Raw genomic sequence first — 106,759 nt, 5'->3', positions numbered from 1 at the left:
AAAGTGTTTACTGAGGTAATAAATCAAGTGAGAAGTGGAGTCATTTTCTCATAGACTTCCATACAATCTGACTTCTTTTTGGAGCCAGTGGAGTCGCCCCCTGATGGCTATTAGAGAGAATGCAGGTTTAAGGCACTTTCGCATTGACTTCACTTTTCGGACCTGGAACTACCCACTTGGTTTGATTATAGAAAACATTTTAAAGCATCAGGGGGTCATGTAGACCAGATTAGAAAGCCAATCTGTTCATGCAACATATAATCATTTTCCAAATGGCTGTTGTTTTAGCAAAAACATTAAGTGGATAGAGAATCATACTTTTTTGATCTAATTCCTTTCTGACAAACACCCTAACGTGATCCAACAATCAAACTGTTTATTTTGTAGATGGTAAAGGTCAGATCTAGGACCAGCAACGGAGGCAGGATTTGCATGCTTGTATGTATACATATACAATTTGAAAATTTGATAAATTTTGAGTTTTTTACCTCCTTTTTTAACAAACTTTTTCATTTACTGATCGGCCCAAAACCAAATGACATTACGCACTTTATAAAACAAATTCAGGCAACACAACAATAAATGAAATAACTGTGTATTTATTAATACATAACATCATGAACATCATTAAACTCAGTCTGTCTCATTCATGGGGCAGTGAGTTTATTGTTGCCTTGATTTTATTGATAAAATTCAGAGTTATGGATTTTGTCTCAACACCTTTTGTCTTAATGATTTCTCTAATTAAAAACTAACTAAATGGGAAGTAAAGTTTTCATTTTATTTTTAGTCGTTTCATTTGTGTGAACTTCACAGTATCAAATGAGAGATTTCTATCTTTTACTTATTGGCTTCTGTCCAGCTTGCTTGGTGATCACTCTCTGCTTCCTGTAAAATGTGCGTGACTTCTTTGCTTCATAGACGCCTTTCTCTGAAAGAGATCACAACATATATGCAGCGTTAAAAAGTTGACATTTGTCTGTGTGTGTGTGTGTGTGTCTGACAGCAAGGGAGAGTTTTGTACCTGGCTGGTCTTCGTTTGGTTGGATACAGACTGAGGCCAAGCTGAAGAGGGAGAAGATGACGAAGGCAACAATGATGAAGGTCAACTCGAAGCCAGAAAACGGCAGTTCCATCTACACAGCTACACGACACAAAGCAGGCAATTATGTTATCAGACATCCTCACACAAAGACTGCAGAACATAATCATGACACAGAAACTGACCAAATAGGAAATCTCATCCTCATCTTCTACTTTCCACTCTTCCATTTCACTTCATCCTTATGTTGTATTTCACGCCAGCCTCCAAGAGATACTGTAGGACAACTTTAGTGTGTGATACATTTTTATGCAGATGTGACATCTTATATGTTTAAAAGTGGTATTTGTTTTGCTAAATTTAAACATCACACCCAACATAGTCTGTTAGATGCTCACATCTGCAACAGTAGGCTTCAGTTCACTCATGCTTGGACGTACACTGGTATGTTTTTAATAACTAGGGTGACTTTATACCATGTGAATATATTTTATATGTATCACCTGTATCATCTCCCAGATTTATGTCTTAAAAAGAGTAAAGATCTTTTTTCACACACGTGTCTTACAGACATTTAATAAGCTCATTGCATATTGCCAAAATGTGCACATGAGGTTCCAGCATAAGCAAATTGACATTTTTTAATCTTCTTTGTCTTAATGTGACGTAATATTTGTTGATCCTTAAAATCTACAGAGACAAATGCAATCCAAAATAGGTTTACAACAGCAGCTTGTGATTTGTGTAAAAAGTCTTATTTGTACTTAAATTTTTAATTATATATACAGTACCACAGTATATACAGTATTTTCTAAGTTACTTTTTCTTCATCTGTGAAAACAGGTGAAAGGTAGGTAAAGTGTTATAAAGTATGACCCAAGCTATCCAAGCATACTGGAGCAGTGTTGTTACCGCCTGACTTCTAGGTGAAACACAGTAATGATTGTACAACATGCAGTGCATTAAAAACACCCAATTTTAGCTCACCCTCTCAATACATAATAACTATGCTTCTCACTTTAAGTAGAGGATTTTCCCCTTCCCTTTGTTTGCTATAATATTTAAGATTATTGCATATCGGAGTAGAGTCGTTTCATTTAAATTAATCTTTCTTTCTCTTGATAAAATACAGTCTCAAGGGTCCAAGCACACCTGAAGGCTTCATTGTTGGCCAAGTACCTGAACTTGATCAGATGAGGACATGACAAGTTTCCAGTTGTATCTATATTTTTGGGGGACATAATCAGACATTTACACACCCTGACTAATTTAACTGTATGCAATCTCTTATAGACAGGATATTACATAATTAAACCAAAGTCTGTTTAATGACAAGTCGGTTCCATGTTGGTAATGTCAGTCAGGCACTAAACTAAAGACTAAAAGACCCCTGTCGTCGGTATGTAAATAAATTTTGCAACAAAGACATTTCTTTGATAGAGAAATGTTTCCACTCAGTTCGGTTTTTACGCGTGCACCACCCATTGGTTTCTGCCACAAGGTCTCTGGTTACCAGCATCCTCATAGCTGATTTTAGAGAAGATTAACATATCCCAAATACATTATCTATTGACTGCTCCAGAATTAATAGCACCCATGGCAAGTACAATATCAAGCATGTGTGCGGCATTGTATTTGTTTTTTGTTAACCTGAATGTTGAAACAAGTGTTTGCCAGAGAAATGGAAGAAAAAAATACCACAAACACAGTTGTGTTGCAAACTGTCAGCAAACAATTGAAACCACAGATGCAACACTGTTTAGCGTACATTGCTACAAGTGTTAGCCAAAATGCTAACAGAACTTTGCCACAAAACTAATTTGCATGTGTTTGCTGCAACACCACTGGAGACTTGCTACAACTGTCTACCAGAAGGCTGATACTTCTGTAAATGAGGCTTTCTAACAACCAATTCACACAGAAGAAGGTCGTCTTATGCTACCAATAAAGATGCTATTTGATTCTTTCAGACTGAGACACTGAAAATGTGCTTCTTTGCTTAGACCATTTCATTGTAAATAATATAAAATGTCCAGTCCTCAAAGACTAAGTATAATGATGTTAATTCAGTCAGAAAAAAGCTTATTGTTGAATGTTAATGTCAGGAGTGTCGTGTTTTTTTCAGCTTCAGATGTATCATTTGATTTGTTATAGATGTATTAGTGCACCCGCTCTGAGCACAGCCAACTCTCAGTATGTTTAGGTGGCATGACCCTCTGTACATTGAAAGAGTTGTCAAGTTAGTATCCAAATACATGAAACTTTTCACTGTAAACAAATTCATGGGACTAGTGTGATCTGTTGCTATGGGAGATTAACATTGGCTAATCCGTGCTAGCAGGTGATGGATAAATTGTCGCAGTAGCTGTGGATGTTTTTGAAACACTAAAATTAACTAAATTGTAGCAAACTACATTCATTACTTGTTTGTGGACTAACAAGCTGGTATCCTGTACATATACATTACATATTACATATCCTTCACAGTTACTGACAACTGACTGATCAGCCAATCAGGGTAACCCGAGTAGCTTATGCAGTCTTTTCAAGAATGCAGATTGGATATCTATTTGATTGTATTCATATACAGTGGGATAGAGATCATAGGGCTTTCATTTTTCATAGATGAAAAAAAATTAAGGAATTTAGAAAGATTATCCTGGCAAAACCTTTTTTTCACCTGTTTTTAAGTCATAAACACAGGAGAGAAAACAATTTAGGTCAGACTTAGGAAATGGATCACCAGAATGTTTTTTTTCTCATTTGCCTCTCAGGGCTTCCATAAGTTACGATAATGAAAATAATGATTAGTTGCAGCCCTAAAGTGTTGCTATACATGCATCATATGGATGAAATTAGGAGTGGGCTCATCTGCAGTCCATCATGAAGCCACAGTTTAGAGCAAAGTTGAATGCACATGATCAATACACTACAATAAAGTGTATTTTCCAGCTCAGAAGCTACAGTAGTGTTTATGCATCGCATACAGAAAAAGTAGTACAAGGTGCAGTTTGAGCTGCTTCCACCAGAGGGCCTTCTAACTGTGTTACCATGACGTCTGTCAGCTGATGGTAAACTGTATAATGAGTCACTCTCCTCAGACTACGTACAGTGCTCTCATTTTAAAAGTCTGGTTTGTATCTGTTGAGTATTATTTGTATCTATTGAGTTTTTTTCCTGGTCTGGACTGAGCTTTATACTGTAGCACATTGCATTGCAGAATCTTGTATCTCAAGTTTACTTTCAGCCTGAAACGTTTGAATAATCTGTCCAGTTCACATGACTTTTAATATAGCTATCTGTAGGTGAGAGTGTACACGTTCAGCCCCCTGTAAAAGTCATACACAGTAGTATTAGCTGCTGCATTTATGTATTACAAAGTTCAAAAAAAGTACTATACTGCCATAATATTGGTGACTGGGTGAAACAGGAGGCAGGACTCACATGAATAAAGCAGTCAGTGAGGAAAATCAAAGAAGAAAGTAAAGATATTGAAGTTTTGGGAACTTTCAGCGAACTCAGAGAAGTTTTCTTTAGTGAATAAATTTTTCATTTTCAGCAGTTTTCAGTTTTATGATCAGATCTTTCCTCTAAAGCCCAAACTTAACTTTAACCTAAATACTCTGGCTGTCAACTTTAACCAAATTTTTGCTTTCTGCGTAAATTTTTCATGAGCAAATCCGATGAAAATATGCAGAACTGCAGCAAAAGAAGGTCAGGAGCTACACTACGATCCTTCTACTCATTTTCACGTCTGTTTGAAATAATACATTTAAAGGTATCATTTATGTTGCACCATGTAGTTTTATATAATCTTTGAGAGGCTGATGGAATCATAATGGACAAACACAGATGGCCTGTGATTCACACATTTTTCTTGCTGCCGGAGATCTGTTCATTCACACAAGCTTCACCCTGTGATCCCTGACAAGAGTGATTCATTCAGACGTCTCATTCCTGCAGAATAATTCGAGAGCTCACTCAAAAATTCTTCTCGCACACCTTTTGTTGACCTAGATTTTGAAAAACCTCTCCGGAGCTACAGATTTCAGTCAGAGCTGACCTTTGTTTGACACACATTTCTTGTTGAGAAATATCAAACAGCACTACAACAAGGAATGTGTAAAAAAAAAAAAAAAAAAAAAGAAAGAAGAAGAAGAAGACTAGTCGAACCGAGATTTTGTTAAAACAGAGACTTACCAGAAGGAGAGTCACAGCAGGTATTTTCAGATCTCAAGATCAAAATGAAAGGACTTGTCTTCACACACATACACACTCTCAAAGAGGAAAGAAAGCAGGCGTTAGATACGGTCTCCTCACAGTTTGTTGAAGCAGGTGGTAATTTATTTATTTAATTTTTTTTTTTTTTTTTACAGTGTACCATCTAGGCCACTCCTCTGTGCCTCATCCTGGAGACAAAGAATGGTATATCCTAGAACAAAGTACACACACACATACACATGTCCAGTCAGCAGTTAGACTTTGTTCTGGTAACTGATAACACACATATACACACACAGTTTCCAAGGCTCTGGCTGACACGCTCCTCTTAAAGCCCTGAACAGGAAGTCTCATGTGGTCCGAAGAGGTTTTTCAGTCTTGGTTATGAACCTCCTTTCTGGAGTCAGACGATCAGCTCCTCACACTGTGGTTGTGCATTTTCTTAAGAAGAAGAATCAATAAAAGCTGTTACTTCCTTTGGGTCTCTGCCTCCATGTACAAGATGTTAAGAAGAAAATTACTGATCAACATGATAAGCACTTTTTGGGGCTGTTTTTAAGCTGTAGTTAAAATTTAAAAAAAAAAAAAAAGAAAAATGTGATGTAAAAAATAATTTCTATATAAAATAATGATTAAGTCGTGTTTTGTTATCATTTCATATTAAATACATAAGGATTTGATCATACAACTTAAATAACACCAGGAAGCTAACAGTATATTTCTCCCCTTGATTCAGTTCCTGCATCTCTACCTCCCCAACTCCACCTCGAAACAAAGACACGACACAAATACAGTAAATACCTAGACAACACTCAACCTCAACATTTAATAAACAATAAAAACAGAAACCTCAATAGTAACAAAACAACACCCTCAGTGTATATACACTAATGCTGTTTTCTAATATGAACTCCGGAGTTGCCCTTTCACACATGTAGCCCACAACACAAGATTGTCTGTATGAGATGCCTTCTCACCTACTGAAATACTGTTTAATGTAGGCCAGGGATGGCGCCTGTATCGAAAGCCAGAAGGGTCACAATTCGTCTCCCCAGTGTTTATAAACACCTGATGGCCTTTGATAATGATCTTCGCCCTGTGGTTTTCACAACCAAAAAATTTTGTGTTTCATTTACTCAGTAAATTTGGAGAAAAAAAAGAAAGTGGTCCTTGAACCGACAGCTCACGAAAGTCAGATCAAACTCAAATATGAATCGAGATTCTGTTAGTGCATCGTCTATTTCTCGCCTCAAATGCTTTCAGAAACATATCTTAGTGTACTGTTTAACTGTAATTTGAGAAAGTTTGTTATGCGGCTGCCATCTTGGAAATGGACGTGGAGGACATTGAAGGACTCACATGCACTAATGTGCACGCACGGCCGGACTGGCTACCAAAACAAACAATAGAGAAGCTCAGATTACAACACACACAGAGGGAGTGTGATTTCATTCACTGCTCAGGTCACCATGACTCCACTATATATTTACATAGCAAATAGTTGTTTGCTGACATCCAGTGTGACTGAATGTCATTTCTTGCACCTATAATGACTAGGACAACACACACGCACACACACAATAAATTAACTGTGTACCTTTTACAATATCAATAACACTATAACATCAATATCTACACAGGTATATCAAAACGAGATGGATTCCTTACAATAGAAAAGATGTGTAACTTAATTTCATGATCTAAATGGTCATAGTGTTTTACAAGGGAATATATACCATTATATACAGTAAGTGGTCCTGTTACAGTAACAACAGGCGAGCTGGCTTATCCCAGTCATGAAGCATGAATGAACAGCCTTTACCTATTAAACAGCTGATATAATTACTCTCTACTTCATATATTTGAGCATACAATCATATATATAAATAAATTAATAATAATAAAAATAAATAAATAAACATAACACCTAAGTGCGTAGCCTTCTTGGGATTTTCTTTAGGCTACGCAAACAAACAGCAAAGGAGATCAATGCTTGGTTAGTGTGGCCTGCCTTTCTTCTTTACTGATTGGGTGATTGCAGTTCAGATGCACTGGCTGTGAAAACCACAGGTTAGAGATCATTATCATCACACGTTTTAAATGCCCGGTGGTGTTTATAAACGCTGGGGAAATTGAGACGAATTGTGACCCCTTTTGGCTTTCGATACACCTGGTTGGAGCATGCAGGAGGCAGGACATGACGCAAAAAGTACGCTGCAGTTGTAATTCTGCATTTTTAAGCTTTTAAGCGCCAGCCACATGATAGAAACATCATCAACACGACCGTGTGAATTCTCTAAAATGACCTGCTATATTCACACATGGGCTCAATCAGACATTACACAGACTTTGTACTCTACCTGATTCGGACATTTGAATTCACACATACAGCTCCTCCGGGTAATGTCCGGAGAACTTCAGGGTTGAAATGCATGTGTGAAAGGGGCTTTACAGAAGCAGTCAAAAGTTTAGACACAACATCCCCTTGAATGACAAAGTGTGTCCAAACTTTTGACTGCTACTGTACATACATATATATCATATTAGTCTTAAAAATCAATGTAATCAACTCAATCTGAAGCTTTTAACTGCATAATGAGACATTTCCATTTGCTGAAGAGGAACATGAAATGTGGTTTAACACATGGACCTTTGAGTTAAGATTATCTTGCCAGACCACTATTCCAAAGACCAAAAATCAACCTCTAAAACCTCTAAAAAGAGTTGTAAGAATCAGATGCAGTGTGTGTATAGTTAAAATATAGCAACACCAACATAAACACATGTACAATCTAATAGCAATAATATAATTTAATATTGCAAGGCAGAAGCACAAATAGCTCTCCTGATGAAAGATACATAAAATGCACTTACAAGACACAGAGTGCCATTAGGAAATAAAAGAAATAAACAGCAACATTAGACGCAAAGGAGTTAAATTATGAAGGTGGACATCTAGATAGGATGTAGAACAGCTAAATTATAGCAAAGATAATATTACACATGACTGATAGATAAAAACAGAAAACGAAAAGTATCATTAAGTTACACAGAAAGACGAAAGGGCCTCTACAATGTTCTATAAAAATGGATTTTAGGCCAATATTTAAAAAGAATGATCATGACTTTGTGTCAAAGAAATTTTGATTTAATTCCACATTCCTGGATATTTCAGATTGTTTCTTTTTTGCACCCAAAGCAAACAAAACATATCCAGTATATATATTCATCTTGGATATTTTGGAGGCTGTAGAATTATATTGTGCTAAATTCAAACTAGAGCCTCCAAAATGACCACAAAGTTGAATCGACACCTCTCTGAAACAGTTTCAAAATTGGATATTGCAATTTTCATGGAGGCAGAATTTATTGAAGCATTCATTTTAGCTCATACCTAATAAACTGAGTGTACAATTATAAGATTTTTCTGTTATTTTTGCACCCATTTTAGTGTAATCATTTGGTACTAACCCTGGTAGTACTACAGTGTTGCAAAAAACCTGCCTGAAAATCCAGAGATATCATAAATGAAAAGTATACTGTGTATTTTGTTTAAATAAGAGATAAATAAAAAGTGATAAATAAATAAAAAATTATAAATGGAGTAAATGGATAACGTCTCAGACATTTGTGTATATGTGTGTGTTTGCAGTCGTACCATTGGAGTGTGCACATCCCTCATTGATCATCCCGGTAAGTGTGAAGAGGGCAAAAACCAGGAGAGAGAACATGATCGTCAACACCTCCAGCTCAGTGAATGGAGATGCCATCTACACCCGCCTGTGTGTGTTGACAGTGAACATTTTGTCACCTGCTTCCCAACAAAGGTGACTCCCATCACACACTAAAAATTTAAAAAATTAGGATTAGCACTTACCCCAGAGTGTGTAACAGCAGCATTTAGATTTTGACCATCACACAGCTGCTTTATGACACTACACACACACACCTCTCTCTCTCTCTCTCTCTCTCTCTTTCTCTCTCTCTCTCTCTCTCTCTTTCTCTGTCACACACGCGAACAAGAACTGTGAAGAGCTAACTTACACATCCCCTCTCAAGTTCAAGCGAGATCATATTAACCCTAATTATTAATGGGCCCCGTGCCTCTATGTGTGTCTGTGTCTGTGTGTGTTTAGCAGTTCAAATGCCCCCGTGTAAAATGTATGAATGTGTTAATTGTAGGATTTATGAGGTGCTCTCAGGTGCTCTAGATGGTAGGAGTGCATGAGATTGCAGTTGGCCGCGGCACTGAAACTGAAACTAAGTCACTGTAGAGGATAAAGCTCAAGTGGTTTTCTGGTTTTCTTTTAGCAAGAAACTTTTGTTGTGGTTGCTTTCCTGTTCAAATGGAACAAATCATTTTGTCTGCCAACCACCCCACTCCCCACATGCACACGCACACACACACACACACACACATACACTCATTTTCAGTATACACATACATGTAAGTAAATCAGTTATTTTTTAAGATTAGAGATCATAAAATAAGAGCAATCACACTTCACCATTTATAATGTACTTAATGGTATTGCAACAAGCTGAGTGTACAGTATGTGTGCTTATGAATGTGTGAAAAGGATGTGGGTGGCCATACATATGTGGGACACTTATTTGACCACAACTCATTTTGGTGAAAACAGGGCTGCTGCTGCCGCTGCTGCTGCTGCTGCTGTTGCAAAGAAGTTCTTGAATGTTCCTTATGCAAATGTACAGCTCATTATCTAAATCCTGCAAAGATATGAGGAAATAAATATATATGAGGTATATATTTGAGAAGGTCCACGGCTCAGTGATCTTAAAAGTCAACAAGGTCAACATTATTGACCAAGCTGTTCAGTCTAGGGAGGCAAAAAACAATCAGGCAGAGTGGAGACAGACGGTCACAGTGAATTCAGTTCAACCAAAACACAGGTAGATGTCCATCAAAGTAGAGAAAAGATTAAAAGTAGCTTTAATTACAGTAAAGTGCCACTTACTATTTTGATCTTTTCATTGTAAAAAGACAAACTTGAAGTCTTGAAGCCTACAAATACATTGTTTTGGATAATATAGTTAACTTATATGATAATACTACTAATAGTAAAATCATACAGAATATTTTTGTAAATCTCTTTTTGACACTGAGGATAAATGTTGACACATTTTAAATATATAAAACTGCAAAGTTTTAAAGTGTCAAAAACTAAAACCAGGTTTAGACTTCTCTTTCTTGGACTTGAGAGGGGATGTGTAAATCTTGAGACATCCTGTTTTTCAATGCTGTTGCTGCACACACATCTAGTGCATGTCTGTCCATCCTGGTAGAAGGATCCCTTCTCTGTTGATCTTGTTGAGATTTCTTCCTTTTTTTTTTCGCCGATAAAGCTTTTTGGGGAGTTTTTCCTTATTTGAACAAATGTGAAAATGTGCTAATATAAATTGTTATTTCTGTATGTTGACTTACAAAAATCTGTACAGCTGAGTCCATCTTATCTACACTTGTTCATTTTTATGGCGGTCTTTCTGTTGCAATTTTATTCCTACTGACAAAGCTCTGATTGGCTCGGTTGTTTTTCCAAACAAGGGAACAGCCGCCAGCAGGCACAACATCAGATTTATATGAATCACTGGAAAAATCTGAGTTGTGGACAAGGATTCAAAGGTCTGGAATCTGACTTTTCACACCACACCTTTGAAGTGAAAAAGCCAAAAAATCAACAAGATTTTAATAACATGTACTGCCAAACAAGGATCACTGATATGCGGAGTGCAATCCAGAAAAATAATAATGAACATGACCAACATTTCCAGTTTAAGATTCCAGCTGCAGTGGGAATGAATTACTTTTTGTAAACCAAAACATTTTTGGAGAAATTTTATTCAATTTTCCACTTGAGTTATTTGTCTCTTCACCTCAGTCAGCCGCTGGTCTTTAGTGATCACTTGAAGTCACCCATTTTCCAGTTATATCAATCATAATCCTCATGACCTGAGACAATTTGAAATAGGATTACACCTTCACCACACACACACATACACACACACACACTTGTGCAGGTTTTTCACTTCATGGTGTGTCAGACAAGTAAAGTGCCTTTCATGCAAGAATTGATAGTATCTATCAACACATTGTTAGTCATCCGGGAGTCCCTGAACAGTGTGCGTGTGTGTGTGTGTGTGTGTGTGTGTGTGTGTGTGTGTGTGTGTGTGTGTGTGTGTGTGTGTGTGTTAGCGCGTGCATGCTGTCCATGTGCACAAGTTGTATAAGCTTATTAACAGCACCACTGGTCAGAGGAGGAGATTGAGGTTAGTCTAAGCCCTAATCCTCGTGGACCGTATGCTTATTACCCAGTAAGCACGACAAAATCCTGGCTCCGCCCCCCTTTGAAACACACACATACACACACACATAAACACACACGTCACTACAACACACATTTCGCCCGCCTCCTTGTTTACTGCTCAGCTTCATCGAAACTCTTCCTCTCTCGTCTCTCTCTCTCTCTCAGCAGGAGGCCAGGGGAGGAAGAGGAGGGGGCGGGGGAGGAGGTGGTGAGCACTGTTCAGTAGTTTCCTAGTCGTCATGACGACCTCACACCCCACCATCTCCAGAGCTGTCTAGCTGTTGCCACGGTGACCCGATCCTGTTCCATCTCGGCTCTCCTTGATGATCCGGATTGGGCTGATAAAGGAGAGTGATTCCAGAGCTCCGTTCCCTTTTCTCACAGATGGGACAGCGGATCACACGCAGGGACGTGGTTCAGAGACGCGGCGTGCTGGGAATGCTGTGGGAGTAACACTGGAGCGTTGCCTGGAAACAGCAGCATGCCAATACAACAGATAACTGTGGTTCCGGCCAGGGAGACAGGCAGCAACGGCAAGAGTGCTCCTCGCTCCAAAGACAAGAACGAGGTGAGTTTCTGACCCCTCGACTCTGTCTTCATCCTCTGAAGTGTCGGTGACAGCTCTTAAGGTTTTTTATCTTCTTTTTTGATGGTTGAAGTAAGAAATAGTTTTAAGTTGGTCATATAAGAAAGATTTAAGATTCCAGAGAAGTTATTTGTGTTGTCCGAGGGTAGACATATTCTGATTGGCCCTTGAACGTTGATCGTGATGACTGTAGTGGAGGTTTTGTGTGCGTGTGTGTGTGTGTATGTGTGTGTCAGCCTCCAGTCTTTTCAACTCACTCAGTTACTCACACATACAGTATAGATGTACTCAGCAGCCTTTTATCACCACTCCCTCACTTGGGGTTTGATGTTTTTATTTTATTATTATTTTCTAAAATATTTTTTTATTAAATAGGACAGTAGAGAGAGATGAAATGAGGAGCGAAAGATGGGGTATGACATGTATCAAAGGTCCGCTGCCAGAATTTAACTGTAGACGTCACAGTTACGTGGCATGCGCCTTAACTAGTAGGCTACCAGGGCAACTAAAAACATCACAGGGTGCGTGTGATGTTTATAATTGCATTATCTGTAGAGTCTGGCATCAAGTCGCATGACATAATGAAGTGTCAGAGTTTTTAAAGCTATCCAAATAAAGTAAAAGCAGTAAATTATAAGCAAAAACATTAACCAAGAGTGTTATATCCAGATCCTTTAAAGGGGAACCAATTTTACACATCAAAGTCTGTTTATAGGTCTTTGGGAGTATTACTGCTTATGTGAAAAAATGTAGTAAAGGTAGCTGCCTCAAGTGATGTCACTTAAGTCACGTCAGTTTAGTCTGAAGACTACAGGTTTGAAAATTTAAAAAAGTCTGGGGGCTTGGAGTTAGAAACTTCTTATCACTGCTTGAGGCTAGTGGCTCGAGGCTACTTTAGCCACTGCTAGCATAACACACCCAAATCTTTACAGTCAAGTGAATTGAGTTGAGTTGCATTGTGGGTAACGTAGGCGCCGAGGAAGAAGAATTAGTGGAATTCAAAAGACGATATCTCTGTGGTTCTGGCACATCGATTTTCATTAAAAGAATATAACTGTCCATCATGACAGTTAAGTGTCTGACAGTTAGGTGTAATGCTAAATCGGTGGAGTACTTGATTGATTGAAATCACCAGTTCTTTCTGTACAATGGTCAGTTGGAACAACTAGCCTATTTAAAAAGCATTTTTCCCAACTCTGTCCGAACTGATAACATCAGAGCATAGGCCATATTTGTTTTCATTTCTAAACATTAATGTGCACCTCCAGTCCGCATGTTGAAGTGTCCTCGGTCAAGATACTGAGCCCCAAATTGCTCCCAAAGACTGTGTCATTGGTGTATGAGTGTGAATGTCCTGATGAGCAGGTTTGCACCTTGCATTGCAGCCTCTGCCATCAGTGTATGAATGTGTGTGTGATTGGGTGAATGTTGACATGTAGTGTAAAGCGCTTTGAGTGGTCAGAAGACTAGAAAGGCGCTATATAAATGCAGTCCATTTGCAGTCCATTTACAGGCAGTGGTGTACTGGCCATTGGGCATACCCATTGGGCAAATCCCAGTGGGCTGCTGGACCATCAAAAAATCCATTTTTACCGGCCTTCTCTGTGTCATTTGGGGTGCGCATGAGAGCATGTGTGTTCTGGGACTGAGTTTGCTGGCCAATCACAACCAAGTTACATACTGTACATATCTAATCAACCCTCACCGACCGGAACCGAGCACATTTCCCATTTTCTACAAATCACTTTATAACAAAACCTACAGAAAATTTGACATATTTTCCAGGCATCTGTTGGTTTCTATTTATATCTGTATGATATAAAAATAGCAGACTCTTGAACCTTGCTTGATTTGTGTAATCCATCACAGTGAACATCAAGTCTGAATTAACTCTGAAACATTATCGCTATGAGGTATTAAAGTGCATTTAAGTGACTTTTCAAATCAGTATCACTGCTCATGTTGCAAGAGTGGATCCTCGTAACTGTACAGAAATGGAAAAAAAAATCTAAAACTGTACCGAAAATGGTCAGCAAAAACATAAAGTTGACATGATTTATAGCTGAAGAGCTATGATAGATATGATGATATGATGATATTTAAAAATCTATTTGAACTACATATCAAAGTTGTAAAAGCTCTACTCAATATTTAGAAATTTAGCTGCATAAGCTAAAGTTTCATGATTGAAAGTGATATTTACAGCAAAAGTCTTGTCTGGCATCTACAGACAGCTGTTCACAAATCACAAAGTGGTTATTTATCACCTATTAATCAAATTCTGACAATGAGTGAAGATAAATTTATCTGCCACAATCAAGAGCAATACTGGTTATTTCATTACATGAGAGGTTTCTGAATTGAACAATACATGAATCACAATCTGATGACAGTTGTTGGCTCTGCTTATGTTGCCATGGAGACGCTACTGTCAATCAGATCAAACCACAACAACACAGTCCTATTTTTAATTGATTGTAGCTTATTGATTCACAAATATTTCATGCTATAAAGAAATATTTTGGATTTGAAACCAGGTGTTTTGGTCCTTTTAAAGCTGAGATTCTGTAAAACATGTCATGACCAACTATAAACAGTGCAGCTGCAGCTTCATGGTTGGTTGTCTAAATGTGGCTCTAGGTGTTTTTGATCTGGAGCCAGAGTACAGAACCAAAATATAGCCCTCAGTCCATGCTACATCACTTAATCTCCTCTACCGAAACATGCACATGTCCACACATAGACTCACCAAAGTCTCTGCTGTGCATCAGAGTCATCAGAGTGTCGGCAGAGGAGCAGGCGCTCAGGTAAGTGACAGCAGGATGTTAGCTCTGGAACAACACTTTACTGGTTATTAGTACTTCCAGCAGGAAGGAACTGTGTGTTTTTGGTTACTATGCTTGTGTTTTAGGCTTGTGTTTCACCTTTTGCTTTGACTGTTCTTTAAAGGCAGTTAGAAGTTGGCAGCTGCAAGTGTTTTGCTGTAACCTGTGTCCTGTCAGGATACAGTAACTTACTTTAGGTAGAAGTTCTTCATGCACATGGAGGGGATGAAATGAAAACACATACAGGAACTTGGTCTACTGTAGGTGCTGTATCTGCTTTTCCTCTAAGTACACACGACTGACTCATTGACTCACTTGTCTGACTGGCTTTTAGACTTGAAGCATGAAATTAAAAACTGGCTCATACATATAAGGAAGTAGAATATTTGCTCTTTTTGAAACATTTACAGTTTATGTTTATTTGGTGTGAGCCAATAGGTTGTAAAATCGGAGCAGATGCTGCTATTGTACAGATTTTTCAGATCAGAAACTAATATAGCACTTTCATGTTGTACATTGAGTCAGTCTGCCCTGTGTATTGACCCCGTCCTCCTGATGCTGCTAGACTCCTGGCTGCAAAATAGTGAAATTAATGTTTCTTCTTTACGCCTCCTGTCCATGTTTTTGCATATTTCCTCATGTTAGATCTGAACCAAATCTATTTTTATATGTTGTTGTCTGGTATGGCAGTGAAAGATAATCAGAGCGTCCAGAGTATCTTGTTACATTGTCCCATTAGCAACAGTTTAAATTATTCGACGCCACTATAGATGTATACAGACATCACTAGTACAACTTATTGTGCTAAATACAGACTATGACTATGAAATAAGATCGCTAGCCTTCTTACTGAAAGCTAGATTGATATCACTTAAATCTCTGTGTGTTCAGATTGGTCCAGATGTGGTTAGCCTAGCTTAGCACAAAGACTAGCAGCAGGGGGAAACAGTTAGCCCGTCTCTGTCGAAGGTGTCCTCCGACAACCCCAAAAGTATTTTAAAAAGCCTGTACTCATTTTGAGGCTGCCAGCTTTTCACTCTTACCTAACGGAAGAACATCCAGGTGACTTAAGAAATATTGGTGACTACCTTACTAGCCAACAAGATATAACATCTAAGGCTGTGTCCAAAATCACTTCCTGTTCGCTAAATAGTGCACAACATTTCATTTTGAGTGCCTGAATGTGAAATTTACAAAACCAATCTCTCCACTGAATGCACAAAAATGAAATTATATATATTTCCAAAAATGTCAAGAGTATTCCTTTAATGTCCAACAGTAACTGACCAGGCAATTGCAATTTTTTAACATAAAAATATACATCCATAAAAATATGGATGTTAGCTTTATGCACAGCTGACTTGTACTATAGTGTGTTCATGTGTTCTGGAAACCTCCAACTTAGACTTGACTTGACAGTTGGGAGCTAAACACCATTGTTTAATTTAAAGCTACCAAATTATTACTATCATCTTAATGATGAGCATTTTTTATTGTTTGATTTTGAGTTTTATTTTCTGACAATGTAGCTGTGAATATAATAGTGTTTGGCTGCTTATGTTCAAGTTTTTGGATATAATGTCTGATCTGACAATGACAGAATTTAGTAATGAACATTTCCTATAAATTTCATGGCTGTCAATCGATTAAAATATTTAATTGCGATTAATCGCATGTCTGTCCATATTAATCACAAATTAATGGCATGTTTTTTATCTGTTCAAAATTTACTGTAAAGGGACATTTTTCAAGTCTTAAAGGGAAACTTTAGAAGTCTCGTTCTGAAATCTTGCGAGAGTTGAATTGTTGTCAAAATCAGCTAAATATTCAGCCATGACAGAGTTGGAGAGAGGAGTACGGGGAGGAGTTTGTTGCATAGCTTAGTGTTATCTAAAAGATTTTCAGAGTCATGGCTTAATAGGTAGTTGATTTCTTAACTAAAAGCCCTAAACAGACAAGTTAAAACAATAACCTGACATGACTGAAAATACTGATTTGCTGAAAAGGGAACAGAGGTACAACATCTGCATCTACTTAAAAAATGCAAATTCAAGCTAACACAAAATCCTGTGCTCACATGCACAATGGTTGGCATCAAAATCAAAGGCTTGTTATGAAAATTTGAGTCATAAAACGAAACACTGACTTGTCACTTTTGATAAGAAATTGATCTGTTGCTATAAATATATTAATGTGATATATTGGCAGATAGTTTGTTATTTAATATTTCATGACTCATAATGAATGACTGATCCATCCTACTGATCCACCTGACACCACAAGTGCTGTACATGTGTCCGTCTCCTCTTAACACCCAGAGGAGGTTGTTGCTTTGACTCCACAGAGGACTACTAATTTAAACAAGGCTATCAGCAAATCCCTTGATCAGCTTATGCCAGCCTTACACCGACAACGACTTTTCAAACGATTTCACTGTCGCAGACTAATTTCCAGTGTCGGAATAAAATCATGATGAGAGTTTTTGCTAGAGTTGTGGCGCGCTCCCATCATCTCGATCATTTGGTGTAATGTGGTCATAAAACTCAAAGCTGTCTTAAGTCAGTCTTTGTCTCGTCTTGACGTTCTGATAAAATCAAACATGTTTAATATTATTGTAAGTCTTTAGTCTGGGCTCATACAAATAGTGAAGTTCAATGACATGAACATTAGGGATGTGCAGAGAACCCAGTCTTTGTATTAGTATCTGTATTTGTTGAGGCAGCAAAATTATTTATATTTGTATTTGTATTTGAATAAAAGTGGAAATAGGTGTAAAATACAGTTGTTTTTTATACTGTTTACACTTTTAATTTTAGCATATTACAGTGTTAAAGTGTTCATGAATGAACTATCTTCTGAAGGAGGTCCCCACACCAGGTCTTAAACTTGAGTCTCCCAGATCATAGACAACTGCACTGACTACTGAGCTAAAACCAAGTGCATTGCAAATACACAGACAGACCTGTACTTATTTATACACCCATAACACAGAGACAGCACATTGTGTAACAGAAAAAAAAGAATTTCAAAGGCAATTTTTGCTTTGCACTTTTCATTTATTACCTATTTTTTTACATCCTGAGACTGAGATAGCAATGTAACTGACCTGTGCGCTGGTATTTGACACACAGGTTTTTTTTTTCTTCCCGAAAACAAATAATTTTTAAAATATTTATACAAAATAAATGTTTGTAAAAAACCCACTATTTGTGCTTTGCTGAATAACATATTTGGATTCGGGCACACCCTTAATGAACACTGTCAACAACGAGGTAGGTTCTCTCCAGCACCAAACAGGAAGCGGCAAACCAGGTAGCGACTCTAATGGCCGAAAAAGCTCCTCAAAGACGATGAATTAACAGCGTCATGAGTCACTGTTTAATTCAGCGTGTATCTGATCCACCAACCAACAGCTTGTCTCTCATTCTCACAGTCTTCTCCCACTTAAATAGTGCAGCTAACCAATAGAGGCTGGTAGCAAGTTGAGGCGAAAAAAAATCCAAAATGTAAAGTTTGTACGGAAAAACAGTTTATCTTTATGGATTATATTGATGCAGAATTGACAAGACTGTCAACATATGAAGCCTTTTATCTTGTGTTTCTAGAGTTATGTGTTTTTGTGGATTTGTAATATTTTCTCCAAAGAGTGCAGGGAGCTTCAGTTTAATTCAAACTGCTAATATGTATATTTTTAATATTTTGTCACCACTAGAGAAACACTAAGTAACTGCTAAAATATGATAAGGTTGTCTGACGTTCACTGCTGTTAGTTATTGGTTTTATAAATGGTTTACAGCCTAATGTGTGTTTGTATTTATCACTGACGGTGGCTAATTGTACTAAATTTCTAACGGCAGTATACAGTAAATGGTCGCCCTTTGTGTGCATGTTTTTAAACTACTTCCTAACATGATGTGCTTGATGGTGTTATTAATGACTCCTAATGAAACTTGAAAGCTCAGCATTCTTGTTGTCCTTTAGCTTTCCTTTTTATAAGTCACATTATCTTTTATACACCCAGAAAAAACATAGTATTTCTCTGTATAATATGACTTTCTCTTTCTGTCAGCTGCTGTGTGTCTGCAGTTTATCTACTGGTTTTTCACACACATGATTTCAGGCCAGTTAGAGGAGTTAAACCTGTGACTTTCTGCCTTTGTATTATTATCCAGGTTGCTGCTGTTTCTACTGTATTTCATGCAGATTGCAGGCTTTAAAAACAGAAATACTCCAACATCCAGCAGCTGAAAGTGCTGTGTCCAGATACTTAATGATTGAAGGTGGTGTGGTGTTGGAGATGGTGTGCAGCTGTGTAAACCGTGTAGTTGTAAAAATAAAAGTACTGGACGAAACCTTTTGACATATGATTGTCTTAGCTGAGCTGTTGTTTCTCTTCACAGTTGTTGTTCAGTAACTAAATTAATTTATTAATTTACATTTTCTTTTGGCTGGTTTTTCAGAACAAACCACTGAACACACAAGGGAAGCTGTGGCCAAACGCTGCTTCTGTTTCTGCTCCACTGTTCAACAGTTTTTCCTTTTGTCAATTGCCACCAGGAGAAGGATGGGAAATAATATCAAGATGTAACTAGTTGTAGTCTTGCAAGTAGTGACCCTGCAAGATCCCTAGTCTTTGCAAAATCTTAGTCTGTGACTAAAAACTCAGTAACCTATGACGCATTGTCTTTAGATGTGGGAGTGTGTCAAACTGTAGTTCTTGTCAAAGTCTTCTAGTGTATGGTGGGCATCAGATGATGCAGTCTTCTACTTTTCAGTGTCTCTTATTTATTTCACAGATTTGCACAGAGTGCACCCACAACTGTGTCTCTGTGTGGGCTGGTTCTCACACGCTCTGTTTTGCTTTTTATATGTCAAGTTAAAAAAATATAAAGAGGCCGCCCACATGAGACATTCCAAACATCAACTTTGAACCCTGTAAATATCCTGTAAGATACATACCGCTTATGAGTTTCATCTCATGAAAGCGGCCACTTTCATACTTTTAAACCTACTGTTGGTGTGATCAATGTATATACTATAATACTTAAATTTAACATATATGAAAGGCAGACCTTAAGCATGTATTAAAACAACTTGTGCTCATTTTAAATTTAAATTTGTTAACACATTCGTCTATCAGAATGATGGAAAATGAGCCTCTGTATTATCCTCAAGGCCATTAGAGCCATGAAGTATTTTAATAGAGATTCATTTTGGACTAAATCCTGGGAATATATGACTACAACATATCTATCACTTTATTTTATTCTTCAGTTTATTTTCCACATTTGCATTCATTCCAACACCAGACAGTTGGTAGATTGTCTATCCTGTTTGTCAGATACTAATTTGATTTCCACACATAGCGCATAACCACAGTAAAGGCAGCTGGGGCTGGAGGTGTGCGTCTGGTACAAGATGTATTTAATCACATAATATAACTGGCTGCCAATAGCATCAGCTGTGTGGCTGAGAGTGAAATATCCTGTTTACAAACCTTTAAATTGATGCTTGCGTCTCTGATTTGTTGACAAAATGGCAAAACAGTCTGATTATCAGGCCACAAGTGAAGGCAGTGATGTAGAAAAGTAGATTTTACAAGGAAAAAAGACAAATATTTGATTAGTATTTCTTGTTGTGATCCGTCCTGTTGGTCTGTACTTTTGTTTTAAAAACCTTGCAGTTTCTTAGGCACTGGTTTTATTTGCATAACACATAACCACAACCACAACGGTTTGATTCCAGCTTCAAACCTTTGACGGATGTCAGACTCCTCTCTCCACCCATGTTTTCTGTCTTCAACTGCACTTTCAAATGGCAAATTAAAGCAAAAATGCCAAGAAAATTGTTATAACTGTAGCTTTCCCAGCCTCGACAAAATAAGGGTTTAGTGGGCATTCTCTGGTCAGACAACTGCCAAGAGATTCAGATGTTTTAAGGTCCTAAAATAATTAGAAATGCTCTGAAGTTCTCAAATAGTAAATACACCAAATCCCTGCGGTAATAGTACAATCAGTGTGGGCCCATGTATTTCAAGAATACAGAAATACAGTTTGAATAGAGAACTGATAGTCGATTTGTCCAGAAAATTTCCTATAGATTTAAATCAGTGTTTGATATAAAATTGTATGTACAGTGATATAAGTTGGACAGGTTTGCGAGTACGTTGGTGGCTGGAAAATAACTTACCTGTTAAGATATTTGTTTTCACCATGATTTACAAGAACATCTTGTGTTTAATCTTTGGTAACTCCCACACACTGCCATTTACTGATAAGTGAAACTGCAGGCAGTGAATGAGGACATAGACGTAAGCGTCTGATGGTTGATGTCAAGGTCTTACTGTTGACTTGAGACAATCAGCGCTCTAGGAAGCCCTAGAAAAAGTGCTTAAAGTTGACTTTAAATAGAAACACATTGCAGAGCGGCATCTTCTGCATTTAGCAGGACAGCCAGGTAATAGGATTGACTGGCTTTAGCTGGGGTCACAAAGAATAACAAGGACACATGGCATGACTCTTGATGCCGGATTTCAACCAATCAACTCAGCACCGGACGAAATTACAAGCTACTAATAGTATAGAACATGTTGCTGATGTTAAAAGCTGCTTAGTAAACTGTTAGTCGGACAAAACAAGACATTTGAAGACATCATGTCAGGCTTTGATAACTTGTGATGTGTATTTTTTTTTTTTTTACATTTTACAGACTAAACAATTAATTGATTTACCAAAAACATGTATATTAAAATGCATAATAAAATTGCAGCCCATCAGTAGATTACACTAAAGTGTTACGGTGAGATGAATGCACCCTCAGTCTCTGTAGTGATGTGACTACAGTGAAATATTGTTGTAATATATTTTTTGTTCTGGTGTTGTGTGTCTGATAAAGCGCCGGTTGAAACATCTCAGGCTACACTGGTGTCATGTGCCATTAAAGCATCACATACTTCCTGTGTTCTTGGGCACACGGTAATGATTTTCTGTCTCTCCTTCTCCCTGCAGGGGAAGAAAGCCCCTGGGCGCTCTGGGAGTCGATCAAGCAACATCTCCAAGGTAACCGCTGAATATCAGAGAGCTTAAAGGGCCAATATCAAGGTCATAGTCCATAGTGTATGTTAGCATTGTTTATCCAAGCAGACTCTAATGTGCAAGAATGTGCTAATGCTGTGTGTGTTACTAACAAATCAATGTGAGTTTACTTTGAGCACACTGTTGTATGACGTGTGAAACACTAAATTATGCTTAAAGCTCCAGTAATCATTATTTTTTAATATTAACAATAAATCAAATGTGGAGGGGTCACTCGCAGTGACAAACCCACTGAGCCTCTTTTAGTTCATTGTTTTGGTTTGACAGCCTGTAAATTTACAGTGTGTACAGTATGTCTCACCGTCTCAGTGCTGTTTTTAGCAGAGAAGCTCAGATTAACCAAAGATTAAGATAAATATAAGTTAGAAGGTAGAAACTAGCTGATGAAAAAAGTCAAACATATAGCAGCTAATGACTCAGATACTCAGGAGCTGATGGAGACCAAATCAGACATCAAAGGAGAGTGAATATTGGTCCCAATTAAAACTCAAAATAAATGTTCTTCCATGGCTGCTAGATGTGTAAGTAGGCAAACATGTTAGCAGCAACTTCAAAACGCCTTGTCAGGGCAGTGTGCTCATTAGCTTGTTTTGGAGTTCTTCTGCCCCGGTGGCCAAAAAAATTTATTAATGTACCTTTAATATGATATAAATTAATCATTACTTTGATTATATGTACATTTGAAAGTGCGCAAAGATATTCTCATGTCTGATAAATCAGTGATTACTGACTGCTACAGCAATGTGGGAGCTAAATTGAGTCTGTTTGTTGTTGCAGGCCAGCAACTCTACAACCGGACTAACTACAACTTCAAGGACATCAATCACCCCATCTTCTCAGGACATATGCAGGTAAACATTGTTCACAATTATAGTTACCTGGACAGAAAGTGCAAGACTGAAGGAAAACTATTATTCCCTTTCTGTTCCTTGAATAACTGCAAACACAACCATGTCTGTTAAAGTCTCTCTGTGATATTAACATGCACGGTTTAAAGCTTCTTCTCTCCACTGAGTGGGGGACTGAATTAGTATGGTCTGCTGCACCTCAAGGGCATAACAAAATTAAAATGGATGCTGAAATGCAACGGTGCTCCCATAGCGCAATCAATGAGAGGAAGATGACTTGTTGCAGAAATGGGATCTTTCAACTTATTATGCCGACGCTAACAGGCTCAGCAATGCGGTTTCAAGGATGAAAGGACACTGTGTGGCAGTATGGACACATGTGATATGTGTTTACTGTATGTGAGTGTTTGGAACTCCATTTGTCACTTAACCATGTACGCATCATTACATATGCACTAATTAATTGTTAACTGCAGATATTATCCTGATATTAATTTGCTCTGGAGGATACTGGCCAGTAAGGGTTCATATATATTGTGATGTATCTTTCCACACAGATTTTTAGAAATTTCTGCCTCCACCTTTAATATAATGAATGTGAATGGAATTTGTTTTGTGGTTAATATTAATAAGTATTTAAATTCATTACATCATTTATATAGTTAGAGCTGCAACAACTAATCAATTAGGCGATCGACAGAAAATTAATGCAACTATTTTAATAATCAATGAATCGTTTAATTCATTTTTCAAGTAAGTGTGCCAAATATTTGATGGATTCTTAAAATTATTATTTTTGTCGATCAACAGAAGACATTGGATGATACTGTGCTCTATGTGATTGTCATTTTTCATTGTTTTCTGATGTTTTTAGGCCAAACAATTAATCAATTAATAGAAAAAAATAATCGACAGGTTAATTGATATTGAAAATAAGCATTAGTTGCAGCCCTATAAATAATTCATCAGCAGTGTGTATTTCCAGAAACAATCACAGTTTTACTGGAACTACTTTTTACTGATTAAATAGTCCCAATTAAAACCGGATTATCCAAAGTAACGGAGCTCCTGATTCTGGAAAGAGATACAGCTGTTGAATTTTTTATGCTGCGAACACCACAGATAAGATTCAAGTCACATCCATTGTAAAGGAGTGAAGGAGGCAGAAATCAGCTGTGATCATGGCTCAATAGGTAATTGATAAAATAATGGGGTTTTTTTTAAATTGGGTGAACTGACCCTTTAAGTGCCTGCGCTCCAATTTCAGCCCATTTGTTTTGGTAATGTCATCACATTTGTGTCTTTTCCATCTCATTTATCCTTGTTTCATGTCTCCATCTCTGTGTGTTTGTTTGCACGTGCGTGTGTGTGTGTGTGTTCAGCACTGGCCAACTGACCCGCTTAGAGGAGGATGCTTCTGAGTCACACAAAACTAGCAAGCGCACACACACAGCTGTAATGACAGTCACGAGCACAACTCTGGGTTCATCGGCTCAGGCCCAGAAGAAGCAGGTGAAGCGCCGTCACCGCCGCAAGAGGAACAGCTGCACCACCTTGGACTGCGTGGAAACCAACGCCAAACAGGAGCAGACGGACCGCAGCGACCGCAGCCTCAGCTCAGACCGCAGCGAGAGGGGAGAGAAGAGGCACCGCTCCTTCAAGAACCGGAGGGAGCTCCCACCCCGCCTCCGCTGCTCAGGTGCCCCCAACTCAGACTCCACCTCTGAGGACGAGGCGAAGCGCGAAGCCCGCAGCTGGAGCAAAGAGAAAGCCCGAAGAGCGCGCCGCCGCAGCGGAAGCAAGGGAAGGGAAGACAAAGGGGACATGGAGCTGCAGTCGGTGGGCTCGGATGAAGGGAAGGAGAGCCAGCCTCTGGTGGAAGACAGCGGAGGGCTTAAGAAGCGCCACAGCGGCAGGGGCTCAAAGAGAGACGGCCACGCGTCACAGAGGGAAGGATCACAGAGCAGAGAGAAGGAGAAGAGCTGCAGAGGCCACAAGTCACACAGCCCGGGGGGCAGCTCCTCACTGGCAGAGGACGGCGAGGAGCTCATCACCAAACGATACCAGGAAAAAGGGTCAGGGAGCGGGGACATGTCTGTGCCCACGCCGCGTTCACACTGCGGTGTGAACGGTGGAATGCCCCAGCACTGCTCTGATGACTCTGAGCTGGAGGTCTGCAGGTCAGTGAGTGTCCGACAGCTGACGTGTGTTTATCACTTCATTATCTTTAAAACTTCATTATCCAAAAAAAAGTCAGGGGTGTAAAACATTTACAGAGACAGAGAACATTTAACGACAGAGACAATCTATGAATCTCTGACTTCTACTGATACGTGTGTGTGTGTGTGTGTGTAGGATCTGCCACTGTGAGGGGGATGAAGATTGCCCGCTGATTATGCCTTGTCGCTGCACGGGGAGTCTGAGTTTCGTCCATCAGGCCTGTCTCAACCAGTGGATCAAATCCTCAGATACTCGCTGCTGTGAACTCTGCAAATTCGACTTCATTATGGAGACAAAGCTCAAACCTTTACGGAAGGTATACACACACACACACACACAAATTTGTCTTTTTGAGATGGCGAGCAGGGCTGATACCTCCAGACGAGACTGTCAGGATGTTATAATGAACACCATCTCTCTCTCTCTATCTCTATCTCTCTCTCTCTCTCTCTCTATCTCTCCTCCTTCCACCCTCCTGTCTTCCAGTGGGAGAGGCTACACATGACGAAGAGTGAGAGGAGAAAGATCTTCTGTTCAGTTTTGTTTCACCTGATAGCAATAGTCTGTATGTTGTGGTCAGTCTACATTCTGGTCAAGAGAACTACTGAAGAGATCAGACTCGGGAAGAACGGTCAGTACTTTCTCCGCTCCCCCCTCTCATAAACCAGACATGCAGAGAGAAACTTTTAAACCATTTGATCCACAAGACAGTATCATGATCCATAGCAACATAGTGGTACCATGGGGAGTTTTTTGTGTGAAACTATGTTTTTTTTCTCACCCTTTCACCTAAAGGCATTGTGAGCATCCTTATGTATGACATTAAAATGCATTTTCAACCTCAAAAAAACATTAGAAAACTGCATCGTTTACATCAGCTCGCAGTTTTCTTCTCCTATACCTCAACTATCTGTTAATACGTATCACTGCCCGCTGCACTCTGCAGAAATGTGCATCGTTATCCTCCTGTAGTCCATCACGTTACTCTACAGCACCTCCACTGGTCAAAAACTCCACAGGGTACCTTTAAGCTTTTCACCTGGTGATCTCTGCACCTGTTTCACTCTGGTTTTGTGGTTTTGAAGATAGATTTTCTGTGTAGTCACTCATGTGTTCATGTGTTGTCTAAATCTAGTGTAACTAGTGAAGACTTTGTGTGTATTGTAACAGTATAAATCGTCCAGTCCTCCACATGTGAGTCATCTGGCTCTAGAGTGAAAACACTGGTTTTAGACAGCTTCAATATGCTTGAATAAATGCACATCATCAAAGTCAAATTCATCTATAATTTTATTCAGTTTAACATGATGATGCATTCAAAGACTTATATCACATGATTCAGTTATTTTCTCATACTGTTAAAATAAGACAACAAAGTGTATTAGCTTTGAAAATAAAGTAACTGCTGCATCTTTGACTTAAAAAAAACTATTTTATATATCTACACTGACTTGTAGATATATTTCATATACTAATGTTGTGACTGGCAACCTTTAAGAAATATGTAATAGACTTTAGGGCTTTTAGCTGTATCAGTGGTATTGCATGTTTTAGTAAATTAAATACATGCTGTGTAAACTTTACATTATTACAGACCAACTTTTTAACTACATTTCCTGCCTTCAAGCAGTTGTTTATTAGAAAATTACCTTATCCATGTTTTTAGATCAAAGTTTTACAGGAATTGTGACAACCAAGATTTGAGTGAAAAGCATTTAACTCAAGAGCTTCAGTATGTTGCTGGAAAAAGTGTTTCAGCAAAGGTTTTCAACGCAGTCTCTGATAATCTCATTAACATGAGTTGAAACTGCATATTTAACAAAAAAAACTAAGCCAATATAAGAATAAGACTGATGAGACGAGTTTCAAATCTCTGCAAACTGATTTGCATACTGCACTGACAACTGAAACCGGCGTCTTTGGAAGGTGAGACTGAAGGTAGAAAAATGGTTTCAGTAATGTGACGTAGATGTGAGATTTAGGTTAATGGGCTAGAACATGCAAAACCACTGGAATGTTCCTTTAATTTAATTTAATTACTTTTTGATTGACACTTTGCCAGGTCGCCTGATGATCAGTGATAAATAGAACCAGGGATCTTCTTGTTACTGTCTGACACACACGTTTGCTTAAATTTTAGTTTTTTACCATTTACATCATTAACAAAAGTAACAATTGACCCCTCAGTGTTTTCATTGTTGTTGTTGTGTTCAGTGATGGTGTGGTGTGTTGTGCTGTGATCATAGTCTGTATTATCGTTCTTATCATGTAGAATCCAAAGGTAGAGGCAGAAAACATAGATGTCACTTTATATATATATATATTATATATAAACATTAAAAGTAAAAGGGATAATACCTGATGTAAGTTCTGATTGATGTGTCAGGTGGTTTACATGAAATAAGTTACAATCATTGAACTTACAGCTTGGCGGGTATTATTCCCCTCATACCATGGTCACTTGCCAACAAATTGCAATATGTCACCAAATTAAAAAATATAATTTGTTCAAATTCTTATATAACTATTATACTACTATTATATAACTTTCTGTTGAAAATGTCATAAATGTTGCTCCTGGGCCACAGAATCTCTGCTGTTTGCGTTGCCAGGCAACATCTAGGAAGAACAGAAAAAGCTTCATAAGGGTTTTAAAAAAAAAGTTTTGAAATCTTGAAAGACTTTTCTGATTTTTTTCTGAGAGCCTTCAAGTCTTGAAAATAAATAAAGAATAGCGCTGCATCCTGCTACACGACAGTTTTAATACTGTCGTGTAGCAGGAGCGCTGCCCCTCCTCGTTCCTGACACAGACACGTTTGGATAGCTCAAGTCTCTCACTCTTACCTGCAACTTTCCTCATTTCTTTATTTTCTGTTGGGTTTCGGTCGCTTGTCCTCTCTCAGCTGTCCCTGAGACCTGCAGGTTGCAGCTTCACTGCAGCTGACGCTCTTTTCTCACCCTCATCTATTAACGCCAACTGATGTAGATTTAAAGGTATACTATGCAGGATTTGTCGGTTGCTGTTTGTAAACATACCGTTCAAAGTTGGCCCCTCCTTCCCGGCTCAACGACGCTGGAGCGAGCTGTGCAGTGGTGGTCGAGCGAGGTAGGGAGTAAATGAAGAGGTGAGAGACGGAGATAGCGATGTAACCTGGTCGCTAAGCTACAAGACCTCACAGCTGCGCGTTGTTATTGGCTGAACGCTACACACCCACCGCCCAAAAGTTGACGCCCAGAAATGTCCCCAACACAGCAAAATAATAAGAAAATATAGACAGAGGGCAGAGTCTCTGTAGATAAATACACCACCACACATTTCTAGTGGGTCATAAGTGATGATTGAGAAAGAGTCTATACATTGGGGTTTGTTTTTTTTTAGGAAAATCCTGCATATTATACCTTTAATGCAAATATCAAACATGTTTGAAACTGAATGTGCGACTGAGGATATTCATTTAATTATCGGTAGTTGGTGGCTACACAACTCTGACTCCAAACTCTTCAGTTAAGCCTCACTGTTGAGCTATCTTTACCAACAGTTAAATACTGGCACATTAATTTAGAACAGCAAACACCTGACATCGCAGGCGTCCAGTTAAACTATCCAGTTACTGAAAGGGAACCCACACCTTCCAACCAATCAGAATCCTGAATTTTCAGTGGCCATGGTATAATCTAAATTCATAATGTATCATTAAAAAAATAGCGTAGAACACTTTTCTACATAGAAATAAAGAGAAATTACACTCGCTCTTGATTGCAGACGAATTATGGAGATTTACTCTTCTGAAGTACTATGAGCCGAACGGTAAGCGCAGCTCTGCACACACCAACCATCATGATCCATCACACGGCCCGCAGGTTGACTGAGAGCCGCTCTGTTAACGTGTATGTGTGCATCTTCAGGTATACTGGAGTGGCCCTTCTGGACCAAGCTGATTGTGGTGGCCATAGGCTTCACAGGCGGCCTCATCTTCATGTACATCCAGTGTAAGGTCTACCTGCAGCTGTGGCGCCGCCTCAAGGCCTTCAACCGCATCATCACTGTGCAGAACTGCCCCGAGAAAAACCTGCACAACTCTCAGGCCCAGCCCAACGGCAGGCATGAAACGCTGGAGGTTCCCGTCAGCCCGGCCCCGGTCCCAGCCCCGGCTCCGGCTCCAGAGCCACAGATGGACTCAGACATGTCAGTGGAGGATGCGGTGGCGCCCGTACAAAACCCCGTCTGACTGATTCTCCTCCCGCTCAGAGTCCTGAGTCACACCCTGCTCATGCAACAACACAAGCTGGCGTGAGCACAGTGTGAGTCAGACTCGTAGTGTTTTAGTGTGTTGTTCCTCTCAGCTCCTGTGATTACTGATCTTTTGAGACACAATGGACGGATTCACAGCGAAAGTGCCAATCCAGTCCGTCAGTGATCGAGGAAAGTTTTAAATGTTAAAGGGCTGCAGTGAAGCGAAGGTGCAGAGTGACGAAGAGCAGGCAAAGAGCGAGGAGATGAAACGGAAAATAAAGCCATCAGCAAAGAGAAGCTTGTAAAGACTGTCGTTAAGTGGTGATGTTGACAGTTTTATTCCTGTACGCACTTTCTCAAACTGCACTGACTTAAAGGTGTGAACACCCGTTGGACGCTATTAACTAAAGCTGTCAGTACGCTTCAAACAAACTAGTTTGTCTGACCAAGTCTGAAGGCAAACGTGTTCATACGTGTTCTGAAAGGCCAAACTCAGAGTCAACAGCTGCTGTCACAGAGAGCGATGAGCGATGAATTGTACTAATGGTGCTTTCGAACGGTCTCTCCTTGAAGGTTTTCTCATGGTCTTGCTCTCAGCACACAAAACACAACTGAGGTATTTGTGTGAGGAATGAGAAAAAGAGAGTTTGAGAGAGAATTTTTACCCCTTTCTTTCTCACCTTGACACTTCTGGAGCACGTTTCACCAAATCTGCAACATGCAAGATGAAATATGTTACATCTCGTCAAAAGAAGCACCATACTTCCCCCCCCCCAAGCATGCAAGAGGACTATCGGACTCACGCATTTATCTGAAATCTGCACCCGACAATCATTTGTGAAACAGGGCACCATGTGTGATTTGAGTGTAAGCGGTGCATGAAAACTGCTTGTGTAAAACAGACCGCTGGCCGGTTGCTGCTAAAATGGGCTTAATTGTTGGATTCTGACGTCTAACGCAACCCCTTCATTTCCTGCCACTAGAAATGTTGTTTTAGACGCAGCTAGTGGGTGTAAAGGCCAAAAAAAAAAAACGGGAAAAAAAAAATTTGCAAGGGACTTACACTGGCGGGAGACGTGTTGCTTCAGGTACCAGTGACACTATGAAACACGACCCAGGAAGTCCAGTTTGAGTACCAGATTAAGGAGTTAGAAGGTTTATCAGACACTGTAACACTGCACAGTGGTTTGTAACACTATGAAACAGTATTTTACTGCTCTGGAAAATTATCACAGCAGCTATAGTTTAATGCTTTGTTGCGTTAGGCAACAGAGAACGCAAAAAATTGAGCCCGGTTCAACTTTTTTCTGCCATCTATGTTGTCACACCATCATGTTAACGCATTGGTCTCATTCAGCTGCGTTTTTTCCACGCAGGGCTGAAGTCAGTCTGAACGCGGCCTCAGACGCTCCGACAAACACCTGGTTTGAAGCATACTGAGGCCTTTAATCTCCTTTTTTTTGGACAATCAGGTCTTCAGACACCAAAGAAATATTATAAGTTGAGATACTATTATTTAAACACTATCTTTAGCTCAGTCTAAGATCCAAAATTTGAATGTTTTGAAAGCGATGAAGTTATTTACTGTCATAGGAGAGTTTCAAATATTTCTTGAAATAGCAAATCTCAAGTAGTTGTTGACGTTTTGCAGCTTTATGTGGTCCTGCTCTGCGAGGTCCCGTTATTTATATGTTGATGTAAACTAGAGCTTTCATGGTTGCCATCCGTTAACGTTTATACATTAGATCCGACACTGTGTGAGCGACTCACCCCTCAGTCTACTAAAGGCGGCTGTAGTTTACACTTCACTCCACTTTTCTACAGGTTTAATTTGGGTTTTTTTTTAATCAGCATCACTGTCACATCATCATGGAAAATTCGGTTTTCTCTGTCATTACATCCACAACAATATCAGAGCACTCCATATCTTTGTCAAAACCTTTTTTTCTATTTCTGATTGGATCAAATGGAATATTCAGGTTACATATGATGCATATTTGTCTGTGCAATAAACATGAGCGTAGAACCCCTCATCTGGCTGGTGTGAAGTTACTCGGTAACAAGACTTAACAGGAGGGCAGACTGATAAGATTTGAGTTTCTACTGTGAGGTTTTGGCGCCATCTTCTGGACAGTAATGGAGTAGCAGCGTTTTAAAATCACTGTGTAACAAAAAGTCTTTGCAGTCTGACATTCAGTCCCATATTTGAAACACACTGTTACAGGCTGCTGTCCCGTATGGAGCCTTAGTTTCAGTCTGACATCAGCACCATGTCATCCAACTGCTCATCGTCCAAATCATCATCATCCTCATCCTCAATATCATCCTCTTCTGCCTCATTTTTCTCCTCTCCTTCTTTACTTGTGTCCAGACCTTTGTTAGACACCTTTCGCAGTTTAATATTTGGAAGTTTCTTCAGATCTCCGGTCCACTCCCTGCCGAGACAAAACAAAAAAAAAAGACATCAAATGTTATGATACAGTATGTTCATGAATGTTCACGTGTTCTTCCTCTTTTCACACTGTTGGTCATGCCAGTCCTTTATATCTAATGCGCTTATTGAAAATACAGAGAACTAGGAGGAGAGATGGAGGCACTGGCCTGTTTTCAGACCTCTGAATTGCCGCCCACATCTCTGCTTTTTTTCAGTAACTCAAACACGTCTGGTGTTCTGGTTTTCATCGGAAACGACCGAGCTGATCCAAACATCGTAGGCAAGATTTGATTCTGTGCCATGGCCAGAAAAATATGACAGAAGAATGCCAGAAAAAAGTGTGGATGAGACTGACTCATCTGTACAGGTTTTATAAGTTAACTTATAGAAATAACGACTCTGAAATCAGCACATTTCTTTGATTAGTGTGAACATTTTTTTTACTGCTTCTAGCAAACACAGCTGGGACTTCTGTACTGATAATTAAGTGAAACAAAAAAAGGAAATTTAGTCGCATTATCAGGCTGTAGAGGCACTGAAATGATGCAGTGACAGAAATAAGAGACTAATTTGATCTTCTGCGTGATCACATTCAGTCAAAAATGAGACATTGACTAATTTGGGCCTTTTGCTCATTTCAAACACACACTGAACACTGACACCGAAAAATTAAAGCCACATGATGTTGGTCGACTTCACTAACCTGAAAGTTTTCAAATGCTTTGCGTTGATGATGTCTGGGATCTCTGAGAAGAAAATAACACACAACATTGTAACACAATCTCAAACTCTGAGTGTGTGTGTATATATATATATATATTTATAAAGAGGACTCACCAAATCCGATGCCCTCATACTGCGCCCGCTCTCGCTCGACGGTCTGTTTGATGACATCCTCTCTGGCGCCATGGAGACGACCCTGCCGGCCTTTGATCCCGTTCATCAGCTCAATCTGCTCGAGTTCAGAATCAAATCTCCGCAGGTACCTGAAACACAAACAGGAAACACTGAAGCTCACTAAACAAGAAGACGTGATTAAGATGTGTCTTTGGGTGTCGACTGCTTTGTGTATTTTCACTCTTCATTTTAGAGGAGTTTTCTTTTTCATAAATCCCCGCACATGTATATGAACGCATTAATTACTCTATTCTCAATAACAGATACTGAAGGATCATTTGGAATTCAACAACTGTCTCTAACCCTGTAAACAGAGAAAAACCTGATTATTTGTAGGTTTAACTACAATAAACAATGACAATAAAGTTAAAATTCTATGAAATACTGAACAGAGAAAAAAGAATAGCAGGAGATTTGCGGGAAAATATCTTCACGTACTTTATCGTGTACAAACTGTGATATAATAAACAATAAAACATCTCTATCAATGCCAAAATAATGAAGCTAAACCCATAAGTTGAATGACTTCTCTAAAATACACACAATGTTCACATTGTGATCGCTCACAACAACATCCTGATTAAAATACTTTGATTCAATGCGGACTACAGCTGCAAGGATTAGTCAATTCAATTAATCGATTGACAGAAGATTAATCTGCAGTTATTTTGCTAATCAAATCATTGTTTTAGTTGTTTTTTTTAAAGCATAAATGCAAAACATTCACTGGTTTCAGCTTCTAAAATGTGATGAATGTCATGTGACTAAATAAGACATCTGAACACATCAGCTTGGGTTTTAGGTAATTACAGCATTTTTCACTATTTTCTGACATTTTATAGACAAAATGATTAAGTGAGAAAATAATTAGCAGATTAATCGATAATGAAAATAATCTCCCCACTGCAACCCAACCAGTCGAGGCAGTCGGCCGCCCGCCTACAGGCCGGTTCTGCTCGAGGTTTTGTCCCATTAAAGGGGAGTCTTTGCTTGTTCTTGGGGGGGATGTTGGGTCTCTGTAAATTTAAGAGTACAGTCTAGACCTGCTCTATGTGAAAAGTGCCCTGAGATAACTTCTGTTGTGATTTGGCGCTAAATAAATAAAACTGACTTGACGATGTAAAATAATCAGTTACAATCATAAAACTGATGTAACTCCCACCTTTCAATGATGTCACAAGCATCTTTTCTTGTATAAGTCGTCTTTTCTGGATCCAGCGCTCCTTGAAACCACAGCAGCTTCTCACCTGTGTGTGTGTGTGTAGGGAGACGATGTTTAACAGAGATGATTTTATCCTTCCAGCAAGTACACAAGAGATAAAGAAAGTGCTCAAAATAATAAATAAAAATAAATAAAAGAAAAACCAGCTTACCAATGCTGCTCAGACGTGTGGCTTTGTCATTTTTCTGCCTGAAGTATCAAAGAAAATAATTAATTTAATTCATATCCTAACTTTTTAAAAAAGGTGTGTGTTCTACATGTAGCTATCTGAAATGAAATAAAAGAAAACATAAGAGCAAGCTTGCATTTCTGTGTCTCATGTCATTCTTGGCACTAAGTTCATTTCCTCCATATAATGTAGAGATCAGCGTCTATAAACTGCATCATGCGTCGTTCATTGACTTCATGTGAGTCAGGCCTTCCTAAATTAGAATATTTAGTGTTTGTTTAATTAAAAACACTATCAAATATAATTTTCTAGAAACAACATAAAGAAAAGAGAGATTGTTTATTGTCCTAAAAGTTGCTGAAAGCCCAGCAGTGGTAGTAACGAGACCTCAGGATGTGTTTTAGGTAAAAAGTGCAGCGACCCAGGAGTGTTTCAGGAACAGGAAGTACAAATAGTAATGGGAACACGGGAGGATTTGACAAAGAGACTAATATGTAAGCAGTTCACTTCTGCATTAGTATTCCTGTATTTTCTCTATCCTCTCTTAATAAAGCACATCAGGTCTGTCATAATACATTTAAAAGGAAAATATATTACACATTTCAAACTGCTTTAAAAAGGACAGGTTCACAATTTTCTGAGTCCATCTTAAAACAACAGTCAGGTGCCCATATGAACACTGAAAGAGGTTTTCCTTGCTGTAATCATTCCTCCTGTTCATACTGGCTGTTAAAAGATCCCCTTCAAATGCTCTTTCAGTGTGCAAAAATGCATTTAAAAGTTTATCTGAAGCTTATATGAGGCTTCAGCAGTCTGGGTTAGTCTTATAAAGTGGATATCTGACACATTTACAGTCTTTTAGCATCAAATTCCCTCTTTGTGTTTCCCTGTTGTGCTGCAGTGGAAGTTTAGTAACAAAAAGAGGAACTTTGACACTAAAAAGACTGTAACGTTGAAAGATATCTATTTGATTTGACTCATTTGGATGACTGAAGCTTCATATTAGCTTCAGATAAACGTTGAAATACATTGTCGCACAGATGGAGGCTTGTGGATTTTGACCTCCATCACTCACACTGTAAGTGCATCATGAAGGGATCTTCTAATGATCGGTATGAACAGGAGGGATGATTATGGCAAGAAAAACCTGTTTCAGTGTTCGTTTGGGCACCTTAAGAGAGACGTGAAAAATACAGTAGTGAACCTGCCTTTTAAGTCTCCACAATCACATCATGTAACTAATGTTACACAGTAATTGTTGCACATGTAGCCAGTTTTTGTAGTTCAAACACGGCTGCTGTGTTTTGTTTCTCATCCACACACCTTTCTTTCTTTTTCAGCCTGATTTCTTCTCGGGCTAAGTAAGCAGCTTTCCTGCTGAACGGGTGAACAACCTTCGCCGGGACTTTTCCTTTCTGAGCCTTTGGCTGAAAATAACAAAAATAACATGAAGCTTTTAAACAATGTCAGTAATTCAGCTACAATTTTAACCAACTCTGATGTTTAAAATTATGTTGATTAACCATTAAAACCCGGACAGAGACATTTATGGCGCTACTCCACACCAGCCTTACCATTTTATCTGCGTTGAAGTCGCGTGGTTGTCTTCTGTTGACAACCGGACCGGAAGTGAAGTGGTCCGTCACCAAATTATGTCCGGATGTGTGTCAAAGAAACGCGTTCCTGTTTTCATTTTTCTCAAATTCAGTATTAAATTAAGATTTTAAAGCTTCAGTATTAAATTCAGTATTAAATTAAGATTAAAGATCCCTCGAGACATATATACTATATATAGAGTATATAGAGTATATACTCTATATAAAACAATGTCAGTTAAGACAGAGACATATTATACTAATAGTATTAATATTAATATTAATAATCAAAGTACTGTGCATCTCAGTGGATCAAAAGATAAACAAGCCATAATTTTTCTTCTTCTTCTTCCTCTTCTTCTTCTTCTTCCTCCTCTTCTTTATGACAGTTGGCAAACCAGCTTAGAGGCGTATTACTGCAACCAACTGGACTGGAGTGTGGAAGAAGCGATTATGCAGGAATCAATAAAAAAAACAACTCTAGATTCTTTTAGCTAAGCCAGCTTCTTTTAAAATCCTAATAACACAGTAAATCTTGCCTGCTGTTTTCCACAAGAGCCCTGAAAATGAAAAGTGGTATTTTGCCTTCTTCAGTGACTGCAGAAGGTGATTTCCCTTGATATTGTATTTTCCACATGTTTGACTGTTTCTGGTTGGTTACAGGATGTGCACTTTCCACCTGGGTGCATCTATACTTTCTGCTTTTTAAATGTTTTTTTATACTATTCAAAGCTCAAGCCCACAAGAACAAAACAAAGAAAAACAAGAGACAAACACAAAAAAAGAAGAAAAAAAAAGCTCCAGAAAGGGAAATGAGTAACCCACCCACTTGTATGGTAAAGAGAACGGAGAGAAAGAAAACATAAACAAGTCAAAAATACTCTGCTTTGAGTTATAATTTGTATCTGATATAGTTTTTCCACAAAAACTTAAATTACTTACTTAAAAATCCTCACAGTGACTTCTACTTCTTCTCCCTCCTTGAAAGATCCAGAATCAATACATATGAAAATATATTTTATTTCAAGAGTTGAACTTACTTCATTGTAAAGTCCATTTTCAGTCTTTGTGCTCTGGAGGCTTCAAGTCTCCATATCACACACGTGTAAGTTGCATATTGACCCACAATTGGCTTAAAACAAAATGTTGTATTTCCATTTGAATTTTGATTTTCAGACACATTTAATTGCAATTCAAAAAAATCTATTTAATTATTGTCTGTTTTGTGATTCTCCATCTATGTGTTGCAATTCATGTTGATGCCATGTAGAAATAATACATTAACAAGTTTAATGATGGCTCGGCATTATGTACACATTAGTTCAAATATGTCACAATAAAGACAAAAAGTGACCAAAAAGAGAAAAGAAAATGTAATACTGTAATTGTGCTCTCTTCAGTTATGAGCCTGCAGGACTGAGGTTGTTTTTACTTTGTCTGTCTTTACATTTTGCAAAGAAAACTACTTACTGTACTATTTTTCACAATTGGACATTATTGTTACCAAAATACAGACCTATACATAACACTTTACTGTAAGCAGATATATTCTAAAATGTTTATTAATGTACATTATTTGTCAGCAATCATAATTTCTCCTATGAAGACATTTTATATTATTACATCTGTGTTTTACTATATTTTTATTCATTGTCTGTTTATACGTCTAACCTCCAGTTATGCCCACATGAGGAGTTGTAGTTGTTGACAAACACATTAATTAACACTTATATCTGCTAACAACTACATTACAGTGTGTTGTAAACCATTTATTACTGTAAATGATTTATACACTGCTTTTAATGCTCAATAGGGGGACTTAAAGTAAAGTGTTAGTGACCTATAATATAAATAGTAATTAGGTGAACATGTTTTATATTAAAGCATCAACAAGTCTTCAAACATGAGGCTAAACTGTGACTTGAAGAGTGTTATTTAAAAAAGAGATTGCCGCTATTTCACGAAAAGTGTGGTTACAAAATGATTTATAGTGTCATTTATTTGAATGAATACTTGTTACGACCGAGGGGGAAACCCTGGCACAACATGAAAAGAATGAGACTCCCCTCTCCTCAGCCCCCAATAACCACCAGCAACAAGGAATTTGCAGCCTCCTCAAAGATTTTATTTAAAATCTTTTGGGCTCCAGGGTGGGCTAACAGCAAAATAACAAACGGAAGTGAACTAAAGCTGAACAACCAAAACTTACCTAGTCAAACAAAACAAGAACAAAAAGATATTAACTCCTAACTTAACAAAAAACAGGAGAAAATAGGATTAAACAAAATTGCTACCCACCCCTACAAAAACCCGGGCTGGTATTTCACGTAGGCAAGGCTACATACAACATTTCACATCGAAACATGTTGGCTGGCAGGTTGGTTAGAAGTGGAGATAGACGAGCCCGCAGGAGCTGGAAGAAGCTGGTCTTAAAACTAGCGAGCTCGGAGGCTGGAACCAATCAGCTCCCTGAAACAACAAATACACTCACACAGTCACAATCAATTAGCCCCAACCCACCTGCATCCAATCACACGCTGACACCACAGCAGGAACCCGAGAGGGAGATCAGATCCACAATGCAAGCGCAGAATTAAAGCACATAAAAATTACACATCAGAAAAATGCTCAAACGATAACATACTTGATATCGTGATGTCAGAAAACTTGAGTCTTTCATTGGTAAAACAGACAGATGGAGTTCACTTTATCTAAACATACCAAAGGAATTTGAAGTGGACTATCAATCATTTCCCTTTCCTTCTGAAAATAAATATATTGCGTGTTATATTCTTTTTTATTAACTACGAATAGAAAACACATTCAGCAGAGTGATGTTTCGACAGCAACACACTGTTTTACTTCAACAAAAGATTGTACTTACCTACTTTGGGTGTAAATGACATTGATGATATTTAATTTGACAGATGAGCTGGTGAAAGACTACAGCAAATGTTGTATGTGGTACGATTTATTATAAGAAACTTAACATATACTTTACTCACTTTCCAATCAACTATTAAAAAAGTGTTCTGCAAAAACATGAAATTATATCATTTAAATAAGACAAGAAAAGACAGAAAGTTAGGAAAAAAAAGTCAAAATTGCATAATTAATGAAACAGAACGTAATTTATTAAAAGATGATCACGTCCATGTGTGCATGGAGACGATGATACTGATCAGTCTGGTTCAAACTGCTTCAGTGGGACCAGTTGAGACCAGTCAGGCTCCTCAAGCACCTCAGGCTTTGTTTGGTTCATATGTTAACAGATCAGACTTGAGGCAGGGCAGCGAGCTCTGGTATGTTTTAAACATTATCATCTTAAAATCTGCCAAAATTAGGAACAGCTGACTTACATAAAAGAGTGATTTTTTTCCCCCATAACTTGTATTTGTTGGTGGTGTCACCTGAGATGAGGCAATATTCTTCTTCTCTTGTGGCTAAAATTGCTGTTTGGGGAAACACTATGTAGCCACAAATATGTGGACACACCTACCCACATAACTTTTGTGCAGAGGTGGAAGAAGTATTTAGATCCTTCACTAAAGTAGAAGTACCAATACAGCAATGTAAAATACTCCATTACAAGTAAAAGTCCTGCATGAAAAATCCTACTTAAGTAAAAGTGCATAAGTAGCAGCAAAATGTACTTAAAGTATTAAAGTAAAAGTACTTGTTTGGTCCCTGTGACTGATATTTTATCATATATGACATCTTTATATTATTAATACTGAGGCATCAGTGTTAGAGCAGCATGTTACTGTTGTAGCTGCTGGAGGTGGAGCTAGTTTGAACTACTTTATATACAGTTAGCTGGTTTAGTCCAGTGGTTCCTTTTTTCACTTACATAATATTGCAAAAATCAGACACATCCTGTCTCAAAAAGATGCAGAAAAAATCGTTCATGCCTTTGTTACTTCTAGGCTGGATTATTGCAATTCCTTATTATCAGGCTACCCCAACAAGTCTCAACAAGTTCATGGTCAGGCACCATCATACCTTAAAGAGCTCATAGTACCCTATTATCCCACTAGAACATTTCACTCCCAGTATGCAGGCTTACTGGTGGTTCCTACAGTCTCCAAAAGTAGAATGGGAGGCAGAGCCTTCAACTATCAGACTCCTCTCCTGTGGAACCATCTTCCAGTTTCAGTCCAGGGGGCAGACACCCTCTCTACATTTAAGAGTAGGCTTAAAACTTTCCTTGTTGATAAAATAGTTACCGGCCAGGCTTGCCTTGGACCGGCCCCTAGTTATGCTGCTATAGGTCTAGACTGCCAGGGGACTTCCCATGATGCACTGAGCTCCTCTCTCCTCCTCTCCATCTGTATGCATTAATTTACCATTAATGCAAGTTACTAACTTGCCTTCTTCCCGAGTTTTTTGTCTCGCAAGAAACCCAAGAATCCGGGCTGACCTTTGCAGTCCTGTTGGTGTCCTTCTCCAGCTATTGCTGCTGTTTGTTGTTGCTAGTCATATCTCTATTATTATTATTGTTATTGTTATCATTGTGGTTATTCTGCTTCTCTGTTTCTCCTCCACCAAATAAATGTAGTGGAGTAAAAAGTTTAATATTTCCCTCTGAAATGTAGTGGAGTGGAAGTATAAAGAGGCATAAAATTGAAATACTCAAGTAAAGTACAAGTAACTCAAAATTGTACAGTACTTCACTAAATATACTTGGTTACTTTCCACCACTACTTTTATGTACTTTTGATCTGGGACTGTTTTTTATAGGTTTGTTTAAGCAGTTTATTTCAAATTTAAGTGCAGCAGCATACCGTGAGACAGCAGTGTACCACAGACTTTGTGCAACAGTTTACGTGAGGTCCTTTCCTGTTTAAATAATGCTGCCATGTATACAGTGAGATCCGTGAAGCAACAGTTTTTCCTGTTTGATGTGGAAAAACTTGAGTTACCTTTGAGTCAGGCTTTATCGCCCAGCATCCAACCTCATTAATGCCAAATACCTGCAGCCAGAACAGCGGCTATAACAGCACATTAGTGCACATGATTTTGGACTAAGATAATCACGTATCAAGTTTATACAATATGTATGTCTGAACTTGTACTTTCCTTTGCTGTAACAGAAAATTTCACGTCACATCTGCAGTGATCTCAGATTTCTTCAGAACTCCTAAATGATGCCAACATGAGCAGAAAAAAACAAGTCCAAGGAGATAGGATCTGAGCCCTAATATCACATGTCAAAGACAGTTTTCCAGAAAATCATCACACTTCACTCACGTACAGTGGTGGAAGAAGATCTCAGAACATTTATTTAAGTAAAAGTACCAATACAACTAACTATAAGATAAGAAAAGCAAAGACTTTATTGTCCCTGAGGGAAATTTTCCTCAGACACACAACACTGCTGCTGTACAGTAACAAATAATTCAACAGTAATGCACATCAAACATCTTATAAATACCTAGATAAAAAGTAGTTGTACAATAAATTACCTATAAAGTACGTATAATGTAAAAGTACTCCATTAAAAGTCCTGCACTGAAAATGGTATTTATGTAAAAGTACAGAAGTATTATCAGCAAAATGTACTTAAGATATCAAAAGTGAAAGTACTGTGGAGCTGCTATGAACTCATAGACATCCTCTCACAACTAGACACTGATGATTCACAAGAGATCACAAGCCAAAAGATAAATAGACAGATAGATATTAATGCAAAATACAGTTAATGCACAACATATTCGTCTGAATTGTGATGGAGTAGAATTATGAAGTAGCATGAAATAGAAATACTCCTCAGAACCTGCCTCAAAATTGTAATAAAGTACAATTACGTAAGAATTTGAGTAAATGTATTCATTTGATTTCTACCACTTGCGATGGTTTGAGGAGTGTGACAGGATTCGGAAAATAATTCAAAATGCCACTATCACCATCACACCATATCATTAAAACAAATAAAAGAACCTAACGAAGGCTTCATGGTGAACTGTCACGTCGTCTAAATCAAGTGAGTTTAACAGACTGACCTTTAACTGAGTCAGATTGTATGACTCAGTTAGATAAATAAAATCCTGGAGGGAGAGACAGTAGTCATACGGTGTTAGCTGACTCCTCTGACATAGACTCGTTTTATAAAACCCACTTCTTTGGGGAAAAAAAAACATTTGGTTTTGATTTACACAAAGTCCAAGTCATTGCTTTAATTTGCTGTCACGTCGTCTTCTACTGTATAATTTCTATCGTCCTCTCTTTCCAGAAAGTTTATGCTGTGTAAACTTTTAGCTGTTAATTCAACGTAATGTTTATACCAAATGAATCACTGTGTTTTGAAGTTTTATGTAATTGCTGGTTAGCTCAAAGTTTTGTGTGAGTGCAACAACAAGAGAAGAAAAGAGAAAATGATGTGTGATAAAGCCTTAAATAAACAAAGCGATACTTACACAGAACAAAGAAAATATATATGATTGAAAGCTCCAGAACAGCTACTAAATAGGTCTTTTTTTCTTAACTGCTGTTCCCAAGGTCAGGAATGAACTTTGAATCTCACATACATAAACATATACGTATACATATTGTTTTGATCCAGTTTCTAATAAGGCATCTGTTACAAAAGGATCATAAGTTATGGCTTTATTAACAGTTAAAAGATAATTTACTAATGTTTTATTCAGTGTATGCATGACTTCTGAACACAGATAAGTGATGAAAAACAAACAAAATCTGTGTCGTTAGGCTGCTTCGGTGTTGTTGTTTTTCCATTTTTTAATTTAATTTTATTGTTTGTGTTTTTTTCAAATGAAGTTTGTCTTGAAGTAGCACAGCACTCTAAACCTGCCTGTCACAAACAGCTTATGGATTTGTAAAAAAAAAAAGCTTTTAAAGCCTTTTCAAATGTGACAATTAGACACTTAATGACTTATTAACATTTACAACTGCAGACATCATGACTTATAAAAAAGTGAGAAACATTTATTAACGGATTACCAACATTTATAACTGCATTATTACCAAATAGACACCTGCCAAGGGGATTTTTCACAATCTGACAACCCAAAATGTGTTTTAATAATAGTTTACAATTGATCTATGCAACTTATAAACCTTTTATAAAGGCTGACTTCTCATAAAGTGGTATTATTTTAGCCATGCTAGCAGCGTGTCTCCAGGGATGGCAATGTTGGACCACCAATTTGGCCCAGACTGAAAGATCCCAACAACTATTGGATGGATAACCATGAAATGTTGACATTCATGTCCCCCAAAGGATGAAGCCAACTGACCTTGATGATCCTCTGACTTTTCCTCCAGCACCACAATGAGGTCAACATTTTTGGTTTTAGTCTCTTTCAACAGCTATTTGGTGGATTTCCATGACATTTGGTACAGATATTCAGGATGAATACTACTGACTTTTCCTTTTTCTAACAACACCAGCAGGTCAAAGTTCTCACTTATCCAGTGAAATATTTATACATCTACTTGATGGATTGCTACCAAATTCTGTACAGATATTGATGGTTCACAGAGGATGAATTGTAATGAGATCAAAAATTTCCAGGATTCACATTTGTGGTTCAGCATGAAATATCTCAACAACTATTGGATGGATTGTCATAATATTTGGTGCAGACATACGTGTTGTCCACAGGATAAATAACACTAATGTAGGTCAATCTCTGACTTTTCATTTAGCGCCATAATCAGGTCAAAACTGTGCTTTGTGTTTAGTGCTACTTATGAAATATCAGCAACGCTAAACTAAAATGGTGAACATCGTCAACAATATACCATTGTCATTGTTAGCATGTTAGCATGCTGATGTTAAAGTCCAGATGAAACAGCATTTTGAGAGTATCTAACTTCTGTATCGTGACATATTTCCAGGATTTCAGGATAGACAGACAGAAAGTAGCATTGGGAAAAATTTTGATTTGAGCGTTGAAATGAATCTTAGCTCTGTGCTGCTAAAAACTGAAGATTGATTGATGGGTGGATGTCATGATATTATTGGTTGAAATTGGTTGGTTCAAGCCTATGTAAGCACATGACATATTTTGTTTTACAGGAAGAAAACATGATTGGATTTTGATAAAAGAATACAAAGAAATTGATTTTTTGTATTTTTTTGGCATATATTGTTAATAGGTGCACAATATGACGACTACATCTAAAGAGTTAAAAGGCCTTTTTCATTTCATCTTGACTTTAACATTTAAAGCTGCTAGCATGGCTGTACACACTTATTGTTTATTGTCTTATTAGGATCCCCATTAGCTGCCAATTTAATGACTGCTAGTCTTCCTGGGGTCCTTCCAAGAATTTTTTTTACAACAGAACACAAATACTATTATTGATATTAAATTAAAATAAGAAAATAAGTTGTTAACAATAATGATAATTTTTTTTTAAAAAAAGCATGAGAAAAGTTTTAAATTCCTGCTGACTTTGAAGACTTAGCACAGCATTAAATTTACAGTTTGCCCACTCATGAAGATAATGAAAATAAAAACAAGAATCTAAAAAAAAAAGATAAATATGGAAGAAAAACAAAAACATAAAAACAACAGTCATTTGGTCATATGACAACAGACAACAACAACCACTTTTAGGCAACTACTTTTAGGTTTATATTCATACTGTATAAAATTGATATTCAAGTTATACTCATAAAGGATTTTTGTTCTTTAAAAGACAGCCCCGGGTTACTTTACCCTTTAGCCTGATTTTCATGTACGTGCACAGTAAGAATCAACAGATACCGCCAAATGATCTTTTGACAATGGGCTTCTGAGAACTAACTACCAGTATTTAGAGGAAGGCATAAAGTATTTTTGACACATTGATAAGAGTCACAGTTGAAAGACATTAAAAACCCATCATGTTGAAACCCACAACCACTATGTCTCTGCTGAGAGATAAAGATTGTAGTCTTTTAAAGTAGGCCAACAGCCTTCAACCATAGATAATCATAACAGCATGACCCTCAAATTCATGATCAGTATTTTAACACAAAGAATGACTCATAATCTCGTCTGCGCTCATATCAAGTATCACATCAACAAACAAATACGCAGCAACTTTTACAGCCTCAGATTGTGAGTTATTTTTCAGCTGCTAGACACGTTGAACAATTTTCTCAAGAGATACCTCACCAGCTGGGACTCACTGAGCTCATGCAAATTGTTTGTTCAGCTTCCCCCTCACGCTGTAAGGCCGCATACCTAACCAGCAGGAATGTGATTGTACTGCAGCTGAGGAGCCGTCAGACTTGTGGCTACAAGCACACAGTTGATTGCATCACATCCGAGTGAGCTGTCTGAGTGAGTTTGAGGGTGTGTGCATGAGGGCTTTTTTTTTTTTTTTTTTTTTCTTTTCCTCCCGTTTAACATGTTAAGTCAGATCAGGAAGTGTGATGCTGTGACAGTAGAGAAGGAAGTGGGCACACAATGGCACTATGTCTGCGTCTTGGCCTGATAACATGAGAGGCCCCCGAGTAAAGACCCCTCTGCTGCTGCTGCTGCTGCTGCTGACCACACTGACTGGGACAGGTAAGACTTTTTTTACTCATTGATTCAACAGTGCTTTCCCCGTCCCCTCCCTGATCTCTCTTCTGTGCTTTACTGTGACTTGTGGTTGTAACTTCTTACTGATACTGTGGATATTACACAACTTTTATTACTTTTATCATGAATTAAATGATACTTAAAGTACTTAGGATCCAAAGTACTAACATTTTGTGTTCGGTCGTCTTACTTAAATCCATGTTTTGTCTTGACTTTTGCCATGTGTAGAAATCCTTCCTCCATTTCAAATTCATCTTTTCTAAGTTTTATAAAACTAACATCAGCCTACACAACCTTTCAAAAAATGTCCACCCTATAGTATATCAGTATTTTAAAATATGAACACTGGCTCTCATTTTCTGTTAAACAAGGAAATCATTTTTTCGCATTGTGAACATGACAAAGCTCTGTCGGGAACAAATTGCACAACATGTTGAAACTCTCCACCTCCTCTGCACTGTCTGATAGGTGAATTTTTGCAACCGTTTTGATTTTTGTAGAAACTGCTTACAGTAAAAATCATGAGCACGGAAGTCTTAAGTTCCTGTATGTTCTGAATTTGACGTGGAGTTTATGTGCAGGTAAGAAACAGGGCTTGGTTTTGCCCCGCTGCAGATGTGGTTTTAGAAACTTGCTGATGAAATCTCTTGCAGAAATAACTCTGTTCGTTCACTTGTGTGTTTATCTATCTCAACAATGTAACATTACCATGGTAAAAAGTAATGAACGGTGTTGAATTGCAGTGTTATGCCAAGATGAGGAAGAAATTACAGAAACTGAGTCCCCAGAAGTTGAAGCGACAGGTGAGACATGATCGATAAAATAAATTCCAGAAATGATAATCCACGATGTGGCCAAAAGTATGTGGACAGGGGTGTGCCTTAATTCTAATTAAGAAATGTTTTAATTTTCATTTAACCAAGTAAAATTTTTATTGAGATTTAAAAATGTGAGTGGGCAGCATAAAAAACATACATAATGCAATACAAAGATCACATATTTTACATACTGTATATACAGCACTGCACAAATGTTTTAGGCACTAAAAGCAAAGTGAGGATGCTTTCAAAAATAATGTCATGAATAGTTTTTATTTTTCAGTTAACTTCATACAAAGTTCAGTAAACAGAAGAAACCTAAATGATCACGCTTTGCCTTTAAAACAACAGCAGTTCTCCTCGGTGCACCTGCACACAGTTTTTCAAGATACTTGGCAGGCAGATTGTTTCAAGCATCTTGGAGAACTTGCCACAGTTCCTCTGTGGATTCTGTCTCTTCATGTAATCCCAGACTGACTCCAGGATGTTGAGATCAGGGCTCTGTGGGGGCCAAACCATCTGTTGCAGGACTCCTTGTTCTTCTTGTTGCTGAAGATAGTTTTTTAATGACTCTTGCTGTTTGTTTGGGGTCGTTGTCATGCTGCAGAGTGAATTTTGGACCGATCAGACGCCTTGCATAACGGATAAGAACCTAAACATCTAAAGTGCCTAAAACCTTTGCACAGTACTGTATGCTCACTGTCTGAATTTTGGTTTAGAATATTTCTCACACATAAATGTACACTTACAACCAAATTATGGCTGTTTTTAGAGCTTCTCCTTAACATAAAGTGTCATTCAGTCTGCAGCCGTCAAACCAGAAATCACATTCAATTGGAAAATATTTGATTTTCACTTAGACTCTTGCATCCTTGTTTGTGTGAAGAAGCTAAAGTCGTTTACCTAAGTGGTGGTGGTAGTGGGGTGTGATTAGAGGACATTGGTTCCTTTTTAATTGTAATTATTTAATCCTTTATTTAACAGGTAGTCTCACTGAGATCAGGATCTTTTTTTTAAGAGAGACCTGTGTACAAGGATCAACGTATATATGCATTTTAAACATAGACAGGCGCACAGATAATTTATAGACACACATTAGACATTATTTTGTCACATTAAGAAAGCAATTACAACTGGGATTGCAAATACATAAGTACAGCCTTTTAAAATCTTTAAGTGAAATTAGAGAGTGTAACCTTTTTCCATTTGTACGCAGTGTAGTATTTGAATGCACTTCTTCCAAGTTAAGTGTGAACAAGAGGTACAGCTAATGTTAACGTGTCCTGTGATCTGATATTATAATATTATATCTTTAACGAGACTACGGTTGATTAACTTTTGATTTTTGTACTTCTATTTCTCACTATTGCCTTCTCACCCTAGTTAAAAAGTGTTGTTCAGGTTCACAAATAGAGCATTGAAAGCTGTTGTTGTGGCATATTGCTGCAATGTCTGCCACCACGTGGTGTAACGTTTGGGTGACCACATACTTCTGGCCACGTTGTTTATAACACATTGTACTACCTGAATATGTTGGTAATCATGATAACATGCTACTGTCTGGGTTTCTAGAGGAACAGCCATCTGAAGCCCCTCCAACATCAATCCCTCCTTCCCCAGATGGCAGTGAAGTCATAGGTACAGCATTTTTTCTACATGGTGCTTTTTTTTGCTGAAATATCTTTCCATCTACCTTCAGGAAGAGAATTTCACAAAAGTTTTAAAGTTCAGTTGTCAGCATTTGATATTCCAATACCATCTGACATCACGTCTTGGCTTCATATAGTGGAAAGAAGAAACAAAAGTAGTACATTAGACAGTATTCACTGAAACCTTTCTGTAAAATCATGTATTGATTCTTTTATTGTTTCCAGTTGATGAGAACTCAGATGGAGAAGGCTCTGCAGACTCTGACAACCCAGGTATATCAGACTACATACCAGGACATGAGTTGTCTCTGACTAATGGTATATGTCAAAATCATCACTTTCATACTTGTAATAATCCTCAGGCTAAATGAAAGCTAAATGACAACAAAACCCTGAACTGTAATCTGTGTCATCTGATTCAAACAGAGACCTTTTTGTATTTTGATAGACTTGCAGAAATGCAGCAGGACACATTTATCATAAAAATAACTAAATCACAAAACTGCCGACTTTTCAGACATACTTACAGACGATACCTCTACGACCTCCACACCAATAGATGAGGAGGGTTTGAGTCCCATCATCATCATGATCCCTGTGGTGCTGGTGGTGGTTATCATTGCCATCATAGTTGTCTGTATTTTCATCAAACGCAGGTGGAACAAAAAAGTGGAGAATCAAGGTGCGTCCATCATAACGGGAAACAGAAGATCAATTCACAATTCAAGTCACAAAAAAAGAAAAAAAAAAGGAAAACATATTTATTTACAAGGGTTTACAAATGTGGGGTGAATATAATTTTGTTTTTGGGTCCTTAAAGCATTGAACAATATTAGATTTGAAAACTCAATACATAGATATAATGGCATCTGTCCACAGTGAGATCTGGGGATTATGTTATTAAATGTCAAATTACTGTGAATCTACCATAACTATCTGCACAGCGAGATACCAATATGGTGGGAAATTATATTTTTTGTGACTTGGGGAAACTAATGGGAGAGTCTGATTTGTTGTATTACATTAAATTGATATTGAAAAAGTAAAACCAAGCTAATTAGCTGATTTAACAATTGTATTTTATAACTCCAAGGTAAAACATGTACATTTTTAATTGGTACTATTAGGCATTTTATCATAATAAAGATGATTAAAGCATGTTTTCTTTTTATAGATCTAAGAAAAGAGGATCCGTATTTGGAGGACGCCAGTGCAGAGAAGGTGCCAATGTAAGTACTGAAAATTAATTTAAAGTTTTTGCAGTTGCTAATTTAACTTTTGGTAAACATAAAATGTTGAAATACATTTCACTCAATATCCAGCCAATGCTTAGGAAGATTTTACCCTCAACCTGTAGCCTAATGTTCTGTTTCAAAACGGACGGATGTTTGAGTTACATATGCTTAAGAGTTACATAGTTAAATAGCACAAAGTAACCACAAGTCATGTCACGTGGTGTTGTATCTTTCCTCTGACATCTGCTGCATATCAAACATCACTAAGTCTTGATGCTAATGTGACCAAACTGCTTTTGTCTTTAGACTTATGCATCTGTGCTTGCTATGTGCAGAGTTACACAACTATGCAAAGAGTTAAACATACTTCCAATAACAGTTGAAGACAGCGGGTGGCCTTTAAAGTTGTCACTGTAAGCAATTGAGAAACTGTGAAAACAGTTTCTCATAAAACACAATTAATTCAAAGATGGGACTTTAAAATCAGTAAAGATAAGATATCATAAACAGGAGTTAGACTGAGAGTATTGTAAAAACAAATTGGCACAGTAACAAGGAAAGATTCACAAGATTCACAACCCAAATTAGCCTACACTGTCCCTCATGCTAGGAGGAAAGAACATTATTAAGTTGCCATAAGAAGTAGTAAAACACAGTAATTTATCTAGTAAATAGAGAACTAACAGCAAAAAGAGCAAGATGCATAACATCAAAAGTAGCCGAACAGAAAATTAACTTATTTTGTATTAGCAACATAAGTTACAGCTAGCTTAATGCTCATGGCTAGCTTGGTTAGCTGTAGCCTAAACTGGTTGCAGAAAAACTAAATTAACAAAGAACAAATCAGCAGACACAAAACAGCTATATTAAAAAAGAGTATGCTACAACAAGAGCCATTTGTGGAGTAGATGAAATATGCTGGTCAATATTTGCTTCAACACAGATAAGACAAAATGGCCAGTAGTGGTTGCTACTAGCAACACAATGTTCAGCTGAAACCAACTGCTGGTGGCAGAAGATAATGGTGAACAGTTTTTATCTGGTTTTTGAGTCTCAAACATTTTGTGTCCCTTTTAGGCCCATGTTTGAAGAAGACGTGCCCTCTGTTTTGGAGTTAGAGATGGAAGAGTTGGACCAATGGATGAAAAAAGATGGTAGGGTTCTGTAAAATAAACAGCAAATAACAACATATGAGCATAAGAGGAAATAATATAAAAATAATAATATAAAATCTTAGTAGCTCAAAAAATATGTCAAAAATATTTTTTATGGAAAACATTAAAGGACCAGTGTGTAGGATTTAGTGGCATCTAGCGGTGAGGTTGCAGATTGCAACCAACTGAATACCCCATCCGCCTCCCCCTCCAAGCGTGTAGGAGAACCTATGGTGGCCGTGAAATTAATTCGCCAAAAATGCATCAGACCCTCTCTAGAGCTAATGTTTGGTTTGTCCGTTCTGGGAAATTGTAGAAACATGGCGGTGCAAAATGCTGGACTCCATAGAGGAGGGCTTGCTCCCTATGTAGATATCAAGGGCTCATTCTAAGCTAACGAAAACACGATTCTTATTTTCAGGTGATTATACACTAATTAAAACAAACTTATGAATATCATATCTATATCTAATATTATATTCATTTTTGCCAAGTCCGTTCTGCTAGATGCCACCATAGACTGTAAAAAAAATATTGGCATACTCACAATTACATCACCCATTGGTTTGTGCACTACTGTTTTGAAGCCTGGAGTTTAGCAATTTGACCGTCTTGGATTTGACCATCGCCATCTTGGATTTTTGGAGCCAGGTGTGACCATATTTGGATGAGAGGGTGGAGCTGACCCTAGCGCTAGCTGCTTACTTGGTTAGCACAGTGCATTTACAGTCTATGGTTAACTGTGATAATACTAATGCTAATTTTCACTAGCGAAAAACAGGCTTAAACCCATTAAATCTAAATGTACTTACCAGAAAAACTGAACATCCGTCTCCTTAGAGGGTCTTTTAGTACAATCAAATGCTGAACAAGACTTTTTTAGATGACCAAAATGTTACAATTAACTTTCATGAACTGAAAACACACCAAAATAGCGATGGCTATGGCTACGCTTATTCTGTGAATCTAGGGTTACATCATAGTTACATTACGTTATCAATGTTGTTGCCATGGCAATCAATCACAAGGTAGCAATGCCCTAAAGCATATGCTGCTCTATCATCTATTTTACTTTAATGGGACCATAATTTACAAAATGAACATCATGCTGCATTGAAGAAGACTTGAAATTAGTGATTGAGACCATAAACTCATCAGGAAAGTGTTTATTGATATAATAAATCAAGTGAGAAGTAGGGTCATTTTCTCATAGACTCCTATATAATTGGACTTCTTTTTGCAAGCCATCAGCCATAATGGCCATCATGCCATCATTATGCTGGCCAAAAATTTTTTCTAATGGCCATCAGGGGGCGACTGATGGCCATTAGAAAAAATGCAGGTTTAAGGAACTTCTGCATTGGCTTCACTTTTCAGACCAGGAGCTGACCTGATTGGATGCCACTAAATTCTACACACTGCACCTTTAACATGAGTTGATGCAGTTTATCCAGCAGAGGTCAGAGTTGCTTCATGAGAGGGGAACATACAGCACAGTACCTAACGTCACTGTCATGTCAGAAGTCAGTCAGCAAATTCTGTATATTTCTTATGACTTAATTACTTATGAATAATTAGCTTGTAATCTTCATGACATGAATGATCACATTTTGTGAGGATTTAGTGAATTTATGTGTCTCACAGGTTTGTTTGTTGGTTTGTTTGTTCTAGGTGAAACTGCAGGGGACTCCAAACAGGCATAGGCCTCAGTCTACTTATGGTGAGCATATTTTACATTTGTTATATTTATGTCTACTCAATGAAAACATCCAAACTTTATTCAATTTCTTGTCATTTATTCCTTATAATCAGTGATCTTTCCTGACTACCTTATAAAACACGTAATTGCTTTACATTTATTTCAAATTTGGTAATATTTTGCCTTGAGGTTGGTGACTTCCTTAATTAAAGAACTCTAAAAAATGCTTAAAATGAAAAGGCAGTATAGGAGAATGTAATATTTTTCTATTAAGCAAGAATTGTACCAGCGACATGGTCCAGCAGGTGTAAATATAACCCATTTATAAAGTGCTATCTCATTATGATTACACACATAAAAAAGTGAATATCTATTCACTGGGGAGTACACATTATGCCATAAGTATTATGACCAACCTGTTGCATACAGCTTGTTTCACAATAATGCTAACTCAACAGTCGACTTTGGTAATACGAAGCCTTTCCAAACAGTTTCCTTTTTCCTGCCAGCCTCTGTTTGTTGTGATGCACCAGCTGGTTTCAGTATAGCTGTGACTGATGAACTGTGACCCTTTTGTCATTACACATGGTACTGTTTGAAAGCACAAACACTCCTAACATCTGTTAGTGATTACAAAAGGCATGCATGGAAGTGTGGCGCAACTTAACTCAGGATAGTCTCCTTACTGGAAGGGCTGGGAAAGCGAGGTCAAGGTCCGCTCCGCTAACTGTTGACCAACGTCATTTACACACTGCTTTTTCTCAGGATTTTATTTCCAAAGCTGTGCAAGGGTTAGAGGGTATTTTCACTCAACACGGAGGCTCTCTGTACACATTAGGTTACACAAGAGATCTCCAAACAGAAGTGAATGTGATGTTGCTGCTGCTGCAGTTGCACAATGTGATGCCACCTTCTGTGTTTTGTTGTCTATATGCAGCAGCTGTGCCTTGTTTGACAGACCTATGAAGTTCAATAGTAAGATTTATAGATTTAGGTGAGAAAACACACAATATGCAATGAAGCTGCTTTGAAATCAAGTTTTGAAAGCTATTAATTACTTTGCATTAGAATAAGTTGAACCATAGGACTACTCTCACGAGAAAATGTTGGTAAAAAATATTAAGAAAATATATTCAAACTAAATTTAAAAAATAAACAGACACTATTTGAGACAAAATGAAGTCAAAAGCTGACTGTTAATACAACATTGACGTAATATCGTCTCATAAAGGTGTAGTGGTGGACATGGTAGCAAACAGTTGCCTATTTACAGAGTAAATGAGCATTTATTTGGAGTCGTGTTTCTGGACACTGGACCAATGTTAGTCCAATATTCACTCTCTTTTTAGCTCTGTTTACGTTTCCACCAACTCCTGAGGGAAATATTTGTCTCTCCAGCAGCTAGATGCCCATTATGTTCACCACTAACTTTGTCTGTCTGGTGTTTGGTGCTGAGAAAGTAGCGTACAAGTAGGTTTATCAGAACTTTTTTGGCTGAGAGTGAAACATAGCAGTAAAGTTACTGGTTGGAAAACCAAAATAATGAACTGAAATATGCCAAAATGCTCAATAGAGCTGAGGGGAACTGCAGAGTTGGGTGATCATTTTCAGTGAATTCATCATTATGAGCAATCCTTTGCACTTTACACATAATTTTTCAATTCAATACTCTTTCATTTACAGACACTCAACAGTTCCCCCACGAGCAAGCACTTGAGCAAGCATAATCATTTATTGTTCATAAAAAAATATTGATTAGTGCAGCTTTGAGCATTCTGCCAGCCAATAACACACAAAAAAATAGCCAAATATCCATAGAAAAACACAAGGAATAGCTGTCACCTGGACACCTGCTTTCCAGAGAGTATACAAGAAACCACACAAAGCAGGATTACTCACTTATCTGAATATTATTAATAAATAACAGTTATCAACACTTATAACTAATTAACATAACAAATAATGAAGTTTAGTTTTCAAATTCTGCAAGAAAAACAAAAACATGTTTAACCACAGCCAAATACTCGTCACAGATTAGTTGGCTTCTTGGATTTGTGTTGTTGCAGAATGAGTTCACACTTGGCTTACAATGATTGCAAGTGAAAGTTTGCAGGTTGTGGCGTGGTTAGTTTTGTTGTTGGAGCATGTCATGAGTTTATTACGTCCGTAGTCCTTGACGCTTGTGTGTGAACGCCCTTTCATGCGTGAGAAGGCTGATGACGACAGTAGTAAGACTATGCATAGACTGTACAATACACAGTGTGAATGCTATTGATTAGACATGTCTTCACTGCAGTCAGAATCAAAGAAAATTGTTTGGATTACAGTAAATAAACAGGTTCAAAATAAAATATTTTCTTTGGTTTTATGGAATAAAATGAACAAAAAAGTAATTTTACAGATTAAATCACAATATAAATGTAGTTGAGGTATCAGTAAGCTTCTACAAAATGTCATGTGAAACTATTCCCTGAGCATATGACTGTAAAATCCGCAACCACCCCTCACTAATGTCACCAGAGTTCAGAGATTACAGAGGAATGACCTTTCGCACTCTGACATTGTCACCTCTTTCTCCCATGATTCCTTTACCGCAGGTTAACAAAGGACGCTCTCTCGGCATGCAAGGACAGGCAGTCAACAATGCATCGTTGCCAACGCTGAAGTTCTACAATCATCTCACAACTTTAAAACAATGTTATTGACCACGCAGTCAGAAAACATCCTTACAACTTTTAAAGGACACTTACAAAAAATACATATCTCAAAGCTTTCTAAAGGCAATCTTGTTTCAACTCTTGGCCGTCTTCAGCAGGCAGCATTGGACTTAAATATGTTAAATAGTTGTTCTGTTTTGTTATGATAAGGATGTGTTGTGCTTTATGACAATGATCAGTGTTGTGCCTTTCATTTTTCATGCTTTGCCTGTTTTTTTGTCTACTGAAATTTCAATGTGCAGTATTTTCTGTCTCCATGAATCAGCCAGAGTGAAAAGTATTTAGTTATAAACCTAAAAAAAACCCCACTGCTGTGACTACCAAACACTCCCTGTTCTGCAGATTCATGTTGTTGTAGAGTGTGTGGTCAACAGAAAGTGCATTAGGTCAATACCCGTCTCCACCCCTCACAGATATAACTGCTCATAGTCTCTGCTGATGGCTTCTCTTCAGCTCAAAGCCTCTTTGTTGTTTTACACTATGTGACTCTCTCCAGCTGCAGGTTTTAATGGGGAAATATCCTGTTGAGGATTGTAGGCATGCATGACAGAGAAGACCGCTCCTTTTCATTCCTGTGCAGAGCTGGTTAAGACTTACGGAGAAAGTGTTTTTATTCAGACACTCGGAGCGTGAAATCAGCAGTATTATGTTCCCGAGTCTTTAGACAAATTATTACCCGTTGCTGGAACAGCTTTCTAAAAGCTGCTACTGATAAGATTTTCATCTCACTATAGATAATAACTCACTGACTAAATAGTTGATAGCTACAGATGCAGTTTAGATGTTTAATTACCGATTCTGGCTTAAAAGTGTGGAATCAAAGCAGTCGTGACACTGATATAAATGTGAGCGCTACTTTCTGAAAGTGTCAGTCAGTATTTTGCTGTATGTTGCACTGTAAATATGAGAATACAGTATACCAAAAGATGATATTTTCAAGAAATGCCTTTTGTAAATATTTCAAATAAGGCTGTTGTGCTGTTGTTCAGCTGATGTTTTGAATAAAATTTCAATAAATAAAATCTATTATGAGGTTGAGTTTGGGTTTTGAATGGAAATGTCTATAATAATGTCTACTATTTGATGGATTGCAATCAAATTCAGTATAAGCATTCAAATTCCTAAGAGGACGAATCCTGATGACTTTTCTTCTGGTGTCACTTGCAGTTTAAAGTGTAATATCTTGACATCCACTCAATGGACTGGCATAACATTTTATACATATTGATACGTATGATATTAATGGATCCCAGCAGTGGTGAAAAGTAACTAAGTACATTTACTCAAGTACTGTGCTGAAGTACAATTTTGAGGTACTTGTACTTTACATGAGTATTTTCATTTGATGCTACTTTATACTTCCACTCCACTACATTTCAGGTGGAAATATTGTACTTTCTACTCCACTACATTTATCTGACAGCTTTAGTTACTTTTCAGATGAAGGTTTGACACAATGGATAATATAACAAGCTTTTAAAATACAACACATGGTTAAAGATGAAACCAGTGGTTTCCAATGTTTTTGGCTCGTGACGTCTTACAAAAAGCAGTGTGTAGTTGGGGTCACATTTCAGATGTTTATGAGTTGTTAACAGCTCCACCAAATAGTGATTTTTCCCTCTAAACTTCTCACATGGTTTCATTTCAATAAATGTTCAAATGATCCAATATTTCAGCAAGATTAGAGAAAAACTCTAAAAACTGAAAACAGATTTGTGTATCAGAACTTTTTTCTTCTTTCCTCTCCCGTGAATCATCTCACAACCCCTCAGATTTATCTGGTGACCCTTTGGAGGGGCCTGACCCCTAGGTTGGGAACCACTGGCTAACTGTATATAAAGTAGTTCAAACTAGCTCCACCTCCAGCAGCTACAACAGTATCATGCTGCTTACACACTGATGCTTCAGTATTAAACATCTCATGATGTCATAGATAATAATATATCAGTCAGAGGGACCAAATCACTACTTTTACTGCAATACTTTAAGTACATTTTGCTGCTAATAGTTATGTATTTTTACTTAAGTAGGATTTTTCATGCAGGAGTTTTACTTGTAATGGGGTATTTTTACATGGCTGTATTGGTACTTTTACTTGAACAAAGGATCTGAGTACTTCCTCCACCGCTGGTTCCCTGACAATTAATCTAATGACTTTGCTGATCCTCTGACATTCAGTAGTGCCACCATGAAACTGACATTTTCAGTTCAGAGTGAATTGTCTTGAACTATGGGATGGAATACTATGAAATTTGGTACACACATTTATGTCCCCTTCAGGATGATTTTCTATAACTTTGGTGATCCTCTGACTTCTCATGTTGTATCATCATCAGATCAAAATTTCATTTTACACAATACTTTGGTTTATGATGAGCAAATACCAGTAAAACATCAGCCTCAGCTGTACTTTGTTTTTAATGCTTATTAGCTAATTCTAGCATGCTAACATAAGCTAAACTGAGATGATGATCAGTATATGTGTTAGCATTGTCATTGGAAGCATGTTCGCATGCTGATGTTAGCATTTAGCTCACCATTTTGCCTAAGTTTCAACCTCACAGAGCTGCTAGCATGACTGCAGAATCTTTGTCTTATTGAATATGGTGCCATATAAGAATAAAGTCTAAAAAATGCATTGCATAGATTCATTGCATATTCCATTTATGCAACTTATACTACGCTAAAATGATTGTTGTGTGATGTTTCCAACTCAAATCATTTGACATGAAATTTATATTTACACCAGGTTAAAACTACTCTAAATACAGCATAGCCTGTTTGAGGTATGATTCATCTGTCCGACATGTGTTTCTGTCACTGTGCACTCTTCAGCTCTTGTGTCTGCTGCTGTAAATCCACTGATCAGTCTGGCCTGGTTTTCTCTTTGAGTTCTGTATGTGTGATGGACATGAATGAAAAGCTGATGGAATTCACACCAGCAGAAGGTCTGTGGGAGCAATGATGGACGATCCATTCAAAACAATGAATACAAATGTGAAAATAAGTCTCTCAATCCTTTTTCTCCTCCTTTTCAATCTCTGTCTCATAAGATTTCCAGACGGCCGCTCTGTCTGCAGTGACAGACTGAACAATGCCTGCATCGTCACTACTGTCGGCTGGTCAGACACTGCTGAATGAACACTGACATTTTCATAATCGACAACTGACGTCAAAGAAAATACCTGCGTGATTCATTGATGACGCAGATGAATCAACCCTCTTTTCAGAAATCTTAGTGTTTGATAGTTTTAAGTTCATCAAGTAATTTAAGAATCATATGCCACTGTTTCTCTAGTCATTTTTTTATCATCTTAGAGATACTTTTTTTGAGGTGGTTTTTTGAGACATAGAAACAATCTTACATGTCTTCATCTTCTAACCCCTTAATTATTGCAACAAACTCTTTTGTCACTCACCTCACCTGTCTGAACTATAACTACAGACTCCAGTGAACTCTGTAATGTAAGAAGCTTCTTTACACTGGCTCCCATTAAGATTTAGGATTGATTTTATAATTTCATGATCTTATTGGTTATGTTTAAAGGGGTATTCCACTGATTTTACATGTCACCGTGAGTTTACTCATCATCAGAAGAACTACTCAGCCTGTGAAAACAGTTGTGTAATGTCTTCTGTGGCTCTGCAGGAGCTTTTTCAAGCCTGACATCAGATATCAGACATCACATAGGTTTCTCGGCTTGAGCTTGGTGGCACAAACCCTGTTATTACAAACAGAGGGCGTGGAGTTTGAAAGATGGTATTGAGTTGTATTATAGAATGCAGTGTTTTTGGAGCTTGACCCATATTGAGGACACTGCTGAATCAATTTGGACCATTCTTCTTTAGATACGTCCCCTAGACTGCACAGAAATGCAATACTAAATTGCTGCACTGCTATTCTAAGGGTCTTATGGCCTTATTTGGCCTTATTTCAAGCAATATTTTTGACCTTTTTGGTCCATATAAACCTGTACGTTGGTTGACATCCTTGAGCTGAGGTCTTTTGTCTGTTCTAGTGTCCTGGTCTAAAACTAGAGGGGTCAGAGTGTTTGCAGTCAGGGCTCTGAGGCTCTGTGACAGTCTGCTTCAAGAAATAATGCTGGTTGAATCAATATCATCTTTTAAATCTCTTCTTAAAACATATTTTCACCTGAGAGCTTATCCTGATTATATCTGAGTGTATTTAATTCTTATAACTTTTTTTTTTATTTTACTTTATATCTTTGATGTTGTGTAACTGTTTGTTTTAATTTGCCTTTTTTATTCTGGTTGTACAATAAATGTCTTTATTGTCTCATAAGTTGTTTGCCTTATTGAAACATTTATCTGCAGATTAAAAATTTGATCATTAAGTTATTTACTTGCAGTTTTTATTTGTTGCTTTGTGTGAAGCAAATGTAATTTTACTTTTGAAAAGTGCCTCACAGATTAGTAGAATATAATTATTTATTATTACATAATCATATATAATAATACCTTATTGTGAAGGTAAAAGTAAAGGTTTACTTCTAAACTTGACTCAAGTAAAACTTACTCAGATGCATGACAGCAGCAACAGGTTTTTCTCACTGTGTGCACAGGCAGCGCCACTTGCAAACACAGTTGGTCACACAATGCTAGATTCTAGCTAAACTGGTTCACATGTAAATAAAACACCAATTATTTTCACCAATATGTAATAGATAAACCTCAGTCTATAACATGAGACACCTTCAGCTGACTAAAACCCAACAAAGTGGCAAAGACGTCTTAGCAGCAGGTACAGTGTATGTGCTGGCATGTGGGAGGACTGGAATAATTTTGATTAAAGGCATCTTTCACAGTGAATATGAATGTGATGTAATCCCCTGGATGACACATTCATAACATCATATTTCCAGTGACCTGTCTCTCTGAGAGCTCTGTGGACTGAATCATTGTCTACCCAGCAGGCACTGTTGCTGCCTGTCACACTCCATCAGCTCCATTTCACAGCCACACCAGCAGCCGTGTGCCTTCAAGAGCCACGATGTTACAGAGCATCGTCCGTCTGTCGCAATCATCGCATTCACTCATTCTTGAGCAATCGCTGAGTGGAAAACACAGCGTTCACCAGGGAATCTGGGTGTGTGTTTGTGTCATTATGCTCTGTCTTTTGTTGTCGTTTCGTGACAAACTATTTAAACCATGTGAAACCTTCCTCTGCCTCCCATCAAAGATTGCCTCTTGCACCAGTTGGACACATTTCATAAAACTGTAAAAGAAATGTCATCAAGGGCTAAAACTGCACCCCTGGGGTCATGTGTTTGGTATTTGGGGGAATTTAGAGATCTGGAGTATAGTTTGTATTTTATAATCTAATAAATTATGCTTGGTAGGATTTCAATTTTTTGGACTTGGTGCCAATGATTTGGACTATTTTAGACCAAGAAAATTCAGAAATACATTTTTTTTTTCCAGAGAATCAGTTTCTGAACTATCATGTAGGGAAACTCTGGGACATATAACTGTTTTTCAAACAATAAAAAGACAAGCAAACAAAAAAGATAAAATAAAACAGTTTAATTAATTAAACATGCAAAAAAAACTATAAGATAATAATCTGTTTTCTGTTATTTTAAGAAAAATGTAGAAGAGGGGTATTTGGACATGTGACTTCAGCAAAATCACAAACTGAAAAATCTCATTTTTTTGTTAACATTTCTGTCATTTAGCAGATGTTTCTATCCAAAGTGACTTACAAGTGAAGCCAGGCAATCAAGTATCAGAGGACAATGACTCAAAAAGAGCTGTGGTACAAATTCTCCAGTAGCTGACCAGGTACAATGAGAAAAAGGGCTAGACGAAAGTTAAAAAAAAACAACTATTATTAAAGTAGGAAATAACTGGAAGTAAACAAGTACAAATGACACTAATAGAAAACTTAAAAAAAGACGTCAGATTTTTGTGAGGAGTCACTTACAGGAATAATTTCCATAAAAGCACACAGCTACAGCAGCTTTCCCATTTGAGTGTATTTAGTGCCAAATTGAGGATATTTACAGTCTCTTGCTTTGTTTTCATTATGTGCTTTTCAGTATTCCTTGACCAGGTGCCAGTCTCAATTCCACACTTCTCAGGATCCCATGTTTGATGCTTAGTGATATCTCAGGGTTTCAGACTGTCCCTGGAGGATTCAGATACAGGGCATGAAAATGACCGTGAGCCAAAGCTAACCATGGCTGGCACTGCAGGGCTAACTTAAGCAACAGCAGCAGCACACTAATCCACGATAGCTTGTTTTGTGCCTATGAATAAATGAGGCTCAATATGCTGGAAAGAATTAGGTCTACGTTTTCATCCAGCATGAGTTCTGACACACCATGCAAATTAGGTTTGGAGTCTCTGCCCTTCTCAGTCTGTTTTTTTTTTTTTTTTGGTCCAAACTTTAATTGTCAAAATATATGTCTATTTTACATTTACCATAACAAAAGTGTTAAGCAATAAAAATGGGAGGTACAATCAGAGCAAAAATGTAATTACAGTATTTAGCTGTGTTGATAATCTTTTTGTTTTTATGTATAAATACTTAATACTTAAAGGAAAATGGTAAACATGGGGATTATTTTGGAAAACAACATTTGTAAATGTTAATGTAAAGTCATATTAGCTATAAAAATATTAATAATCTAATATTATTCATCATCTTGTGACTTTTGTCTCCATAAATTACCTGTAAAACCATCTAAAAACCACCAACAAGCACAACTGATGTGGACGATACGTTTTGTTCACAACTTCAGTTCTCATAATATTAATAATTGAAACAATTCATTCATCTTGTTAAAAACAAATCCATATTATTTAGAAACTGGAATCAGTTTTGTATCACATTTGTTTGATCATAATTGACATTTTCAGTGTTATCAGCACTCTTTAAATATGTGTGTTAAAGATGTCATAGCACAGTATAAATGTAAAGACCTATAGATTACTGTAATTTTCTATATAAATAACTTATAAATATCTTTCATTGTGTTTGTACTCGTTGCTTTGATGTAATTTTAGAGAGTTGGTCTTGAAGGAAAATAATAAAGATGGATATAATTTTAGAAAAACTGCAATTGAAAATAAAAAAAATCATGACACAAGTTTTTATTCCACAAGATAAAAAAGCATCTTCAAAAAAAAAAGACTTTATTAATCAAAACAACAATAATATTTTGTAAAGCGAGTGATAAGACATTTTATCAGCTTTTTTGTTTGTACATTCAGATATTGAAGAAATGTATTGGATTGGATTATATACTATAGAATTTGTTCAAAATAGTCAGCAAATCAATCAAGTGGAACTACGAGTGGAGATTCTTGTCATATAGTAATAAAAAGTGAGGGTAGATATGATCAGCAGTAAACAATGACAGTTTACTCCATAGTTGTATGTGGGCGAGACCAAAATAAAGGTACCAGCGTTTCTCTGTGAACTCCCCACAAAACGTACATCTTACACCAAAGTCTTTCCTGAGTTTCTGCAAATAATGTTTTTTTTCTTGATGTGTATATACTATATATAGTATATATATATATATACTTAATTTCCCCAGTATTGTTTTTCATGTATGTCTTTGTTTTTATTGGATTGTTGTCTACTGGTTGTTTAGTTTTTTTCTGCTCATTTTGTGTGCTTCTTGTTGTCATTTATTTTTGTTGTGTTTTCCTAAATTATATTAGCTTATTTTTTCCCCCTCCTTTTTTTGTTATTGTCTGTTTTTCTCCTTAATTTGCGAGGAAGTCTGTTGTATACGCCTGTGGCTTCTTGACCTCTCCTGACACATCTCTCATTCTTTATTATCTGGATTATATGCTGTCTTATGTGTGTGCAAATAAAATAAAATGAATAAATGATTAGTTGGATAAAACCCGTGAATCATTTTATCTCTTTGACTTTGTTAGTCAAAAACAACTTATGTGGCAATGGCCAAATTTTTTCCGAAAAAATATCTCCAACAAAAGTGGACCAATATGATGAGACAGAGGGTGCACTTATGATGTCTTTTTGAAAAAGTTAAAAAGCATCTTTTTTCCCTCTGCCAAGTATATTATGACATCATAGCCGAGCGCCCACTCACAAACAAAAACGTGACATCAATAGTGTGAAAGAAGTATAAATTCAAGATTTTACATCGAATCTACCCTGTTAAAGAAGTGTCGCAAAGATTTAAACTAAATATAGATTATACCTGTGTTTTTTGCAGTTCAGGTATCGCGAAACAATATTTAATTTGTTTTTTTCACTGTGATCATTCCAATTTATTTTGGACATATATGCAAAACATTAGTAGAAAAGTGGGTACTAATGTACAAATAAATGTATTCAATGTGATGTTATATTTTGTATTCACTAGGATGGATAGCAGAAATACCTATATAAAGCAGCCGCTGATCATTATTGGTAAATTCCACAACACACGCAGTAAAGGAGAACAAAAAAGCTAAAAACTTTCAATATTTTAAAGAAGTACATTTTATTTGAAAGTGAGTCACAACAAATGGACTTCGGACACCTCTGACTTGTACAAAGTTGCTTTTTAAAAAAATGTTTTACTGTTTTTGTATGTCAATTGTTATCATACCTCTTTGTTGAAAATAAATAAAGTTTTGAAGAAAAAAAACCGTGCCATCATCATATTGCGACAGCCATTCTCTCCAGTCGGTGGAGACGAACAAACCTGGCGGTTGTTGAGGAGGCTGTGGACGGCAAAATCTCTCACCACTCACACGCTGTTTGGTCTCAGTGGATGTGTTTTCCCTCTTGTAATTCTCCGAGACCGTCATATGTCGCCCGCTAAATGTAACGGAGTCAAACGGGGGTCGACCAACAGTCTCGTCAGTGTGACAGAGCAGCTAACGTTAGCGGTGTTTTACTAGCCCGCTAACATCACACGAACTCGGCTTGAGGTTTGTCTTGTAGAGGCTAGTTAGCTTCTGCTGCTGCTAACGTGCTAGCTGCTGTTAGTTGGGTGCAAACACTGACTGTTACTGCTGCTGCTGGGAAACCAAGACACGAAGAAGGAGCTGTTACCTCACCGGAGCCTCTACTGTTAGCTTTACAAATCTCGGTTTGGATACACGAGCCAAAGGAGCCGCCGGAGAGGCCTGCTGTCTTTGTCCATCTTCACATTTCTGAGGTAAACACAAGTGTAAAAATTACAATCACAACTGGGGAATATTGCAGCAAAGCACCAGTGGAAGAGGGCCCTAGCATTAGCCAGCTAAACGCGTAGCTCGTTAGCTAACCGTGTTAGCATCGCTAACGCACTTTTCTGTTGATGTGGAGCTTCTTAGCGATCTGGAAAGAAGTTAAAGGTGGCAGATTTAGCTCGCTGTAGCTCTGCGTACTTTGTTGTAATGTAACCAGCGCCAAGGGAAAGAAGCCGGGCGAGTTTGTTGCCTGTGTGTCTCACTCGGTTGCTCACTGTGCCCCCTTTTCTTTTAAACAAACTGCACACAAACTAAGCCAAAAGCTGCGAAGTGCAAAGAGTTCAATCCGCATGCAACATGTTAGTTATACGAAGCGCACAAACTCGAGAAGTGTGGGCTTTATTGCTTGTGTTCATAGCGAGCACAAAAGAAATGCTAAGGAGCAATTTAGCAGTTGAATTATTTGCTATTTCCTCTGCTATTCGGGGTTTAATGCTAGCTGACCCCATGCGAAGTTGACTCCGGTTATGTAGCTCTGGCGCCGGGTGCCAGAAAATCAACTATGACAATGATAACCAGCACTGTTTATATGTTGTTGTAGGATTTGAGATGTTGGAGGACACTGTGGGTTTACACACACCGCTCTGATTTTTCTGAGAAGTTGTACTGTAAAAAGAAGACAATAACATTGGGTTGGCTGGTTGTTGCACAGGATATCTGTCTCATATCTGCACACAGGTGCCAGTTTAGTAGGTTTACATAGCTGGAGCTAATGCAGAATAATATAGTACATCAGACCTGCAATAAATCCTTCCTTCAAGGAGTTGAGGGAGGTGTTGATTGATCTCTGTGGTCATACTGGAGGCTGTAGTCTGTGGTGCTGTTGAATGGCATTGCTTTATACTCAGAGGGGTTTATCAGAAGGGAAAAAAAATAATTGCACACTATCTTGAGACATTTTTTAAAGAAAAAGTCCCAAATTATCTGGTTACATCCTCTTGAATGTGAATATTTAAGATGTTTCCTTTGTCCTCTATAATAGTAAACTAAATATCTTTGTGTTATGGACTGTCGGTTGGGACAAAACAAGACGTTTTAGGTTGCGTTTTGGGCTTTGGGAAACAGTCATCAACATTTTTCACCATTTTCTGACATTTCATAGACCAAACAACAACAATCGATTCAATCAAGAAGAATAATCAACAGATTAATTGATGATGAAAATAATCGTTAGTTGCAGCCCTACAACTGAGTGTATGTTTAGTCAGTCATTTTATTCACTGAATACATTGAGCATGTGTATGTGCTATATATTAATGATATGATGTTTACACAAAGCAGAGATAAACCTGGCTATTCATATATAGTATACATAGTTCTGGTTTCTGATCGTCTGTTCTGGTGCACACATGTCTTTGACTCATAGACATCTTGCAAATATCTAATTTCTGTACCGACTGAGTTACCTCAACATCAGAGGGTGAGCCCAGTTTGGCATCTGGCTGCTTGGACTCTGTTACATTTTTGACTCTGTAGGATTTAGCTTCTCTGTGTAATCATCTGTAAGGGAAGATCAAAACAATTTATCGTGTGCATTTCAGCTGTCAGACCTTTTTGTTTTGTTTTACAGACTAATTACAATGTAACATTAGTTGAAGATGCACCTGCACACATGACAGAAAGTAATCTCTGTCTTGGATAAGGTTTATATTTACATGCAGCACTTCACCAGGAAGCATATCTGTGTTTTTCCGAACTTGGATTAAGTCTTTTCTAAGGTTCCTGATACCTGAGTATTATGTTTTCATGAGCCACACATTACCGCAACACTACTTCAACACACTCCCTCTCAACCTGAGTTTGACCCCGTTCTTTCATGTCTAAGGTTAGACAAAGCCGTCGGCATGTTTTCACACAGACTCAAGTTTGCAGCTGTTCATCACACATTACCACAAAAAAAAAATACAGTTACGTTACATAAATACCGAATAAAGTGTCAGTTTCACTTCAATCCACACCCTTATTTTCTCTTATATGGCGTCTTTCTCCTGTCTGTTGTGGTCCAGTTCAGAAGTCAGTTAAATGTCACTAACATTGAAAAAAATTACCAACCCTAATAGTTCACAAAAGTACTGTTCAACTCAAGTTCAGTTCATTGTGGAGTCAGGTCAGTTGACACATGTTGACAGATTAGGATGCACAGCCAACACAGGTTTAACCTACGTCACTGTGTCTGTTTGAACAGGGTTCTTTTATTTCCTCTCCAGGAGAGGACTACTGCTTCTCCACCCTACCTGCTAGTTAACCGCATTCACTTCACCTCTCAGGTCTCAATCTGTCCCCAGTGAGACGGCAAAGACTGACGTGGTCCAAAAGCAAGTGAGCGAGTGAGCTCATCCATGTATGGGGTTGACATGAGCCTTGAAAACATGATAATGACCAGGAAACTTACAGGAAAACACTCCCAATAACTCCGAGTCCTCAGCAGATGAGAAGTGAGTCTGTTGTTAAGAACAGTCTTTGAATCATGTCTTGAAAATCTGAAGTATGTTAATGTTTACGCCGGAGTTGAGATCACTGTAATCTGCTTTGCATTAAAAGCTTAATTTTTGTGGATGGAGTGTGTTGTGTTTTGGGTGAAAAAAAATTGCAATATTTTCCATGCCCCTGCAGTGTCTAATTTACTGGCCCTTTGTTTATCTGTGCTGTGTGGTAAAGTGAGCAGCTGTGATCAGAACCTGTGATGTGGGTGCAACACTGCAACTGGTTTTCCATTTGACAGGAACAATCTGGTAAAAGGTGCAAGATTGAATAAAAATGAGGAAAAACACCCGCACAAGTTCTCGCTCACTGCTGGAATAGTTACTAGTTAAAAAAGTTTTAGTCTGTCCGATCTTCATCAGGTGCATCATCATCATCAAGTTTCATCGTATACCTGATGAAGGTTGGACAGACCGAAATGTTGCAAACTAATAAGTGTTCTAGCTGTAAGTGAGATGGAGTTTGTCTCATTTTTATTCAAGCTGTGCTTCCTTGTAAAGCACCTGTCACATATTCAAGTGTGCAGAAACTTTTTTTAAAAAAAAATTAAAAATGTGTAGCTTACCATGATGAGAAACTTCCTCTGTCTGTTTCCCAGTTGTTAGCTTCCAGTTTTTAACTTCCTGTCAGTGGCTGCTATTTTGACGCTACCAAATCTCCAAAATAAGAGGTTAGGTGGTTTTGCAGCAAGTTGAGAAGTTGGAAGTTCAGCAGAACAAAATAGCTGAACTCAATAAAAAAAAAAAAAACGTGATAGAATTGTGAGGAAGTTAACGATGTTTGAGCTTTTGTATCTCTTAACAAAACTCCAGTGACACTGAACTTGTCCTTTTAAGTCTCTCGGAAGCAGCAGAAATAAAAGATGTGCCGTGAATGGAAGAGCTTACCGTCGTTGTCTTTATGTTCAGTATGAAAGCTGTGTGATAAGAGAAGAGGGAAAGGAAAAGGTAACAAGTCATGCCTTTTTATGTCAGTTGTATTTGTATGGGGCAGTGTCTCTTAAGCACTGTGTCAACTAAGATTTATGCCTTGTACACAACATCCTCGGGGTGAGAACTTGTAGAAACATTTTATATCACTTGGATTACAAGAGTGAAACTGCAGAAGGGCTTTTCTTTTATGCACAAGATCCATGTAATGCGCAAAGCCTTACCACAGAATCCAACTGTTTACACACAGTCAATAGACAGATACTTCACTATTTACTTGTCAAATTAAATCTTCAACCACTTTAATAAGGCTTTTCTGCATAGAGAATTTTAAAAAACAACTTTCCATATAATGCAGTTTAAAACAATATTTAACACAAACAGGCTCCAGAACGACTATAGAGTTTAATCAATGCTTTTGTGACACAATATTGACAAAACCGCAAACACAAGAAGCTTCATAAAGGTAGCATTTATGTCAGTGTTGTTGTATTGGATTGCAGATTACATAACATTGTACTGGAGGTTATTATTATTTTGTTATTTTAGTGTAAATACTGGCATCATACTGTTAAAAAAGAGGGCGCTTTGGTTGGCATTTGTGTAACAGATTAAATGGTCGGGACAGCCTGTAACATTTACAGGTTTCTGGATTGCTTAAGTTTGGGATTGTGGTTCTTTTCAGCTCTGAAAACCCAACATGCTTGTGTTATGATAAGAACGGTTTGGGCTATTCAGCACTATTAATGTATCAGTGTTGTTATTGTTATTGCTGGGTATCAAATGGGATGAATAAAGACTCTTAACTTTGTCTCTAAGAAAGTGCCATATACTGTATGTGTGCATGCCAATAGCAGAACTTGTAGAAAAGATCCATTGAGGACAACGTGTTAGTCACAGTCACTGGAATTTAGTCTGTATTTGATTTAAAGCCAACAGAATAGAAACACTTTGTTTTCTGCAGTTCAGCCGGTTCAGTTTTGCCTTTAGCTCAAGCAGTAATGTATCGATGGTTCATTTGAAAAGTGGTTTATAGTGCTGATCGTAGTGACTGCTCATGAGAAGCGTTTTTAAATTACAATAACTTATTTGGTAAAGTTTTGGGAAGTGTGAAGAAAAAACTGATTTTAAAAGTTTACTCCTGAAAGCATCTAATGTTTTGTTAACTGTACTTTTGTAAGAGAAGAAACTGAATCAATCACTCATCAATTGTAAACATTATGGCCAAATTTTGGTCAGATTTGTTGTCGTTTCCAATATTATAAACACAATTTTAAACTTTCTGTTATCTCTATTCCAAACTTCTGAACCACAAATGTGTTTTTCACTCATAAATACCTCATCAGTCATTAATAAATGGGCGACTGGTCCTTAATGAAGCTTTCAGAGAGCAGAGAGAGTGAAACAGGTAGAAACAGTATTTGTGAAGATCAATGTCCATTTATTTGTTTCTTGTATTGAACGTGTTACTGTTCAACATTTCTTCTAAACTAGTGTTGGACTTGTCTTGGTTTTAAGCAGGTGCTCGATTTAAAATCAGAAGAGAATGTTTTTCATTATTGATTAATCTGTTTTCTATATTTCTGATTTAGTCATTTGGTCCATAAAATGTCAGAAAATGACTCAAAACGACTAAACAGTTATTAAAATAGTTGGTGATTAATATTCTGTCGATTGGCTAATCGATTAATCATCACGGTTCTACTATCTACAAACTAAACTAGTGTTTCTTTCCCCACATTTGCAGAACTCACTTAATCTTCCACAACTTTATTGCGTTTTCTCATTGTCACCCAAACTCTGTCAACTGTCTTTTAGAGACAAAATGCCCAGTAAAACATCCCTTTTACAAATACAACACAAGTATTTACTCGACTTCTTACTAGCCAACAGTTGAATGTGTAGAGTTGTATGTGACGCACTGTATGTGACATACTGTATGAGTATGCCTGAGGCAGTGTGAATTGGAGAAGTGAGAGAATGTAAGTGACAGATTATAAAGATAAGTGGTCAGTATTGAGACAGGAACGGCATACTTTGAATTCACATGGATCCGTGTGATTTAATACTATTTTGTGGCTGTGATCATTGCTACAGGGCCTCAGAGACTGAGAGATGAGGGGTATCCTAGACTTTGTTTGCAGAAAGCTTCACATTCCCACACTCCTCTGACTGTTGCTGTGTTACTGACCCCAGGGCTTTCCTAAAACCATTCTCATATGGACAGTGAGATTTCCTGGCTTTGAAGCTCGTATTGACAAAACATGAAGAGGGATTGAGTATTAAGGCTGTATATAGTGGGCAGTGTTTCAAGAAGGTGGCATATATTCTTCGAGACGAGTATGTTCTTACGTGAATATTTTATAATCAGTATCATCATATTTACTCTTGTATGTTTAAGCAAGACAACTTTATGCTGATCAGGACTTATTTAACTTATTTTGTGAGGCTGTGCTGACGAGATATTTCCTGTTGGCAACCACATATCCCTCTGAACGTTAACCCAGTTATGAAACCAATCATGTAATCTTGTGTTATTGGGAAAATGGGGAAACTGCAACCATGTAAACATTTTTGCTTTATTTCCTCTGGTTTCTCCTGATTTTAAGGTTGTTTTCTACTGTGATCCTTTAATTGATTGACAGAAAATTATCAGCAACTATTTTGATAATGGATTAACTACTCAAATGTAATGATTTAATGCTTTTTCTTTGTCATACATGATAATAAACTGAATATCTTTGGTTTTGGTCAGACAAAATAAGATGTTTACATTTGGCTCTGGGAAATTGTAACCAAACAATTAATCAAGAATATAATCATCAGATGAATCAATATGGATAAATAATAATTAGTTGCAGTTTTTTGTGTACATTTTAGCTTTTACTGACCATAGCTAGTATAGACAAACAAGAAAGATGGAGAAACATACAACAAAGGTCCCCCCCTCGACCAAAAATGTGATCCTCGATGACACATGGAGCTTGTAAACAAGGTTCATGCCACCACCCCAAATCCTGCCCCTGTAGGCGCCTCAACGAACGAGTTGCTGGTGCAGCTGGAACACCAAACCAAACCAGAGGAACAGCTACTGGGAATCAGACCCTCAGTCTGACACTGCAGCGGAGGGTAATAAATATACTCATTTTCCATTGGTGCGCCCCCATGCACATGTTTTAATCCAAATTAATACCTTAATCTTTGTATTTAGAGTAGTTGTCATGTAAACACACTGCATAATAACATAGCAAGCCATGGCAGTACATCGGGGCTAACCCAGGTCAACGAGGATGGCAAGGACCATCTGGTTGATGGGGTTGGATGCAGCGGAGCACTAGAAAGATGAGGACTAAAGAGAGAAGCTTCTGTGTTGGAGCGGAGTGCTTTAGTAACGCAGTGAGTGCAGTCTGATTAGAACGGGCAGTCTTCCAGGTCTTTTTTTGGGACCCAGAACACTGTTTAGTGAAACATACTGGGACATTTGGTCAGAAGTGGAACAGAAAAAAAAAAAAAAAGAGTGAGTGGATCTTGACATCAGCTGGTTTGAGGGAAGTGAGGAATTGATGATCATAGTTGGAAAGCATCAAGAGTCCAGAGAGGAGAGATGGGATTGAGGGCATCTTCCTGCAGAACAACAGGTTTTCAAGAGGTACAAGTATGCAGATTTGAAAGCAAAGGATACGCTCAAAGTGGGAGGTGTGTTACTTGAGAGTAAGTCTTGTTGGCAAACATGAACCACTTTCTCTCAGCTCATTTAAAACAATTCTGATAAACCTGTTGTTGTTGTTAAGGAAAGATGGAAAAGTCTAGATGAGAGCGGAAGGGAGAAACAGGAAAGAGAACAGCAGCGAGCAAGTGGAGGAAAGACGTGTTGGGATGTATTTAGATGTGTTAGTAGACGGGGAAACGGAGATGGAAATAAAACAGTGCTTGCAAGCATGAGGAGGAGAAGCAAAAAGATTAGAGGAGCAGGCTCTACTTAAAGTCCAGCCTGCCGTCAGCTTTGTGTGTGTGTGTGTGTGTGTGGAAAGAGGCACTTGAGAGAAAGTGAGATCAAGCAAAGAGGAAATTAAAGGGCTTTTCTGTGTGGAGGTGCTGTAAGTCACCTCGAAGAAAGAGATCTCCCATCTCCAGGAAATCTGAGGAGCTCTGTTTAAGAGAAACATCACGTTGAACTTTGGGGCAACGATCGACAAACAACATCAAGGATGGCAGGACATAACCTAAAGAAATATTAGGCTTTAAGTGTGCCTTTTATCTGGCCTACCTCCTCGAAGAAACTCTAAAGTGCTCTCAAACTCTCAATGTTTTTTTTTTTTTGTGTTTTCGACTCGTCTTAAATAGCTAGTTACAGCAGCATCAGGAACAAAACACAAGCTGATTGAGTAGCCAAGTGGTTGTTGACTGACTGACTGACGACCTACTTGAGTTCAAAATCAGTATGTTGTTGTTGTGGGCGTGAGAGCGAGTGACGAGGAAAGATGCAGTTCAAGGCAATTACGACAAAATGGCTAAATTCAGCTTGAATCATATTGTTTAATACGGCCTGGAAGCAAAAATTCCCATGACCTCGTACCGGTCCACAGCCTGGGGATTGGGATTTGCCTACGGTTTGTTATTGATACTAAAGAGCAAACTTAGTTCTTTTTCTGTAAATATAGGAATGTGATAAATAGTTATAACTTTGAATGTGAGTAATGCTGGTCTGGCTAGTAAGCTATAACTTAGTATTTAGTGGCAATTTTACAAAGGTAGCCACCATTGTAGCGTCTTAAGAGAAATCCTGGGTTTGAGTTTGAATGTTGGCAATTAATCCGATAATATTCTGTCGCATTGATCCTGTGTATACATCTTCACTGAAGGATTTATGTAAGGTTGTTAATGTCATAGTAAAAGTTAGCAATGTTGCTGTACAGCCTAAGTTAGGGCTGTAAATAACAATTATTTTCTGGATTAATTGTTGAATCTATGAAGTGTCTCCTCACGCCTTTAAACATTAATTTCTTTCTTTCATAATGTCCCTGCAACCTCTCTCTGTTCTCTCGTATTTCTCTTTTTCTCTTATAGACATACTCTCTTACACTAACTGAAAGATTTAACCTCGATATGTTTAAAATTAGATTTTTTTTTTGATATTAAATGCTTTCATCGTCCAATTTATCCGCCTCTTAGGCCATCATCGATCATGTGATGGCGTCTTCTTTTCTGTACTTTCTTAATATCCCTTCTTAATGAGTTTGAATTCACTCTTGAGGGTTTGCTGGAGATTTACAAGCAACTACAGCAGAGCGTGGGTGTGTTCTGCAGTTGTGAATGGCCCTCTGCTCTGTATCTGTGAGGCACAAGGAGCATGTTAATAATTCAGTGCTGTGCCATGTTGCTCCGAGTTGGTTAATGAACACAGGGAGGAATCTCCCAGGCTTATTGCTTTGATGTGGGCTATAATGTGAATACTGTGTGATACAGTGCAGGGACAAGAGGAAGCGGTAGTTTAAGACAGTATTCCAAAATTAGTCCAGAATTATGCTGTTGCAGACGATCTTGTTGTCTCTCAAAGAAAACCTTTAACTATAGAGAGGAGAATGGAGGAGAATCTTGCTTTGTCCCACAGTTTTCTCCAACTCAGTATTAAGTGTTTTCCGTTACGGGAACTTGATGACCCCTAACCTGGAGCTTTGAGTGGACTTGTTTCCCATAGCTGAACTTGTAAGAACCCGTAAGATCTAGAGTCTGCCTAGTTCTCCAACGTTTCAGATGTGCGTCATCGAAAGCACATTTAAAAACTCAGGAACTGTGCTCAGTTTTTGAGGAGCTGTAGCATTTATTTTCCGACAAACTGTTGCTCTTACTGAACTTTCAATGTTACATTCGTGGTTTACAAGGTTCAGGCTTTGCTCTTATACTAGAGCTGCAACGATTACTCAATTAGTCAATCAACAGAAAGTTAATCAGCAACTTTTTTAATAATCAACTAATTGTTTTAGTCATTTTTTTAAGAGCATAAATGCCAAATATTTGCTGGTATTAACTATTTATTGAGCATTTCAATATGTGACTGAAATTACACTGTTTAGAAAGTCATAATGATGGTTTTGATAACTTCTCCATTAATTGCTCAGTTCTTCTGTATGAAATAACTGTTATTTGCAGCCCTGATTTGTTCAAACTGATAGCAAACAGTTTTTCCTGCGCCACCGTGTCAACTGTAAGGGAAATAAAGTGAGTTTCCAGCACACAGAGCCATCTCTAGCTTTGGCGTGATTTCCTATCAGAGACTGCAAAGACTCTGGGGCTTTTAGCTCAGACCTTTCCCATCTTGCCTTTAACACAATTGCATCTCTCTGCACTGCCACCCACCACTCATTCCTTCTAAAATACCCACCAGTCCTTCTCTGAGACTGCAGCAGAGGTGCAGGAGGAAAACCGTTTGAAAGGAGGCCTCTCCCAGCAGAGGTCCTGTTGGCATGGAAACGGCTCTCTTTGTGAATGGAGGCTTCTCTTACACGCCTGGTCAGAGGTCTCCCACTGTCTCGTGGTCCAAGAGGAACCTGTCAGACCTCTCATAAGCTAATCTTTACAGGTTCACTAAATCTGGATCTCTCTCTGGTTTATGGTGCTTTTTTTTCACTTTGTGGTTTTTCTGCAGTGTTGTTGTAAGATTGTTGCAGTTGTGTTACTGCGGGTTTTAAGTTTAGTGTTAAAATGACACCAACTCTAGAGTGCCTTGTTCATCTGCCATGGATTGCCTTAGACTGATAAATCTGAGCGAAGTATTCAGGCGGCATTCAGACCGACATTAGCTTTACATGAAAAAACGCAGCCCTCTCATTCATTTAAATGGGGGCAGTGCATTGATGCAGCCAGCTCAGAGGGCTCGTTGAAGTTGAATATGGCTGAACTTTTGCTATATTGCAACGTGACTTCATCGGGCAAGGAACTGCGTTGACCAATCACATGCAAGCGCACATTCCTGGTGGATTACTTTGTGACATATTTGCAATTGTCACAATGAAAGATTGCCGCTGTTACAACTTTTCAAAGTTGTAAAATCCTCTCTGTGAGTGTTACAAACCGCCGTGCAGGGTTTTGGTATCTGATAAGCATTTAAATACATTAATCTGTAGCTCCAACTCTACTTCCTGAAATGTATTTCATTGTCTGACTGGTACCTTAAACAACAAGCCCACAGTGTAGCCTAACTTCTCTCCCAGTATTTGTTCAACACAGTCAATATAAACTCTCACAGGGTAGTTTCATGGCATGGCGAGGTTGATTCAAAACATTTATTTAGACCTTTTTGACTACTGGTCGTCTTCACATATTTTACCAAATACTGTTGGACACGAATGCTTTCAGTTATCTTCAGACAAATTTCCTGTTCAGGAACTCGGTGCAGCTCCTCAGAATTACTGTTGGCCCTCATCCTTTCTAGTCCTGAAACAACAAGCCACACCGTAACATAGGTTACGACCCACTGATTACATGGTATAAATATTGGCCACTTGAGGATTATTTGCATTTATTTGAAGTATGGAATCATGACAAGAATCGTAGTCACACAAAACAAAGAGCACTCGGCTTCTACAATCACAATCACTTGATTATTCAGATATTATAGCAGCCGTTCCTGCCACTTCAGTGTCAAGTATTGAACAGCAACAGATATATAATTAGCTGTCATTTCATCAGCTGAAAGGAATCAGAATGGGTAAACCTGCTAATTTAGAGGATGGAGGTAAATGAGTATCAGCCTGGAAATAGCACACATAATGATGGTTCATATCCACAGCGAGCTTGTTAATGTGTCCACTTTTGCATTTGTTACAAGTCTAAATTGGTCCATGAAAAGACATCTCGAAGTCTCCCGTGAACCAGAACAGAACCAGTGATCTAATTATTTATCTCCGAATTCAGTTAAATCACCAAAAAAAATCCAAAGTCACAGCAGCTTCCTGTCCTTGTGTCATCCCTGCTTCACGGGTGTTTACAGTTGGCAGAACTCGGCACACTCTTCACTATCTGCCCTTCGTACTGTTTCCAAATTCTCTCCGACCAGAAATTGGGATTAAAAGTGTGATTTCAGTGTTTGGGGGAAAAAAAATCATTATATATTCTCTCATATGTGTGCACTGTAATGTAGAAATTTTCCCTGCTAATATCTATGTTTAACCAACCCAACCTATCATGTGTGGCAGTTAAGTCTAAAACATTTGTTATTTATCTGTTTTGGGGATTTAATACATTTTATTAGCTGAAATTTTCTGTAACTTTTTCTGTATTACAACACAAAAACATGCTAGAAATTTCTGTTTGAAATAATGTAGATCACAGTTCGCTGGCCCACATTCTCCTCCTTCTGGATGAATTATTTACTGTTTATCTGTTTATCAAAATTGAAGCGGGTAGCGTGTCTGTTGGTACTGCTCTGGTCACACTTACTGTAGCTCTAAAAGATATCGTGTGTGAACTGATTAGAAGTTGACAGCTTTAAGCAGATTTTTCCAGCTCTGAATGAAGACTGTTTTGATACCTGATCCCTATATACATTTTAAATTTTACATTATATTTTGCCCTGTCTTTGTTTACATTAAGTTCAGTAGTAAGTATGTCTAAGAGTAGCAGTAGATTATGTTAGTGTGATGAAGAATTTAAGGCACTATAGGAATGTGTTGCATTGTCATGGTAGGATATCCTCCCTCAGACCTGACCTGGGTGGCTTTCCGCCAGGGACGCAGACAGCTGGCAGCTCAGTTAAAGTGCCTTTAAGTCTATTAGCAAGGATAATCCTTGAGGGGAGAGTTGCAGTGAACAGAGTGAGCAAGCAAAACAGTCTGTCGATTCACTTTCCTCACTTTTGCCATCCGATTATGTCCCTAGTACTGCCCGCCTCCACCTATGCAGCCAGTCGTCCTCCAACACATGGCCACCATATGCTTTCTTCATTACTCCCCTAAAAGGAAAGATGGCCTCCCTAAACAAGACATAAACATGGAGCACACATAGGTTTTGTGTGATCTCAAGGTTTAAGCTCCAGTCGAACCACAATCTCTGTAAACGGTGTCTGAGGTACATTTTTTTGACATTACGAGGGGAAAAAAGTTAACGTGCATGTATGTTTTGTTTACTTCTCTACCCTCTCTGTATCTTTTGTACCTCACAGTTGTTTCTCACCTTTGTTGCTTTCTCTGCTTTTTCTCCAGCCTCCCACCTTCCACCCTCATTGCCCCTGGCTCAGTCGGTGTCTCAGCAACACTTCAAAGGGGAAGGTCTGCGGCGCTGCAGATAACACGCTGTACCCTCAAGCACCAGCAAGGTCTTTCCAGAGCCCCTACGCAGTCCCTCAACTGACAGGTTTGGCCCCTTCTTTGTCTTGTAGGAAACCGTTTCTACTTCTCTTTTTTTTTTTTTCTTCAGTGATGTTTCTAGTGGATTTTCTGTTCGTCAGCACCTCTCTGACCACAATTTCCATTGTTCTAGAGAGCCCCAGGCTTGAATGTACACTTGAATTACATCGTCCCCTTGCAACATTTGTATGCAGTTGGGGAACTGGACAAGATGAAAAGGAGTTACTTGTTGGTATTTTGTTAGGAGTTTTATGGCCTATTATTGTACTCTTTTCACATAGGTGGAGTCTTAAGATTATTTCTGTGAAAAAAGGAGATACCCTGGTCAGGACATTAACACCTGATCTCTATTACCTATTTAAAGGCCCAAACCTTTTACAGCATGAGAGAAGTTTGTTGAATGGGATGCACAAGTGTTCAAATTTCTTTTCACATGTGGTGAATACTAGCAAATATCATTAACAATATCTATACAGTAGGGGTATAATGGTACGTGTATTCGTCACGAACCGTTCGGTAGAGGACATTTGGTTCAGTACGCAACTTTCCTCGGTTTGGTTTGCTCCATGACCCAAACAATTGCTGTCAAAATAGTTTAATAATGCACTCACTCCGACATGCAGAACGATACTTCTAGGGCGCATTGTATGGTAGCTGGCTACGTTACTCATGCTCATGTAGCGTCACTGCCGTCAGAGTGACAAACAAGAGACCAGAGCTGTACGATCCCCCCATGACATTGACTGAGTACAACACTGTTATTAAAATATGTGCAGTTATCTCTGTATTTAAACAATATCACGTCTCCCCGTCCCCCTCCTCTCTCTGTGATGGTCGGTTTTTCACTCTGCCTTTGAGTGAAGCCGTTCAGAACAACTATAAACACATTTAATTTCCAACGTGGTGGGACAACATGTTGTAAGAACCGGTTCTGAGCGACCATAAATCAGCATAAAACAGCTGTCAGCAGGTGGCCTGACTCCTTGCAAGAAACAGAAAAGTTGTTTTTGTTTTCCCACTCTAGCACAACTAAACTGTTTCATTAATAGTTTCCACTTACCTTGTGAGGCAGCTATATTCGCGAGATCATAACATCACATTATCACACGAGAATCTTGTCAGGCTTAAAGTTATGCGCTTGTGTCTGAACCACCGGTTGTTTGGACCAATCAGCGTCTTACCAAACCAGAACCCCAAAGTCAAGGTATATACAGAACCGTGAATTTTGTGTGCCGTTACACCTCTACTATCAAGATATTTGGGACTGATGACATCACATTCATTTTGGTGTTAATGTCTACCCTTTTGTTTACATTTAGGTCACAGATTGTACCTTTTTTTTAAGAGTAGAAATGACTGATCTGATCCAAATCAATTAATAGTTCCTGTTTTGAATGCTTCTTCATTAAACCCGGTAAAAGGCACCAATTTTGTCTCATAAGTAAATGTTCCTTTCAAAGCTAGACTTGCACATTGAAATATTTACCATACTGCTAGTGACTTAATATTGAGATGATAATTGAAAAGTTCTTTGTAGGCTGAGATCAAATCATCTTGTAATGTCAATGCCTAACCCCCACAAACACACTGGACAATCATGGATAGGCGCCAGTGAAGTCAATGTTGGACTACTGAAGTATTTCGCTAATACTCAAAGACATGGCATCTGTTGGCTTATCAGAGTTTCCATGGCAGCAGCACATCGCTGCTCAGGTTCCTCATGATTTCCTCTGGGATGAAACGCCTCTTAAGCTGCTCTCCAGGACCATCTTTGTCCACCTGTGGATTTCTAGGGCACAACCTGTCTCTGGTGATACAAGACTGCTGCACCAGAATGTTTTCTATGTAAAAACCAGATGGAATCTTGTCAAACGTACAAACAATATGTAATATACAGTACAGTAGTGGTAGTAGTACCACTCGATGTCATGATGTAGAGAAAATAAGAATTGTAAAACAATGTATGGAAAGGTCTGTGTAACCTCTGATAATAGCTTTACTTAACTAGTTTTTGGCAGAAAATGTCCCCACTCTGAACAAAAGAAGACTGAAGACGGTCAAGTTATGTGTGTTTATTCTCTGCTAGTCGACTCATGTTGGTACTTGCTCTTCTCAGCACCTTGCAAATAGATCATTCATTTTATAATATTTTAAAAATAGGAATAATTACTTTTTCAGATCTGCTAATTATCTTGCTATATGTGATTTCTTTATGGGGCTGCAGCTAAGTTTTATTATTTATTTGATCTTTTATATTTTTGACGACTACTCGATTAATCAATTAATCGTTGCAGCTCTAGATAAAAATGTAAGCAATCAAGTAGAGCTACAACGATTAGTTGATCAACAGAAATGAAATGCTTGAAAAATGACCAACGCTGAATCGATCATCAAAATAGTTGCCAATTAATTTTCTGTTGATCGATTAATCGACTTATCATTACAGCTCTAGATTTTTACATTCCGATTACTTCTTCATCTTGAAAATTATGGCTCATTATTTGTAGCTTTTAGCAAACAATTTACTGTTAAATGTTTACAATAAATTACCTTCAGCAGCATTTGTAAGTTATGGTAACTCTGGTGAATTTCATGGAACATCTAACTGAATCTAAGCTCATATTTTTGAATTCATACAGAGAAAACCTACTTTTACGACTTTCAGTTTGATCATTGCTTCGCCCTCAAAGTGTCAAAAATGGTCGATCAACTAGTGGAGGCTCATTTAAACTCTGTCTGCCAAAGCTTCACATTATTTTTTCTTGAATAACAACAATAATAATAAACTCAGAATCAACAGCCAAACATGCAGGATCTTCTCTCATTAGTTTCTGTTTTGCTTTTTTTTGTTTTTTTCACTCCCCATATCTGAAATGTGAGCATGTTTGCTGCGGAAATCATTCTTTTAACAGACTCACAGCTGCAGACAGTGTCATGATTGTGATGGTCAGGTCTCAGTTTCGTGGTGTAGAAAGCTCCTGAACTTGGAGGAAGAAGCTGTTGAGAAGGTGGGGTTGGAGAGGAAATGAGGCTGCATTCCTGCAGTGATTTATGAAGTGTCTTTCATTCTCTTTGTACTGTTGGCTAGTTTGCAGCTGCTCCAGACAGTTCACTGACTTCAGTAGAGCTAAACCCATCTCTCAGCCTAAATATTGAAAGGAAGTCATTAGTTGCCATATGAGCAAATTTGATACTGGGTGGTAGGTTGTGAATGCTGCAAATTTTATGATTCACCGGCGGCTCGCTCGTGTGTCTCCTTTTTGCTTTTCACTAATCCATCATCCACATCTTGCCCCTGTGTAGCTTTATGCAGAATGAAGCTAACAGATTTTTTTCCTCCCCTTGGCATCCCAAAATTTTGAGACTGTGGTTTTCATTCACCAAGGAAGCTCTCATGTGGATCACAGCGCTTCAAACTAAATCCTGACAAACTACAGACTGAGTCACATCTTAAGTCTGGGCCCCATGTGACTAGATGAGGCCTGTTTTATTATTAATCTGAATGAGACTCTTACCTTCCATCTGTTCCGGCTAGCACCGCCGTGTAAAAACATGTCAACCAGACTGGGCTTGAAGTTCACACCTGCAGCAGGAATTAAAGACATTCTTGCAACAACTCTCAGGGTTGTCTTGACTATGTTGGAGCAGCAGAGTTCAGACAAAGTGCCAAATATGATGATCATACAAGAATTACAGGCAACAAGGTAAATTACAGTAAGTTGAAACATTTTGTGCCAATGTTGTCACTCACATTTTAAATTGCCACTCCAACATGTCCAACACGAGTTGATAAAATCTTATTATATTTCATTGTACATCCTCCAAAAAACACAGTTAAAGCTATTTAAACTACAAGCCCTTATTTATGTTAATTTATGATGTCATCTTGTGCTGCAGCATATTGTGATGGGTGTTTTTCTCTGTTTTATGATAATTTATATTGAAATAATTGGCAGATTATAAAAGATAATATAATAATTGCAGCCCTATTCTATTCTGAAGAATGCCCAGTGTAATTATGTTACGCTTGTATTGATTTTAGTATGTCATGGTACTTCTCAGCGTCACCTTATTTTGGACATGTACAATATGTCATTATTTTGTTATGTAATAACAATTATATGTATTTTTGTTATGTAAGAGAATCAAACATCAGACTATTGAAAAAGAGGCCTATCATTTCATCTCTAAAGAAATAAGTGGAGAAGTTCTCACAGCTTGCATTGTTAACCATTTCTCTCTGCTAAAAGAGGGCAAACTCTAAACGAGCACAATGATTTTGTTCACTGAAGACGGTTGCATAACTCTGTCCTTCTCTCTCATATTTTGAGCAGAGTTACTCAAACTGAACCGAAGCCAGAAAACATGGCAGTTGCATTCCACCATGTGGACTCACTTTATTTGGCACAACCAGACACAGCTGACCCAGACTGAAGTTGCAGGCATCCATAACCTCTGCACTTGCCTCACTCAAAGCCTCTGGGACACATTCAGAACTTTTTTTTTCCTAGAAAGCTCTGGGTTATACCACCTGACAAAGGAGTTAAAAAGTGGCTTATTTTGTTTCTGAACACAGGAGTTGGTCAACATGCGGCTCATGGAGAGGGCAAGACAGAAGCAGCTCCTTTTGGTACTAGAGACCTCTCCATGCCCGTTCCAACATATCCATTATTGAGAAGAGGTTTTCAGAGAGCAAGCTCTCTAGTATAGCCCCCAGTATCATGAATAAATGTATACTTGTTGGAACACTGACTCTGGCTGGGTACTAAATCTTTTTTTAATATTGAAAGTAGACTTTGATATACAGTAGGCCTTCTATGTGCACCTCGCCTCAGCTCTGTGTGTTTCATTTATGGCTAAACCAGGAGGGTGTAATAATGCTTCATGTGTTGTGCTGCTCTGTTTGCTCTAGTGTAGGAAGCACAGTCACTGATAACATTTTAGTTTGGTGTTACACTGAAAAACGACAGAGTTATCAATACACGTAATTGTCATCTTCATGTTTTAGTGTTTCTGTTTGGTGTTTTTTCTAAAAAAATTTCTATTTTTTTCTTATTGTATCTTAAAAGATTCATTTTTATTGTGTTATAGTCGCTGTGTTGACTTTTCACAAGCCCAGTTGTTGCTTAAGTGGTCTGCCTAACAAAAAAATGGTAAATGAACATTGTGAAAAAATAATTGCAAATTGCACATTGTCGTATTGTTCATTTGATGCTCATTTAACAAAAATGTCTTCCCTAAAACTCACAAACAAGTCTGATTACTGTCTTTCGCAGTCTGGTAACACTCATCACATCTGGAAAAATCCACCAGTTGCTTTGTGCAACCTCATTGTATACTGAAAAAAGAGCCTCTTTGCAACTTCAGTCCTGCATTTCATTGCAAATAAAGTTTATATGGCTCAGACTTTTGAATTGTCAGGCTCTCCGTCTGTCAACTGTCCTTCTGTCTCACGGTTATCAAATGTCAAACAGCTGGATAGCCTGTCTGGGCATCTGTTCATTTCCCAGAACTCAATGTCCATATCCAGTTTTGTTTACGTCAACTTAGAAATCCTATTCTCTCTACACAGGCCAACTCCTTGGCTCTGCTGGGGAGTCTAGTGGGCCTAATTATGTTTGCAGGCAGCTGCTCAAAACTAACATCTCAATTTCTCACATTAAAACACCTTAATCTGAGTTCTGACCCCCTGTTGAGCAAATTATACCCAAGGGTACAGAAACAAGCTAATCACTATTCAAGGATTTGTACGGTGTTGATTCAAGTTTGGGAATTTCAACATTTGAGCATATGGATCGGGTTAGAAGGATCACAAGGACTCTTGGGACAAGAGTGCTAGTAGCTCTGCGGGTGTTGACTAACTCATTCATGGCCAGAAACAGATCTTATCCAGAAGTGACCGCTGTCTCCACTTTAAAGTCTTACTGAAATTAAAATAAATTTTTACTAAGAAGTCAGTTCTTGGTGTGTGTGTGCTGACTTGTGTATGTATTTGGTCAAAACTGTAATTGTCAAAAACAAGACATGTAGGTTTTATGCATTTTTCTGCAGCTCTTCAGGGGATTGATACTACTGACAATGTTGTTGTTGTTGTTGTTATTTGATTGATGCATTTTCTAAAAGTAGTTGGTTATATAAGTTCAGTTCCAGCAGGCAGATAACCAGCTGTGGGGCCGTTGTTCTTAGCCATCACTTAGTCCCATCATCCCATTAGACAATTAATCGATTAGTCAATCATCAGAGAATTAAACAACTACTTTGATAATCGATTAAACATTTTTAGTCATGTTTGTTACTCTGTGTGTTACTCCGTGCTTTGAATCACAGGGTAACCTACAGAGTGCTTAGGTTAAAGGAATATTCGTTGCTGTGAGTTTTTACAGTCTGGTCATTTGCCGTCACCATAACTGGACCCATCAAAGATGGACAACTAGCTAACTCACACCCTCACTTTGTCCTTTTTGGGACGACTACAGCACCGAGTTTGCTGATACTGCCGATAACTCAACAAGAACAAAAAGTAACATTTAGTGGAAAAATAGTGGTAACATTAGCAACCTAGGCTAACTCGTTTCCACTTTTAGAGTGGGATACAAACTTAACGGCACAACAGCTCTTCCCAAATGTTGTAATCACCAACTGTTGATAATCAGCGGTATGCGAAAACGGGGAATAAAGTCTTGCATTAATGTTTGTAGGCTGTACAGGGCCATGACATGCTACAGGCAGTAGAGCACCACAGAAGTTTACAGCGTGTTTCCTAGTAACGCCCAAACCCAGCCAAACCCAAGAAGTCTTGAAGCATGTTTCCACAAATGTGTCCAAAAATAGTTTTATCTTTATGTGAATAAACATGCACAGCAGCTGCAGTCCCATTGTAGTTTATACTTCCTAACACAAAGAGTGAGGAGCATTTAAATTTCACTCTGACTTTAAAATTGTAACCAAAAAAAAAAAAGGCAGCATCATGTTAATACTGTGTGTGTCGTACGCTGTTTTGCCAGCAGCTGCCCCCTGTTCACTTCCCATCAGACGAGACAGAGGAAGAACTGACACATCTGTGGCGGTGACTCACTCGTACGTGCTGATGCAGGTGTCGTATGTTGTGCCAGGTTGATGAATTGTTGTGTTGTAGAGTCGTTGGCAAACCTATTGAAGAATTGGCGTGTTCTGTCAGGGTTTTGGAGGATGAACTGCGAAATCCTTTCATTCTTATCTCACTACTCGGGCCCTGCTGCTTTCTCCTCTCGAATTCCACACGGCCCCATGGCTTCTTAACCCTTTGATGACCTCTGGGATTGCTGCACTGACGGCTTTTTCTCACTCTTTGTCCACAGGAAGAATCAAGCCTTAGAGTGGGATCTGGAGTGGAGAAGACCAATTGTGGCCTGAACAAAGACAGACAGAGAGAACTGTAAGTAAACACTGCAACTGTGTGAACTCGTCAGGGGTCAGGAAGTTTTTTGTGTGTGTATGCAGCTTGTGCTTATCGCATAAGTTTACACACAGGACTAGTGAGAGTTGTGGTTGTTTTGAATGAGTGAGAGTGCACATGTATTGTTTTGTAAATGACAAAGAAGCCATCTAAATTGCTCCTGGGTGTATCATAGCATATCTGAATCTTTGTTTGCGTGTTGGATCAAAATATGCAGTGGCTGCAGATTTCAAAGCCCCTTTCTCAGCTCTGCTTTGTTGCTGTCATATATTCTCTAAATTGAGAGCTATATAGTCATGAACAGCATTTTGTTGACAAGCAATGTTTTCAGGAAATAAAACCTGGAAGGTGTTGAACAAAGTAAACATGGATATTGTGAAAAGGATGATAACCGATATGGGAGCTTCTTCCAATGAAAAGTAGTCCAGCAGACTTCCAAGTGGGGCGCTTTTATTGTCAATGTATAGGTTTATAGGTATACATTATACAAGGCTTAAGTTAAAATGTTGGAGTTTGTTATTAGGTTTTGTCAACAGCTGACAGGATATGAGCTTTCACCCAGTTGTTTCCAAGCAACACATTTACAATGATATTAGCTGTTAACAAGTTTATCACACGTTTATCACGTCGTCAGCCACCAAACATCACCTCTCAACCTGCAGGAAACATTGGTTTTAATAAACTGCTGAACAGTTTGTCAGATATGTAACAGCAGAATCCACTAAGTGCTTTACAAAAAGGGATCAATACATTAGCAAGACTATATGATGACATGAAAATTAGAAGCGCAAGATGAGAAAAGAAACATGTACAATTAAGATCATGTGAGTACAAGATTGAAGGTGAACACAGTCAAAACAAGTACATGAAAACGTATCTATGAAGTGTTTTTCACTAGTGTAAGTCTCTCAGACAGTGTTGTGCAGCCTTGTTTTTCATGACTTTTGAACAGTAGGGGACTGGTGGTGTGTGCTGAATCACTTTCTTTGGTTTCTTTTTATGATTCCAAAAATAAAATTATAAAATATAAAATGAAGATAAAGATTATATTTTTAAGTAACCCACATGCCCAACCACATGTCGTTGATTAAAAGCAGAAACCACGTTTAACTTCAGAGCTACTAGCGATACATTTTATGTATTTCAGAACTGTTCACATGCCTTTTTGTAACTTGCATAAAACTTCAATCTCAATCTTGATGTGATTATTCCTTCCCAGTTTTTTACTTTACTATGAAATGCGAAATGTGTGGTCAAAAGTTAAAGAGCTGGGAAAAAAAAAACCCTATACTGTAACAAAAGCCTCGATTGTACAATATGTTTCACATTAGAGGCCTTAATGGCACGCCATCTCCCTCTTTGAGGATGTGCAAGCCATGTGTCATTTAATGGAACAGGGGGGGAAAAAAAGTACCACAGAGATAAAAGAGGACAAGAAAATGATTGCCTGAGTGGATATACGGAAGACCCCACCCAGTGTTTTATTGTCAGCATCGCAGGCAGGATGCTGACCTTTCACACTTGTGCACGAGACACAGTGGAAGTTGTTGGAGTTGTTATGAACTAACAGGAGGGGAATTCATTCAGGGACATTATCGGTGTATGTTGGTCATTTGTGGAAGAGTGTTTGTGCAAGCAGGGAATTGGAAAGACAAGATAATTCCTGAGAAAGTTCGTATTCCAACTTTATGTCTGTACTTGGGACGTTTGCAAGGATAATTTTATCTTTTGGAAAGGGAATCTTGCATAGTATAAAGGCAAAGTAATCAAACTTGTCCAATAATGACACACAGATTATTGTGTACTGCACATGTAGGCTTGTCAGAAGTTACTCCAGGACCCGAGACATATAGTTAATTTCAAAGAATGTGTTTACTATGTATTCACTGCTCAGAGCTGTAAGGGTTTTTTTTTTTCTTTACTCAAAGCCAAGAACGTGGCGCAAGTCTTCAATTATTCATCCGAGGCACGCACCAGTGAATTAAAGGTAAAGTGATAGCACATACCAGCGCCTTGCTTGGCTCGCTGCTGCATTTTTAAAGTGTGGACTGGCACTCAAATGTCAAAATGTTAACATCGTCTTCCTCCTAAAACGGTCACCCTTGTCCAAGGGACCGGATAAAGGAAATTTGATACGGGGTTTGAATAATTCAGGCTGATGGTTTGGGATTGAATTCTCAGCCAAGTTCAACTTCCCCGTTTGTATCCCAGTGCAGGTTCTTCCTACCTTCCTCTGGCAAAAAAAAACTGTCCGTAAAGGATAAAATGAATAAGAATCAAGTTATTTGTTGTTGATCTGTATCACTCCTGCTTCTCAGTAAACATCAGAAGATACAAAGCAGCTGCAAAGGTGTCATTAAACATGTGATTATTCAGTGGAGTCTGTGGTCTGCATGCAGCAGCTATAATCTGGTAAACCAAATTCTTTGCATGGATGATGAATTTGTCTGTTAAAGGGAGGAATGTCCTGTGCCAAAAAAGAGACAAATATCTTCTCAGAAAAATAAATATCTTGAAACCAAATAACTTTGATATTTGCCAAGTCATTGAGCTGTGCATGCTTCTGCTTGCTACCTTCTTTGGAAGAGATTTAGCTCTTGAGGTTGAATATATTATTCTGGAAAAGAAGAATAATATCTGTGAAAAGGTGACTGTATACTGCAGTATACTTCCTGTAGGAAGAAGTGCACTGCTGTCATTTCCTGACAAATTTAAATTTGAAACGGCTTCCTAAGCAGACTGTTGAAAGAGACTGAGATTTACTGTAGCTATCCTCTGTGTCACTCCCTAATCAGTCCCACACCTCTCACCCACTCATTCTCTGTAAATAATTCAGAACAACCTTTTGCCTGCACTAGAGAAGAACATACACACAATTGATAATGGAGGATGGCTGGGGACAGTCAGAATCGCTGCTGATGCACATTTCAGAAGTCGGGAAAAGTTTAAATAACTTTCACTACAGTTAATATCATAACATTAAATTTGTATTAAAATATTCAGCGAGTAAATTCCCACAAGCACAAATTAAACACTGCTAAAGTAAACGGAGTGTATGGCAGATGTAAAACTAAAGATAAATAAGGTGCTCTATGTATTATATTTAAACAAATAATGCAACTGTTGTCTGTGTGGGTAAGCGCACTGTATGAAAATGAGTCATGACCTTCTGTCAGTGGGTCAGAAGAGACAGTAGTCACCCTGTTAATGAGGTTAAACCGTCCTGTATAGTTATGTGGACTAATACTGCAGTTTTTAATGATACCCTTCCAAGAATATTAACTTGACTAAGTGATGGCTGACACAGAAGATGAGAGGAGGTAACACATCTCCAGCTTGTAGCTTTAATTCTTTTCTATAATGATTTTTGTGGTTGAAGCCTTCAGCTCACCGCTGTGTTGTTGGACCGGTGAGGGCGCCCATAATCAAATTCACAGTTCAGTTTTTTCCTCATTGTTATCTGAAGCCAGTATTGCTGTAGTATATATTACACGATTAGAAGTGCAACAACAACAACAACAGATGGGTGTCAATGTGAAGATCTGTATCGTCCGTTGAAGGGTGTGGTTGACACTCTCTCAGTCATTCATGCATCGGAGACCCCGTTGAAAACAGGAAATCCCAAACACAAACTCCACCAACGTTGTCCCTGTGTTGGGGAGGCAGGAAGTTGTCACTCAGCAGGACCTCTTTTTGCCAAGCCATGCTGACTTTTCTTAATATTTGTTTATGTTTTTATATATGTTATATGTGTATTTATATTAACAGTCACAGCTACCACCTTCATCACATCACAAATTTGCCCTTTGAGAGACAGTTAGTTAGTTGTAATCCTGCTTGAGTTTTCAGTCTTTGCCCACTAGAGTGCAGCCTACTCAGAGAAAATAGTCTCTGACAGCTCCATCATATGATCTAGTCATGCTGAGGACACACAAATTATTATTTGAGTTTTAATTTGTGCACTTTTATCTTTGTTTAAACAGATACTGGATGTATTCCTGTCATATAACAGGATACAAACTCAACACAGACACTGAGGATACACATTTCCACACACTACCCAACTTTATCAGTATTCTTCCTTTCAGTGTGTCAGAATTTGGGAGCTTTAGTATAATTGAGGGCCTAATTTGCGAGCCCACTTAAATGTATCAACCACTAATTGGCTTGAGGAGATTAATGGCGCCACGGTAATTACCGCCCATTTGCCACTTGATTAACCACAGAAATAATTTGTCAACAAGTCCAAATCTTTATGCTGTTTCAGAAGTGCATTGCATTAGGAGATTTAAATAGTGCAGATGAGCTAAATGTTTGGAGAATAATTTACCTTAGTCAAGTTCTGTTTCTTGGTTCTGACTTAATGATTTTGTTATTTTGTTTGGGGAGTTTATAGATTCTTCCTTTGTCCACACTGGATACAACAGTCTACCTTAATCAGGGTTCGAGATAACTGATGGTCCGATGGCCCAGGTCCAGTAAAAGTTTATGCGGGGCAAGTTGGTTAGCAGTCACTGGTCCGTCCGGGCCAGTGGCTGCCAATCAGAGCAATGTGTGTACAGTTTAGGACGAGGAGAGGACATTTCTCTTCATTTGATAACTTTAAAAGTAAAGTTAGGCTTTGCTGTCGGCTTCCTGACTCATTTTGTAAAAAGAGAGAGAGGAGGAGAGCGAGCGGCAGTAGAGAGAATAAAGCGGTGAATGAGAAAAATAAAACATTATTTTCTGATTGTTTCACGGCGGCTACGTTCTAAAGCACAAATAAATAACCAAACACTCAACAGATGATTTACTGCGGAGACAGACGCTCTTAGTCTCCGTTTCATTTTCCTCCTCTTCTATCTTTCATTTTCCTCCTTTCGTCCTCCTCCTCCTCTTCATTTCTCCTTTTTCATTCATTCATTACAGTTCAGCTCCATATCTGTAGTAGACAGGTGGCTTGTGGAAGCAGACAGAAGGAGCTTGGAGTGAACACACGCACACAAACAAACGCCATTATGTCCTTTCTGTCACTGTTCTATTTTAATGAGTACGTTGTTTTAGTTCTTGAAACAAGAGTCTATTATCAAGGTCATCCATACTCGCTGAAATGTTATCGTAAATTCTCTTCTCTTCTCCATATCTATTCCATATTCTCTGGCTTTACACAAATATGGAGAAACCTACATTTATGCATTCATTTACTGATCCAATATGTGCCTAATTTTATATTTTGCATATTTGTGTAATATATCAACATAACATATCTATAACTAAAGGAAAATAACCAAATCTAAAGGGAACTTAACTGTTGTATGTATTATGTATACAATGAATATATCACCAAAATTATGGGAAAAACAAAGAGTTATTTTCATTTTTTGGCTGCTGGGTGTGTGAGAATATACAAGGGGCCAATAAAACTCTGATCTACTGGGGGAAAAATGTTATGTTGGACACTGTTAACGTCTCATTAGTGGCTGCACTAACCTTCTTAATAGAGAGCATGCTGTTGATTTACTGGACATCAGTCACGACAATCAGAATCGGCTTTATACATAGGAGAAGTAATAGGCTTTTAAATGACTTTACATATATATCATGACATGCAATAATAATAAGACACAATATGATTTTGTGACAAAACTATACAGGTTTTGTTTAGTTGTGTGGAGCTGTGAACAAAATATTTCTCAAATGTTTAAGATATTGTCACACATGCTGCCAAGAACATGTTTTAAATCTGAGTAAGTCAAATCAGATAACATAGACCATTAGTAATAGTCAAAGCATGTTTTTGCAGCCTATTTAAATGCCAATCAGCTGATATTATTAATTAGTACAATTAGTTCCATATAGTGAGGTATATAGCTTTTATAATAAAGAAGAGCCCTGGTGCTGGATTAGCCCTCTCTATCAGCTTATACCCAGAGTTTAAGTATAAGAATCATTGTTGGCAGAGAAAAAGTGTAATTGGTACATCAAAACATATTTGTGCAGTCTGGGAAGCAGCTCAGAAGTAAATATTCATGGTTTAAATGCCACTATGTAATAAAATGTTATCTTTCAGTAAGAATAATGGCGAGAGGCCTGATATGGGTATAATTAGGGATAACTTAAAGTGAATTGGAGTCAAAGTTTTTTGGAAATAGAATTATTAATGTATTTCTGGGAGTGCTAAAATATTTTTTTGTAGCTACAAAACTTTGAATCTCTTTCACATCGGGCAGATTTCTCTCTAATCACAGACTGTCTGTGCTGTTGACACGGACCTCCGACATGCTGAGACACATTTTAATGCTCCCTTTTTTTCAGCAAATATCCAATTTAATAAACCATGAATGCAGAAACATCAATTTACAGTTTTAAAGTGCAATGAATTGGGCTAATTAAAGGTTATACATGTGTTGATCTCAATAACTGAGGTTGAATGTGAGTCTTTTTTTTTTTTTTTTTGTTGATAATGAGCGCTATAGTCTTCAAGACAGTGATGTATGAAGAGATGGTTTGTAATGATGCCGCTTTTTAGTAGACAATGGAAGATGAGACGACGATGACGCAGCTTTTTTTTTTCGTGCGGCAGTGCGCTTGTCTGTGGTGAAATGAGCTCAGTTATCATCATGCAGGTCATGGGTCGACTTCATTTGTCATTGATGTTGAATTTAAAATACAAAAGGCTGCGATTGGCCTTCAGGCTACTGTTTTGTTTTTTACATCATCTGCTGCATATGGATTCCTCAAACCAATTTAGTTGCCTTTTCATTTTTAATGTACTCTTGTAGGTCTCAGAGGGTTATCATCCATTCATGGCCTTCTTATACATATAGTGAGATTTTTCCTAATTTTTAATCTAGTTAATGATAATAATGGTGGTATTTTAAAGTTGTTTTTAAAAATATAATTTGCACACTGCACTTCTTGTAAACTCTTTAACAGCTTTGTCCAAGGACTGAGTCTTCTCATTGACTGTGCAACCCACAGATCATTACAGAGCACAGTATTGATCAGCTTTTGTTCAGTTAATGCAGTACTGATTATTGGTTGTGTTGGTAGACTGTAGTGTTTATATAGTAATTTATGTTGTCATTTTTTCATAAGACAAATAATAATACCGTGTCACGTCATATGCTAGTTTAGCCGGCCCACAGGGGTTTAATGCTCCCTATAGTTGCTGCATGTTAAAGCTTTCTGTTGTAATGTCTTCCCTTTGAAACCCTCTGCTATGGTGCAGTGAGTCTCCGCTTTATGGATCAATATTGAAGCAGTGAGCTGACACAGTGATAAGCAATATTCATAAATAATGAACAGGGCACCCTTTCACCCTGCCTTGTCTTTCAGTCTTGGATGAGAAAAGAGCAAAACGGTGAAAACGCAGCTTATTTTTGCTTATGGAACACTCGTGATTTAAGATGAAGACACTGTGGCGTCTTGATGTGCTGCTTCAGCTCACAATAAGCTGCCGCATATATTAAATGAAGACTGGACTTTATTAATGCAACCCTCTGTCCTTGTTCCAGTTTGACATACTAGATTGTTTCTGATGATTTAGTCTCTGTGCTTTCTTGTTCAATTTCTCTCCCGATGTACTGTTTGTTCCGGGGAGATGGCAACCTGGTGTTTCAGGAAATCTCTGTTGCAGTGAATCACAGTGAGGTGTCACCTTTTAGTAGCACTACTATCAACAGCACAAAGATGTGCCAGTGAGCGAGCACAGAGAACAGCTTTAAGTGCTTCATTATTACTCTTCCCACCCCGCCACCTTTTATGTTGGGCGCAATCGGCAGTCGGTCACAGCTGCACACTAAAGCATGATGCACTTCACCCAAATAAATGGATGGAGCAATAACATTTCTTGTCATTTTTGCAATATCCCCCTGAAAAGAGGCTAATGGCAGTCGAATTTAGAGTGCGATTTTGAGCCAGTACATTGAATACTGAACAGGATGGACAGCCCAGGTGCAAAGTCCTCTCTGTGGATGTACACTTTAATTGTCCTCTTGGTAAGTGTATTGTGTATTGCACACTGAAATTTTAGAAGCAGTATAGTCATGTATATAAAGTCAATGTAGAGAGGTGAATAGATGCAAATTCATTCTAGGTGGCTAGAATTAAGATGAAGCATCTGTCCGAGTCTAACAATAGAAAAAAAGACTTAAAGTTGTTGAAGTGGTCACATAAACACAGACACATGAGTGTCAGTCAGTTCATACATTGCTAGCTAGCTACAGCTAATCTCTACACAGTCAGAACATTGACTTTGGCCACAGATTGCAAAAAAACATTCCAGCAGTGAAATTCACACAAAGGAAGTTTTTTTATGCTAACTTCTCACTGGGGTTTAGGGAAAAATTGTTTCAGTTACAACTGTTTTATTTTTAGATTCACTTGTTGCACTTGTAGGATGGAGGATGATGATGCTGCACATCTATGTGATGAATGCCAGCACACACGTAACTTCAAACAAAACCTGCCCACTAGAAAGAAAACATTTTGCCACTTAGTTTAGTTTTTCACAGTTTAAAAAACGCCCTGAAACCTCACAAAAAAAAGAAAAAATCAGCCAACGTGTTGACTTTGCCTGGCAACAGATTGTTGCTACGTGCAGCTCTGATTATTTAGTAATACTCTTAACTGTTTAAAGACATGCTTCTACTGAAGTGCTCTGCACAGACAACGATTTATTTGGAAATCCCTGCTGATTCTTGTCAGTAGTCAGTACTTGAGATATCCTAAGCCGATGCTAAGGATCGGTATCTGTGTCGGTTTTGTGTGTTCTCTGTGAGCTGGTGTCAACGCTCGGTCAATCGTTTTGTTAGGGAAGAAATGTCACTTTGTAAAACCACTGTACAAGCAAAAGGATCTAACTCATGGCATCATTTAAGTGTCAGAAGTCACATTCATCCAGCTACACTTTCATTCATATATGAATAGTTATGATATGAAGTAATTAGTATTCAACCAGGAACTCCAGTATTTGGATCAAGTAGCTTGTGAAAAATCAGGTGTCCCAGATTTAGTAAGGTAAAGCTGTGATTTTAATGTGCCAGATGCATACAACAACTTTGCTAGCTTTTGTTGCTTTGTATACGAGTATTTTACAATATATACTGAATATCTTTGGCAACAACATTTCTTTCTGGATGAATTAAATTCTGTCATATGATTTTCAGGTTGTAGCTCGAGTGTGCGCATGGCAACTGTGCCATTTAGGTAAATAAGCAGATACCCATTATTAAAGAACTGTGAGTTCAGGGCCAAAACAAAAAATTGATTGAAACATCCGTAGTCAATACATTCTTGTTGTGTGATACTAATCTATAAAAGTCAGCATCCTCTTGTAGCCATGCGTGCTTAATTTTAATATTTCTGCAGCATCTGCATAGTCATTACCATTTCCCTTCATATCAGTGGTTATAGGAGACACTGTTTTTGAATAGTCATCAGTATTATTTTGTGTGTGTGTGCTATTAATAGCAAACTGCTGCTGTTCCCTTAACAGAGAACCCATTCTCAGTTTTTTGTCAACCTATCTTTGCCTTGCTATTAACACCACCTCTCCAACTCGCTATCCCTCCCTTCCCGAGGCCTCCCGGCTTCCTCAGCTCTGGTAACTATAAGCTTCATGTCGTCCCTGAGCATCACCAGGTTTATCAGGTTAAACATTTTAAATGTGCAGTGTCACTGAAGCTGGGACAAGTGAAGGAAGGCAAGAGAATAAAAAAAAGGATGCACTTTGCACCGCAAATATTTGAACTGTCACTAATCTCAGACATATTAAACTATAGCACCATATAATGTGTTATATCGAGATAGAATAATTAAAGCGTAATAACTGTAAATAACTGTAATAAAAGCTCAGTAACTGCAGCCTTGATATGTTCAGTGTTAGGGAGGCTGTCACAATGTGAGGATTGTGAGGATTTTTCAGCCTTTTAAAGTGACAGTTTTTATTTCCCTGATTATTACAGCAGTCATCAGCTGCATCGTGGCCGCAGTGACAGATTATTACCATAATAATCCTGTCTGCTCCGTTATTGTCTCCCTAAATGCTTAGCCTGGACCCCTCCCCCACCACATCCTGACTGTATCCTGCTTATCACTCCTTCTGGTGCATGCAAAGTGGCTCTGATTTCTTATAATATTCTGTCCACTGCGTCCTCAATTAATGGAACAACCAGGAGCTCGAATGTCATATGAGGGAAGCACTTTTATCGGCAAGTTGGAGGAGCTCAGTCTGAGTGGTTTACCGCTGGAGCTGGAGCTGGAGCTGGAGGTGGAGGTGGTGGTGGGGTGTGTGTGTACAGTGGTGGTGGCAGCAGCGTTGACGGGGATAGCATCCTCATTGCACAGCAGCCGAAGGCAGTGGAGGGAGTGGAAAGAAACAGATGGAGATTGTGGGAGGCAGAAGGGAGTAGTAGCAGACATTGCATCTTGTGTGTTATTTCCAATATCAGGTGAAGGTGTTTTTGTGGATGGGAGTGAGTTTGGCAAAAAGAAAGGAGCTACAGAAGGAGGTTTGTGTGTCTGCTCAGAGATAAAAGTACAGCAAGAGGGAGTGGAGTAAGTGGCAAGCAATCACGAGGGAAATGGACCGACAAACTGTACTTTCCAACTCAAGTGCCCTCAGTTTGGATTAAGGTGAGCGTCGGCATCTGTATCACGTTGACTGTAGATAAAACCAACCTGATCTCGGTGACGGAGTACCTGTGGATCAGCAGCATGTGGAATACATTACAATAAAAGCATCAGCTGTGAGGACAACTGAGGGGATTCGGCGAGGACCAGGAAGTGACTACAGCTCGCAGCTTGTCTCTTTTTTTTTTTCCCTACACATCTTCTAACCCAGGAACAGTCAGGCTACTAATGAGCAAGTCGATGTGTGGCTGTGGCTGCAGCATCATCTCTTCTCTGATGAAGAGACTGGGCCGCACAGCTTGCTGCTCAGATCTCCTCTCCTGCAGCCATACTTCAGAACAGCTGCAGCGACTGGCCACTGGCTGCCCACCTCAACCAAAGGTAACAGTGCGTCAGCGCCCACTGACACAGCCACATCTGTCTCTCCATGCGTCCTGAGCAGACAGCATTTATGCTATTTGTTTGTTTATCACCCGTGTGCAATGCAGGAAACATATGGGGCCCTGACAGCATATTGCAGAAAGCACCATGTGTCCAGTTTCCTTGTTTATCTCTTTTGGTTGTCCAAAACCATTTCTCAGGTATAATAACTGTGCTACCAGGGAGAGCAGCGCAGTAATTGATTCTCTAATGGAAACAGGTGATTTAATGGCTGTCTTGCTGCCTTGACAACAGTGGACTTGGCTTTCAGCTAGCAGAGTCATTTAAATGGATGCCTTCAGACTGCCTGCGGTTTACAGTGATTGCTGCCCTTCCTCATTTGGAGAAAAAAGGCTTTTCTAATGGAACAAATAAAAGCCAAACAAGATTGTGTGCGTCTGAGTGCTTGCGTGCACTTGCCAGTGTATGTGAATGACTTTGCTCTAACACAGGCCTCTATTTCATGGCTATAGCGTCTAGGGTTCCCCCTGCTTCACTGCTTGTTATGCTCATGATTGTTTTAATAGTTGGCTGGCACTGACTGGGATTTTAAGTCCCTTCCAGAGTCCTTCTGGCTGCAGGCCATTTTCACAGTAGAGAAGATTGATTCTCTTGGTGTCCAAGAAGATTTATGCTCTCACGAGTAATGATAGAAATCCATGAAGGAAAACGTTGTATTATTTGGCTGTTGCATGGCAACGGCTCTAATGAAAGATAGATAATAAATGACAGTTTTAGAGGAGGCTATAGACAAAACCTTAATGTCACTTCTATGTTGAATGGAAGTCGTTTTTTTTTTGTTTTCCTCATAAAGGATTGTCACAGAATGAAGTACTTCACTGTGAAGTGAATGTGGAAAAATGTTGTCCCTCTGTCAATCAGCCCAGGGTTTGAGGTTTCACTTTCTTCCTTTGAGACATCACAGGGCACCAGCTCTAAATAGAACCATCGATTAATAGCCTCTGTGTTGAATTGGAGACAGAGGGTTCAACAAATGTAGGTGTATTTATAGGATTACTAGACTTTGTCTGAGTCCTGGAAAATTAACTCTTACATTGCGTTTCGACATGTTAAGACCCTCATTACTCTTATTAGTTTTAGTGTCACATGTTAAAATTGCCAAGGAAGCAGTTATAATACAGTAGAAGGTGTCCTTCAGCTTCCAGACACTACTTGTGATTCGCTCCATTTTCACCATTGTCCCACTATTCATATTTGAAAGCTTAAGCGGAGCTCGCTGCACTTTACATCTGCTGCTCGATCTATATCTGTTACTATGTGCTTTGTGAACAGCCAGTATCTTCTCTGCTCTCTCACACTGTTCTATTAAGGTCACATTGGTGTGATTTATCGCTGCCATTTGGGGATGTTCAGCTCAGCCTTGTGATTTTCTTTTCTTTATTCTCAACAAGGTTTAGCTGTATCCAGTAGCCTTGAAATAATTGTCGCCCCTTTTTCAAAGCTAGAAATAATTGTCACACTTCAGACCCCCCCCCCCCCAGGATCTCAGTTTTCTCAATCCATCATCAAACACAGAATCTCATCAGCATATTAACCATTAACTTGAATTATTATTTTTTTCCAGATGTCACACTTTTTTTTTTTTTATAATTCAGGATAACAAATAAGAATGTTTCAAGTATGAAATCAGTAAGATTATCTGGGCCAAAATTATTTCAGGCTACCATATTACCTCAATTACTGAACTATGATGAGATTCTTCACACACCATGACGCCATTTTTTAATAACAGAAAGGCTTTACTGTGCTGCATAGTGGAACATTTTCAAGGGATTCTAATATTTTGCTTTTGGCACAAATTTGAAAACTAATTACACCTCTGACCAAACTCTCTGATGGGAGAAAAAGCTTTCTTGTCCCTTGTCCCTCTTTACCTTTTTAAAACAGTGACTTCCCAACCAACTTGAATAAAACGGTTATTTACTGGCAGCCAATTTAAGGCAGGAAAATAAATTACTTTAAATACAGGAAGTGCTGCCACCTTTTGAGGCATAGTGTTGTACTATTATTGATATCTATATTTCAGAATTCAAAAAACATCTCAAAAAGATATATTGACAGATGTCATTTATTCCTAAACACATAACATAGACAAACATTTTTGATTAGGATTCTTTAAATTTGTTTTTTAAAAGAATTGTGATATATTGTGCAGAATGAGACATTTTGATGTTGAAAAATAAACACCAAAACCTACAACAACAACAATTTGTGAAACAAATGTTCAGCTAATTCCAAATAAGACTTTACAGCGATTAGATTGTATCTCATACTGCCTTTGGGTTTAGTTTGAATCAGCAGTGATGGAGCGCTGCAGCTGTTTGAACAATGCCATGCACTGTCAGAAAAACACTGAGGTGTTGTAAACGTAGCTCATAAATAAGGTTTCACTGACTTGTGGCTCAGGTCTAGTTCTGCACTGGTAGGATGCCAACTGTGTGGTAGGGCAGGCAGGTTTTTCCTGGCCCCAAATCAGCATTGGAGGTGGTAACTCATAGTTTTAAAACCATTTGTGTGCACGTGTGCGTGCCTTCTTTTGGCCCTCGTGCAACCCAGTTGTTGTAGTCGGACACTGATCGTTTAGGCTAAATATATATGTGTGTGTGTATGTGTGTGTGTATATGTATATATAAAATTTGAATAGATGATGCCAATGTGGGCCTTGCCCTTGAAACTATAAAAGCCTTACATAGGGAGGGTTATGCAACTGTTGTTCTCACTATATGTTTGTGATTACATTAAATGGTATGATTGATGAATAACATCAGGCAGATATGGCTGAATTTGAACGTAGCTGCTGGAACTCTGTACATAGACCTACTTGTGTTTTCCCCCTTGAAATCTTCTTAGAGTAACTTATAGACTACACAGTGCAAGGGTAATTCTGAGAGCATTTCTAAATAGTTCGATGCCATTTTCCTGCATGTAGCGTTCACAATCACAATAATTTATGATTAGATCTGTTTAGTCTTCTATAAAACCATGGAGCGCTGTACCTTGTTTTGTTCAGAAAGTCTTTCCAGTCGATTTAATCTTACAAGTAATCAGAAATATCTGAAAGCATGACAGCTGAAATAATAATAAAAAAACAAAACAAAAACAAAACCTGCATTTTGCTGAATAGGGAAGTTTCACAAAGTTCACATTACGCTTCTTTGAACTTGCATTTACGTGTTAATGTAAGCTGTGGTTTCTCTGTGAGAGGTCGGACATTATTTCTATTTGTTGTGGTCTTGTCCCAGTACTAGAAACATTACAATATTTATCCTCATATATATATATATATAGAGAGAGAGATATTTTAAGACATCTTTGGACCTTGATTTACAAAAAAAATATTTTAAGACTTTTTAAGGATCTGTAGGGACCCTGATTTTGATGGAGGTGGCCTGGAAATTGATGCACAAAAAAAATCTGTGCTGGTCCGACACTGTCCATTGAAAGTTAATGCATGCCTGTTGCCCACCCATCACAGCATGCAGGGAATTCTGTCCAAATCCACCTAAGAGAAGCATACTCTTGCTGAAGTGCCCCATGTTGAGTCTGTGCACAAGGCTCAAGTCCTGAATGTGTTTGCCACAGCTGTGGCTTTATTTGTGAAGTGCCAGCTTGGCACAGCACACTGAAGAAATCCCAACCCGCCTTCCCCATCAGCAGCTACACCAGGGGCTGCCTGCATGTATGTTGCTCTGCCAGACTGCTGGGCATACACTATCAGGTCTGGTCTATGTACATCTTATTTTAAGAAAAGTGGGTAATCTTTTGGCCAGTACGCATTTAAAATAATATGCTTAAGGGCACAATTAAAGAGATATTGATTAAGTTGGCATGTCACAAACTGGTTAGCAAATTGAACTGTTAAAGCTACAGTCATTGTTTTTTGTGGATAAAGCTGTAAACGCAATATTGATATATTAGCACTTTTCTGATGTTGTTATGGCTGACGTGTTCACAAACATTTGCCTTTTTAGACATCTAGCAGGTTTTGGCCTCCTGACAAATACAAGTCCAATACTCACCAATTTTAGCTCTGCTTTGATCTCCTGACCAATGAGAATAATATCTGTTTCATCAGCTGCTAATGGCTTAGTGCTCCATAAGTTCACCAGTTAGACATCGACTTTGTTGTTTGATGCTGGACAGGTAGCGTTCAGCAGGTTGGTCAAAGCTTTTTTTAAATAGCTGTTTGCTGTGGCTGGAAATGAGATTGATGAGTGGAGCGGAGTTTGTGCACTGGGAAACCAAAACAATGAGCTGAAAGACGCTAAAATGCTCCGTAGAGCTCAGCGGAGCTTCTCTATGAATTCTCTGTAAGTTTGTTACAAAGAGCGACCGCCTCTCACATTAACTTCAAAAGAAGGTTGGCTCATGTTCCTCAAATAAATAGTTGTATTGTTAAAAAGATGAACTAAGCAGAGTGTTTGACTCTAAACCAAGCACGCCTCTTCTTGATCTTTAAAACCATAAATTGAGGGAAAACAAGACGTCTGATGTTTGATCTAATTTGATGTGTTTGCTCTCAGAGGCTCTCAATCTTCCGGCCACCTGTGTCACCTGTTTGCTTCAGGAGATATAATTCACACCTGCCCTCCCCAGCTCCCCACAGCTATTTTTGTACTCTTCACTGCTCTTGTAGATTTAAGAATGGAGGGTTATGAATTAAATTTGTGTATGTTATACTAAAGGCCAATTCTTTGTTCTTAGTATGAGTTTTGCTAGAATAATCTGTCTTTGGTGGTGGATGCACCAAAATACAAATTCAACCACTATATAAGCCTGAACAACAGAACTGCTTGTATAACTCATTGTTTTGTTTTCTGCTCAGGTCTATTTGACTGTCAATGAATGGTAAATGTTAAATGATATGAACATGTTTAGAAAAGTTTTTTTTCAAGAAACTGTTTTAAGGTATAATTTGCATTTTTTTAAAGTACAAGAACACTGAAGCTTTTGTCAAAAAAAAAAAAAAAAGATAAAGAACTGAGTTACATTTTCCCCATTTCATCAGCATCAGTCAGTCTCTCTCACCCTGTTTGCACTGCTAACAATTGTTTGAACAACAATAACAACAAACAAATTTCATGCCATGTTTAGGAAACTAATTACGGAACCTCGGCCATTCCAGTAAAAGGCAGGGACAACTCTAGCTATTCATAGTCCTTCCTCCTCTGAGCTTGCAGCAATGGACTGGCAGTCCCGAGGGGGGCTGTGCAATCCGAGATAGGTCTAATGCTTCCCACCACAGCACTGGGGACTATACAGCAAAGGCGAGAAGAAGCCTTACAAAGGGACCTGTGACATTTTCCTCAAGGTCAAAGCAATTGGTTTCCACTGAAACAGATAAAGTATGTGAGCCCACTAAAAATATTTTCTTATCTCTTATGTAGTGCATCGAGGAGATTTGGAACTGCAGGCTGCAAAGCTTTGTCAACTTTGTCACAGTTAAGATTAGCGAGATAAGCTAGAGATCTCATGTGGACATTGGAAAAGCCAATTGGCACCTTTAGTTACATTAATCAAGATTATGTAAGATTTAACAGACAGAAATAAACTTCTTCTCACTCAGTGTATGACCAGTAGTGAATCTTTGACCTAACGTGCGCAGTAGTGAACTGTCATATGTAGGTAGTCCACGAGAAAACAAAAGAACTAGAAAGACTTGCTTTTACAAATGAAATGTTAGGCTGAGAAATCTGTGCCAAACTGTCCTCCTCTTCTCTCCTTTTTTGGTTCACAGTTAAATAACATTTTGGAAGACACTATTTTATCTTTACTGTTGACAACTTGGAGAAATTTATGCAACATCACCCCCAATTTACGGGTGTAAATCACAATATACAGAGAAATGTGAAAGAAAGAACTTGTGTGATCTACTATAATGATGTAACTGTGTTGTGACACACTGTAAATTAATCTTTAGTTTATATGCTTTTTTATGACTTGCAGAATATGTCACATGGCTTTCATTTGGTCTTATTATTGTGAAAAACAGTACTTCATTGCTACCGATCATGTATGTGGAAGTTTCGCATAAAGAATGTTTGCAACTTGTCTGACAGCTGCTCGTGTAAGTCATTCTTACTAGAAAGCCTGAAGAACTGCTTTGCATGCTACCTACTCAGCCTACTACCTCTTGGAGCAGACAAGGCCACGAGTCACACATCCCACTTACTGTACTGTTGGAGCCTTTTTTGGACACTTGAATGTTGAGTCAGTAGAGTAAATTTTGTGCATCAATTTAAATTTCTTTTGAGAACTGTGTGGGTCTTATTTTCACAGTATTTCCAAATTTTAGAGAACCGTTTGACCATTTAGAGCGTGCCAAAAAATGTTGCAAATCCTTAGTAAATGTCCATTTTACAACACTGAATCTCAGTGCATATTGCACTATTTTGACTCAACTGAAAAGCTAACCATACATCGCTCTTATACAAAAAAATGTATCTGCGAAAAAGGCAGCATCTGTTTAGAAAAGTTTGTGCCAAACGCAGCGCTCAAAAGATACTTTGTGCTAAAACCTGACTAGCAAATTCAATATGTGTACTCCACAAGCTGATTTGTCTGAAATTTATCACGTGTAAATAAAAACTTTTCTTCTAGTACTAGTAAAACTTCCATCTATTTAAAGAAGGATTGTCTTGGGTGCCAGTATTTTCTTTTGAGAGAAATAAACCACGTTTTACCATCCTCCTTTTTCAGTTGTGCAACCAGATAAACAGACTGTGATGTGGCCTAAGATGCAAGAATGAAGTAATTTCAGTGTAATCTTGTGTTTTTATGGCTTTGTTGCTGTTTTAAATCCAGTGTGATTGGTAGTGACATTGGCAACTCAGATCTTGTCTCCTATTTGGTAGCTTGGCCAGATATCTGAAGGAGTCGAGTCAGTTATGTTTATATGTGTAGCCTAATATCACAAGCTCGCTTTGGAGAGCGTCATGGAGAGAAATACTGTGTCTAAAATATTGTTAATACCTTTTGACTTTTCTGGCTGCCCTGTGATCGTGTATGAGGCTTGCATGAGCGGGAGACCTATTAACAATTTGTATGATAAAAGTGTGTAACTGCTGGTTTTGAAGGGTGTAATGGAATAATACAAAATGTAATAAAGCAGTGCTCCCAGTGGAATAGCCTATTAGTTTTTTAATTGGCTACTAAAATTTCAGAAGAGTAGATTAATATATTGGAGTAGAACCCAATTTGGAAAGTAAAAAGGGGAAACGATTTGACATGAAGCAACAATGGCGACTTTTATGGGGTCTCTTATGTCAGACATTAAGTTTCAACAACTGTGATAATGGCGGAGGTGACAATGTTGTCACTATCACCATACGGCACACTGAACATTCTCTCACATCTGTACGCTAAATATGAACCTGTAGCCAGCAGCAGATTAGCTTAGTTTATCACAAAGTTGACTGGCAACCTCATGGTGACAACTCATAAACTCAAAACTCATCTTTACATTTTTTTGTAGGTGTTAAACACACAAAATATAACATTAATGCTGCGTTCACGTCATGTCTGAGTTACCGTAAATATTAGGTTCCGACTTGTAAATGGCCTTCAAGTTGTCATTACAACTGGGATTTTCCTGAAAGCTCTAGTATATCTGTATCTTATTGATTATTAAAACAGAAGTGCCTGAAAACCAAGCGAACCTGGATGCCTCACGTCAGCCAAAGTCTCACACCCAAATTTAATGGATATAATGTGATTTTTTTTTTTTCCCAATGCACAGTATTTTAAACCCTCATACAACCAGCACAGTTATCATACACCCTTCCTGAGGTTGTCAGCACTCGCAAGTCCTTAACATGGAAGTCTTTCCGATCTTTCCCATCCATCTGACATAGCGTGAACACGGCATGAATGTTATTTAGTGAGCTTTAGATGTGGACCTTTGGACAGAGCTAGGCTATTCCCCTGCTTCCAGTGTTAATTACAAGCTAACCGCCTGTTGAATGTACAGACATTAGTGGTATTAATCTTCACTCAAACTCTTGGCAAGAAAGCGAATACGTGTATTTCACAAAAAGTCTTCACTATTCCTTTTAAAAAGATGTGGAATCAGCCAGATGTGCCCGATCCACATTAAATACGGTTTCTCAGATTGTATCATTATAAAATTGTAGTTCTACAACAGTACAGTTAAAATTTGCACAGGGCTTAAGAAAGTGTATGAACATCATCTCCACTCACAGTTCACAAATGATGTGAACAGTAGTTACAACCTCATGTGACCCCAGTGATCCCACACAGTAAAGTGATTGTAATTTGAAGAAGAACAAAAGACTGTTATTGGATCACTCTGTGATATTGGTTCAGCTGTAGGAAACTGTATGTGGAGTGAAAAAAGTGTGTGATCAGTGCATCTCTAATTGGTGCAGCTAATGCAACATTGGCATCTATTCCTGTTATCCAGTGTGTCTGATGTTCACTCTGTCTCCTCCCCACATCATTATCCATCATGTCTGAGTTTAATCTGTAGATGATGTGTATTAAAGGGATAGTTTACAGCAGCAAAACATATTTTAGCCACCTAAAAAAAGGCCCACCTAAAAAAATCAATATCAGTTTAAGTGTACGCTATATTTAGAATATTTTCACCACTTTACCTTGCCGTCAGACTGCTCTTTCCTTTGGCTCTACATTTTCTCAACCGCAGAACTTCCGCGGTGCATGCTGCCCACTGTATTACGCTGCAGATCAGCTGTTTGGGTCAGAAAGTGCTGTTGTGGCTAAACTGATATTGATTCTTTTTTAGCTGGGCCTTTTTTTTAGGTGGCTAAAATATGTTTTGCTGATGGGCCCCGTCTACAGCAGTAGATTGCTTAGCTTCCATGCCTGTACTCCTGCCTGTCTCTCCAAACTGGCGGGGTGCGGACCTGCCATCTGCTGCAGGTAATACACTGACTATGGACAAGTACCTCATACAACCCCACTTCAAAAAAAATGCGAACTATCCCTTTAATGTCTTACAGCATCATATGTTTAGTCAGGTGCAAGGATATATGGACTGAAAGAAACTTCAGCCCAACACACTTGATGGTTTGATGTTGACAGATTAGACTGCTGCTTGAGACTGATTCTTGTCTGCATTGCTGCTCTTATGATTGTTTGTTAGAGGGAGAAGCTGTCTCATTGTAGATAAAGCTCTGGTGCCTATCCTTGAATTCTACATATAATGATACATATCAGAGGCGAGCTATGTGACTAATGTGTTTATTCAATGGATTTCTGGTAAATGCATAGCAACACAGTGGATTTAGAGGATAAACAGAATGTCTTTTTTTTTTTTTCCAAAGCTTTTAGACTATACAAATCTTAAGGACAATGGTTGGACAGGCTGCTAGTACATTTAAGCCATGTTTTGCTTTTGTATTTGACAGATTGTACTTTGTTTATTGGCTTTGTTGTACGTTGGAACACAAGTAGCTCTCAAGGCTATTCTGCCCATCCATCCTCATGTGAGGCAGAGCATCCAATGCTGTGTGATCTGAAGCCAAACACAATCACTCCCACCTTTTTTTTTTTTTTTCCTTGTCTGCTGCTGAGCTGCAGTAGTGTTGCTCCAAAAGCAAATGTTTATTGTCCATTATTGTAATTCAGAAGCGAGTATAGAACATGAAGAGGGGGATATTCACACTTTTGTTTGGGAGGAAGTAAGCAATTAAGCATGCATTAGTGTGTACAGATTGATTTCCAATGAGTCTTGTTCTCTCTCTTCCTCAGCAGTTCTTTGATTTTTTGCCATAGAACCACAAATTAAGTGTAGAATAGGAGCAAATCATGAACATATTCTTATTGTCTGTGTCTCTTTTTGTGTCTCTCTGCAGCATGTCAAGCCCTTCTCCTCTTCAGACAGCCTAGCGAAGGTCCAGGAGGTAGCAAGCTGGCTTTTGGAAATGAACCAGGATCTGCTGTCGGGGGGCAGCAGCAGCAGGCGGAGTCGGGGGCCGGGGGGTCCGGCAGTGCGAGGTAACGCCTCCTCCACGGCCCGGGCACCCCAGCAGGCGGCAGAGGAGGGCGATGAAGATGAGCACATGAACCGGGTAGTAGAGGAGGACGAGCAGCTGCAGCAAAGGGTAATTTCAACTTACGTCCAACAAATTGCATTCTAGTGATACAGAAGCATATGAAATAACATCTTAAAGGTGTGAAATGGAATAGAGAGCTGGTAGCCAAGCAGGAACTTTTAGGCGAGTATAACTGCAACAGATTAAATTTTCCTTTAGACCATTCTTCAAAAGCATTACATTGTTTTTGTCTGGCTCTTCGCAGCCTGAGGCATCGCAGGTTGACGACGAGAGAGAACAACCATGGGCGCCCAGCGAGTCAGGAGCCAGCAACGGCCCTCGGGGAGATGAGGAAGGGGAAGAGGACGTAGAAGGCCCACCAAACGAGGTGAACGGAGGAGAGAAAGGAGCCCGATGGGTGTGGGGGGCAGAGCAGAGGCGGCTGCAAGGCCAGCCGCTGGGCGACGAAGACGAGGAGGAGGAGGAAGAGGAGGAGAACAACAACAGCAGCGGCCACCAAGAGGAGGAGGAGGCGGAGGAGAGGACAGAGGGTGGGGAGGAGCAGGGAAGGGAGGAAGAGGAGAGGGAAGAGGGAGAGGAGGAAGAGGAGGAGGATGAGGACGAGGAAGAGATGGACCAAGACAGTGATGACTTTGAACATTCGGTGGAGAGTGGGAGGGAGGAGGAGGAAGAGGAGGAAGGAGAAGGGGAGGACGGGCTGCGGTCTCCCTCTCTCAGGAACAATGTGTCTGCCCCCAATAACAACCTGGACTCGGGTTGTACACACCAAAGCTCTTCCAACAAGAAGGTAAGAAGCACAGCTGATTTTTTTTTTTGTTTGTTTGTTTTAACAGTTTTCATTAGAGCCACTTTCTACTGAATAGTCCTGGTGTAAACTGTTCACATTGAGTTCTGTGGATCATACAGAGCAACAGGGATTCTGTTTCTGTTTTTTAAATGTATTTTTTCAATGCTATGAGCACCAAAATTTAATTATTTTCACTTAAATTGTGCTGTAGTTTGGGGAGGCAGAAATCTCTAAACTTGCATGGTTATATACCACTATACTTCAGTGGCAGAATATGTAATTTGGATGAACTGACTTTTTAGAATACTTCTGCAGTAGAAACAGCGTTTTCAGTGGAAGTTGCCCACAGACAGTGTTTGGTTATTATCACATCTGTCACTGCTGTACAACTCTTCACAGGCATGTTTATGTTTAAAACAGTAGCTCCATCTTTTGGCATAAATCGGTTACTGCACTGTAGAGTCATACTGTCTACTCATTAATAGGCTGTAATCTTCCTAGTGGGAGGATTAGGATATTGAAACTATATTATAGGTGACAAATTTAAGGCCAAACTTAAATAAATGAGTGAAAAATTCAGGTGCTTCCATACAGGTGGAGGGCATTTTCTCTCACTCAGAGGGAAAGGTCACTGCAAATCAGGAGAAAGTCATTCTACATGTGCACCTTTATGCTATTATGAAACCTTTTTTACCCTGGTGTGAATGCGGCTTTTCCAGCATGACAATACGTCCATCCACAGGGCACAACGGGTCACTGGATGGTTTGATGAGTATAAAAGTGATGTGAATCATATGCTGTGGCTGTCACAGTCACCAGATCTCAACTCTGTTTGACACATATAGGACCAACATGTTAGATAGCGCTCCACAGTTTTATCATCAAAACACTACATGATTTCTTTTGGAAGATGGTGTCTCATCCTCATTTGAGAGTTCATAG

The 106,759-nt window shown here is 38.4% G+C and overlaps 4 protein-coding genes and 2 long non-coding RNA genes across 10 annotated transcripts; 3 read left to right on the top strand and 3 right to left on the bottom strand.

Annotated features, from left to right (window-relative positions):
* Positions 1–581: 581 nt before the first annotated feature.
* LOC122979648 lies at positions 582–5,412 on the bottom strand. The gene is made up of 3 exons (XR_006402898.1): positions 5,243–5,412; positions 1,025–1,144; positions 582–931 (listed from the first exon to the last, which is right to left on the bottom strand). It is a non-coding gene; the product is annotated as an uncharacterized LOC122979648 (long non-coding RNA).
* Positions 5,413–5,421: 9 nt separating this feature from the next.
* Positions 5,422–15,004, bottom strand: LOC122979647. Its single transcript, XR_006402897.1, has 3 exons — positions 14,925–15,004; positions 8,922–9,107; positions 5,422–5,704 (listed from the first exon to the last, which is right to left on the bottom strand). It is a non-coding gene; the product is annotated as an uncharacterized LOC122979647 (long non-coding RNA).
* Positions 9,002–31,555, top strand: march1 (membrane-associated ring finger (C3HC4) 1). Of its 4 annotated transcripts, none has more exons than XM_044347258.1 (9): positions 9,002–9,090; positions 11,755–12,157; positions 22,008–22,058; positions 22,872–22,945; positions 24,325–25,122; positions 25,298–25,478; positions 25,649–25,793; positions 28,926–28,970; positions 29,069–31,555. In XM_044347258.1, exons 2-9 carry the CDS (start codon positions 12,071–12,073, stop codon positions 29,389–29,391), a joined length of 1,704 nt encoding a protein of 567 aa, XP_044203193.1. In that variant the 5' UTR covers positions 9,002–9,090; positions 11,755–12,070; the 3' UTR covers positions 29,392–31,555. The 4 variants fall into 4 exon arrangements, with proteins under 4 accessions (XP_044203193.1, XP_044203196.1, XP_044203194.1 ...); XM_044347259.1 differs by having other exon boundaries at positions 9,006–9,090; positions 11,758–12,157; XM_044347261.1 differs by lacking the exon at positions 28,926–28,970.
* tma16 (translation machinery associated 16 homolog) lies at positions 31,222–35,795 on the bottom strand. Its single transcript, XM_044347264.1, has 7 exons — positions 35,693–35,795; positions 35,442–35,545; positions 34,101–34,138; positions 33,890–33,974; positions 32,668–32,816; positions 32,534–32,576; positions 31,222–31,831 (listed from the first exon to the last, which is right to left on the bottom strand). The coding sequence occupies exons 1-7, from the start codon at positions 35,693–35,695 to the stop codon at positions 31,648–31,650; spliced, it is 606 nt and encodes a 201-aa protein (XP_044203199.1). The 5' UTR covers positions 35,696–35,795; the 3' UTR covers positions 31,222–31,647.
* A 9,246-nt stretch (positions 35,796–45,041) lies between these two features.
* Positions 45,042–55,553, top strand: tmem154 (transmembrane protein 154). 2 transcript variants are annotated; one of them, XM_044347256.1, is made up of 9 exons: positions 45,042–45,237; positions 45,996–46,055; positions 47,643–47,708; positions 47,945–48,037; positions 48,237–48,401; positions 48,894–48,948; positions 50,032–50,108; positions 51,780–51,828; positions 54,405–55,553. In XM_044347256.1, exons 1-8 carry the CDS (start codon positions 45,144–45,146, stop codon positions 51,809–51,811), a joined length of 642 nt encoding a protein of 213 aa, XP_044203191.1. In that variant the 5' UTR covers positions 45,042–45,143; the 3' UTR covers positions 51,812–51,828; positions 54,405–55,553. The 2 variants fall into 2 exon arrangements, with proteins under 2 accessions (XP_044203191.1, XP_044203192.1); XM_044347257.1 differs by having other exon boundaries at positions 45,047–45,237; positions 47,945–47,992.
* A 7,604-nt stretch (positions 55,554–63,157) lies between these two features.
* LOC122976249 (sodium/potassium/calcium exchanger 1-like) lies at positions 63,158–106,541 on the top strand. The gene is made up of 6 exons (XM_044344635.1): positions 63,158–63,676; positions 76,360–76,510; positions 83,841–83,917; positions 104,830–105,078; positions 105,275–105,560; positions 106,537–106,541. Exons 4-6 carry the CDS (start codon positions 104,899–104,901, stop codon positions 106,539–106,541), a joined length of 471 nt encoding a protein of 156 aa, XP_044200570.1. The 5' UTR covers positions 63,158–63,676; positions 76,360–76,510; positions 83,841–83,917; positions 104,830–104,898.
* The last annotated feature ends 218 nt before the right edge of the window (positions 106,542–106,759 follow it).

The sequence above is a fragment of the Thunnus albacares genome, chromosome 3 (genome assembly GCF_914725855.1).
Source record: "Thunnus albacares chromosome 3, fThuAlb1.1, whole genome shotgun sequence".
Taxonomy (NCBI): domain Eukaryota; kingdom Metazoa; phylum Chordata; class Actinopteri; order Scombriformes; family Scombridae; genus Thunnus; species Thunnus albacares.
Note: the sequence above shows the minus strand (reverse complement) of the source record. Positions and strands in the feature narration are given on the sequence as shown.

Coding starts and splice junctions, on each gene's coding strand:
- tmem154 (XM_044347256.1), top strand. CDS start 45,144: ATGTCTGCGTCTTGGCCTGATAACATGAGAGGCCCCCGAGTAAAGACC. Junction 46,056..47,642: donor CCCAGAAGTTGAAGCGACAG/GTGAGACATGAT, acceptor CTGGGTTTCTAG/AGGAACAGCCATCTGAAGCC. Junction 50,109..51,779: donor CCAATGGATGAAAAAAGATG/GTAGGGTTCTGT, acceptor TGTTTGTTCTAG/GTGAAACTGCAGGGGACTCC.
- march1 (XM_044347258.1), top strand. CDS start 12,071: ATGCCAATACAACAGATAACTGTGGTTCCGGCCAGGGAGACAGGCAGC. Junction 25,123..25,297: donor TCTGAGCTGGAGGTCTGCAG/GTCAGTGAGTGT, acceptor GTGTGTGTGTAG/GATCTGCCACTGTGAGGGGG. Junction 25,794..28,925: donor GATCAGACTCGGGAAGAACG/GTCAGTACTTTC, acceptor TCTTGATTGCAG/ACGAATTATGGAGATTTACT.
- tma16 (XM_044347264.1), bottom strand. Junction 32,577..32,667: donor GTATGAGGGCATCGGATTTG/GTGAGTCCTCTT, acceptor TTTTCTTCTCAG/AGATCCCAGACATCATCAAC. Junction 31,832..32,533: donor AAGCATTTGAAAACTTTCAG/GTTAGTGAAGTC, acceptor TTGTCTCGGCAG/GGAGTGGACCGGAGATCTGA.
- LOC122976249 (XM_044344635.1), top strand. CDS start 104,899: ATGAACCAGGATCTGCTGTCGGGGGGCAGCAGCAGCAGGCGGAGTCGG. Junction 105,079..105,274: donor ACGAGCAGCTGCAGCAAAGG/GTAATTTCAACT, acceptor GGCTCTTCGCAG/CCTGAGGCATCGCAGGTTGA.